This window comes from Canis lupus, chromosome 27 (genome assembly GCF_048164855.1).
Source record: "Canis lupus baileyi chromosome 27, mCanLup2.hap1, whole genome shotgun sequence".
NCBI lineage: Eukaryota > Metazoa > Chordata > Mammalia > Carnivora > Canidae > Canis > Canis lupus.
Window position 1 is genome coordinate 27,188,849 of NC_132864.1, and position 144,179 is coordinate 27,333,027.

Here is a 144,179-nt window from a genome sequence, read left to right on the forward strand (position 1 = left end):
GCCCTTCATAAGGCAGCTCCCCCCCAAAAAAAATTAATAAGGCAGCTCCCAGCCCCAGGCCAGGATTTTCTTATTATTAAAGGGTCATTTTCAGCATGAAGGACAGGGGGGCTAAGGTGTAAGCAACCTGATAGCCAGAACACACGATTTTCATGGATTTTCTCAGCAGGGCGCCTACAGACATGGTTCTAAATAGTGACCCCACTGGATCAAGGGATACCTAGCTTCCCTGTGGGACATGTCTACTTGGGACTGGGGCAGGTGGAAGACCAAGAGGCTCATAGTGGGAGGAGAAGGGAGTCCAACTGGTGAAGATTGTGAGTATGGAGCTGGACAGAGGGGTTGGCTCATCCCAACGGGTCCCCTTTTCCCCGAGAACTGTGGACATGCCCTTTTCTCTCTATGTCCTCCATTGTCTCACCTGTGATATGGGGATGATGATGAGACCCACTTCATGGAGTTGTTGCAAGGAGGGAGCGAGACAATGAGATTCCAGCGCTTGCCACCAGGCTCTGCACGGATCATCCTCATCGGGTCAGACCTGATCACTGGGAATGAAGGAAGTGGGAATGCCCCAGCAGCTGCTGTACACCAGGCCCTGGGCCAAGTGTTTTGGATATGTTGTGTCAAGCAATCCTCCAACTGGCCCATTTGAAAGATGAGGAAATCAAGACTCTGAGAAGGGTCAAGTGGTCCATTCTATCAAAAGCTCAGAATTGAAGCTAGATGTGTTTGGCCCTTTTAGCTCTACCATGTACCCCCCCCTCCCCCAGCACATCGGTGGGTGTGGCAGGTGGAGAGATGGGGGCAGTCTGGAGTGGAAGGCGGGAAAGGCAGCATGAGTGAGCCCTGAGGTCTGGGGATCCAGAAGAGGTGTCCGATCCTAGGGTACAGGATGTGAGTTTCCACCTGGACTCCCTATAGCTGAGTCAGGGAGCCCCGGTCCCTGGGACTTGTGGAAGTCAGAAAGGAACCATGACTCTCCATGGGCCTGTCTCCTGATCAGCAGCGATGGAGGGTATCAGAGCCTGACTAACTAGAAGTGGGCTAGTGTGGAATCCCAGCTCCGACTCACTCGGTGCAGCCTGGGACAGGGCCTGTCGCCTCCCTGAGCCTGTCTGTGACATGTGAAACAAAGAGCATGCCAGGCAGAGCTGCCATAGACCTCAAATTTGCAAATGCACAAAAGGCTGTCGCATATTGGGTCCCCTGCATGCAGACTTCATGAATCTGAGTGCAGGGGCTTCACTGGGGTGCAGTGGGGTGCAGTGCTCAGGATCAACAGCTAGGCAAACCAGTAGGGAGAGGCATAAAGAAGCTGGGGCATGATTCAGACTCATCAGAGGCCTCCGCTGATTCCACAGGGAGCTCTGGAGCTGACGCGGCTCTGCAAAGTCACCCTGCCTCGAAGCAAGGAGGCCAGAGTGGTGTACCCCTCTCATCAACCAGCCACTGGAAGGAGGTTTGACCTTGGACTAGGCAGTTCTCTCTAGCTGAGGGCAGGTGCTGGGAGCAGAGGCTCAGCTGGGAGCTGTCAACACTCCCGATAGCTGGGGTGATATCTAGGTGGCACACCGTAGCACCCAACCAAGAGCCACTTGACACCTGGTTGGGTACAAGCACATCCGTTGCCTTTTCCTCTGCTAGGAGCCTGCCATGAAGCCACCGAGGACAGGCAGGGGTGAAAGGAATTGGCTTCCAGGCCGGCAGGTAGGAAGCCAGGCTAGGGGAGAAGATGTGATGGATGGCAACATGGCATTTTTGCCTGGCCTGTGATGTTTTCCACCAGGCTGGGGTCTTAGGTGAACCCGTTGCTTGGTGGTGGTGCTGGCGGCAGGGGACAGGGGGTGGTATGTCCCCTGAATTACACAGCTGGCAGCGTCAGGGTGAGCGAGGCGGGAGGCACTGGCCCCAGGATGGGGGAGAGCCGGTCATGCCATCCAAGTGGCCCCCCGCCTCCCCTGTCACCCTGCAGGGCTGTGCCTTACAGCCGGCGCTCGACCCTGGAAAAAATTGACTGCCTGTTTCTGCCTGACTGCTCGAGAGTTACAGGCTGCAGGGGCGGGAGGAGGAGGGGGGGGATGAGGGCGGGCGGCTGCCTCCTCATCAGGATGGATTTTTCTGCTTCTCTGCTTGTAGGAAGAGCAGGAACAGGATACGGGAGGCTGCTCAAGGAGTAATCACTGTGCGGGCGAGGGCATGTCAGGGGCTGGCTCTGTGATGGAGGCAGGAGGGAGAGAGGGGGACTTGGGTGGAGAGGGCTCGGGGAAGGCTGAGGCCTTGTGGCCTGTCGGGGAAAGCGGAACCAGGGTCCTCCCATCTGTAGGCATGCGTGTCCACCATTCGCAATGTCTTTCTATCCTTCCATCCTCCCTTCCCTCCTTTTATCCTTCCTTTCTTCCCTTCTATTTTCTTTATTCCTCCCTCCCTTCTGTGTATCTATCCATCCTTTCACCGTCTCATCTACCTACCACCCCACCTTCCTCCTTCCCTCTCGCCCTCCCTCTCGAGTCCCCTCCTTCCCATCTGTCCATCTGCCCTCACATCCTTTAACTTAAATGCTCCCAAACCCCACCATCTCTCCATTCGTTCCTGGCACCCTTTTGCTTAGCATCATTTCTTGGGGACCTGCCATATTCCAGGTCAGATATGGGACAGAGCTGGTGACCAGGTCAGAGATCTTTCCTTGTGGATTTCACAAGCTGATGGGGGTGGAGATCGACTAGCAGAAAGAGGCTCTCGTTTTTGGCGAGTCAGAGCTCTTTGGGGGGAGCCTTCAAGGTGTATCGGTAATGTTGAGGACACCTACTGAAGGTCAGAGAGGGCTTCCTGGAGGAGGAAGGATTTGAAGTCAGCCTCAGAAAGGAAAGAGGATGACAAAAAGAATGGAAGTATGGGGGAGCAGAGGGCATCTGTGGCTTGGTGCATAATCACACAGCCAAGGCTGGGGTACAGGACTGGAAGACGCAGGCATGGGAAATGGCTTAGCTGAGCCCAGAGGAATGGGCCGGGTCCAGATCACCAAAGGTCTTGAAGAATTTGGGCTTTATTCTGCATCAAGTTGGAGTTGTTCTCATATAAGCAAAAGAATCCCTTCCTACGGGAAAGGTAGGAAGGTTTGAAATTTCCGTGAAATGGCAAAAAAAAAAAAAAAAAAAAAAAAAAGGTACAAGTGGCACTGATCTGGCTGAAGCAGGAGAGGTTCTAGAACATTTCCCACTTAAACCTCAACCTCTTCCCCACCTTGGAGCCTCCAGAAACATGGACACAGACCCTCAGAGTTCCATGGAACACAGTTTGTAAGCCACAGGAAGGTTGTGGGGACTGTCCTCTGAACTCTGATGAGACCCACGTTAGCACAGGTTCTACCTCTTGGGCAATTAAGAACCAGGAATTTGGGAAGACAGGAAAGACACCAAATGGGGATCAGGTCCTAGCTCCGTGGTGGTGGTGGGGGAAATCATTTTTTCCAGAATGTTCTAACCCCCAGGTTCATCCCATCACTGTCAGCCCTCACTTTCCAACCACCCTCACCTATGTGTGGTTTCACGAATGTGTGTGATCCAGCTCGCTTGTACCTGGAGCTGGTCCCCCACCAGCATCTCTGCCTGGCCAGCTCCCCGACCCCCCAGTCTTGTCTTGGAGACCCCCTGCATCAACAAGCCCTCTGCTGACCATGACCGGCTTTGGGGGTTGAGGGTGGGTCCCAGCCTGAATATAATCCAGGCTCAGTACATGCTTGTTGAATGCCTCCACCAAGGGAGCCGTGAAAAACTAAGTGGACACACAAGTTCACAGATGTTCATCTTCATTTGTCTAGGATAAACAAGATCATGTAGAGGTGGTGGTGAGCACAGCAAACATGGGGAAGAAGGGGCACCATCCCAGCACACAGTAGGTGCTCAGACAGTGCAGAATGAGGGAAAACTGTGAGCACACCCAGATCTTCAGGGGTTGCTAGAGGAGTAACACTGAGCAGGGCTTGGGGGGTCTGAGCTCCTGGTAATTGGTAGACTGGAAATATCCCTCAAACCTCAGGGCACAGTGTCACCTGGCTCACCTTTGCCTGGGGTGGAGGGGGGTATGCGTTTCTCTGAATGTGTACCCCCATTCCAACTGTTTACACCATTAATTCATATGGTCCAATTTGCATGTGTGCTCTAGCTCAATACTTTTTATGATACAATTACTACTCAGAGATGAATTTTTTATGAGTTTCCTTTTAATGTCTCCAGGGCCCTGTATTCTTGAGGAATCTCCTTGTGGAAGATGGCTGATTCTCTTAGAGAAGGGATTTAGAGCTCCGTGGTCCTCCGGGCACTACTTAAATGGCACCTCCTCCGGGTAGCCTTCCCCGGCCTTGAAGCCTGCAGAGGAAGTCTCCCTTCCATGTGATGGGTCTCAATGTAGGTTAGTGGTTGCAGTCAACATAACCTGGACTTAGATTCCTATTCCAGCACTTAGCAGCTGTGTAAGCTTGAGCAAGTGGCTAAACTTCTCTGGGCCTCCGGACCTTCAGCCCATGAATAGGGATCAATAGTCACATGGATACCTATCTCCTAGACTTCCTTGGAGACAGAATGAGGTCTTGCATGCTAAGTACCTGGCATGGAGTTAGCACTCGAAATATCTGCCGTGATTATTATAATATAGCAATTTGACAGAGCAGCTGGCATCCATCCACTCAGATAAATTAACCTTCTTGGCCTTCGTAATTTATTTGATGGGGAAGGGGAGAAAGGTGCAGTGATCGCCTGCCCCCAGAGAGATAAAAAGCATATCTCCAGAGTTTAATGACCATGAGCTTGGATATATACTCAGATTTTCTTTTTCTTGATTGTCCCAGTGTTGATAGTTTCTGTCTATTGCAATAAGGGTGGTCGAGCAGGAGGAGATCGGGAGGCAGTTCACCCTTCTCAGAAGTTAAGACAGCTTGGATTTGGATGTGGCATCTGCTGTTTCCTAGAGTTTCCTGGACCTTGCTCTGAGAGTGTCTTCTTCCCCCTTTGCAGATGTACCACTTGAGGTCTAGAGAGGGGAGGGATGGGCCTGAGGACCCACGGCTCCTCTCAGTGCTGGGAGATCTGTGTGCACATCTCTGCATCTGTCACTAAGCAACTCTTGTCCATCCTCATTGTACCAGCCCAAATGTCCCATCTTCAGGGAAGCTTTCTCTGAATGCCCCCAAGGCAGCCTGGAGTTCCTTTTCAAAATACTCATCAAACCATCAAACTTATAAAGCCTTTTTTCTTTTCCCCCTGTAATCTATCTATCTATCTATATCTATCTATCTATCTATCTATCTATCTATCTATCTATCATATCTCCTCTCATGCTTCGATCTGCCAATCTATCCACCAATCTTATAAATTTCCTTGCCATTTTATTGGGAAAAAAAAAGTTGTACATTCAAAAACAAGATGTTCAAATAGCTCTAGTAACTCTCTCCCCTCTTTGTACCCTGGTGCGCCAGCTTTTCCTGAGGCATCAGCTGTTCTCAATTCCTTATGGACCCTCCCAGAAACCCTCTCTGCTAGTACAAGTACATAAAAGCCCAGCCAAGTTCCCTGCTCTTTACAAATGGACATATACTGCAGACATTATCCATCCCTTGATTTTCTTTTTCTTTCCTTTTCCCCCCACTTAGAGGATTGTCCTATGTCACCATATAGAGATCTGCTTCATTTAAGGGCAACATGGAATCTCATTCTATGATGAGCCAAACTGCATTTAATTAATCTATTAATGGACTCTATGGTTGTTCCCTTTTCTTGGTCTATTGTTACCTTTGTGACATATGTCTCCCTGATTTGAGTGTGCACTATGTGAGGATAGAGGGGTCTGCATCAGTTTTGTCGGTTTCTGTATCTTGGGTTATAGAGTAGGGAGTCTGAAGCACAGTGGGTTCTTAATAAATAGTACTTGGATGGATGGATGGATAGATAGATGAATGGATAGATGGATGAATGGGTAGATGGAAGGATGGATGGATGGATGGGTGGAAAGAAGGAAGGAAAGAAGAGAGGTAGGAAGGGTGGATGGAAGGATGAATGGGTAGAGGGGATGGAAAAATGCACAGTTACAGAAACTACACTAGATCTCTGGTTCTCCTACCTGTCTTGTGGCCTGAGGAATCCATTGCATTGATCATCTTTCCTGAAGGAGGACCCAGTGGAGGGTCCCTGCATTCAGACAGAGCCTACAGTAGAGATGAGCACATGCTGTCCTGCTCTGTGAGGCTCTGTGAACCCATGAGCAAATAGCAGGCTCCCAACCAAAGCTCTCCCTTGGACACTCACAAACAGCGGTGACTTCCCAAGGCCTGCCAGTGCTGGGTGGAGTTGTACCACGTTATGGAAACTTCTATTTCTGTTTTATAAAAACAAAGTAGGAAAGGAAAGCTGGCTCTGCCAGAGACCCATACTGGCCCTGTGAGTCATCTTAATCCAGGCAAGATGAGAAAACCCTCCCAAGACTAGGCCTCTCACTGAGCCATGGGCCAACACAATTGCATGCCTCCCTCCAGTGTCCCACAGTCCTATACTCAAGGAGGTGACAAACTCAGACGCCCCCAGGGGCCAGGCCAGAAACAAATAATGAAAAGCAAAATGGAAAGAACTTTCTCTTCTATACCAGGAATCTCGATTTTTATGTGAAATCTTCCCATTGTTCAAGTCTGGAAACCAATTGAGCTAGTTTTTTAAATGCTATATAGGCTAGGCTAATCTGTAGAAGATAGACTTGGGCAGGAGAACTACTGGCATGAGCCTCTCTGTTGAGCGCTCCTGTATGAGAGTTAGCAACATTCTGGGGGACATTTGGATTCCTTCACTCCCTGTGAACAAGAACCCTCTCTGTGCAGCTCTGTAAGCCTGAGACCTCATTCAGTGGGACCCTAAAGCAATGGTTGGGTACTTTCTCAGCTTTCGATTAATGCACTGATAATATGGATATGTCTTGATCCCTCATGTATACGAAACTGTAAATAATTTCTGCGCATCTCTTTCCTCTTCCTTTTGTTAAGTCGGGTCCTGGTGGTTATAAGCTCAGGCTTTAGTTTCATATTGCCTGGGTTTCATTCCTGACCTTGCTACTTACAAGCTGGGTGACCATGGACAAGTGATTTTGCTTTTTTTGTCAAGCCTCAGTTTGCTCATTTGTGAAATGTGAGTCATATAGTCTCTCTCTCTCTCTCTCTCTCTCTCTCCATCAAAATTAAATGAACTAATATATTGGAAGCATTTAGAACAGTGTCTGTCTCCTGGTTAAGCCCTTGATCCATGTGGCTATTAATAGTCACCTATTTGCCATAGCTTTGTTAAACATTCTTTTGGTATTAAGCTTTATGCTGGATGCTAAGGTTTCAGCTATAATCAAAGCAGGACCCACCCAAAAGGAGTCCATCCCATTAAATTCTCAAGAAAGCCCCATTTTCCAGAGGAGGCAACTGAGGGCCAGAGAGGTAAAGCGACTTGCCTGAGGTCACAAAGCTGGTCAGTGGCTGGGATGGGTTTCTAATCTGTTATGTTTGTCCTTCCTTCCAGAGCTAACGTTTCTCTGGGGGGAGATGGGGAAGGAGAGGGAAAGCACCTCGTAGAAGGGCTGGCTAGTTTGAGTTCATGATCCTAAATCCACATGTTCAGTGCACTGCTGGCCCTCATTTACTGGGCACCTAGCAGATATTTGCAGAAGTCTATGAATTATTTTCCCCTTTGGACCTGGGCACTGTACATCATCAATGTGTGCCTTCATTTGACCACTGAGAATGGCCACACATCCGTGAAGTTTGCCAAGGCCTGAGTACTTTTCATTGCAGCGTGCCAGCCTTCTTCAGGGGTATTGTATCACCACTCTGCAGCGAGCTGTGGCATCTGAGCAACTCGGTGGGCAAGATTTAGTGAGCACCTACTATGTGCCAGACCCTGCTCTAAGAGCTTCAAATTAATAGATTCATCTAATCCACACAGCCACCCCCCAGTAAGGTTGATACCATGGTTACTCCCAGTTTACAGATGAGAACGCTGAGCAGAGGTAGCTTGCTCAAGGTCACCATGTGACTCATTGTTAGATACCAAAATATGAGTTCTCAGAGGTCTCAGGAGTAGAGAGTGATCTTCCTGCCTGGAGGTATCATACATGATGTGCCTCTCTGCCTGGCATGCCATGGCACTCAACACCAGCCCCGGCCACTCACCCAACCATCCGCTTGTGAATGACCCCTGGTCAACCAAATCACCTCTAGAGACCCACTTCCAAAAAATGCAGACCAACATGCCAGCACTTACCTCTCGCTGGGATGAGGTCCAGAACACCTGACTGTGGATAGATGAGCTGGGCAGGCAGGAGGTGTTGACAGTGCTATTTCTGGTCTCCATCAGCTTAGCTCTGGGCCCAGGTCAGCCTGGAGGCAGGGCCAGCCAGCCACTCACTTTTGCCGGGGGCATAGGCTGCCGTTATGTTAGAAGAACTAGACCTCGGTCATTAATTCAGGGAAGGGAAGGACGTCTGTCTTTGCCGGTCTGCCACTGAGTGACCTGGGGCAAGTCCCTTCTCTTCTCTTGTCCTCAGCCTCTCCAGGGGCTTAAACCTTATGACCTCTAGGAACCTTTCAGGTTCAAGCAGTTGATGGAAAATTGCAAAGACCCTGGAGCATCTCCTACATCCTGCCCCTCTCTGCTCCCCTGCCTGGAAAAGCCAGTGGCAAAAAATGCCATCTCTCTTAATTTATATCCGTCCATCCCTGGCACAAAGAAACCTTAAGATGAGTATCTGTTTCCACACTTGATGATACTATTGCTGTTATTACTGCTGTTCATATCATCTGCATTAACTGAACTTACTGAGAAGCACGTGCTGCATACTTTCTACGCACTGTCTTGTTAGATCCTCAAAATGACCTCGGTACTGTGATGCCTTTCATTTAACAGGCGAGGGGGGAGGAGAGCTCAGAGGGGATGATGAAGGAGCTCAAGGTCATTTCAGCGCCGGGTCGAGGAGAAGCCGCAGTTTGAACCCGGGGAACTCTCAGTCCAGCCCTGGGCCAGGAGTCAGGCGGCGCGCCCTGCAGGTCAGAAAGCACATCGTCCTCCCCCTGTCTGCGATCCTCCCGCACCTTGGCTGCCTGGCTGGGAAATGTTCTGAATCCAGGCGGCCAGGCAAAGGGAAAGCAGAAAACGGGGAGAAAAGAAGAATGGAGAACTCTTTGTTCCTTGAACCATTCTCCATAAACACGGCCTCCGCCAGGTACATGACTTCACCACAGAGGTGACCCCCGACCCCCCTGGCGGCCTCCAGCACCCCCACCCCTGGCAAGCGGATGGTCACATGATGCCCAGACAGTCCTGGTTGCCATTCAGGCGTGTCCGTGTGAAGCGGCTGCTGCTCCTCAGCTCCCACGAGGGGGGCAGGCGGGGCTGGAGGGGCCTTGGACACGGCCCTGCGCCCCGCACCCCGCGCCCGAGAAGCCCTGTCAGTGCCTGGTGCTCTTGTAAGGATGCCGAACACGAAGGCTGCTTCTTTGCCTCTGCCCGGGAAGCTCGGGCAGGACGAAGTGGCCACTGCGGGGTAGCATAGCCACAGGGCACCTGTTTAGTGGAGCCGAGCCTGACCTGCCTGCTGCATTCATTCATTCGTTCATTCATTCATTCATTCATTCATTCATTCATTCATTTGATACTCCTTCAGCAAATATAATGTGCCCAGAGGGTCACAGCGGTGAGGAAAATAGATGGTATCTCTGTGGAACCTCTGATCTAGCGGGGCAGATAGCCATTAAACAATTAAATCCTCAATTAATTATTCATTTGCAATCATACTAAGTTTCGGAAAGGAGGAGTAAAGCATATGCTCACGTAGAATGGAGGCCTGGGCTTATAGACAGCCAGTTATGAAAAAATAGCTTGTTCTCTCTCTCTCTCTCTCTCTCTCCCTATACCAAGCATTTAGAATCCTGCAGGCTTTGACGTGTCAGGGCGTTGGAAGAAACATCAAAGATTATCCCAATCTGTGGCAAAAGTCAGTGGAGTGGTATGGTCAGATGCTCAGATCTTTGAGCTGCATTTCTGGGTGTCGACTTGGATCCTTGCATGACTTCCTGAAGCTGTGTTCCTTGGAAGAATGAGGATGCACAAGGTTCCAGGGCTGTGGGGGGCAGATTAAATGAGACGCTATAGGTAAGCCGCTTAGCATGTGCCTGCCCCAGAGCAGCAAGCAATCTGGGTGACTCTTCACAATGGTTTATCTGTGTTGAGCCCCAGAGGAAGGGAACCACATGCCCCAGGCCCACCCACCAAGAGCCTGCACCCAAACCTGGGTCTCCCAGCTCCCAAACATGGATGAATCTTGGCTACCCACTGCCGAAGCTACTCTTCTCCTGACTCCACCTTGCCCGTTCAGCAGCCTGTCATAAACACACCCGAAATGGAACCCAAGATCGAATCTGGAGACCCACATGCCCGGGGTGGCTGTGCGACCCTCTTCTAGTGTGCCCTGGATGGTGGAAGGGAAGAGAGGAGAAAGCATCCAACACACAGCGTCGCCATGGCAGGAGCAGTAACTTCTCCTAATTATTTCCCGGCTCCTGGATTCATTAGCGACCCTGGTATTAATTCAGATTGCTGCATTTATCCCCATCTGTCCCATATTCTTCATCGAGACACTGACGATGCTAACGTGGTGGATTTAGCTATAGAGGATCACTGCAGAGTTAAAGTTGCTGCTCTGAAGGGGGAAGGGTTCCGGCAATTTTTGGTTTAGGATGAGAAAGGAGAGCTCCCTACCAAATCCAGACACACCACCTCCTGAGACCCCAAGCCCCCAAACCAGGCAGGCTACGGCCCACGGGCAGATAACCTTCCACCCTGGCCTCAGCATCAGAGAAATTCCTTTTAAATGACTCTGCAGACTTCCCCACCCACTGAGTTCCCCTCTTTGGCTAACAGATGGGCTCAGCTAACCATTCCCAGCTTTCCGATAAAGCAGTGTCAGGCAGTGAGGCCCCCTCAGAAAGGCATGCTTGAATAATAAATTCCAAGGCACCCCCGCCATCTGCAGGCTGCCAATCACAGGGGCGCCGGGCACACCAGGGCTCCCAGCCTGCTGCTGCGAAGGAGCTGGGGTGGGACCTCGCGGGTGGAGGCACAGCCTGCCCCTGCCCGTGCTCGCATGCCCCTGCTGCCCCGTCCTGCTCAGCCTGTGACCTGTCCCAGCTGAACCGGCCAGGGCCAGTCCTGCTGAGCCCCTCCATCTATTCATGCAAGACCCAGCATGCAGCCAGCACTGTGATTCAATGCCACGATCATGAGCTTCGAAGGCAGACAGTCCAGCTCTGCTGCCACATTTTGGCTCAGCAATGTTCCACGGCGTAATCTCAGGCCAGTGGCTACCCTCTTTGGAATCTCAATTTCCCCATCTATGAAATGGGAGTTAAAGACATTTTCTCTTTCTTAGATTTCATGTAAGGACGTAAGCAAATACACAGAAGAGTGCCCAGTCCGTAGATATAAGTGATGGCTGCCATCAACACCACCAACGCTATCATTGCTATTATTAGCATGTCATATTTAGAAAGCCATTATATGACTCTTGCATTGGAGGTGTGACAATAGGTATGCAAATGTCTTAGCCTAGCACAAAATAGGCATTCAGGACATGTTAGTTGCCTCTGTGAATCTTCCATTCACTCGTTTATTCATTCATTCATTCATTCATTCATTCATTCATTCATATAAGGGACATTCATTGAACATTATGCCAGCCTCCACTAGGTTTAGAGGAACAAAGAACAAGGCACACAGTTTCTATCTCCAAGTCACTCACAGCCTAGGGGGCGAATGGAGCAGTCCCGGCAAAGGCACAGCATCTGAAAGTCCCAGAAGTTTGCCATCTGTTTGGGAAGAGGCTGGGCTTCCCAAATGAGCCCTATTCATAATGCCAGAGGCTATTTGTGTCATATTGCTTGAAGTCTTTCTGATTGCTGAGAAGGTTTCTTGAGGCCGTAGATGTAAAAGGTGTTATCTCCTATCTTGGGCCAAGGTAGACATCAGTGATTGATCAGCCACTTTTTTTTTGTGTAGAACCTGAGACAAGTCTCAGACTCTAGAAAGAGTCCTTACTCATGGCAGTCACAGATAGTTGATTGGAGCTAGTGCCTAAATTATACAAACATCAATCCAGACTTGGATTATGAATCAGAATCAGGTGTGTCCAGCTATGTGAGTTATATCTGGCCCTCCACTTGCTTTTGTAAATAAAATTTTATTAGAACACAGTCATGCTCAAATCATTCACATATTATCTATGACTCTTTTTCCCATTATAAGAGCAGAGCTGAGCGGGGTGACAGAGATCAAATGGCCTGCAAAGCCCAGAGTATTTACCCTCTGGCCTTTTACAGAAAAAATTGTTTTTGCTGCTGGGGGTTAATATTAAGGACTCACAGGGAATTGAAAAGGGTCACTGTGACCTGAGACTATTAGCATCTCACCATATCCTGCCCATTCTTATACTCATGTCTGCTTGCTGTGAACCCTCGTTACTGCTGGTGGGAATTGTTCTGGCCTTGGAAGCCTGCTCAGCTGAGCAGAGAAGGTAGGCTGGAGGACTCAGTGAGTTAATGCCTCTAGAAGCAGCTTTTAGTGGGGAGATATCCCAGGCCTCTATAACCTGAGGCTGATAACTCCAAGGTGAGTAACACCACTTCCCAGCAGACTTGAGCTCCAGTTACCCGCTGTGGATAATAAAATCCATACATCTTTCATCTCCCCTTTCCCTTTCCTAGGAATCCTGACCTCAGGCTCTGTTTCCAGGAGAACATCATTTCCTTCTTGGCCCCAGCTCTTCTATGTCTAGAATAAGCTGGATGCTTTAAGGAGATGGAATCAGCGAATCATGGTCCCATGGGGGATGTCACAGCAGCTCTGGCAACCATTTCTCACTGTACATCTGACACACATACTTCCTAAGAGAGGGAGGCTCTGATTGGGCCATGTTGTCACCACTCAAGGTGACAGAATTTTATGCCAAACCATCTGAGAAGGGGTTTCCATCCCTTGTTCCGGCTTCCCAGTGAGTGGCTGTGTCTGTGCACGGCTCTGATAGCTCAACTCTTCACCTTGTCCCCCCAAGCAGATTTCCAACTCTGAAATATCTCATTCTCTGTCCAGGGCAGACATCATCAATCAATCCCAGCTCATCTTCCTCTTTACATCTTTTCCAGGAAAGCACTCCCAGGCAGACACTATCGATGGGTGGGAACTGGCACACGGGATTAAATACATTCTAGGGGGGAATGCCAGTGATATAAAGCTGAATGAAAGGAAGCACAATGGTAAGTGCAGCATGAAAAAGTTCTCCAATAGAGAAACAAAGCATGCCAGTGCACATGATAAATGTGGGAAAGCGCTATCTCATAGATGTGTGTGTGTGTGTGTGTTGCACGTGTGTATGTGTGTGGGGGAGGGTTGTAACTTTCTTTTTGTCTTTTGTGTTGTCACCACACTGAGTACCTTCTCATTTGTTGCATGTATTTATTAAACATCTATTATATGCCAGGCCTGTGCTGGGGGCGGGGCATTGACAATCAAGACAAATGTGTATTGCCTAAAAGAAATATATAGTCCCACATGATAAGGCAGGGACGGGGCTCATGGGAACATTGTCGGGCTGGGTCTCAGCTTGCCGTGCTTTTTCATAACACCCATAGCAAAGTAGAATGCTATATTTGCACGATTGTGTGCTAAATTTTCCTCTCAGCCATTCTCTCTCTGCACCACATTCCTCACCCTCTCTTCTCTCTTAGACCAGAAACTCTGTGAAGGGAGGCACTGCATCCTTTCTGTTTCCTGCCGCATCCCCCATGCCTAGAACAGTGCCTGGCACAGGGTTTGTACCCCACCAACATTTTATACTGAATGAAGCAGGTCCTTTCTGGCTTCTTTGAAAAGTGGGAAGGTGGGTCTAGGAGAGTAGATTGTAATAATAAATAAGTGGTGAGGGAGGGCCTTGTAAAACGGAGTCATTTCCACTTTGTTCTGAAGATAGCAAGAAGCCTGCTGAAGGTTTTCAATGTAACCAAGCCAAAGAAAACCAAAATAGTTTAGTCTTTGTACATGAACACCAAAATGAACTCCCGCCGCCCTAGGGCACCTGGGTAGCTCCATCAGTTAAGCATCCAGCTCTTCTTTTGGCTCAGGTCATGATCTCAGGGTCATGAGATGGAGCCCCATGTTGAGCTCCACACTCAGCAGGGAATCTGCTTGAGGTTCTTTCCCTCTGTCCCTTCCTCCACTCGTGTACTCTCATAAATAAATAAATAAATAAATAAATAAATAAATAAATAAATAAATACATACTTTTAAAAAAATGAACCTTTCTTCCTGCTAGTATGCAATTATTAGTTGCTTGGTTCTGAGCAGATTTGATTTTCAGTTTTCACATAGGCTATGGCTTCTGGGGCTTTAGTTGAAGGCACAGGAAATGGCCACACAGACTCAGGTCATCGGTGGACAGGGCTGTGCTCCTATAGTGTCAATATGTAATGTGCAATTTGTCCTCAATGCCGCAGGGTCACCTTGCTTACTCTTCCTAAAGTGTTTCCTACATACAGAGAGGCAGGGAAGAATTTCCAAGGCAGGAGTAGAGCCAAAGCAGAAGATGCCACTTTCTGCCGGTGATGCTCAGAATACTGAAACCCCTGGAGCCCCTAAATTAACCTTTATATAGTGGGGTTGCCAGTGATGACTCCTCCAGGGCTGTTGTGAGGGGTAGGGTGCCTGACACAGACTGAGCCCTCGCTATTAAAGGCTACACTGAAGATGATGATCATGATGATGGTGTCGGAGCTGGCAGGCATCTGGTTTTGCAGAGAAGGAAGGAAACTGAGGCCCAGAATGGGAAGTGATTGGCTCAGGGTCTCATGGGGGATCACTATAGCAGAGGTGGCATCCCAGGGGAATTCACAAAAGCTGATTAATGCGTTCTTTCTTCTTGGGCTGCAGTTGCCCAGACTGTGCACCGAGGCACACTGGGGTGCTTCAGGAGAGTCACAGGAACTCACAAGAATAGCTGTGACGATTTTTCATCATCAAGGTAATCATCGTGATACCTGACATGTCTTGGAAAACACACGAACCACTGGCTTGAGGTCATTCACTGTTCCAGCATGAGAGCACACCACATTCCTTTTGATGATGTCATATCTCAGTGACTCTGGGTTTTTGGTGGTTGCTGTGATAAAAAGCAAGATCTGAGCCAAAATCAATGTGAAACGGGAAATGAGGGTTACAGAGCCCAATCCAATTCGGAGGTTTTCAGAAGCTGTGCAGAACCCAACAGGCAGACACATTTCGATAATAAGTCACTGCTTATTTAAGACTGAAATAAAAATATTATTCTCTTTTTAAAAAGATTTTATTTATTTATTCATGAGAGAGAGAGAGAGAGGCAGAGACATAGGCCGAGGGAGAAGCAGGTTCCATGCAGGGAGCCCGAAGTGGGACTCGATCCCGGGTCCCCAGGATCATGCCCTGGGCTGAAGGCAGCGCTAAACCACTGAGCCACCCAGGCTGCCCCCAAAATATTATTCTTCTATCAATTTATGTTGACTGTTTTTTCAAACAGCTATCAGGTTGTTAGACCATAATTGTCTTTGAAGTTTGCACCTAATAAACAGAGCCATGAAGGATTTCTTTTGGTGAAACACTTCTGGAAAACCAAGGGTGCCGTGAACCCAGGAGGTTTGAGAACTTCTGCTCCATGATCTAAGGCTCCCGGTTTGCAGGGAAGGAGGCAGGCAGCTCTCAGCCGAGAGGCAGGACAGAAGGGATGAGGGAAAGAGGTTAATGCCTTGCATACAAGACAGAGCAGGCACAGGAAACCTGATCTTTCAGCTGCCACCAAGTCATTGTTTATTTAGAACCAGCGGTGTGAGTACATTGGAATCTGTGTCCTCCCAGTTCTCCAGCAAGACGGGCCACTCATTCATTCAGCGAACACACACTCACTGTTTACTCTGTGTCAGACACTGTGCTGATACAGTGATAAATGAGGCACAGCCTCTGTCTTCAAAGGTAGGAGAAGGAAGGATGGGAGGCAGGAAGGAAGATGGTGGTGTCCTTATTTTTACAAATAAAGAAACAAAGGCTCAGAGAGGTTAAATAAATGACCCCAGAGTCGTACGGTATGAAAGAGGTTAAATCATGACTCACTGCCAAGACAATGTCCTATACCACTGTGTGTGGGCACTTGTGGTCTAATCTGGGAGATCAGACATGGCATGAAAAATATTATTTAGAGGCAGGATTTGACACCACTTACGAAAGGTGTGACAGCATGGTACCAGCACAAGGATAGACATGTAGATCGATGGAATAGAATCGAGAGTCCAGAAATAAACATCTATGGTCCATTGATTTCTGAGAAAGATGCCAAGACTATTAAATGGCGGAAAACAGTCTTTTCAGCAAATGGTGCTAGGGACACATGGATATCCACATGCAAAAGAACAAAGCTCAGTCTCAGTGGATCATGAGTCTACTTGTAAGACTTAACACCATTTCTTAGTCTTGACACCAAGAGTACAACAGACAAGGAAAGGAATAGACAATTGGACTTCATTAAAACTAGACATTTTTATGCCTGCAAGTGACACCATAAAGAAAGTAAAAACACAAGGATGGAGGTAACCAGGCTTACTGTGGGGATCATTTCACAATGTATACAAACATTGAATCATTATGTCGTGCACCTGAAACTAATAGAAAATCATATGTCAGTTATACTCCAGTAAACCAAAGGAAATGCAACCGAATAAACAAAGTGAAAAGCTAACCCACGGAATGGGAGAAATTTGCAAATTGTCTGATAAGAACTTGTATCTAGAAGATATAAAAACGCTTAACACTCAATAATAAAAAGACAAATAACCCAATTAGCAAGAGAGCAAAGGGTTTGACCAGGTGTTTTCCCAAAGAACTTATACAAATGGCCAGTAAGAACAGGAAAAGATGCTCAGGATTATTAGTCATTAGGAAAATCCAAGTCAAAACAGCCAAGATAGCTCTAATCAAAAAAGACAGGTATTGATGATGACGTGAAGAAAAGGGAGCCTTCATATATGGCTGGTGGGACTAGGAAGTGGCACACCATTTGTAAAGCAGTCTGGCTATTTCTCAAAAGGTCAAACATAGAGTTACCACATGGTCTGGCCATTCTACTCTGAGGTTTACACCCAACAGAAATGAAAATGTAGGTCTCACCACACAACTGGGATGTGAAACAAGCACTTTGCACAATAGCCATGACATGGAAACAACTCAAATGTCCATCCGCTGAGGAATGGATAAACAATAGTTGGCATATCTAAGATATCTGTGTCATGGAATATCATTCAGCCATAAAAAAATAGGGTACAGACACATGCCACAACATGCATGAGCCTTGAAAACATAATGCTGAGTGAAAGAAGCTGCATAAAAAAAAGGCTGCATATCCTGTGATTTCATTTATCGTAAATGTCCAGAATAAAATTGATATAAACATAATTTAGCCCTCTTTATTCAGCTCCACACTATCTCCTAGGGGTCCTCAGTAGAGTTAGGCTGTAGGGGCCCTTGGTGGGAACCCCATAGTGGCGTCCTGCCCATCGGATGTCGTTTGCACACTCCCGGACAGGTGTCTCCTCCCCATGCCAGGCACGAAGCACTGGGGATAGGTGGATGAGAAAATGGGTGAGGTTTGGTCCTATAAGGGCGCCCCAGCTCATGGGGACCATTATACAGCTGACCCTTATAACGCATCTAGAGAGTATCTAGACTACAGATGTGTCCATTATTGTGCCTCTGAATTGGCATCTTATTACTTCCCGTCTTCCCCTTTCTCAGACCAGTTTGCAAAGCTGACTAATGCCATTGAACTTCAAGGTTTCTGGTGGCAGCCCTTCCCTCTGGCTTTTGACAAGTTGACCAGGCCAAAGGCAGGAGTTACCACGTTTGGCAGAAGCTGATGCAGAAGCCAAGGCAACACCCAGAACCCAACTAGGGGAACAGTAGAGGGAGGAGCTGTTCTTTCTTCTCTTCATCCTAAAAAACCTCCCCTTCTGCTCCCCATGCCCCAGCTCCAGGCTAAAGCAATTAAGTCATTTGCCGCCGGGACCTGGAGGTGGCAGTAACATATAATCACAAACATAAACAGTTTTATATGGTAATTATGAATTCTCCCTATTTTTTTTTTTATCAGCGCAACCCAGACCGAAGATTATTTTCTGCTTGATCTAATTCTCATTTTGATCCATCCTCCCTTACTTCCAACCAACTTTGGAAGGATTAAGATGGGGCTACTGGTGATAATTTGGGATATGACAGATCGGAGGCCTATATTTTTGGGTCTTGTGCAACATGAGTTTGACCGAAATTGATTTGCAGCTGACATTTCATCCCTTGTTAGGTTAAATATCCAAAAGGTAACCACATGCCATGTCATGAGTCTCCTCAGCCCAGGCCACCCTCAGGTCTTGTCTGGATTTCAGCGGTACCTTCCCCACTGGCCTCCTGCACTTCACTACCATTATCCCTTTGGCTGGATCCAGTGATTCTTTTCAAGAACATGAATCTTCCTGCTTAACTGCTCCTCGCCAGCTGTTCATTGTCTTGCTAAAATGCACCGTGATCATCCCACCTGCACACTTAGGAGTCTACGGATATTCTCATCATCTTCCAACATGTACCCACAGATAGCCATGCTTCTCCACCTACTTCACTATCATCCACTTCCAAGTCATCCTGTAGCACCCAGATGGTGGAATACGCTTCCTCACTGGCCACCCAGTTTCCCTTCTTGTCCTGCCCCACCCCCCGCACAAGCCCATATGATCCACTCTGTACCCAAGAGCCAGATCCTTTAACCCACAAGTCAAATCATGCAATGATTTTCCGTTGCACTTAGAAAAAAAAAAAAAGCCAAACCCAGATTTCTTGTTATGATCCTGTAAGGCCCATCTCCACCCATCATGCTCAAACAGCAGCACCTTCACACAGGATACCCTGGGTACCCTGGTCTTTGTTCTCTTTCTCAGGCTGGATAGGCTCATTCCCACCACAGGGCCTTTGCTCTTGTCCCTGCCTCCAGGGCTGTTTCCATATGTATTGGCAGAAGCAACTTCTACTTATTGTTCGTGTCTTAGCCCGAATGCCAGTCCCCTGTGAGACCTTCCTTCTCCGACCGCACTTACCTGAGCAAAGTCTTTCCCCACCCATGCCGGGCCATCCCATCACTCTGTTCCATTTTCTTTACAATCCCCATCTAAAATTATTGTGTGCATATATGTATTCACTTGTTACTCTCTGTGCTAGAACGTACGCCCCATGCGGGCAGGAACTTTGGTTTCCTCAGAGCTCTAGCTCCGGGGGCTCATAGAAGACTTGGCACATAGTAGGTGCTCAACAAACAACTTCCAAGGGAGTGAATGAACAGCGCCTTTCACGGTTCCTGGAAAAGCCTTTTGCGGGAGCCTGCCAGGCTTCTTTTTCTCCCGCGACTATGATTATATATTTATGAGGTAATCAGCAATTGAAAAGTTCCCCGTAATAGTAACTGGAGCTTAACATACAAATAAACCGAACACTATTAAGGACATTTTGTGGCCACTGGGGTGGATCAAGTGAGCTAATCGCCCAACTCCCAGCAATTAAGTCAATTAACCATTTAGACATATGCTGAGCCATTCCCCGGCTCTAGTTTCCCGGGGGCATCTGTGAAATTTGTGCAACTTATTTATGGTGTAAGCTTCTGGTCTCATTACTAACTGGGGTGACTGGGGAAGGCAAGAGGGGTGGCTGGTTAAGTAAGAAAAAAGTCAGGGCCGCGGCAAAGATGTGATAAGCCGCATGTTTCCCTCCATAGGCATCTTTCACTCCCTCCTTTGTGGCTCACAGGAAGGATGAGAGATGCTGTTATTTCTTGCCTTCCCTCATGCATCTGGTATGTTCGAGGATGTCTGAACCCCTGTGTGAGTCGCTGAGGGGAAGGAGAGAGCAGAGAAATGGAGGGGAGTCAGACTTGGTCCCGGGTTCAAATCTTGACTTCCATGCGGTAGCTGAGCCTCAGCTTCCTCATCTGGGTGAGGAATCAAGAAGTGGCACAGAGTCAAGTCCCTACGGCTGCCCTCTGGCACAGGGCACAGGGCAAGGAATACGTCGGTGGTGGTGATGATCACTACCTTTACACTGGAAGCTAAAGAGAAGGAGGCAGAAAAAGCTTAGATAGAGGCATCAGACACACCTGCTTGGAACCCCATTTGTCCTGGCATTTCTTTGCTTTACAGGACTAACTAAACTTCATTTCTCCGATCCTCAGTGTAACTCATCTGAGAAAGGTGCTAATAATACCGGGAGGGTTTTTAAGATCTAACGGCCTGATGCCTGAAAGGCTCTGGCCTGGAGTCCTTCGAATCCTATTAGATGCTTCCCTGCCTTTGCAGAAAAAGGAATGGAAGGGGCCCACCCCAGGTTGCAAAATAAGAGTTCCAAAAATGGAGCCTGGGTCTCTGATTCTGCTTTCAGAGCCGCTTCCACCTTGCCTTGCTTGGGCACTTTACAACCGTGTAAAACAAAGTCGTCCTTTCAAGGAGAGATATGCTCCTGGAGATAATTAGCATGTATCGATTGGATGTGTTTTGTTTTGTTTTGTTTCCCCAAGCACTGCACAAAGCCTTTCACAGATATTATGTAATTTAAAGCACACAGAGAAATTCTGGGAAGTGCATTTTATGGACAAAGAAAGGGCTCAGAGAGGGCAGGAGACTTGCTCCAGGTAACACAGCCAGGAAGTGAGACAGTCGGGATTTGAACCAGGTTCTGGCTGAGTCTGATACTCTTCCCCGTCGTCTTCCCTGCCCATGGTATGCATGCTGTGATTTTCTCCACATGGTACTCCAGTTTGCAAAGAAATGAAAGCATCCCTATTTCAAAATTAATCAATGGCTTTTGGAGATGGGCCCTTACCACCCTCCCCCCGCCCCCAGCCCCAGCTGTCACCCTCCTCCCCTCCTTCTCTTACTTCCACCCCGCAGGCTCCCAGAAGGCAGCAGGTCCTTGGCTGAGGATGGAGAACAGCCAGATGGATGGGGCTCCTGAGACAGAAACCGAACCTCAACATCAGAGACGGTCCCCACACACTCCGTCCAGGGAGCCATGCTGGACCTGCCAACATCCCGGGCCTTCAGGCTCAGCTCAGCGACATCCCTGCATGGGATTTTGGAAAGCATGGAAAACAGACATCTCCCCGCCTAAAACGTATCTCTGATCTTCTGAGGCCGGGGCAGCAGGGTTGCCCAAGACTGTTTCTTCCTGGCAACAGTCAACACCAGCCGGTGCTAGAAAGTGAAAGGAATAAATCCCCAGCTGAGAGCGTTGCTCAGGTTCCAGCAAAGGCTGAGGCAAGGGTTGCTGGCTACTGGCTCACTCTGACAGCGGGGTAAGACGGAGGGGAGTTTTTTCCACCTCCTCCTTATGGACAGAGCTTTGCAGTTTGCAAACTTCCTATTGGGATTCGTTATCCTTTATTCAGCATGATCATAAAACAATTACATACACACACATATATTTCCTACATGTGTATACATCTATATACCGACTGCTTTACCTCTCTGTATACAGATTCTCACAATCTCCAACTTATAAATTAAGAGACACGAATACAGGGATCCCTGGGTGGCGCAGTGGTTTGGCGCCTGCCTTTGGCCCAGGGCGCGATCCTGGAGACCCGGGATCGAATCCCACGTCGGGCTCCCGGTGCATGGACCCTGCTTCTCCCTCTGCCTATGTCTCTGCCTCTCTCTCTCTGTGACTATCATAAATAAATAAAAATTAAAAAAAAAAGAGACACGAATACAAATGGCCACACACTAACAGAAGGAAGGATAAGGCAGTAGAGGGGCAGTGGTTATTAAACTTCAGCATATGCAAGAATGATCTGAGAACTTTATTTAAAATAATACCAGAGCTTTCAATGCAATGGGACTAGGTTGAGGCTTGGGAATCTAGATGTTTAAAATGCCACTGAACTCTATATTTTATGCTGGTTAATTTTATGCTACGTAAATTTCATCTCAATTTTTTGAAGAAAAAAAAAGGTCCAGTGAATCACTTGCCGCAGACTAGAACATTAGGCAAGGCTTCTTATGGAATGTGTTACCTGAATCTTCACGGGCAGAGCAGGGAGGGGCATTCCAAGCAGAGGGCACAGTATGGGAAAAATTCGGATCAAGAGATGATAGGGGAATGTGGTGAGCCATGAGAATTTGGAAGGAGCGAGGGTAAGGGCCAGGGTACAGGAGACCTCACTGGCTAGATTGAGATTCTGAGTGTCACCCTGGTGGCCCGCAAGTCCTTGAGTATGTTTGATGGGGATGCACTTAGAAACAGTCTTGTGTTGACTCGTGGGGGCTGGATTGAGTGGGCAGACTTACAGGGCATAGAAGCTAATTCTAGTGAAAAAAAAGTTACAAGTTAAATAAGCAGAAATCCAGGAGTAAAAAGAAAAAACTCCCTTCAACTACTCTCTTTTTGGGGTCTTTGTATATACACAGTTCAATGAGTTGCATAAGTTAGACCATGATATAAGCGCACTCTAGAAATTGTGTTTCTCCCTTAACAACTTAACATGGTCATGGTCCCCTAGTCTGGGCATGTCAAACTGCCTCATTCTTTTTAATGGCTGTATAATATTCTATTACATGGATATATTACATAGACATTGTAGATATGCCACAGTTTTCACAATTTTACTTACAAAAATAACCATTTTGGTTTACTTAACCATTCCCTTCTTGACAGGTAATTAAGTTGTTTCCAAATTTTTCTATGTATTGTTTCTCTTTTTCTTTTTAAGTATAATTGGCACATAATATTATGTGAGTTTTGGGTGTACAACATATTGATTTAAGGATTCTATACATTACTCAGTGCTCACTGCAATAAGCATAGTCACCATCCGCCACCATACAACATTATTATAGTATTATTGACTGTATTCCTTATGCTATGCCTTCCAATTCTATGACTTATTTATTTTATAACTGGAAACATGTATCTCTTAATCCCTTTTAACTATTTCGCCCATCACCCTCTCCCACCTCTTCTATGCTATTGTTAACAATGTTGTAATGGTCCTCCTTGAAAATAGATCTCCAAGCACCTGTGTAAGTATTGCCCTAAGGTAGATTTCTGAAAATAAAATGCTGGGTCAAAAGATGGACATATTTTAAACTTTTAATGGGAACTACTAAGGGTTGTCTAATAAAAAAAAATGTCACCCGTATATACTCCCAATGAGAGGAAACTGATACAGGGTGATTGTCAAAAGTGTATCTTTCAACACTTACACAAAGCTATTGTGTAATAAATGACCACAGAATCTCAAGGCATACTGTAAAAAGTACTTACTCTTGTGATCTATTAGGATTGTACCACAATGTTTAAGAATGCCTATTTTGCAACATCCTCATGAGCAGTGTGTGTTATCATTAAAGAAAAATGTGCTGATCTAACCATTTGAAACTTATCTGTTCTCGAAAATTGCATTTTAAAAAAAGAATCATGAGTAAAGTTTAGCTTGTGCTATGTACTTATTTGGCCATTGCTATGCCTTCTTTGATTAATTCAACATTCATAGACTTGTTTCATTTTTTTTCCTGTTTACTTTTGTTTTTTGTTTTCTTAATAATATCCAGGAACTCTTCATGTGGTGTATCATTTAACCCTTTACCTAGTGCAGGTGGAGTGAATAATTTTTCCCAGTGTACTTTATGCCTTTTGTTTTTTAGTCCTGTAAATATTTTCATTTTTATGGAGTTTAATCAATCTTATGTTTTCTTTTATAGCATATTATTTTGTTTTTATACTTAGAAACATCCTCACGGCCTGAGATCATAAATTGCTAATCCCCATTTTCATCTGAGGGTCATAGAGTTTTATGCTATCCTGTTAACTCCAATCCATAGGCACTTGATTTTGCTGAATGGCTGTGAAGCAACACTTTAACTCCATTTTTGTTCTCTCATGGTTAAACAATAGTCCCAATGCTCTTTGTGTAATAATCTGAGTTGAAGTGCTACCTTTATTGCATGCAAAATTTTCTAAGTCCTCAGGTTTGTTTCTAGGCGGCCTTGTTTTTATTTTTAATTTTTTTAAAAAGATTTTATTTATTTGAGAGAAAGAGAGCACAGGCAGGGGGAGGGGCAGAGGGAGAGGGAGAAGCAGACTCCCCTCTGAGCAGGGAGCCTGACTGGGCTCATCCCAGGACCCTGGGATCCTGACCTGAGCCCAAGACATCCGTTTAACCAACTGAGCCACCCAAGCACACCTACTGCCCTATTTTTAAAATCAGTGAACAAAAATGCTTCTAATCCTTTCGTAGATTACATCTTATGAGGCCCAGCTCTGCTTCTAAGAAAGTCTTTTTCTGTGTTTTCTTTCTTTCATTCATTCATCCATCTATCCATCCATCCATCCATACACCTGGACATCCACTCATGCATTCATTCATTTGCTTTCACTCACTTATGTTAGTTTTAAGCAGGTTATGTGGCCCTTAGGATTAATGAAAGAAAATCAGCTCATGTGCATTTTCTGACCACGTGTTTTCTGGGTACCAAACACTGGGCTGTGCATCCCTCCACCCGCCTTATTGACTTTGTTCCAATCCACCTGTGAGTAGGTATATTTTTAGTCCCACATTACAGATGAGTAAACTGAGTCTCGGATAGGCAGATTAACTTGCCCAAAGTTTCCCAGGTACTAAGGTTGACAGGAGAAATCTGAACCCAGGTCAGCCAAATACTGGTTTTGTCTCTACCAGTGCTGCTCCCCTTCTAAAATCATGGCTCACAGTTATTGTGCATCCACTCTGTACTGGGCATTGTGCATGGGGGCATGAATCCCTAGGTGGCCCAGAGTGTCCCGGCCCAGAGGAGATGGCAGTCTGATGGTGGAGGCAGGCCACTGAACAGACTATTATAACCCACTCTGACTAAAGCTAAAATAAGATCAAGTAACCCGTGTGAAGTTGTCCTGGGGAGAAAAAGGCTTCCAGCCTCTGGAAAGATGATTTTGCTGTCAGCTTGGCAAGTGAAAAAGCCCCTTTACAGGTGAGGTGTGAAGGTCCAGAGCCAGGATTTTCTGGCTCTATCTCCCATCCATTTGCACTTGAGGATGTAGCTACCATGCCGGGAAAGAAGGACCCTGGACAGCCTTCATGGGAGAGAGTCTCTGCAATAAGAAAAGAAGCAAAAAAAAAAAAAAAAAAAAAAGAGAGAAAGAAAGAAAAAAAAAAATCAACACCCTTCAAATCGGCCTTCTGGGCTCCATAGCTTCTGAAAACCTCGCCATCTGTCCACATAAGCATGTTCCAAAGTTTTAAGTACCTCTTTTCATGAAGTCCGTTAAAGTTAACCTGGCCTCATAATATATGGGGGAAATCTGCTATAAATAGAGGTAAATAGAGATTGTAAAGATAAATAACAATACCAGCATGGGAGGACTGATAATGTCCTCTATTTATGGCCCGACTCTAAAAAGGGATGGCCAGCGATCCGGCGTCTTTAATGACTTACTTTTGCCTTGGCAGCCTGTGCTCCCTGTTAGGGTGCTAAAGATTCAGTGACACAAAAAGCTTACAGATAATTAAATATTGATTTTTGTTTTCTAATCCTATATAAAAATTGTCCTGGGTCTCCCAATGGTGGTTTTATCTCACCAGGACATGGGGAGAGGGGAGGGTGTCTGTTAACCCTCTTTGTACCCTGTTGTGTGACACTGGGGGCCCCTCAGACAAGGGGGAATGTGCAAGGTTGGCTTCACACATGTGTGACCTCTGCAGTCATATGGGGTCTGTGCTCAAAGGGCCGGCACTATGCCTGGGTTTGACTCTCTATTGGCCCCCTCTCAAAATGCTGAATAATTTTTGCACCAGTAGGATTCTGCATGCATTTCCTTTTCGTATGGCTCCCAATTATGCAGCTAGTCCTGGGGGTGGGGTGGGGGTCCTGGTCTGGCTGAGAAATCAGGCCAGCCAGTTCTGGCCTTAACAACTCCACCGCTGCCCAGGACCCCTCTTTGACTCTCTTGCCCCGAATCTTGCTGGCTGTGCCAGAAACTTCAAATCTGGGAAGAGGGCCAGAGAGAAATTTGTGATGAGAACAGTTCTTCTCCCACCGCCTGCTCCTTTCTCTCTCTCTCTCTCTCTCTCTCTCTCTCTTTCTTTAGGAAACACACACACACACACACACACACCTCATTGTCATTTTGCGTCTGGAGTGTGGCGCGGGACATCTGGCAGTGTGGCAGAGCTGCTGGCTGGCTGGCTGGCTGGTTGGGGGTGGCGTCCATGGCCAGGTCAGGCCGTGGGCTCCGACAGCAGACAGAGTCTGGGAAGAGAGGGAGACAGAGTCAGAGAGCTGGGTCCTGAGCCAAGTCCTGCCATGTGTTTGCTGCGTGGCCTTGGGCAAGTGGAAAACCCTTCTATGTCTCAGTTCTTTCATCTGCAAACGGAGGTACTCACTCTGGCCCCTCGGCCTGCCCTTCGTCTCCCAGCAAGACTGCCAGGGAGAGCCTAAGTTTTTTCTAAAAAACGAGGATCTGCAAAAACAGAAGAAGAATGGCTAATGTTTTACCCATTCCCTACCTGTACCTTTTACCTCAGTTCTTTGTAGATGCTAACTAATGTGTGCTTCCTAAAGACTTTGCATATTCCATAAATTCATTTAGACCTCAAAATGACCCCATGAAATAGTACTTTTATAAATTTACCATCTTACAGTTGGGGAAATCTGGCCCAGAGGCCGTGGTAGGACAGCCAGAAAGTGACAGAGCAACAGTTTGAACCTTGCATTCTGGTGCTGAATCCTTGCTCCGAAACCATCACGAGGTAGGCGCTGTCTGGTTCCTTTGGTGCCTCCTACTACAGGGAGTGCAAACCGGGGGCCTGCAGGCCAAAAGGGGCTCCCAGAGCATTTTTGATTGGTATTGCAACACGGCGTGAGACTGCACTGCATTTGAATTTGAATCACTTGCCCATACTGAAAAAAAAATCCCAAGATTTCTACATGAAAACAGATTTCTAGCATTTCAGGCATGCTCTGGTCATGATGGGCTCCTGTATCTACGTGCAAAGGTCCTCCATCTGCCACAGTCCCTACCACTCCCTCTTGTCTTCCTGACCTGAAGGCTCAGAGTCTAATTCCCCATTGTTTTATTGGAACTGCCCATTGCCTCACCTACATTATCTGCCTAATTCCTGTGGATGCCCAGTGTTTGGTCCCCTCCCAGGGGTGGCAAGGATCTGCTCTGCAGGCAGAAAGCCGTTTCCTTGTTGTGGCTTCGTAGGCAGTGTCTCCTCTGTGGGTGGCACCGTATGTGGAAGAAACAATTAATTTTACTAGTCGAAGGAGTGCAACCAGGGAATCCAGAGGTGCCTCAAGCCCTGGAAATGAGCTCGGAGCCCTGAGTTTCCCCTTAAAGCTTTCAGCTTCCATGTTCCTCAATTTTAGTAATTCTAAGAAACTTTGGTTGCAGGATATGAAATTTGCAAACAAAGCTACAAATTCTGAGATTTTATGATCCAAACAGTTTATAATTCTAAGATCCCTCTGCGCCCCCACCAAAGTGGTTCTAGTATTCCATGCCTCCCAAATTCAAACTCTTCAGTGCAGAGTCTCTGATCCTAAAATCTCATGACTCTAGCGTACTTGGAAAATGCAGTCCTATGAAGGAGGAGTACTAGAATGTGATGACTCCATGCTGCCCACTGCTCCTGATTCCATGGTCCTGTACTTATCAGCTCTCTCAAGTCAGAGAGGAGTTGGCTGACAGTTAACTGAATACTTATAGACAAATGAGGTGGTCTGGTCACAGCCCTGGCTACAAGGTGGGGGGTGGAGCATTGGGATTTTTCCTTGAACCATTTAATCCGATGTGACTGTTCCTTTATTTTCCTAAGGAAATGGGGACATGGAAATCTGTATCTCCGACAAATGTTGAACCAAGCCAACATTTAAACCCCCGGAGTTTAGAGACAAACTGCAGGGATTGCGTATCTGTTGAGCAAGTCTAGTGGACCCCTGGAAGCCCTGTGTACATCCCTTCGTCGAGCCATATTTGATGAGTGAGAACCCACAATGAATGTAAAGTCTGATTAGATTCAAGGCGGTGTGACCCCAGGGCGAGGAATGTGGCTGGAATGATTTGGGGCATGGGAGGGTTTGAGCTGCTTCAGTTGGAAAGGGGAAGCTCATTAGCACAGCACTGGGAATGTCACGGTATCCAAGAGTCAGGCCAATGGGAGATATGTTTTCAGTTTTATTTGAACTTGGAGGTGACTCTTCCCGATGCCTTTAGACCTGGCTCGGATGGGCCACAGAAGCAGCTGGCTAGGGATAGAGTGCCAGGCTGGAGACAGAGAAGGTGATAGGGTCAAAGGGAGATTGAAAGGCGCTATTCTGGGGTCCTGGGAGGGCACTTTGCACAATGCATCGGAGGGAACAAATCTCACCAGCAATGTCATTGCAAAGAGCTCACTACTTGGTGCCAACTTTTCGGCAATTACATGTACAAATAGGGACCTTTTCTTTGCAAGTGAAAAAAGGTGATTTCTGATGCCAGGTCACCACAGCCAGCACAGGAAACATGAATCAAAACCAAAAGTTCTCACCCTTGACACTATTGACCTTTGGGGTCAGATAATTCTTGGCGACAGAGGACCATCCTGTACCTGAATCCCTAGTCTCCAACCATGAGATGCTAATAGCCACTTCATGCCTAATTTTGACAATCAACAATCTCTTCAGACATTGCTGGATGCAGAACTTGGAGAAAGACTCCAGATGACCCTCGCCCCCGCACCAAGAGAGCCTGTGACTCTAAGCCACATCCAGAGGAGGATTTCCATCAATGCCTAAATGTGGACGAAATTAGCAAGTCAATAGCAGAATTCTACTTTGTACCACTTGGAATTTGTTGTGTGTAATTACGCTGAATATCAGCAGAGTTCTCCTTCCAGGGAAAGGATTCAGTCATTCTCAAAGAACTCTTTGTGGTGACTTCACTAAGTTTCGGGTAAAGAACTTCTCTAGGTGTAAGAGTGAATCTGAGTATGCAAGTTGGGCTTTTTTGGGACAAAAACAGATCTAAAGCTACCCTTACGAGAGATGGCATAAACTGGATGGATTTCTCCTTGAAGATGCTACACGGCAAGATGGTAGAATGCCTGACATGTAATAAACACTCAATAAACATGAGAGAAATTAATAGGTAGTTCGTATGGATCATACCTCAGAGATGGAAGTCACATCCAGGGCGAGTTTGGAAAACAGGTTCTGTTTTAACTGCCAGTTCTGAGCCATGAATAGCACTGTCCTGAAGCATGGTGTTAGGAAGGGTTCTGAGGGGGTGTTGATGCTGGGGAGAAATGTGATTGCCAGAGGATGTCTGCTGTAGGGAGCAGAGGGGCTTTGTCAGCCTAAAGGCTAGGAGTTCACCTCCTCTGGGCAGTATTCCAATCAAACTGGTTGTCAGAAAGATCATCCTAACTACTAAGTGGAGCCGGGATTAGAAGAGTGGGACCCAAAGAGAGAAAGGGAAACTCTCTACCAGGTACTCTAACGAAGAGAATTTAATACAGGGAATCACTTGCTCTGGTGTTGACAAACTGGATAGGCAAAAGTGGCACACTGGGAAGCACAGAGGCAGTGATTGCAGGAGGCAAGTGGCATCCTTGGGCTGAAAGAGCAAGTCGAGAAGGTGGGAGAGAAGAAAGACCAGACTTGGAGGAGGGACCTGAATTCTGCTGTGCTCCAGAGCTCTGGGGAGGAACCACGCGGAGCTTGGGCACAGGCTTTGGAAGAGGGACAGGGCAGGTGATCACTGGATCCACCTGTCACTGCTGGGATGAGGAACATCGCTGGGATGGAGACACCAACCGAAACTGCCAGCAAACAGGGGCCAGAGCATGTCCCCTCTGCAGCCTGCCTCAAGTCTCCCGCTAGCGCCCACTATGGGCAGAGGCCAACCCAGACCTGGCCCGGCTCCCACAGAAAAGCAGGGCTCAGAATCCCAGCCCTGGCTCTGGAAGGCGGTGAATAGAAGGATGCGTTTGATGCTGAGCGACAATGGTTTAACAGCTTGTACAATCGCAGAGGCTCAGAGACCTGAACCAACTAGCCAGGAGACCACATCCTTCTAACTCTGGTCCCCTGTCTCTGCACTCCCAGTGATGTAAAGGTTTGCGAGCTCCTGGTAAGAGGGGTAAGGATCGTTATCTTCATACTCAGCAGCCCCCAGCATGCTGTAAAGTACTCCTTTTATCTCCCTTTGCCAAAAATAGGTATCTGAGCAGTAAGTGCTTCCTGCCTTATGTTTGGGGTTTCCCCCACCACTCCTGAAACTGCAAATGCCTTGCCTATAGATCAACTTTCCAAGTGGGTTACGATGCACCTAGTGGGAAACGAGCTAGAGCATCCATGCAGGGTGCTGTGCCCCCAACCCTTGCAGTATCTCCCAAGGCCCCACAAGAACCTGCTCCCTCCAGTGGTCTCCCCAAGATGCTCAGACTTCATGTGTGCAATAGATCATGTGACTGTGGGTGTAGCTTTCTATTTATTTGGCAAGTTGCATCTCCCCTGAGAGAAGACGTCCATTTCCACCACACCTCAGGCGCCGCAGGGAGGTAAGGTGATTCCTTGAATCAGTTTTTCTGGGCAAAACTCCTCATGCACAAGCTGTGGTCTCATCCAGAACCATGCATGCACATTATGCAGAAACATTAAATATTTTACTCAGGGAAAAAAAAAAAGAGAGAGAGAGATTTCTTGCAAAGTGAATTTTCTTCTCTTTAGGGCTTCATCTGTGCTGAACCCTATACACTCTTTTGTGAAGGCAGAGCAGGCGAAAACCCGGAGAATAAAAGTGGGACTTGATTTTATGCTAATGTATGTAAAGAACGTGACTATAGAGTCATAGGTAACACAATGGACTTAACTTTTTTTTCCCTCTCACTTTATTGAATTATAATGACTAGTTTCCATAGCAATTACTGCATCACCTTGTACATTACCAGGAAGATCTACTGCACTTTTCCCCAGTCATCCTTGTAAACATTTCTACGTTTTTTTTATGATGTTCTAGGGGGAAACATGGGCTCTTTCAGCTTGGTGCTAGTTGGGGAGCATATTTCAGGAGATTAATAAAGCCGATCGGCGTATTTTTATTTTCTAAATTCGGTGCTTGGTTCTCCATCTTCACCCTCATCAGCTACTTGTCAGGCAGACAAAGGGGGCAGGAGGCAGGCAGGAGGGAACAGAGGTGATCGCATCAGGTAGGGAGAGGCACACAGCATTAGGAGGGATGGGGAAGATGATGCTTCAAGATCCCACGTCTCTGTTGATTTTGGAATAGTTTGAGAGTCATCCCCTCCAAGTGCAAACCTCTCTTCTCACCCCGGGGGCTTAGAGGAGGATGTGGGGTGTTTCTCAGCTCACAGACGCTCGGACACAGGGGACACATTGAGATCCCTCTTTGGTAGCCTTGCAGCTAGAGTGTCTGGGACCCCCAGGTTCTTCTGGGGCCACACGAGGGGATGGGGAGATGGGCATCTGGACGCCCGTGCATTCAAAGCCCAGCTTGCGCCAGTGACTGCCTTTTATGAGCTTTTCAACTTGGCTTCCCACATTGCATTTCATTTCCAGAAAGCTCTCTGGAGCTGATGGCTATTTGCAGACACCGCTTTCCAGTGGAGAGATGAAGGAGGTGACACCCAGGGAGGGTTGAGATGGCTGCAGCTGCTGCTGTGAGTGGGGAGTGCGGCCAGGCCAGCTGTAGCTGTAGGACACTGGGCTGGGGCCTCTGTGCCCGCTGAAGGTCAGCGGCACAGGTCACTGTCACAGGCTCCGTTGCTGACCTGTGGGAACTCCATCCCAGGAGCTCAGAGCTCCCAGCCCGCGAGAGGGGCAACAACCCCATCAGAAACCCTCAACACATTATTTCATTTGATAAGGGACCTGCTATGCCCCCACTTGTGCACCAGCCCACAGCTGCCAGAGGGATTGGAGGGCACAGTGTTACCTGGCATTGTGGTGGGAGACTCATGCCCCCAAGTCTGGCTGCCTGGGCTCCAGTATCCCCGCTATGTTCCTCACATACTATGTCCGTGGGCCAGTGATTTCCTTTGATCTGCCTCAGTCTCCTCGTCTCTAAAATGGAGCTGGTGGCTGAACCCACCCAAGAGGCATTTGTGCAGAATGAAGATGATGCTGGTTAAGTGCTTACACCTGCAAGAGCGTCTCTTGTTCTCCACGCGTGGGCATGTACTCTCCTGTCCCTGGGCTGTGGCCTTGAAGGAGGTGTTCACATCTCAGAGCCCTGACTTTCCCTGCTGCGAAATGAGAAATGTCTGCTGAGTGGTCTTGAAGGTTCCTCCTTGCTCTGAAGTTCAAGGGTTTTTGGATTCTGACAGCAGAGCTGGAGAGAGGGAAGAAGAAAGTGGGGGGAGGAAACGAAGGAGACAGAGAGAGGGAGAGAGGGAGGGAGAGAGAGAATGAGAGGGAGGGAGAGAAGGAGGGAGAGAGAGAGAGAGAGAGAGAGAGAGAGAGGAGAGAATGTAAGAGCAGATGCTTTAAGCAGCAGGAAAAAAATCCCTAAGTGACAAGAAGCCCTGAGTTCACCAAAATGCTTAACCAAGATAAGAAGGATGTAACCGATGTTGGAAAGATTGTTATGAGATTAATAAAAGTGATTAGGGGATTAAGACTTCTCAAAAGAGATAGTGACGGGACCACCAGCGGGCATCCCCTCCTCACCCTCTGTACTCAGGCTCTGTCCCTGGTTTGTAAGTCCTGGGTCACGCAGGCATCTGACAAAGTGCTCTCAGCGGATGTGCAGATAGTATCCTGGCTAAGCCCATCTTAGACATTTCAAAAGGTCCCCCGTGTCATATATAGATGTACGCACGCACATACACATGTGCATATATACATACACATGCACTCAAGTGCCTGGATGTCCGAAGGAGCCCAAGGAATGAATGTCTCGAGGACCTGAGCTGGGGTCAGGATTAATTAGTGAGCCTGTCCTACTGAGCGCAGGACCCCTGGATAGAGAAGCCTCTGGGAAGTGGCCGGGATCTGAATCAGGCATCATAAGGCGGCTGGGGCAGTTTAGGGAGTGGAGGCTACTCAGAGAGATCCTGGTGATGTCAACCTGCTGTCTGGGTCTCAGACCAGGAGACCAGGGGGCGCCCCCTACGTCAGGGCTGAAAGGCATGTGAGTGGGAACACGCTCTGCCAAAGCTGGGTTTCCTTTGCAAAGTACTTTCCAGTGCCCTCCCTAGAAGATTCTGGGCTTTTCTGTGGCTCTCAAATAACAAACAGGAACCTGGACCAAATGCCCCTTCTCTTTCTGTCACTGGCTCTGAGGGAGGTGGTGAGGTCAGTTCCACGGCTTCGGAAATCTGCCACTTGGCAGGGTGAAACCCGACTTCATCTTTTACCAGCTGTGTGAGCTCTTTGTTTCCTCATCTGGAAAATAAATGGTGATGATTTCACTGTCTCATAATCTTAGGAGAGGCCCTGAGCCAGAACCACCTGGCTAAGCCCCTTCCAGAGTCCTGACCCTCAGAGACTCTGAGATAAGGAAGGCAGGTTGATTTATGTTGTTCAGCGTGGGGATAATTTGTTACGCAGCCATAGTAGCTAATACAGGTGACAGAGTGGGCTTGCCACAGCCTTTCTGGAGTTGATGCTAACAGAACTATTCTTAAGAAACAAGAAATGACAAATGTGGTTTTGTGGTTTAATTCACAAAGATAATCTCAGCTCCAGCTCCCTCCCTGCTTGACTCCAAAGGCTGTTGTCTTCCTTTCAGGATCTGTTCAGTGACGAAGGATAACCTCCACTTTACAGACCAGTACACTGATGTCTGGAGGGGCAAAGGGGCTTGCTCAAAGTCATGTGGCAAGGTAGACACAAAGCTGAGTTTAAAAATCAGGCCTCCTGGGCAGACTGGGTGGCTCAGCGGTTTGGCACTGCCTTCGGCCTAGGGCCTGATTCTGGAGACCCAGGATTGAGTCCCACGTCAGGCTCCCTGCATGGACCTGCTTCTCTGCCTGTGTCTCTGCCTCTCTCTCTCTCTCTCTCTCTGTGTCTCTCATGAGTAAATAAATAAAATCTTTAAAAAAATAAAAAATAAATAAAAATCAGGCCTCCTAACATGCCTTGTGTGCATTCTTTCATTTACTGACTGTGTATTTATTGAGTACCTACCGTGTGCCTGGCTAGTACTGTGACTAGATGCTCTCCACACTGCCCCACCTCAGGCAAGCTTAGTTTAGTTTTCAGGGCATGTGGGAAAGAACATTATATACCAACGGGGGACCACTTGTGTGTCCCTGGCTCTAAGTGACAGAAGAGATAAAGGAGAAAGGTCATCAGACCCCCCAGACTCAGTCATGAGCCCCCCGTGGCTGGCAGAGACCAAAATGTGCTAACTCTGAATGGGCAAAGAGACTCAATATGGGGACCCTCCTGCTCTATAGGAGCCAACACTTCCATCCTCACTCACATGACTCCCCAAGGAGCCATAGCCCGGCCCCCAGTAGCCCTTGTTGGGGGAACAAGGAGGCCATCACATAGCCACTTGGAGCAGCTTCCTAGCAGGATCAGCCACTACGGCAGATCCCAGAGAGATAGAGGAGCAGGGGCAGGAGCAGGGAGGGCTGCTGTCACAACAGAGGGGATAGGTTAGCAGTGTCCATGCAGGTCCCCAGCCTCAAACAGAGCTGTCGGCACTGGGAGCTGATTGCTCCCGTCGGGGCCAGGGGTGCTCCATGCACAGGCAAGCTGAGCGCTGGGACCCTGGGGCCCCCTTCACAGCCCAGAGGGGGAAAATGTAATTCATCCTGGGCTTCTGGGCGTGTAGGATGGCATTTAAGACCAGGCCATTCTTTATGGAGGGGACTGTGCTGTGCGTTGTAGGATGTTTAGCAGCATCTCTGGCCCCTACCCGCTAGAAGCCAGTAGCACCCCCACCCCCAGAGCTGTGAAAACCAAAAATATCTCCTAATATTCCTGGGGGGCCAGGTCACCCCTGATTAAGAACCAGACATAGACTCGCAGCTCTGTCACCTTGGGCCTGTGCCCCCCACCCCAACTGCCATGTTCTCTGCCTCTTCAGGATAATAAGTCCTGAAAGTCCCCGAGAGCCGGGTGTACACCAGCTGCTTTATCCATGCCTCATTGTATCTCCCAAGAGCACTGTGGTATGAATATGATCTCTGTTTTACACAACAGGACATGGGGACGTGGAAAGGTAGGATTTGGACACGTTCAGGGTGGAAGGAGGACTCAAGCCCCATGTTTCTGATTCTCAGCTGGACCCTTAAGGTGTCTTGTTCTATGCTGTTCACACAGTGGCACTCAACAACTAGTTCTGAATGAATGAATGATGAATGAATGAATGAGCAGGGTTTTTCCTAGCCCATCTTGAGCAGAATGCTCTAAGCCTGGGGTCCTGTGGGGCTCTGAGCTGGGATAAGCTGGCTGATGGAAGAGAGGGCTTTGGGGGCCGAGGTACTGCTCCAGGCAAGGCCAGGCCCCTGTGGGCACCATGTCCTGGGAAGAGAGAAGGAACAAAGGGTTGCATTTGGCCTCCACACTTTCCTGTTGCTCTCGCCTTCTTGACTCTGGCTTCTCTCTCTCATCTGTCTTCATGTCAGCAGCTGGGGCCATATTCAGAACCGGCCAACCTGATCACATCAGGGCCTCATGTGCACACCTGCCATGGCTCCCAATGGACTGTGGCCCAGAGTCTTTTGTCTGTTTTGAAAATGCTTCATATTCTGGTCCAGATCAACCTAATGGGATCAAAATGACAACTATAGCGGAAGTATATAAAGGAAGGAATCCAGGTAGCAGCACGTGACATATGGCCAGCTCTCAATAAACGTAAAGCACCATCGTGATTCTCATGCATGTAGCAGTGCGCCGCCTACGGTGCTCTCAGGGAAGGGATACAGCAGGCTGTGGCTGGGAGCCTAGCTTAGGGGTTTCTCAGCGTGTCAAACTCTTAGCCTCTGGGGTCAGACAGGCCTGGTTTGAATCCCAGCTCTGCTGTGTGACCTTGGCCAGGTTACTCTACCTCTCTGAGTTATAGCTATGACTTTTCAATAATGAGGGGTAAAAAAAACCCAACTTTCCACCTCGGTTCCGAGAACAAGATTGGTATATGTCAGATGTGTCATCACAGTGTGTGGTATATCACTACTCGCTATGGCAAGAATTCATGAATTGCTTAATCCTTAGAATACCCTAGCAAGGGGGACATTGGTGCTATCCCAATGTAAAGACAAGACAACTGTCTGTCTTGTTCCCTCCAGCTCCAAGATGGAGGGTGAAGAGACTTGTCCAAGAAGCCCTGGCCCCCGTTTTGACCCCGGGCCACCCGACGGCCCTCTCTGCGACTTTGGAAGCCCGTTCCTCGAGTTCCCAGGGGAAGCCAGCACCTGGAACATTATCTCTATGGGCTGTCCTGGATTCCTGAGTTCAGCCAGCCAGGGCAACTTAGTGAGCAGGGAGCTTTGGGGTTCCTCCAGGCCCCCCAGGGCCTGCAGCTCGTGTCTGAGCAAAGCTGAATCAGGCAGCAAAGGAGGAACCGCTCCTAAGAAGGCTGCTGGGTGGGAAAAACAATGTCCCCGCCAACCCCTGGGAGGTCCCTGGCACCGCTCTCCTCCAAGATGGAGCAAATGGGCCCAGACAGGGCGGCTGGGCCAGAGTCCTGCCACTTCGACAGAGATTTAGGGGCAGCAAGTGGGAAAGCCAGACTCACTGGCTGCTGAATTTACTGATCTTTTCAGTGAGGTCGGCGGGAGGGCCCTTCCGTGCCAGGCCCTGTCGGCAGTTGGGATCACTGACTTGGTGGCAGTGTCCAGCATCTCCCGGCACAACGGGGCTGCACAGGGGAAAGCCAACTTGCTTTTGTCCTGGAATCTTTGGGGGGTGATTCATGGTTATTGCTCCATGGAATTTCAAAGCATGGGCGTCTGCCAGGGACTCTGCTTGGAAAATTAAAAGCCTGAGGAGCCCCCATCCAAGTGTTTATTGATGCTCATGAGGTACCAGGCAGAAATAACCAACCTAGCAGCCATGAAGGTGTTGCTGGCATTATTCTGTTTCGCACGGATGTCTCAGACATGGGCTGGGTCTTGTGTTGCATGCCTGAGCTGCTGAACCCTCTCTCAGCTCGTTCATAAGAAATCGAGACTTTCCCAACTCCTCCTTTTTCTCCTCTGCAAAATGGGTCAATTACTAATACTTACACCATGGGTTGCTGATGGTATTGGCCAAGTTAATGCATTTGTAATTGTTGGCAATGCCCCAGGCATACAGCAAGCCCTTAATAATTGCTAACAGGTGCAATTGCTAAAACAGTTCTGTTTTAATCAGAATGAGAGAAAACAGAAATTGCATAGGAATTTTTCAGAGTGAAACTGTGAAAACAATCATTCATTCATTTAGGCAGCAAATATCTCTTGAGTAATAGCTCTGTGTTAGGCAGCGTCCTAAGATGTAGGGTTGTGCAAATGAACGAGGCATGGAATTGTCTTTGTGACTTTGAGCAATGAATTATAAAATAAATAGATTTTAATAGACTATGGTACGAAGTGCTAGGAAAGTGAAGGACAGGTCCTGTGGGGATAAATGACAAGAGGCTCAGCCTGGGGAGCCGAGGGGTGAATCTTAGAGAAAGTGATAAGTTTGAGACTTGGAGGATGAGTAAGTGTAAAATTGGTATAAAATTGGTAGAAGTAAAATGTGAGTGTGCGTGTGATGTGTCTGTGTTTAGAGGTAAGTCTGAGTATTCCAGGCAGAGAAACAACAGGTGCAAAGGTCCTGAGGTTGGAAAGAATTTGTTGTACCTCAGAATTTCAAAGAAGGTCAGAATAACTGAGCTAGGAAATCAGAGCATAGGTGGGGTTAAGCCCTGCAGTGTCATCTCCCACCCCTGTCCCCACCCCAAACTTCCCTTCCTGGTATCCATAAGGTGGGTCCCCATTCTCCCATAGCCAGCACATTTCTCTGTTTCCATGCTCATCATATCCTTGGGTAAGCGCTAACTTCATGACCACATACCTGCATCTGTGACCTGGTACACTTCTTAGGAGACCCAGGATTTCTTTCTTTCTTTCTTTCTTTCTTTCTTTCTTTCTTTCTTTCTTTCTTTCTTTCTTTCTTCTTTCTTTTTCTTTCTTTCTTTCTTTCTTTCTTTCTTTCTTTCTTTCTTTCTTTCTTTCTTTCTTCTTTCTTTTTCTTTCTTTCTTTCTTTCTTTCTTTCTTTCTTTCTTTTTTTAAGATTTTATTTATTCATCAGAGAGAGAGAGAGAGAGAGGCAGAGACACAGGCAGAGGGAGAAGCAGGCTCCATGCAGGGATCCTGACGTGGGACTCGATCCAGGGTCTCCAGGATCATGCCCTGTGGGCTGAAGGCAGCGCTAAACCGCTGCGCCACCCGGGCTACCCGGAGACCCAGGATATCTGCATGAGCCCCTTTAGTGATGTGAAATGAGACTGGCCACAGGTCAGGGTTATGAGTGTCATCCCAGCATGCATGGAGGGTTTCCCCCGAGAAGACAAAATAATATGCACACAGAGTTTCAAGTCCCCCTCCACCATACACCTGATGGTATTAACACTAAATAATAAATTTTCCTGAATCAGTTATTTCATTGAGAGGTGGCTAAAGACTGGTTTTCCGATTCTACATCCTTCTGCCTAGTTTTCTCTACATTCTACGGCTGGCATTCTCCAGGGAAGGAGATCTTCCCTCCGCAATTGGGCTAGCGGCTCTTATAAAATAATCTGAATTGTCTTTTCCCTGTTTTGCCAGTGCGCTGACTGTAAAGTGATCTGATTTTAGCCACCTGTGCTGGAACCTTTGCCCCAAAGCGAATGTCTCTGGAAGCGGGAATACCTGGTGATGTCCCCATGGTGATTCTTTAGGCAATTGCTCCAGAGAGGAGATAAATGGGAAGAGACAGAAGGAGTATAGAATCAGAGATCTCAGGAGTCTTAAAGGTCCTTTAAAGTCCCTCTTGACTGATGGGAAATTGTCCTGTGGGCCAACACTTCTCAAAGTGTGAGATGTACACGAATCACCTGGGGGTTCTGGTACAGTGAAGATGCCGATTCTGTACATCTGGGGGTCTTGGGATCTGCATTTCTAATCCCCAGAATGCTTATGCTGTGGGTTCACATATCACATTTTGAGTAAAACATTCCAACCAAGCTTCCCCCCAACCTCTGCTTGGAGGTCTTCTGAACATGGTCTATACAGGCTATGTCATCTGGCACCATCCACCGTTCCAGCCATGGAATCAGCATTTTAAATTATATGTTAAGGATTAAAAAACCAAACTGACACTATGCATCTTACTGAGATTGGCTAATTTTTTCCTGACAGGTACCTGCCTGATTTTATAGACAGAAAGAAGTGAGAATGTGATCATCTTCATATTTATAAATTCTAAGTATCCTTCAGTTAGAGACTTTCTCTCTGTGTTGCTCATATGTATTTCTTGACTCACCTATGTGGCAACCTGTGCTCTCCACTTCCCTTCCCAAGAGGGTTCTGGTTTCTTCTCTTGGGAGATGCTCAAACTGAGCCCGAGTTTACACCCATAAATACTTCACCTTCCATAAGAGAAAAAAAAGACAGCACATCCACTTCTTCTGAGTAGTTGCTGTTTGAATTGTTCTGTAAGCATGCTTGCAGAGAGTGCTTTTTGAAGGGACCCCTAAGTGAACCTTCTAAAAAATGAAGGTGATAAGGCAGGGGGTAGCAGTGGGGTAGGTTGCTATGAGTGTAGGTCAAGGTGGGAGATGGGAATGGAGTGAAAGCGTCTGGTGGGCAGAGGAAGTGCAGGTGTCAAGGGCCATGAGTCAGGCATGGCACCTCCTATGACCTTTGCCTGTTCTCCACCCAGCCCCATGGTGCTCGGTACCCAGGACAGTCACTCTATGTCTTTGACAGCATCCCTGACTTCAGGTTTGTCAGCCATGGGGGAGCCAGCAGTAGATGGAGGGGGTGGAGGAGTCTGATGTGGGGGTATTGATTCCTCCAGCGTCCTCCCTGCAGGGATACCCCAAGGAAGCTGCTGGCAGAGCACCTGTCAGGGACTCTCTCCAGGTCCCAGCAACACCTCCCTTCCCTGCCTTTCCAGCCCGAGGAGTGGCAGTTCCTCACTCCGACTAGCCCTTGTGCTTCTCCATCCTTGGAGATAATCCCTTTATCAGTCTCCTGAACTGACTCATCCTGCGGCCTTGCCTTCTATGGTCAAGAGCATGCAGGGCTTGTGGACACTTATCCTATGAGTTGGGAGGACTCCGCTGACCATCTAGAGAGAACAAGTAGTATCAACCAATCTGTATAACTTTTATAGCTATTATGTTGATATTATTTCACACTTTTTCAGAGAAAAGTTGCTAGAATAAGACTGATACAGGTTGAATTGTATCCCCTCCCCAAGAAGAATATTGAAGTCCCAATCCCAGTCCCTCAGAATGTGACCTTATTTGGAAATAAGGTCTTTACAGAAGTAACCAGGTTAAAATGAGGTCATTAGGGTGGGTCCCAATCCAACATGACTGGTGTCCTCATGGACCAGGGAAATCTAGACACAGGGCAGGCAGGCATAGAGGGAAGATGATGTGCAGACATGGGGAGATGCCGTGTACAGGCTGGAGTGATGTCACCACCAGCCAGTGAACATCTGGGGACACCAGGAGCTGGAAGAGGCAAAGAGGGAGCCTCCCCTCCAAGTTTTGGGAGGAGTGTGGCCCTACTGACTTTTGGATTTGGACTTCTATCCTCCAGAGCTGAGAGACAATACATTTCTGTTGTTCTAAGACACCCAGTTTGTGTCACATTGTGATAGCAAAGTAGGCTCCAGGAGGCTAATACAAGTACAAAGGATTTCTATTAGTTTTTTACTCAATTCACCAAGTGTAAGCCTTTTGTCACATTTCTTGAATTTCTCACTAAATTTTTATATTCATATACATATATTTGTATAGATAGATGATAGATTAGGTAGATGTACATTATATGTACCAAGTATATTAAATATACATGTTATACTATATATTTGTGTGTGTACATGTAAATATTACATATTTACATATATACAGTCTTGGAAGCCTCTCAGAGTCGTGAGCAAACTGGCCCGCTTGGTCACCCAACTACTAAATAGCTCAGTGAGTATATCCTAAGAACAAGAGCAGTCTCACACATAACCACAGCACAATGCTCAAAATTGGGAAATCTACCATCGATATTACACACTAGCCCATACCACGGTCCCGATTCAAATTCCACCAATTGTTTCAATAATATCCTTTATAACTACTTCCCCATCCGCATCGCGAGGGCCAGACCCAATTCAAGATCATTCATTGCCTTTAGACGTCACGTGTCTGGAGTTTCTCCCAGATGTCTGATTATTTCATCCCGAAAGAGTTTCTCCAATCTTTTTTTCCTGAACTTAGTCGTGGATCACAGACCACAGACTAAACGAGAATCCATTCTGATAATCAATGGATGGATGCACAGAAGAGAAGTCACAGCTCCTTTCTCCAGCGGGCAGGCAATGAATAAATGCAAAGAAATAATGTTAGAAAATCAACGTTTCGCAGCCACCATGGATTAGCAGGTCTGGGCAACCACTGACGAATGCTTACAGCCAGGAAATAAAAGTGTGATGAGGATTGGGCTGGATAGGTTTGAAGTCGCCCAGGTAGGGCTTTGGGTCAGGGGCCCAGATCGCAGTAGAAGCGATTTCTTCCCCTGGGTCTTGCCCCATCAGACTTCAGCTCCCTGGGCCGGTTGCCATTGTGTTCACGGCTGTACCCCAAGTACTTGGCCATCTCCCCGCGACCTAGCAGGTGCTCAGTAAATGCTTGCAGATGACAGCAGTGAAGGACCAAGTGGGGTCTCTTTGGGCAAGGGGACTGACAAAAGAGAAATGAGCTTTGCTGGATCCCTTCCTCTTTCTAACGAGTGTGTGTTTCCTTCTGTACCAGGTTCCAGGGCAGGGACGGTGGTGGGCGTCCACTCTTTTAAATGTTAACAGTGTAATAAACATGAATCACCAAAGAGCGCTTTTAAAATAAGGTTAATGGAGCTGCGTTTATTCCATTTTGTTGCATGGTTAACTAGATCCGAATAATTACCAGCCCCACTTTTATGGATGCCCCCTTTTAAGATTATTTTTTTTATGTAGCTTTGTGAGGTGGAGGCTTTGTTTCTTCTCTTGGTTTTATAGGCCAGTATGGAGTAGGATGTTCAATAAAGGCCAGCTACAGAGGCTGTCCCGGGGGACGACTCCCCAGTGCCCAGGTCCCCCGTGCAAGGCCACCACACCACAAACTGCATCATCCCTTCCAAATCCTGCAATAGTGGGGATCAGAACAAACTGTGGCCGCAGGGTGTTTCGGGAGAGGCAGGGGATGGCTGATCTGCCACTGGTCACTTCCCTGGCCAACATTATTGGTACCCATTGGGAATTAGGGACCATGGCAGCCCATCCCCCCTTCTTTTTCTCTGCAGTGTGCAGAGCTGAGTGCTTCATCGACATTTGCATAAAATGTCATAAATCATAGAATCTTAAAGCTGCAAGAAAGCTCAGAGGTCAACCCGCTCCCCAAGCAATGAACAAGGAGGCCTGAATCCAAGAGGAGCCAAGAATTCAGGAAATGAGATGGTCTAAGAGCAGCGCCATGCCCTGATGCCCTGTACTGGCATTTCTTCAATTTAAGACTCACAATCACCCTGCGGAGCCAGGAGCGTGATGCCCACTGAGTCACAGAGTGATGGCTGGCCCAGGCCCCCACTGAGACTCTCCACTAGATCTGATTTGCTTGACCTCAGGCTTCATGCTCTGTGCACGGGACCTCACAGGTACCGGGGATCTGGTCACCTGGAGTGCCAGACCAGGCCTCCATTTCTCTATCTGTGAATTGGGCGTGTTGCACACAAACATCTCTACTGTGTGTGCTCAGCAGGCTGTAGGCAATGAGAAAATATGAGCCTGGATGTGAACATGTTCTGGAAATGGAGTATGTTAAACTAAGAGGGCAAAACTCAGTCTTTAACTGAGATCTGAGTGCCCAGAAAGCCCCGGCTCAGTGCCTGGGAGTGGCCCGAGACAAAGAGAAGAGGGATGGATGTGGGAGTCAGACAGAACTAGGTTCACATCCTACCTTTTCTACTTGCTCAGTGCGTAAACCTGAGCAGAGAACTCTATCTGCCCCTCCACATTCCCTTCATAAATATTCAGAGTAATGGTCAAATACACAGATTCCGAATGTTTGTGTTCAAACTGACCTCGTCACAGATAGTCTGTATACCTCCACACGTGTGATTCATCATCGTCATCACAGAGGTATGGGGCACACATACTACGATTCATAAATCTAAATGCAGAGCCAGAAGGTTTTTTACATAGGCAGACCTTTGTGTAACTACCACCGAGATCAGGGTGTGGAACACTCCTGATGGCCCAGAAGCCCCCACCATGGCCCTCCCAGTCAGTCCTGACCTCTGCCGCAGAAGTCATCACTGCTCTGACCCCTGCTGTCATCTGCAGATGGGGCCATGCAGTAGGCTTCCTGTCTGCCTGGTTTCTTTCATTCAGCATTCCATCTATGAGGCACATAGATGTCTGTTGTAGGGCCTTGCGAGCTCATTCTTTTTCATTGCTGTGTACTATACCATAGTGGGATGTCACCACAGTGTGTGCACCCATTCTCCTGCTGATGCACATTTGGGTTGTCTCTAATTTTCAGTTCTTATGCATAAAGATCTTAGGAATATTCTTTGACAAGTCTTTTTTAAAAAGATTATATTTATTTATTTGAGAGAGAGAGAGAGCATGAGCAGAGGGAGCAGCAGGCAGAGGGAGAGGGAGAAGCTGGCCCCCCTGGTTAGCAGGGAGTCTGACTGAGGGCTCGATCCCAGGACCCTGAGATCATGAGCTGAGCCAAACCAGATGCTTAACCGACTGAGCCACCCAGGCGCCCCCATTCTTATGCATGTCTTCCATGCCCCAAAATGCTTGTTGCTTTTGGGTGTGTACTCAACAGTAGAACGGCTGAGTCACTGTTTGGACACACGCTTAGCTTTAGGATATGTAAGTCCCAAGCATTTATTCCCCGTGTGCTTCAGCTTCCTCATCTGTGAAATGGTGCCAGCCACCTAAACCCATTGTGAAGATCAAATCTGATCATCTACCCACAGTGGGAAGAAAACAGCAAGAGACAGAATGTGTTTCTCTAGATACCGTTCCTGAGAAGTTTAAAAATCTGCATGAACAACACACTGTCACGTTTATGGATGCATAATCACGTAATAAACATTTAACAACATCTATTGGCATAATAAACTCCAAATTTAGGCTCCTGGTAGGAGGAGAGGAGACAAAACTGAGATCAGGGTGGACACACAGAGGGCTCAGCTCTATCTGTAATGTCTCTTTGCAGAAGAAAAATCTACAACAAGGACAGGTTAAGATTTGTCAAATCTGGTGTTCATTAAATTTTCTGGATTCTTGTCTCTCTGTTCGAAATACTTTTCATTAAAACAAAAACACTAATACTGAGTCTTTAATGTTAATCTACAAAACATTAGTACTATGTAATGATTTGTATGCTACCTAGGATAGAGTTTGCAAATAAATGTTAGCTATTATTATTATTGTTATTACCAAGAGTTCCTTGTATAGCTGATTTTATTTTTTTTATTTTTATTATTTTTATTATTTTTTTTATAGCTGATTTTATATCAGGTTTTGGGTGAATCACATCTGGAAAAGTAGATCCATGTGGACCTGGCTCTCACATAGATGCTGGCACACAGTAGGTCCTCGGTAAATCCTGGCTTCTGAAATTTTCTTAAAATGATCAGAAGTGGCCAAGCGAAGTGGTTTGAACTAAACTTGTCTGCCATCCTTGGTGTCCAACTTTAACCACACCAGGAAACAAAGACACCCAGGAAATCTGTACATTACAGGGACCATGGAATGCATACTCTGCTCTTAGCTTAGCCTGAGAACCTGGCCAGGTGAATTATTCTGTTTCTCTCAAGACCCACACAGGGCATCCAAGAGCCAGGCTGATCTTGACAACAGGCTCCGGCTTTAACAAATGTGATGCCGGCACTATTTATTTTCCAAACATAGCTGACTTTCAACTCATTGTGGAGATGTAGTTGGGAAAAATAATGACCAGGAAACACACATACACACGTGCATGCACGTGTACATGCATGTGGATGCACACATTCACATACAGAGAATAAGCCAATAGCAACCAAGTTTCCCAGAAAAAAGGTGGAAAAAAATGAAGATAAACAAAAGGAGAATTTTTGTATCATCGTAATTAAAAGGAAGAAAATAGACAGCTTATAGACGTGTGTGTGTGCATGCATGTGTGATCATGTGCATGCATGTGCGTGTGAGTATGTGCATGTGTGTGCATATGTGTATGCATGTGTGCCTGTGTGTATGAGTTAAAAAGAGAGAAACCAAGTGTAGAACATGTGTGCTTAGCTTGTGAGATGAGAGGACTTCCTTGGCTCCAACCCTTAATCCAGCCACCAAAAGGAAGCTTCTTGATTGGCATTCCACCAGCTGGCTGGGCAAGGCAAAAAATGGACCTTATTTTCATAATGTCTTAGGCAAAAGCAAGGGTTCTTCAGCCCTAGGAAAATGGGTGTCCCTGCCCCAGCCTGGCAAACAGGATCAGATGCGATTTCCGGGTGTAAGTGGAGCAGTAGAAGTGATTGTGTTGCTAGTTGCTCTACCTCAGCTTGGTTTACGGGGGTTATTAATGCCTTGGCCTCCAGTAGGTAGGCATCATAAAAATCGAGAGAAGCAGGAACCCCGTTAGGACAGGAATGAGGGATCCCCGGGAGCAGGTGGAGGGAAGCTCCATGCTTAGGTCAGCTTTGCCAGGTGAATTTCACTGGTGAAACCCTGGGGATGCTGAGGGGCTTTCCTCTGAAGCAAAAGGCATTTGGAGCTTTTGGGTTTGAAATCAGCTCTGCCATTTCCAAGCCATGTGCTGGCCCCCTCCGAAACTCAGTTTGCTCACCTGCCAAATGGAGCAAAGCCATCTGCCATCCGTCCCGGGTTGGGGCAACAATCACAATGAAGAATGTCTAGCACCGTGCCTGGCGCACCGCCATTAAGGCCAACTGGGTCTGATTTTTAGAGCGAGAAAGGAATCAGACTCTCGGAAGGCAGTCAGTCGGTAGGGAAGACACAGTCTCAGATTGGGACCAAATGGAAAGAGGCTCAGGATTGTGGGTGTGCTCAGTAAGAAAGGCAGCCTGGCGCTGCTGAAGGACTGGTCCGAAAAGCAGCTGTTGCTGGTGCAAATGGCAAAGCGGGCTGGAATCTCGAACCTACCTGATTCCTCTCAGCAGCAACGGTGACCAGTGACGATGAAGAAAACCTCTTTGTTAATCTCCTTATAAGCACCTGCCACCTTCCATGTGCTTTGCACGAGCTGTCTCATGTAATATTTTATCCTTATAATGATGCTATTTCCCTCTTTGCTGGACATCTGTTGGTTTTACCAGTTTGGCTTCCATTCCTCCTTCTTTCTGCTAAAGATACATTGATTTTCTTCCAGGAAAAAAAAAAAAGTCCCCATGTGCTTCTGACATGTTCTGCATCCCCATGTTCTCTGCCTGCTAGAGAGCAGGAGTCTGGCTATGACTTGGGTCTGACCAATCAGTGTTTTCCATTCTTCTGGTGTCAGTGATTGACAGGGATGGGAATGAGATATACACCAGAGATAAGGCCCAGTTGCAGGACTTTAGCTGTAACTATCGAGAAAGGGATGTTCCTTCAACGACAACTGCTAAACTAGGAGGAGATAGGCTTGGAGCTATTGGCAGTCTTTTTGTTATTGTGAAGCAAGGTCCTGTCTGAGAATGAGACAAACACAAAGAAATCAGAGTTGAGATGAGAGAAGAGTCCTGAGAGCCCCGTTTGACCACCTAGATCCAGCCACACCTGAAGTTAGATTCTTTGAACTTTACAGTTCTGTGAGCTAATATATTTCCCATTTCTCAAGGTATTTGGGTTGGGTTTCTGTCACTTGAATCTGAAAAGATCCTGATTCACTTCATTTTTTTTAAAAGTATTTATTTATTTATTTGTGTGTGTGTGTGTGTGAGAGAGAGAGAGAGAGAGAGATGGGAAAGGGTAGAGGGAGAGTATGAAACAGACTCCAAGTTGAGCACAGAGTCCGATGTGGGGTTTGATCTCCTGACCCTGAGATCACAACCTGAGTTCAAACCAAGAGTCAGAGGATTAAATGACAGGGCCGCCCAGGCATCCCTTACCCTGTGTTTATATTAATAATAAATCTTTCACAGAATCTAGAACCATAAACTTACCGAGGCCACACAATTTGATAGAATAGCCAGCGTCATCCCAGATTTTCCTGGATCCTGACGCCCTAATCTCAACCCCTGGGCAATTCTGCTATTGACACTAGTTTAAGAGGGTGCTGGATTTTTTTTTTAAAGATTTAGAGTGAGGGTAGCAATTGGTCAATTGGGAGAGCATGACCAGCTATTGTTGGTGACACCTCCAGGACCCCCTGGCACTTGAGCTGGTGATCACTAATTATGGCTTTGTTGACAGTTCAGTGGGATGATGAACCACATCTTATGATTCGATTCATTTGAATAAGCCTCATTTTCCTCTCCACCAGCTCTAAGGCCCTCTAGACATAGGTTTTTAAAAATATTTTAAAATTTTTGGTCAATACTGTTTTATTTTAGGGACACCTGGGTGGCTCAGTGGTTGAGGGTCTGCCCTCAGCTCAGGGTATGAACCCCGGGGTCCTGGGATCAAGTCCCGCATTAAGCTCCCCACAGGGAGCCTGCTTCCTCCTCTGCCTATGTCTCTGCCTCTCTGTGTATCTCTCATAAATAAATAAATGAAATATTTTTTAAAATACTGTTTTATTTTAAAATAGCTAATGGTTCATGAAGAGTTGTGGAAATAGTTACAAAGGCTCCTATGTATCCCCCACCCAGCTTCCCCCAATGATGGAATCTTACATAACTGTAACAAAATGAGCAAAGCCAGACAATCAACATTAGTGCGACACTATTAACTTGAACATGACCTAATGTGGATTTCACTGGTTTAGTGGTGAATTTGTTTTTCTCTTGGTGTATAGTCCTGTGAAATTCTGTCACACGTGTAGATTTGAGTGACTGCCACCAAGAATAAGATACAGATGGCTCCATCACCACAAAGAGACTCCCTCCTTCAGCCCCAAATAACCATGGCCTACTGCGGTTCTAGCGCTCGGCAGTAACCGATCTGTTCCATCTAGCTCTACCTGTCTCACTTCGAGAATTTTCTTTCTTTCTTTTTTTTTTTTTTAAAGATTTTGTTTACTTATTCATGAGAGCCACACAGAGAGGCAGAGGGAGAAGCAGGCTCCCTGCAGGGAGCCCCATGTGGGACTCGATCCCAGGACTCTGGGATCACGACCTGAGCCGAAGGCAGACACTCAACCACTGAGCCACCCGGGTGCCCTGGTATATGTAAAGTCTATAAGAAAAGTACCAAGCTGTTTCCCAGAACAGTTTTCCAGAACATTCCCCCCACAGCAGATTGGGGTGAGGGGCATCTTCTGATGAGCAGCACCATGTTAGGGGGCTGTCACAGAAAACACATATTCTTCCTTCCTCTCCTGTGAGCATGTTTGGGAGCCAATATGAAGTGAGACCTAAACCCTACATTCAAAAGCAACCTCTTGTTTTTTTTTTTTTTCTGATGAGCAACACAATGCTTGGTCACAGCACGAAAAATTTGGAAAATTCAGCACAAGGTAAGGAAGAAACAAAAATTTCTCACAATGTCACAGCAGGCAAAGAGACCGCCCTTGGGATTTCAGGGTTGGCAACTCAGGACCCATTCTGAGTGTCTTCCACGAATGGGCACAGATTTCATCCACCCCTGGCTGGCAGGTGCCACCTTTTCTCTTTCCCTCAATAAGAAGGGAACAAGAGACAAAACAAAACAAAAATGAATAAATAAGAAAATAAAAAAAATTGGAGGGGAAAATATGCCCTAGGCCTTGACTGCTCCTGTCTTATCAGCGTGCTCTTCATCGAGCCAGAGTTTGCTCTCACGGCCCTCAAGAATAGACGCATTTCTCGCCTATTCCTGTCACGCGCCTCAAGGTTCCACAGCCCGGTCTTATCAGCAGAAGGCACCTGGTGCATTGTGGGAGAGCCTGCTGGGTGGGAGCCCCTTCCAGAGAGGATCCCCCCGACTGGGCCCCGGGCCAGCCACCCTGCTGACCTGGAGTGGATTTTTGCTTCTCTTTGACAGCCTCCCCTCTCCACCTTCCCTGGCTTACAGGAGGCCCTGGGCTGGATAGAAATGGCCCTCCTGGTGCACCAGCCCCAGAGACACAGCCTGGGAGACTCTGCCCAGACCTCCGCAGAAGGCCCTGGGCTGAGGGACAGCAGACTCCAGGGGAAAGGAAATGTGCCTCTGTCCTCTGGGGCCAGGCAGGAGGGACTTTGCACTTGCGAGCATGTGGCAATGGCATCTGCCTCCCAAGAGCCTAGTGTTTTGATGACTACAGTTTTTATGATATATGCATATATGTATATTTTTTTCCCTATAGTTGGGGAAACTGGTTCAAGTTCACCGTGAAAATTCTTTTTTTTTTTTTAAAGATTTTGTATATTTATTCATGAGAGACACACACACACACAGAGGCAGAGACATAGGCAGAGGGAGAAGCGGGCTCCCTGCAGGGAGCCCGATGCAGAACTTGATCCCAGAACCCTTGGATCACGACCTGAGTCAAAGGCAGAAGCTCAACCGCTGAGCCACCCAGGCGTCCCCACTGTGACAACTCTAATCCTGCTAAGGGTTCTTCCATCTGCAAAAGCTCAGGCCGGGCCACTGTCACATTTAATCCGGAAACCTCCTTGTGCCATTATTATATCAGTTTTACAGAGGAGAAAGTGCTGGTGGGCACAGGGTACAAGCATTGTCTCTGAGTCACACAGCCAGGAAGTGGCTGAGCTGGGATGTTGACCCAGCATGTCGACCTCTGACTTCCTGCGATTTCCAGTGTTCTCCCTAGATCTCAGTTTCCCCATCTGCATGGAATGGGCTTTCATCTAGATCCTCCCCGTGGCAGTTTTGCATTTGAATTTTTCATGACCCTGTTTTGGGATCAACTATTTGTTAAATCCAGCTTTGTAAGGGGCCCTGACTCCTGGGAATGCAAACATGAATGGAGTCAATTATGAATTTCACCAGATTGGGAGAGCTTAGCCCAGACCCAGTCCATCACGTGCTAGGGAGGTGTGACAGGGGACTGTGACACCTAGTAGAAAGTTCGGACAAATGAGCAGGAGAGAAGAGAATAGGTGGACGCCAGAGCGATGCATTTCCGATCAATTTATTGGTTCGGGGGAAAATCACAATTCATAATAAAAATGCTAAGGAGAATGGAAATTTCTAAACAAAAATCAGCAGAAAGTCTACTGCCTGGGAAGACTACTCTTAACATCTGGCTGAAACTGTTCTAAACACCTCTCTGCATGTGTGTATTTCTAGGTGAAGAGCCACGGTTTGCACATGTGCATCTCCCTCGTGTCCGGTCAGGGCTTGGCCTGTCCCCAGCAAGCTGGATCCCTTCCCCATGGCCATAAGTGACCACCTTTATGTTTATGGTTTCAGAATATTCCAGGACTTGAATACACTGAAGTGTGTGGAACTGGTGCCCTGATGATGGATCTTTAAGTAGTTTCCAAATGTTTGCTATTATGAGCAGCCCAAAGCTGAAATGAGATCCAGATGAAAGATACTACTGGTGTAGGTACACATGAACATATAGATAAGGATGGAGTTCAGGTACAGGCATAGGTACAGATGCAGATACTTGTGGTATCAGAGTCTATCTGACAACGAGAACTTGCTTTTTTTGAGTAGAGGGTAAATATCTCGATAGGTGATCAACTTGTAGATGGAAGGGAGAGCCTGGCTATCTCTCTTCTTCCTGGGACACCACACGGACCAAGTGGCCAGAAACCTAGCAAGTTCTTGGTCAATCACTTTCCCCTTCTCATTTACTTTTGCCTTGGTTAGGAGACAACAAAGAGGCAGCATTCACTGAATAATTCATTCAGAAATCCAAACAAGGACTTCACACCTCCCTTATGCCAGATTCTATGCTAGGCATTTGGGACGCAGCCATGGAAAAGGCAGGGACCTCACTTTCGGGGAGCACCAGGCGACAACGGAGTGATGCCCAGATGAACAGCGCTGGGGGGTGGTGGGGGAGGGTGGGGTTCTGAGGAGGCATGAGCAAGGTCAAGGGTGATCAGTGCTGTGCCAGGGTAGCTTTGGGGAAGATGGGTGAGTATAGTCAGTGAACACTTTCTGGCAGAGGAAACACCCAAACTGGGCTTGGGGAGAAGATGATGGGAGTTTTCAGGTGGGAAGGGCTCTTCTGAGAGATGGAAGAGAATAGAAAGGCAGTGCACCAAGTCAGAGTGGAAGTGACTGGTGGGGAGTGGTTTCCGTGCACATGGCAGGTGAATGGAGCCCCCCCTTTTAAGATTGTATTTATTTACTCATGAGAGACACGCAGAGACACAGGCAGAGGGAGAAGCAGGCTTCCTACAAGGAGCCTGATGTGGGACTCCATACCCGATCCCAGGATCACGCCCTGAGCTGAAGGTGGCCACTCAACTGCTGAGCCACCCAGCCCCTTTGACTCATTTCTTTCAGAAATGGGTGGGGTGGAGGTCAGGTGCCTACAGGGGCTAGGACAGGAACAAAGGTGAAGGCTTGGGGAACAGGACAAGGTGCCCTATCTCTAGGCCCTGCTGGTACCGAGTCCCAGGGGATGACGGTGCCCTATGAGGGTGTGGCTCATATGTGGACAGCTCAGATCATTTTTCAGGAAGAGGTGAAGATCCTATTTTTCACATGAACCCCTTCTAATTCTTAAATGTCGGCAAGAGATTCACCATAAAAATCAAATGAACATCAACAGCCAATAAAACAAATAAAAAAGCAAACACCCACTGCCAAATGCCCTGTAGGCTAAACAGAAAAGCAACCAAACGACAAAATTCTGCCCAAAGGGCCCCGTTGGCCAGCTTGCCACATGACACCTCCCCAGGCCTACATGACCTTAAAAGCCACCCCTTCATTTGCATGCTTCAGAAAAGATAACCCCCTGCTATGTGGCTGGATTTATTTTGAAAGCAAGGTTTCCTTGTCTGTGTTCAACTGGATGGGTGGAGAAAATAATTAGAATTGATTTCTCTGCACCCACTCAGGAATAGAATACGAGGTGACTTCCGTCTCTCTATAGAAGAGACGAGAAGAAAAAAAGAAAAATAAATTATTTCCAATCCGTGTCTAATCCCACAGATAGTCTCCTCACTTTTTGGACTGTTTTAGTGGTGTCTTTTGATTACAACATTGGTTTGAAGAGACACTAATTGTACCCTGCTTACAATGCTTGTAATTATGCGTATTACATTTTGATTCATTTCCATATGTCAACACCACTACGAGATAGGGGGGTGGGTGGTGGAGAACCGCTTTTATAATCGGTTATTGTCTATGAAAAAAAAATCTCCGCAAAGAACGTGAGTGAAGTGTTCTTTGTTGAAATTGGAAATAAGATTATACATAAAAGTCGTCCTCTGACATCCAGAAAATGGACAGTTTAAAATAAATTGCCACCGCTGATCAACAAGATTGCCAGTTCCCCTCTTCCCATTTACACTAACGAGGGAAATACCTTTCAAGGCTTTAATCGCAATATGTTCCAGAGCGTCACTTCAATAGCTTTCTTCTTAATAAAAGATGACCCCACTGCTCCCCCCTTAGCCGAAGGCATTGTCCTACCCCCCGCATATTTGTGATTCCAGGCTCCTTGTGAAAAAGAAAAGACAGAGAGAGAAAGAGAAAGAGAGAGAGAGAGAGAGAGAGAGAGAGAGAGGAGAGGAGAGGAGGGGTATTTGGGAGCTGGAGGGGGGGTGTGTAGTGACAATGTCTCCTAAGCTTGCAAAATCCCGAGTGACCCAGTGGCAAACAGGATGTGGGCCCTTCTGGTCTACTGAGCGATGACTTGGAACCAAATAATAAATAAATAAACAGAACAACAGCTTCAAAGGGGCTGCGAGGGGACCTTGCTTCCTTTGAAGACTTTTCTGGAGCACAAACCCCTCCTGTGTTTCCATGCCGAGACTGAGGCAGGTTATTGGCTGTGATCCTGGAGCTTGAAAGAAGCAGAAGGTCATGAACTCTGGATAGCAAATCTTGAAGGTCTGGGTGAGCCCAGGAGTGAATGCTTCTAAGCAAGACTTGCAAAGGGCTCTGGGCGGAGGCAAAAAATACCTAGGGTTGCCCCTTCCCCTGTGTCACCACTTAAAAGCTGGAGAAATGGGGTACAGAAGATGCTGCCTTGTTATATGTGCTGAGTTGTGTCTCTCCTTCTCAAAATTCCTCTGTTGAAGCTCTAGCACCCCCCCCCCACCCTCCTGTCCCCGCCCCCCCACCCTAGCTTCAGAATGTGACTGTATTGGGAGGTAGTGATTAAGTTAAAAGGAAGCCCTAATCCAATCTGCTTGGTGTCCTTATAAGAAGAGGAAATTTGGAGGCACAGAGACCGGTGTGCATGCACACAGAGGAAAGGTCATGTGAGGACACAGGCCAGGAGAGAGGCCCCAGGAGGAACCAGCCCTGAGTCATCTTGATGTTGGACTTCCAGCTTCTGGAATAGTGAGACAATACATTCCTGATGTTTAAGGCACTGGGGCTGCAGAGTCATACTGGATGCAGGGACAGCGACTCACTGAGCACAAGGCTGGTAGTTTCTGGTTAAAAAGGGCAGAATTTATGTCACAGTAAAGAGACTCCCTCCAGGATATAACTGTAGAGGCCACCGTTCACTGAGCCTTTTCCAGCGCTCTCCAAGGACCTCCTGATTTCATCTCTCCCTGTGCTCTGTGAGCCCGACAGCTCTCGTCCCTATACAAGATGGAAAATTGTATGCGGCCGATTGGATATGAACCCCTTTCAACTGCTACTGTCTCCTTGTGGCTTTGTATCTCCTGGTCTTGGGGGGCGACAACCGTTCAGACTTATCATCTGAGAAAGTGCCAAGGGTGGGATGAAGGACCCCCTCTTCCAGAAACACTTCCCCATCCCACAGCGCATCTTCCACCTCCAGGGGTTTGGACGCCTTCCCTTCTAGGTCATCACAATGGAATCAAACATTTCTGTCCAGGCTGCAGGTTGGGTTTCAGATTCTGAGCAGAGATTAATGTCTGCTTTGTCATATTCCTGAGAGTGGTTATTTTGCATAGCCCGGCTACACAACATGCTTCCATGGTGTGCTCGTGTGCTCCTTGGGGGTCCCTGGCACGGCATTTTGCAATTCTATCTTTCCACAGGACAGTTTCCCGTCCTGTCACTATATAGGACAGATTTGCACCCTGGGGTCGGTGGCTCACTCTAAGACCCTAGGCTGGGCAGAGCATGTCGCTCTCTCTACTAGCCAGCATGGACAAGGACCCCTGTTCTTCAGAGGAGGACACTGAAGCTCAGCGAAGCACAGGAGTGTGCTGGGGTTTATATGGGGAGCACAGTAGAGCCCATCAGGATTCGAACACAGGACTGTCTACTTTGAGAGCCCACGTGCCCAACAGCTGGTCTGCAATGTCTGCAGCTGCAGCTCTGTCCAGCACCCCTGTCCCCTGCCCCATGCAAACCCCCCACTTTCTGCTTTTTTGGTCCCTGTTGGTCCAGACACATGCACCAGCTTCCATTGACTTCAAGGCCATTTCTCAATTGCCTGTGCCCTCCTCCCATCCTTGCCTGGTGGACCCCAGCCCCTGCTCTCACCCTGCTTGCCTCCTGGACATAATGTGCACGGGCTGCCCCTGGGCCCCAGGGCCCTTCCCCACCTCTGCAGGGAGTTGAGAGCATTCTCCACTTGTCTTTTGCACCTGCATTGGCTCCTTGTTTTTTCAACTTGTGTCCCTCCATACTTTGTTTATGGGTCATTTCATGCTAATTTTCATTGACTGGATTCCAACGGAGTCTCTGCCATCCCAGAAGGCTCTGCCTCCCAGGCAAGGCTGAGAGTCCCGAAAGGGTGGGGCCCCGTCCCATTCATCCCTGAGGGTCCCTGCCCTACACAGAGCCTGGCTCACACCGTGTTCAATAAATAGTCACTAAGCAGACAGGATGACTGTCCATGCTTTCCTACCATAGGTGTGTACTAGGCACCTGCTACGCGCCCGATGCTGAGTGAGGTGCTATGGATATAATAGTGACCAAAAGAGAAATTGTGGGATCCATGAAGCTTACATTCTATTAGAAGGATGGTGATGGGGAGGAAGGAGGATGGGTGGGGGAGAGGCAAGAGAAGTAGGACCGTGTAGTGGGGAAGGGCGAGGAAGGGGGTAGGGAAGAGAGGGAGAGGAGAGATGGGAGAAGAGAAAGGGGGAGGGTGAGGAGGGAGAGAAGGGAGAAAAGGAGAAGCAGAAGGATGTGAGCATGGAAATGTCTCTGGATATCAAAAATGTCAAAATGTCAATAGAGGTTTCCTTTTTGTTGAGTTATTCCTTTCTTCTATTACATTGCCTTCTTGTTCTCCTTTTCACCACTAAGCCCATATAACTTGTTTCATGATTTTTTTTTAAATGAGAGTTTTTTGGACTTGAAAAGCTGGGAGAGCGAGGTCTGTTTGGTCCACCCTGTTTATTTTACTGATGGGGAAAATGAGGCACAGAGCAGAAGAGTGACTTCCCCAAGGTCACAGCACGTGAGCGCCAGACAGACTGGGGTTCTGGGCCTCCACTCTTTTCCACAAACACATCCTGGGGGATGAAGTGGCCATTGTAATATCATGGGGCCAGACAGTGCCCGAGCAGTGGCCCTTGGGACTTGTGTCCCGCCCTCAGCTCATCTCCAATGGCAGCCCAACTGTGGTGGGCAGTGCTAGACAGTTTAGATGCAGGCATCCATGTTGAGCACAAGTGGTGAGGCTTTTTGCTTTCTGCTGATATCAGTCCTGTCAGTGGGGAGGCCATCACCCCCAAGGTCAACCCCCAGTCCACTCTGAGATCCGGAGAGGTCCTGGGGCAGTTGAGCCCCTGTTCATAGCCATGACCCTTGACAACCATCCTCCAACTGGTCCTCCTTCATTCCCACCTTGCTGAACAGACATTAAATAAGTAGATATTCTTAAATAAGCAGTATGTGTAGTATGCCAAACAGTGCTCTAGCTAAAGGTAAAGTGAAGCAGAGTTAGGGAGTGGACAGTGACAGGAGAGGGTGGCACTGAACGGAGACCTGGGAGGAAGGAAGGAGGGTGCCGTGGAGCTATCTGCAGGAAGCTGAGGGGAAATGAATGCAAACACCCCCAAGTGGGAGGGTACCTGGACTGTGAAGGAAAGAACACTGTGGCTGGGGTGGCTGGAGCAAGGGGGGGATGACAGTGGAGCCCAGGGAATCTTAGAGAGGACTGTTGACTTCTCCGAGGTCACACAGCAGGGCTAGCTATGGACCCTGATTTTTCTGAGTCACATTTCTACATTATACCAGGCATCGTTCTCAAAAATATTGAATAGAGGGCAGCCGGTTTAGCGCCACCTTCAGCCCACGGTGTGATCCTGGAGATCTGGGATCGAGTCCCACGTTGGGCTCCCTGCATGGATACTGCTTCTCCTTCTGCCTGTGTGTCTGCCTCTCTTTCCCTCTCTGTGTTTCTCATAAATAAATAGATAGATAGATAGATAGATAGATAAGTAAATAAATAAATAAATAAATAAAATCTTTTTTAAAAAACCCCAAAAATATTGAATAGAAAAGGGAAGGAAGGAAGGATGGAAGAAAGGCAGGCAGGCAAGATGGATGAATGGACAGATATAAGGATGGATGATGAACAGATGGATAGATGAGTGGAAAATGGCAAGAAATAAAGAAGAAGAAAAGAAAGATGGGGATGGATGGTAGGGAGGAAGACAAGATGGATGGATGAATGGATGGATAGATGGGTAGAAGATGGGATGGTAGATGGATGGGTGATGGATGGTTGGACGGATGGTGGATAGTTGGATAAATGGATGGATGGAAGGATGGATGGGATGGGTAGGTGGATGGAAGGATAAATGGCAGATAGCAGGAGAAAAAGAAGAAAGAGAAAGGAAGGAAGGAAGAGAGAAAGAAAATACATGGATGGATGAATGATAAAAACTTAGATGGATGGATGGATATTAAGAAAGAGAGAAGAGAGAAGAAGGAAGGGAGGGAGGGATGCAGGGGGGGAAGACAGATTTTTTTATGTGTTTAACCCCCATGTTTCCTGTGCTCAATCTGGCCCAATGGCGTGTTAGGGGCTGCTGTCTACACCCCCCTCACACTCTCTGTGCTCTCCCCTACGACCCCCTGGCTGTTCAGCTCCTTGAGCCCTCGCCCCAGGAAGGTAATTCTACCCTCTAATTACAGCTCTTGTAAAAGTAAGAGAGGGGCTCATTCTTCAGAAATAAATCAATACAAGTTAAAAGGCCATCCTGTTTGTTTCTGTAACAATGCTCTTTAGAAAATTGGGTGCTGTTCCATTTGCTGACGGGTACCCCATCCGTCATCGGCAGCCACAGTCACATCACATTATGTTGCCAAACATAATATAGCATGATCGGGATGATGCATCAAATTGGAGATTGGCAGGGAAATGAATTTTAGCGGAGAGATCTCACTTGAGAAAATATATAAAGCCAAGAAAGAGGAAAAGCTTAGAGGGAGTTTTCATAAGCAGAGATGGGATTTAGAAAGCTCACTAGTGTAGGAATTCTCAAACCAAAAAAAAAAAAAAAAAAAAAGAATCACAGCACCAGCAAGATACGATCATAAAAACAAATAAATATGTTAATGGTTAGAATAGGGAGGAAAAAACTGTCAGAAGTGTTCTCCACATGGAAACACACAACAATCACACAAGGAAGATTTTTATTATTCCTATTTTATGGTAAGGAAGCTGAGGCCCAGAGAGGTTAGGTGAGTCACACAGCCATTAAGCAGCAGAGCCAGGATCTTGACTTTCTGAAAGGCTCAGAAGATTACCTGAAGCATCAGGCTACACAGATACATTCATGCCAAGGAGGGACAGCTGATCTGGATGGCCTTCCACCCCTCTGATCCTCCGGGTCTATACATAAGCAGTACCTGGGCCATGTTGGTTCAAGGGAAGGTGACTGCCCTCATTGTGGGAAGACTATGGTCTGTCTGTAGCTGGTGTCTCTGTTAGCGCTAAGTAGGAGTTTGATTTTACACCAAGGGCAGGGTTCGAGGTTAGCAAGCCACTCTCCCACTAACAGCCCCAACTGGGACCTCAGCTCTGCTTCGGTTGGAGCTTGCAGGTGCATGAAGGCAGCTGTCAGTCAAAGGGCTCCGCTCTGGCTTGCCCAGACCCTTTCTCCATCGTGTGTTATTGGGTTCGTTCTCAGAGTCTCATGGCCTTATTTTTTCCTGGCTGATCCAAGCTCGTGAGATGGGCGTGTGAACATCAGTCTGTCCAATGTGACTTTTTCTTTTAAAGATTTTATTTATTCATTTGAGACAGAGAGACAGGGAGAGAGGGAGCACAGAAGGAGAATGAGAGAGAAAAGCAGACCAGACTCCCTGCTAAGCAGAGAGCAAGACTAGAGGCTCAATCCCAGGACCCCGAGATCATGACCTGAGCTGAAGGCAGATGCTCAACCAACTGAGCCACCCAGATGCCTCCTCCAATGTGACTTGAGCACCTACACAGCCTGAGGAAATTAGGCTCAGTCCCTGCGCTGGAGGGGGCCAGGGGAGAATGCATGTAAAGAGACGAGTGTAATATGCTTTCAATTATTAGTAAACATGCCCAGTGTTTACATGTAATTACATTACATTACATTAATATCTCAAGTGCTTGAGTTAAGTACCAGGCGCTTTGTGGGGTTCAATAATTGGGAGCTCAGATTGTTGCTTCTGTGTGGAATGTTCAACCAGAGAAGTACAAAGAAGGGGAGAGTATTCCCTGAGCTAGGAGGAAGCAGTGAGGTTTGACTTGGGCTTTGAGGCATGCATAGGAGACTGGTGGCAGGCAAACCTACTAGAGATAGACATTCCAGGAAAACAGGCTAATGGGCAAAAAAACAGCAAGAAATGGCGTGTTTGAGGAATAATATAATTTAGGAAGGAGGTATCCCTGGTTCATCAAGTGGGAGTGGAATTGGGATGACAGATATGTTATGAAACCCTGTTAGGTCAGGTATCATGCCAGTCTACCTGTGGGTGGCACTAAAGACAGAGTCCAGAAGCCATGTGACAAAAACTTTGTATTTTCCAAACTTGAAGCTAATTTGCTGAGATGCATAACCATGTAGAACTTCAATGATTATTTTCCTCCCTTTGGAAAACTCCTTTCCTTCAAATGACAGGAGACAGTCTCCATGCCTCAGTGGACATCAAACATTGCCTGGGGCCTGGTGGAAATGCAGATCTCTGGGCCTCACCCCTGGAGATTCTGATCCTGGTGGTCCCCAGACCACACCTGGAGAAACACTGCTCCCTGCAGACCCCGAGCAAGGGCCCCAAAGATGCAGAATTCCTCCTGCCGCAGCAGCCACTCCAGGGATTTGAAGCCACTACTAGACATTCCCCAAAGGAGGCACAGTCATTTCAAGGCAGGAAGAAGGGAGGCGGGGCAGGGGCTCTAGATTTCGCGGCAAGTACTTTGTGAAATCACAACGGCATACTTTGCTGTAGAACCACAGCAGCACCTTATTAAAAAAAGATCAGTGGGGCCCTTGGAATTGATCACAAACTATTTCTGTCAATGTCACACACAACTGTGTTTGGGGGAAGTTCGCAGGCACATCTGCTAAATTGAAAGGCTTTGGGGTTTGAAAATAAACAAATAATAAATGAATGAATATGTAATAAAACGAAAAGCGGGGAAAACCGCACTTTGAGTTGGAAGACAAATCGAAGAGAAAGGAGAAATGATGCATCATGTTGCGTGAGTGCCTGCTACCACGCTCTGAGTGTTCGGTGAGTGATCGATGAAGGGAGGAAGAAATGATGGATCGTGTTTTCCAAGGCACAGTCTGGAGGCAGCTGTGCCTAGAACAGGAGCTTGGAAAGGACTCTGTTTCCAGTTCCTAGTGTTGGCTTTAGGAGAGGGACGTTTGTTGTTAGGATGAATTGCAAGTTGGGGCAGCCTGTGGCACACCACTGAGCAGTTGTTTGCTGTTGTGGAGGAGACTAGTGATATCAAAGAAGAAAACAGACTCAAACAAGAGAATTCTCTTTGGCAGAGCAGGAAGGACCTTTGGGGGGCATCTGTGAAGTAAGGGGAGGAGAAATTCTCCCTGGAGGTCACACTGTCCTAGCAGCAGGACCAGGGTGAGAAGCCAGGTCCCTGAAACCATCATCTGGCTAGCATTTCCCCTTCTGCTTCAGGCAGTGAGGATCCAAAGTAGCAACATAATCCAGATCAAGCATCTGAGGACACCTGGAGCGAAGGGGAGCCAGTAATAGGCATAGCTCCCTGGCCTGGTGTTGGGTCTCAGGTAGGACACACATGTAGGCCGATCTTATGTTTGTTTGTTGGCACCCAAAAATACACAGTGAGGTGCCGTATAATTATTATGATGGTTCTAAGAGGCCAATGTAGCCAGCAGGTGTAGCTGTGCACTCAGGCCCTGGGGGCCACCGTGTTGGAGAAGACTAGGCTGGGTCCTCCCCCACTCTCTTCCCTGGAGGGTAGTCATCTTTCTGATCCTCCCAGAGAGCCGCCTTCTGTGTGGAGCCTGCCCCACCTCCAATCTGTGGGCATGTCAGGGTTGGAATTCCACTGTGCCAAGTGTTTCCAACACAGCACACAGGGTTTGGCTCGTGGCAAGTGCTCAATACAAGTGCATCGTGTAAACAGCATGCAGGGCGTTACTTGTAATGACTCTGATTGCAGCTACCTGCAGGCCTCAGGAAGTGCTCCAACAGCTTCCTTGCATTGTCATGTGAGCAGTGCTGGCCTCTGTCCTGATGGATCGTTCAGACCCAGGGCCCAAGTGATGGAAAGGAGGGCTACAGACCTCACACGGTTGCCCAGCATTTTCTAATGCAGCATCCCAGCCACTACCAAAATGCAACTCACGGAATGTGGCTCAGGGAACCGTGCATCTCAGCCTGTGAGTCTGGAGTCTCCTTATTCCTTTCTAGGGAGGGCCTTTGGGGCAGGCAGAAGGGGGGTGTGTTCCTTCCCTCCAAAGATGACTGCCATTATGCAGATGGGCACACTAAGGCTCAGAGTGGTTACATAACTTGCCCAGTGTCACATATTGAGGGAGTGATGGAACCAGAAGTCAATGCCATATCTCTCTGAACCCAGACCTGAATTCTGTCGGCAAAGCTGTGCTATGGGGTTGAGGAGTTGGCAGATGGTGCCTGGCACTGTGGAGGAGACATGGAGCCCTTTCAGCTGCTCTTCCCACTGCTGGCCCCAAATTCCTACAGCAGTGTTTCCAAAGCTGCGTGACCTCCTAGATATTTCCAACACCCTGGCCTCTGGAATCCTGGATCTTCTCATCTCTGAGACCTTTTCTTTCCCTATAGATATAGACTCATACCCTCCCCTAGCCTACAAGATCCCACAAGGTCTGGCCCTGAAGCCCTCCCCAACACTACTTCACACCACAGTCCTTCTTGTACACTGTGGGCCAATTATAGCCTTTTAGGAATTCTGAGAGAAAATTGTATTCCATCGCTCCACTTGCTCTGGGCCTAAGGTGTTCCCACCGCTCAGGAGGCCCTTCTCTTCCTTTTCCATCTACTTAGCTCCTACACATCCCCCTGATCTTTATTCAAACGCCACTTTTCTGACTCCACACAAGTCAGATCCCCTTTTCCACCCTCTCACAACATCACAATCCTCTCCTCCATATCATTTGGCTAGAATGTGATACTTGTGTAATTGTTTGACAGATCTTTCTCCTTCACTACACTGTAAGCACCTTGAAAACAGAGACCAGGTCTGTATTTGCATTACACTGACTTACCCACAATAGAAACTCAACAAATATTTGTTGGATAGCTGGTTAAGGGGATGGACAGATGGATGCATGCATGGATGGATGAGTGAATGCATGGGAGAGTGGATGGATGGATGGATGGATGGATGGATGGATGGATAAAAGGACAGATGGGTAGGTGGGTGGGTGGATAGATGGATGAGTGGATGGATGGATTGTAAGGTAGGTGGTCAAATGAATGGGTAGATAAATGATGCTTCCTCCTTGAAATCCCTTAAAGCAAAGCAGGTTGAATATTATGTTGATGCTTTTTAAAAATTTTGTCAAATGGCTTCACATGTAAAACATGCATTTTACATTGGTCAAACTAGGCTCCTTACAGAGTCCAGAAATTTATGTTTAGGTACCTAACACTCAGAGGAGTGTTATTGACTTCTGGTGTAGAAGTTTAAATGGCAAGTTCTTCCACCAGTCTCACTGGGCTCTTCACCTTACTGTCTCCTCATCTGCTGTGGAATATTGGATTATTGGTTTCAGTTCTTGACTCTTCTGTCATAGGGTGATATGTTCACCCTTTTCTAGGGCTTCATAGAGGGAAGGTTACTCCTCTAACCCCTCACTCTGGACTTGCCCATGTGATTGGCTTTGACTTATGGGATGTTAGCATACTAGCATACATGACATCTGCCCTTTGCCATAAGAAATTGCTGGTCAAAGGAGGACGGGAAACATGTGGAGCAGACCTGGAGCTGAGCCCCATCAAGGCCAGCCTAGATTATCCCAGACAATGCTCAGATGCACAAGTGAGAAAACACTGCTTGTTTGCCCCTGAGATGTCTATGGTTTTTTGTTACATGGCATTACTGTGGCCATAACTGACTGATACACCAACTGTGTGATCTTTAGCAACTTATATAAGCTTGTTATACCTCAGTCTCCTCATTAGTAAAATAAAGACTAACATACTATCTCCTATAATCAATCTTCCAGAGTCCTTTATTTTTTTTTAAAGATTTTATTTATTTATTCATGAGAATAAATGGCAGAGGGAGAAGCAGACTCCATGCAGGGAGCCTGATGCAGGACTAGATCCCGGGACTCCAGGATCATGCCCTAGGCCAAAGGCAGGCACTAAAATGTTGAGCCACCCAGGGATCCCCAATCTTCCAGAGTTCTTGTGAAAATTTTACTTAGTAACACAAGTAAAGAATTTAGAACAGTGCCTAGCTTGTAGTAGGCATCCAACAACTTTGGGCAAGTTGATATCATCATCCCCATCATCATCATCATTTTGTGTGATGTCACAAAAATTGATACTTTACATTGAAAGAAGAATTTGGGATCGATTTCAATAATATACACCTGTTGAAGGAGAAGAATTTTCTTTATTTCTGCAAATAATAACTGCACTGACTATGCTTTTCCCTTGCGGCAGCACTGAGCTAAGAATTATGCACGTTATCTTGCTGAATCTTCAAACCTGATCTGTGAAGTAGACACTACTCTTAACCCCATTTACAGATAGAGGCTGAGGTTCAGAGAGTTAATTCACCTAGCTAGGAAATGATGGAGCTGGGATTGAATCTGAGACAAACTCCAGATTCTACATCTATGAGCTCTATGCTCCACAGCTAAAGACTTCCACACACTTTATGGATGAGCAGACCAAGGCCCAGAGTGGGGAGGAATCTTGCCTGACACCGCACAGCCACTAAATGTCAGAATCTGCTTCCACATGACATTGTCAGCTGCGTGAGATCAGAGGAAAACTTAGGGCGGGGGGGATCTTGAGACAGAGGGAGGGTCTCTCTACTCCATCTTCATTTCTGAGTGCCCAAAGGTGTCTATTCTTAAAGTTAAATACAGAAAAAGAAACTCCCCTGACATCAAAGAGGCGGTGCCGTGCCAGGCAGTATGTGCCGAGGCTAACTGGGCACACATTCCTGGACCAACTGCTGGAAAATGTGCAAATGCAGAAATATTTCCCCCGCAGAGCTGGGTGGTGTGCAGATGGGAGCCATCCGTCTGTGGAGCCCCGCAGAGCTCGTCGGCCGTGACTCAACCCCTCCACGAAGCTGGCCTGGTCATTGAGGGTGGGGATCAGGAGCACACGAGGTTGAATCTGATGTTTATGCCTCCCAAAGAGCCCTTCGCATTTGCTGCCAAGACACCCTCTACTCCACCCCATCTTCTGTTCAATGAAGTTTTCAGAACTATACTCGATAAGGCAGGGTCCTGGAAAGAATGATGGAATAACAAAGAGAGAAGAACATTGATAGAGTGCCTACTGCATGCCAGGCCCTGGCTGAGAGATCCCCATGCGTTATGAATTCTTTTTTCTTCGAAAGTTGATCCCAGCAGCACGGCCTTCCCTACAGACCTTGTTAGAAATGCAGAATTTCAGGTTTTGTCATAGACCTGCTGAATCCAAGACTTCATTTTAACAATACTCCTGGCGATACATGTGTTCATCAGCCCGGTTAAAAATCCTCCTTGCCTCCCTTCTAATGTAAGCGCATCAAACTCCACTTTCGAGAGGGAAACCGAGTCTCAGAGTCACGAGACTTGCCAATGGTCTCCCAGGGAGGAAAAGACTGCTCGGCTGTTTGCATGTGGCTCTCCCTGTCCCCAGAACCTGTGATCTTAGGGTTGTCTTAGAAGTAAACTGGCTGAGTTCTGTGGTTTCAGGACCATAATAAAGAGGGGCAGCATAGTGGAAATAGCTTTGTTAGTATCCACAGATCAAGTCTTACCTCTGCCATTGTCTTACTAAGATGTCTCTTTAGGACTCAATTTCCCCAACCATGAAATGGGAGCAGAGGGGCGTCCATCACTTTGGGCTGGGAAGTTTTGATTCTGGGACTCCAGGGATGGCGCCAGGCCCTTCTCTCGTTTCAACATGGGATTGAACCACAGCCACCTTCCAGCCTCCCCGAACCTCCCAGGGGCCGCTGCCACACCCCACAGCGATCCCAGGCACTTGCTGTCCCCAATCAAACAGAACTGCCCGGCCGCCTCAACCACCGCACAAAATCGCAGGCAACAGGGCAGAAAACCCAATTATTCTCAGCTGTTACACTGCTTAATTTAATATTTCCAACGAGTTCCTTGAGCTGCTCCTCAAGAATGAAATGCATATTTGGGCTCTGTCACAAAACATTACATTTTGTCAAGGCAATCCATTTTGCTGTGGTAATTTGTAAGTGCGCGCCGGCCCCCGTGCGGGCTGGGGGCATTTACGGTGGCTTCTGGGAACAGAGGCTAGAAGAAGGGGATCTCTCTGCAGTGCCGGGTGGAGATGGTGGACTGGCAGGACTCGATGTGGCACCTGTCTTTCTGAAGCTCCAGAAAGCGTTTTGGGAAAACCAACAGATGCAGCACCTCCCTTGGCCATGGTACGGTTGGCTTTGAGCTTTCACACGTGATCTCATGGTGCCTCGGTTTCTTCAAACGTTAAGTGGGAAATATACATGAGAGATGATATGTTCTAGGGATGTTGGAATTTACGTGAAACCCAAATTTTCCTTTACCACGAGACTTCTCATGGCCTTTATTGCAATAACGCCCTTTATGAATGTCTACGAATGGGATTGGCTGGGATCCTAGATAATTATTACTTTTTATCAGAAAGCATTTCATGAGGCTGTTACTTCATGGGATGAATCTAAGGGTTGCTTCGTCTAACCAATTAGGTAGCTATCTCTGTATAAAACCATCCCCAACATCTTTGAGCTTTTTAGTATACGCCAGGCAGCGTGCTAAACACTTTGTAAACGTAGCGTATTGTTTTATCCTTGGGATCATCTCTGAACCAGTGAGTGGCTATGCTCTCGAGAAAATGTTAAAGGTGAAGCAGCGCAGGGGTGGGGGGCGGTTACCATTCAGGGTCCTAGAGGCAGACAGGTAGCCCATTCGAAGGGACAGTGGTAGTGGGGAGAGCAGAGGATAAGTCAGCTTAGGGCTTGCAAGAATGGGAGCCGTAATCATCCTTAGGTCTACAGGAGCAAGGCCAGGAGCTATTGTAAGGATTTGGGAGAAAAACTGTCAGAGAAAACTGCTTGGCAGGGGTGAAGACTTTCAGCGAAGGGGCACAGCCAGCCTGCAGTCCAGCACTGAGGAAGCCAGGGAGTTAATACTCCAACTGCCTCTCATCTCCTGTGGACATCCATCCACTGGCTGGACCTACTGGGGAGTGGGAGGGCACAGCACAGGGGCCCTTTGATCCAGCTCAGCCTCCCCAGGCACCAGAGCAGGGAGGAGAGGGGTGGAGAGTGAGTGTGGAGGGGCGAATGGGAGTCCTCTCCTACTATGGAATGAGCTAGTGAAAGCCTTGGGTGCATGAGTGAGGGGTAAGCGGTACAGGAAAGCAGCTGTCTTCCTGAAACTCAGGCTTCCCCTCCCCAAAAGCTACTCTGCCCTCCCTGCTCGAAGCACCACCCAGGACCCGGGCTGGGGGTCAAACCCTCCTTAGCTTCCCTCATTATCCCATCAGATTGGGGCTGTCATTAGCTCCCAGTGCTGAACAAAGGGCCCTCGCCCAGGCGGCCACATCCACGGGGCTAATTAATTGGATTAATGGTAGAGCAGCCCACACTGGGTCTGGCTCGGATAATTTCAATGAACGCTGAACACCAATCCCCAAAGTCATTGGAATATGGATGAGGCAAATTGAGTTAAAATTGAGGAGATTGCTGCATTCATTAGCCCGCCCACCCTCTGAAGTCGCTGGTTAATATGCAAACTATTAATATGCAAATCAGCGCAAATGGAAAAAAAAAGTGTGACACCCCCTCCCCCCCCTTTTTTTTGGAAAACTCAGCTACACACACGGGCAGCTGCTTTCTGTGAAAGAGAGCAAGGCGTGCCTGTGTGCAGGTCTCCGAGGCAGGAGAAGGGACTGGGAGCTTTCATGTCAGAAATTAATTAAAAGCAGTGGCAGGGACACAGCACACCTTTATCAGCCTGCAAACACGTGTTACAGCAAGCGGGGCGAAGTCGGGGGAAGTGGGCTCCCTGGGGAAGGTTTGCTGTGCACCTGGGAGCCAGTCCCCCGCAGCCTCAGGGAAGTCTGTTTGGGTTGGGTTATTTAAAATTATTGTGTGTGTGCTTGTGTTTTATTTCAACATTTATATGTACATTCAGTATTATATATATGTGTATATATATATATATATATTTCCTACTTAAGCAATATATGTACATTATAGAAAAATTAGGAAATAGGTAGACTCAAAGCTTAGTTATCTAGGATTTAAAAATCAAATCAGGACCAAATGTTAAGTCAGTTTAAAAAATCGATTAAAACAAGGAAATCATTTTTCTTAAATGAGGTGTTCCTACATTAAGTATTTTATTCATCTTAAATTAGTTGATTCCTCCATTGGGCACAGTCACGTGTGTCAAAATTCTAACGGTGCAAAAAGATAAAAATAAAAACAGGAGACAGAGTCCCACTCTGTCAGGGGGACAGCATCCATCCCTCCTCTATGTCCTTGTCACCCAGTTCTTTCCCAGAGGTGATGGTGCCATGGGCTCTTAAGAATTCTTCCCTCAATGGGCTGCACACATATGAGCGTCATATTTAGGTTTTTTTTTTTTTTTTTTTTTTGTGAACAGAGGTGACCAGGAATACCGTTTTGCATCTTGTTTTGTTCGCTTAACAGAGCATCTCAGACATTAACCACTAAGGTCCTCCTCGTCCTGTTTATGTGGAGCCACACGTGGAAGGGTGATTGTTTCCTTCACGGTCGTCCTACCGATGGATCTTTAGGGTTGCTTCCTATTTCTTTGGCGATTTCAGCCAAAAGAGCGGTAAAAATCCTTACATGCATGACACGTTGAACAAATAAATGGAAGGTTCCCCATAGGTGGATGGAAGGGGGGGTCAAGGGTAGATGCATGAGTAGTTATGATGACCGTGGTCAGTGGCTCTGCAGGGGAGGTACGCCCGGTTTGACTTGCGCCGAGGACCTGGGACCTGGGACCTGGGACCTGGGACCTGGAGTGTCCGAGCCCGCAGCCCCGCGCCCGGAGTGGGCTTTGACCTTTTGAATCTGTGCCAACCTGACAAGTGGCAAAGGGCGTCTCCTTGCCCATTCAATTTGCATTTCTTTCCTCAAAAGTATTTTTTTATGTGGTTCAGAGCCATTTGTATATTCTTTCTGTTAATTTTCTATTGATTCCTTTCCTTCCTTTTTCATCATGTTAATCTTTTGTCTTTCTTAGGGATTGGCAAATAGAGCTCTTTAAGAGCTAAGAAATTAGCCCTTTGTCTGTAATACGAGGTGCCACTACTTTCCTCCTGTTTTCTGTTTGTCTTGGGACTTTACAGCTATGGGTCAGACAAAATAATATTGTATTTTTACTCACGGCACATAATTATGCATTTATTCGCTGAACTTTTGATGCTGGGCCATGGCTCTACCTTTGAATTTTTCCTCTCTGCCCGAAGGTCGTTTCCAGCCTCTTCCTTGACTAACGCCCATGGTCCTAATGCATCTTCTATCATTAACAAAGTCTGGATTTGATTTCTTTTCAGGGGATCAAGAATTCAAAACATTTAAAAGGCCATCTGAGTGCAAGATTTTTCTAAACCTTTTGTGACTTCCCTGTGTTTGTCTTATGGTTTTCTTGCTTACATCTTATATATATTCTCTGTATATTATATATATAAATATGCATTTATATATAAAAATATATATTTTAAAGCAATTCACCTTTATTGCATTTTTTTTAAGAATCCAGCTTAATTTTCATGGAAACAACTGATTTTCCTTGGAAACTCAGAAGTCATCGATCTCCCTAAAGTTTCACGAAGCAATCTAGTTGTGCTACCTATGCTATTGAGTAAAACTGGAATCATGAGTAAGTTTGGGAACAAATAAAACTGGTTTCTGGTGAGTTGGTACCTTCGCCAGTGGGAGGAGATGTGCCAGGGGAGGTGAAGCGCAGCAAGTGGCCAAGAGTGTTTCGGGGTGTCGGGAGTTCACAGTATGTTTGAGGGAGCAAGTGGAGAGCATTGGTGAATCGAGCCAGTTTGTAAGTGGAGGTCAGTTAAAAGAGTGACCAGTTCGACAGCCAAAGAGCTGGGAGAGGGCAAGAGTTGCCTAAATGACCCCCAACCGCCAACCCTTTGGGGCAATTTATTTATTAAGCATTTACTGTAATTGCCAAGCACCTTGGTAAGTGCTCCAAGGCTTCCCCTTATTTCACTATCCTCATTTTATAGGAAGACAACTGAGGTCCAGAGAAGGGAAGTGATTTGTCCTAGGCTGCGTTGGGCATGAATTCACCTGTTTCATATGTCTGAAGCATAAGGGAAATGGGGAAGGGCAATAAAATCACACCGGATTCCTGTTTTGAAACTGTTGGGTTTCTTTTTCTGTAGAGTATCATAAACACTTTTCCCTTTGCTCTTTTAAGAAATGAATCTGAATGTTGGGCTATTATCGGCGCATGTTTATAAAAGTGTGTGTAGAGTGTAGAGTCCCCTGAGGCTGCCACCCAGTTTAAGGGAGAGGCCAGCACGGTCCCACGGTCTCTCAGGGCTCCTTCCCATTCTCTCTCCAGAGTAGCTGCCATCCTGAATTCTGTACTTATGGGCTTTTGCTTTTCATCATAATTTTATTAGCTACGTTTCTAAGCCTGCGCATTGTGTTGTTTACTTTTGTGTCTTTCTGGACTCTCAATAAACAGAATTATCCTGCCCTACTCTGGGACTTGCTTTTTTCCTCTTGACAGGATGCCGTGCGTGTCCTTCTGTGTCACTTGGCTCTGCCTCTGATCCCCGCCCTGCCACTCCCCCACCGTGTTTTTGAGCGCACAGTGTCGCCGTGGGGTACAGTGACACCGCCTCTCCACCCCAACCAGGGGTGGCTGTCAGAAAGGTCATTTTTCCATTACACCTCACTTTGCTGAGGGATCAATCAGGCCATCCTTGCCGAGGCCCAGAGAAGAGGAAGTGACCATGGCCACTCTCCTGGCCAGTGGAGGACTGGAACTCCATGCTTCATGTTGGCGTGTAGGCGAGAGGTCCCCAGGGCAGCAAACAGGATCTCTGAGCAGGGATGCTAAGGGGGCAGGCGCCTGGTCCCCACTCAGCCATGCCTTCTCTCAAGTCTTCTATGGCTCCCCCTTGCCTTGGCTAGACATCCAAGGTCCAGGACATATCCTTTGTGTCTCACTATCTCCAAGTTCTGGGTTAGAGCAGCTCAATCATACTGAGCAAAGGAAGGATGGAAGGAAGGAAGGAAGGAAGGAAGGAAGGAAGGAAGGAAGGAAGGAAGGAAGGACTTTCCCTGTGGTCATAAGTCACATTTTTTTCCCCTTTCATCCCCTCTGTCCTTCACAAACTCTGTCTGTCTTACAACACTTATAAATAGGATCTGCCCATGGATGCCTATGTTGGGAGAACGTCCTCTCGGACGTTGTCAAGACAACGCATTTCCAGGGGCCTCCCCCAGCAGAGGTACAGACCAGGAGAGGGGTGGCTTTGCTGGCAAAGATTTTAAGCCTTGCTCATTGAGTCAGCCTGTGAATACCGATTAAGCCCTTGCCACATAACAAGCTCAGTGCTTGGTGGCTCAGTCGGTTGAGAACCTGACTCTTGATTAGGCCAGGTCATGATCTCAGGATCCTGGGATCGAACCCCACATCATGTTCCCTGCTCAGCACAGAGTTTGCTTGAGATTCTCTCCCTCTGCCCCACTCCCCTGCTCGCCTTCTCTCTCTTTCTCTAAAATAAATCAATCTCACTCGCTATATCCTGTTCGCGCTTCCGAGCGCTTTACACGCTTATGTTTAATCCTGAAAGCACAATATGATTTAGGCACTGTTGCATTCCACCTTTTATAGATGAGTGAATGGAGGAGGCTCAGGGGGCTAGGAGAACTTGCTGGAGGGCCTCACAGGCTGTAAGAGGAAGAGGAGCTAGTGCTTACTGAGATCCTGGTACGGACAGGCGAGCACACAAACTTTATCCCTGTGTCAGCCCTACGACCAGCCTGTGTGCTTGCTGCTGCGGCTTCCCAACAGGCCAGCAGGTCAGGGGGCGTCCTCCAAATCACACAGCCAATTAGGAGCAGGTTGTGGTTCCGCCATTTATGGAGGCAACAGGTCTTTATGTACTGGACAGCGGGGAGCTGGAAGATGCTGGGGTCAGAGGTGCTGTTTCTGAAGAAGACAGTCTAATGGCAGAGGTGGGCAGACAGCCAGGGAAGAGGACAACCAGGGTGAAGTACAGCCACGGAGGGCACCCAGGCAGCTGCAGAGGGCCTCGGAGGGCTCCCCACACTGTCTGGAGGTGACGGAGGGCTTTCTAGAAGAGGAGTATCTGTGCTGAGACATGAAGAGCCTGGAGGGAGAGGCGGGGTGGGGGTGAGGAGGGTACAGGCAGAGGGAGATGCTGAGCAAAGGCCTGACCCCGGGGGTGGGAATTTAGGAGAGCACAGGGGATGTGCCGATCACAAGAGCCACATTTATTGGGCACCTACTGTGTGCTGGGCTCTGGGTTGGGCTTTATGAGGGTTCTCATCTAATCTTCACATGACCCTCCAAGGTAAGAGCTACGAATGTGCCCATTCTCCAGAGCTGCCACTGAGGCTCAAACAGAAGGGGCGACTTCCCAGGACGTCCAGTCATTGCTTTCCGGGGCCTTCCTGTCGAGGAAACATCTGTTACCCACCCACCTATGACAGGCAGCAAGAATAATACATTAGCCAGCTCGCATTTAATGCTGACGTGTGCCGGGCAGATCTCTAAGCGCTTTTTACCAACAGAAGTTTCGTACCCAGGCACTTGTTCCTCAGGATGACTGTGATCAGTCCCGTTTTACAGATGAGAAAACAGAGGCTCAGGGAGAGAAGTGATTAGTTCAGGTGACATGGCTAGAAAGGGGCAAAAGTGGGCTGTGACTCCAGGGAGACTGGCTTCGGGTTCCCCCCACGGAACCGCTCGGTGACAGCTCAGTGGGGTCCAGATGAGCCTTCCCAAAACAGGCCTGTCCTCGGCCCGGCTCCAAGTCCAGCAGCAGCAGAGGCAGCTGAGGAGATGCTCAGGGCCCTTGGCAGAGCCAAGGGGTGGGGTCCTGAGCTGGGACAACTGACATCACAGCGGGTGGCCCAGACCAGCTCCTAAATAGAGAATGCCATGGGCTTGTTTGCGTCGGGTGACATCACAGCTCCAATGGGGTGCCGACCTCTCCAAGTGAAAGAGAAGGCAATTGACTTAGCATTGGGAGGGGCAGCTTCACAGTCTCCCTCTCTGTCCCGCTTCTATGTGGCTGCTGCTGATTTAGGTCATACTGGAAAGTTCCTTCAAACCATCAGAAGAGTCCTCGGCCCCGTCACACTGGTGGGGCTGATTCACAGGCAGCTGTTTCCGGAGCGCAGCATGGGCTGAGACACTCCCAGAACACAGAAAAGGCCTCATTGAGCAGCCCTGGTGGCAGCTGGCAAGGAGCACTCAGCGTCCGCCCCGGACCTTATGCCTCTCCCAAGGCTGGGCTTCAGGATGGGGTGAGGAGAGCCAGGCAGGAGGAGGCCACTCACACACCTGAGCATCTACTACCTGCCATGTGCATCTCACTGCATCCTCATGAGCAGGCCCACAAGAGCGTGGTGCGGTAATTTCTCTGCCCAGCCTGTCTTTCAGCAGACATCATGCTTAAGAATGCCCTGCTCCATGCTCAGCTTTAAGGGATGTACAGAGGAACAAAAAAGCTCAAGTTCTTTCTCTCAGGGGGTTCATGGTTTGGTGTGGAAATAGACACCGATGGCCAAGTGCAACGCATGCAAAGCACATGCAAACACAGGCAAAATGGGGACTCTGACAAGTGTAAGGTGGGGTTCCCTCTTGCTGCCTAAGTCCATAATTATTATGGACTTTATTTTACAGGCAAGAGGACTGAAGTTCCTAAACATAAGCTTGGGAGATATCTCATGGCATGAGCTCTCCTCCTCCTCTCTATCCCTACCCTCTGCTTCTAACCTGCAGGGAGCTACTTGCAGATTTTCCAGGTGTTCTCCTCTCTCCTGCCCCAGGGCCTTTGCACAGGCTGCTGCATCTCTCTGGAATGTGCTTCCTTGTTCACTTTACCTCCAGCCTCCAGTTTCCCCAGCTAACATGTACTCCTCTGAGGCACTGTCTCCAGGAAAATCCTTGGATTCTTAGTCTGGGCTGGGGGATTTACCTCCCTGCATCCCAGCATAATCTGTGTCACATTCTGCTGGGATGGTCCTCCAAGCTCTTGAGAGAGAAACTGTCAGGATCACTATTGCAGCCCTAGCCTCCTTGTGCATATAGTAGGTGTACAGTAGCCACTAATCTAACAGTGAAGCTAGGTCAAATGTGCATGAAACTCTGTTCTACCCTCTTTGAACATAAGCAGAGTGGGAGAGCATGGGCCTTGGAGTCAGAAAGAACAAGGTCTGTATCCTGATTGCACCATTCAGTAGCTGGAGCAAGGTGTTTCCATTCTGAGTTCTGGTAGCTTCATCTGTAAAACGGAGATAAGGACACCCACTCCCTAGGGTTGTGCCAGGGCTGAGCCAATTCACACTTGGAGTTAGCACATGGTTGTTCTATATGCTCCTCTCCTCTCCTTCATGGACTATAGGTATGCTTCTTAAATAGGAAGTGTCCATTTTGTACCTGTACCCCTTTCCTGCTCCAAGTTTCCAGTACTTGAATAGTACCTGGCGTATAGTGGGTGATGTGGGAATATTTGGAGAAGGGATGGATGGTTGGATGAATGGATGAAAAGCTGGATAGACAGGTAAGTGGATGTGTGGGAATTGAGATGGGTGGATGGATGGATGGATGGATGGATGGATGGATGGATGAAAGATTAGGTGGAGAGGATGGATGTGTGACAGATTTTCTTTTCCCTGAGCACTGTTTAATATAACCTAGATCTACTCCTGTATGGCACAACCTTGTGAATATAAAACATCATCAGAAATTTTCTTCTTGACAATCCCTTACTTGAAGTGCTTTTACGATAGGAAAGTTGGTGTGTGTGTGTGTGTGTGTGTGTGTTGCAGCTATGGGTTTGAAAACACTATACCTGGAGAAGGAGGATGCCACAATGCCACCTCGCTATGTGATCATGGTGTCTCACTCCCCTTCTGCTTCCCACCTATAAATGGAAGAACATGAGCTTGGCCTTTAAATGCCCTTCCAGTTCCAGCCTGGCTCTGTGTTTCTGCCTGCTTCCCAGGGGATGCATTCGTGTATGGATCACCAGCTGTGCGTCTTCCCAGGGTTTCCTTCACTCCTGAGAGGCCTAAGCACCCTATTTGTCTAGGGGCCAGACATGCCATAAAGGGGTAAATTGCCCACATTTACTCAATGCGTTTAGATACCTTGGTGTTGTGACTTAATTTTCCATGCTGCCCCCAGATCCTGGAATGGAGGCAGCAATGAGTTTCCTAATACGGTCCTTCCTTGCCAGGGACCATTGGCTCCTGGTGCTGGTTGCTCTGCTCCCAGCTTGGTGCCCACCCAGGGCAAACTAACCCGTTACTGTGCTTCGCTGTAGCCCCTTGCTCCTCTTGCAGTAGTTCTTGCTCCATCTCTCGGAAATCAGCGGTGGTGGCTGAGCCAGCAAAATGGTCTCATTCCAATTGTTCCCAAAAGCTCATGGTTGCAGCATTAGGATTATCATCAGTGCACTCCCAACAAAGGCTACCATTATTCGGCCGAGCCCCTTTAGGATGGGGGAGCATAGGGAGTTTGGGGAAGGTGCCCGAGTGTAGCTGAGGGTCCAGCACCTGGACAGAGGTTTAAAAGCCCTGCCTTGAGGGCTCCTGAGAAGCTCAAGTTGGTCTTTCCCATCCCCATCATCACGCCTCAAAGCAGGATCTGTCTGCAACGCCTGTGCTGTGACTAGAGCTGAAGGGATTGAACACGGTAAACTGAACTGGCATCTAAAGTCCTCTCCCCGGGACTCCCCAAGGATCTCCTCTCTGAGTGAGGTGGGTAATGCAGAAGAATGCCACCACCTGTCTTACCCCTACTAGGTGCTCAGTAAACACCATCTTTCATTTGATCAGATATGCCATTGGTCATGGCGCGCACCATTATTTTACATCTTGCTAACAAAAGAAGCAAGCTACCTTTTAAAATGTGACTCGCCATTCATTGTGAGATGACTCTCGATTTCAGAGGCATTAAAATCTAAACTAGTGCATTTTGGAATCAACTGTCTGTGACACCCAATAAGCAAGAGCACCGATGAGCAAAAACAGTGGGAATCTGAGGTTTTACCATTTTGCTTCTGTGTTTGGATTGACAAGTGGTGCCGCCGCTTTGCTTTGTAACCTTTCAGAAATCCCTCTCCACCCCTGGGTCTCAGTTTACTCAACATAACGTGGGCCTCACCCTCCTCTCCAGCCACCATATAGGACCACTGTAGAAATCGAATAGGACTGGGGTGGCAATAAATCTCTGTAAGCTGCAAAGACATTTAAATAGGAACCTGAGATGATCAACCTGACAGTGAGATCCTTGTCCAAGGTTTGACTGTCACTGTATTTGCTGTGTAACTTTAGGCAAGTTGCTTCCCCTTCCTGAGCCTCGACCTCCCCCATCTCTCCTATAGGAACAAAGATGCACCTGGCAGTGTCAGAGGACATTGTGTCTGCCAGGTGCTCCCCAGTGCCTTGCAGAGAACTTGTTCATTGAACAATCTGATGAATGAATGAATGAATGAATGAATGAATATTCTTGGGTGTGCACGGGAGACTGAGTTCCACAGACATAAGCTTTTTGATCATTCCAGAGGCAAAATGAGAAATAAATCACCCTGGGGATCATGAGGCTTCAGGCCCACTTCACCGCAGAGAGAACAGGCTGGGTAAGGTATAGAAACTTACCCAAGCCGTGCCACTCACACAGCGACTCCGGCCCCGGCACTCGAGCCTCCCCTTCAGTCTCATAGCCCCGGGGCCAGTGGCTCTCTGGCTCCTGCGAGCAGGGCAAGCTGTGGCCAGGTTGAGAGCACCACCCCGTTCTCCCCAGCGCGATAGCTGTCAAACGAGGCCTCAGACCCAGCCCCATTATTATTCCTCTCGGGGTAATAAATACATTTTAAGAGAAACAGATGCAAGAACAGTTGGACAGGAAGGGCCCAGGCACGGGAAGAGGAATCTGGTTTGTGAAAATCTGTCTATTTGCCAGACGGTGAGCAATATGGCACAGCCAGCCAGGTCTGGGTCCGGCTGCCAGGCGGGCTAATCAGGCCTCCCTATGGTGTCCTCCTGGCTCTTTCGGGCCACGGGCCTCAGGTGCCCAAACGGGCAGACAGCTAGTACCCCTGCCCCCCAAAACGGGCCACGATGGTGATGGTCGTTCCTTAGTAAGTTCAGCCGCTCTAGCAGGAGCCACAGCAGCTTGTGTAGACAGACAGCAGCAGGACAGAAGTCATCTCGTGACTCAGACCCAGCCATCTGCAATGCTTGGCTTTCTTCGTTCCCGTATTGACCTCCCTCTCTGATGGTGTTTGTTGCCTGCAAGCAGCTACCTTGATACCTGACCCTGGGAAACTATAAGAAAGAGCACCCCCACTGCCTTTCCGGCCTGGTGGGAATCCCTGTCACATTCCCTGCCCTACCCCAGATGGGAGAAGTAGAGGGCGGTTTATTTACAAAAGATGTCTTGGCTGCTGCAGAGACACAGAGATGCCCAGAGCAGACTTTCATCCACCAGGATCTGCACCCCTGCCCCCCTGTTTCTGGTCCTGAGCTCACAAATCCTGCCAGTTTTTGGCAGGAAGGCATGGCCTGTAGGCAGAGGCCAGTGAACAGAATGCTCAGTGTGTGGCCTGGCTTGCTGTCCTCATAGCCAAGTCAGCCAGGGAGGAGTGACTGACCCATTTTGTGGATGGGAAAGTGGAGGCCTACAAAAGAGACAATGACTTTTCTCCATGGTCATGCGGCTCAGAGGAGTTGGCATTGGGCAGGGCCTGCAGGGTGGCCTGACTCTCATCTCTCTCTTCTTTCTACCCACACAGCTGTATCCCTAGGAACAGAGCCACCTCTATTTTCCCAGAACACTGGCTGGAGATGAAGATGCTTCAGCATTTCCCTCGTCTTTTCTGTGGCCATGGGAAGATTGGGGCATTCGTGTGTTTTGGGGGAGAACCAATCCCCAAAACTCCTCTGTCTTCCACTGACGTGCTGTCCACCTCTTGGAGCTGACCTGCCGAGCCCAGGGTGATTAGTGATAGAACAGGCTTTCCTCCCATGGTCCTGACTCCAAGTAGTCTTTGCCATTGCCCCCCAAGAGGGAAAAAGAAGCTCTGGGAATTTAAGAATTCTGCATCCAAATTGTGTTTCTCCAAGAACGCCTTGCTCCCAGAAATAGCATGAAAATCTTTTTTTGTGTGGTTGTGTAAATTGATTGTATTTTTTGGGTGGGGGAGGAGTATCTTAAAGCAGTCATGCTCAAAGTCTCACTGCCCACCCTCGGTTGAGAATTTAAGAGTCCAGCCTCTGCCCTGAGCACTGTACACGATCCTCCTATTTACTCATTTACTCCTCTTAGCATCCCTAGGAGGTGGCTGCCTGTGTGACCCTGACATGGTGACGATAAGGGACGTACGGTTAGAAAGCACAGCGGGATTCAGTTCCAGGCTTCTTGTCCATGTGCCAGGTCCTCTGGGTGGCTTCACTGAGCTTCCACCGCACCTCCCACGGCTTGGGGAGGCGGGAAAGCCAAGAGTGTATTTCTGGATGCGGATCCGTCCCTGCCCACGGGAGGCGCCAATGTGGGATTCGGGAAGGTGATGCGAAGCCCCACTCTTGTGGCTCGTGGTTGCTGCTGTTGGCAGGTATAATGATGTGAATGCAAGACTTTCTGACAGGAGAGACCCCACTTTGTGTTCCCACGCCCTGGGTCCCCAGAGACAGTGTACCTGAAGCAACTTCTTGATTCTAGCATAATTCCAGCACTAGCTGTCCAGGTGCCTCTGTTCTGTATTTTCCGGGAGTTATTCCAAGAGATTCAACCTAGAACTTCCTCCCACTGTCCTTGCAATGGTTCGCTATGCACCTCACTCCTGTGTTAATTCACAACCTGCTTAAAACTCCTGGGCTCGATTTTGGTATTTGCGTCGAAGCTGGTACGCTGTGCGATATCGAGGACGCCTACCCTGGGTCCCAAGCCTCATTCCCTCCTCTGTGCAACTTACAGAGTCCCAGAGGGGCTGTGATGGGGACGCAGAAGTAAAGGGGCTCTCCTGCCATAAAATGTTGCGTGGGGATTGTGGCTCATCAGAAATGTACTCTCTCGAAAAGGGACACAGGGCAGAATCTGTCCAGGAACTGACCCCGCCCACCCTTCATTCTCAAACCCAGAACAGAACCAGGTCCCTGATCAGCTTGCCGGGATTTGGAGGACGGCTAGGGGACAGAGCAAGGATGGGGCCTGGCTTGCAGCTCATGTCTGCTCATGAGCCGCTTGCCTGTAACGACATCGCGTGGGCCCTCTCATCTGGGCCCCTGGCCACGGACAGCGCCGTGCAATCCTTGCCTTTCTAAGAGTGCGGCGTGTCAGCAGGAGGCTCCAGAAACATGTTCCACCCTCACTTTTCTTGAGATGTTGCAACCTCCAGAAGTTGCCCAAGGCCCTCTGGGGTCTTACTTGCTTAATAGAGAAACAGGGCTGTGGGGTACAGCTTTGAGAAGGGAGGCCAACTGCCAAGATGCATCAGCCACTGTCAGATCACACTTTTGGGTGCAGAGAAACTAGCTGAAGCTGGGTAGCAAGAGAGGGTTTGTGAAACCAGGGGGTTCAGTCCATCATTCACTCGACATTTTTTGACCACTTACTATGTGCCAGGCCCTGTGCTTGCACTAAGAATTCTACAGTATAAAAAGTAGGTACAGTCCTTGCCCTGGTTGGGCTGATAGTCTTTTAGGGGCAAGGGAAGAGGACAAGTCTTCATGCAGGATGGTGATCAGTGCCCAACTGGGAGAACAGAAGGAGCGATGGGAGCCCAGGAAAACTGCCTGAACCAGCTAGAGACAATCAGGCAAGGCTGCCTGGAGAGGTGACATCTAAGCTGAGACTTGAAGAAGATATAGGAATTCTTCAGGCCAAAGGGGGTGATGAGCAGTGATGGCAAGTGATAGCAGGCAAGGGAAGACTCTGGACTGCAAATGAGTCTATCTTAGCATTCAGCATTGTTCAGAAGGGCTGAGTCAGGAGTGTGGAGCAAAATGGCAGGGCCAGACCCCATAGGACCCCATAGGACCCCATAGACTGGGGTAAGCGATATAGCTTTGTTAGGAGGACACTGGGAAACCACAGGAGGGTTTGAGGCAAGGGAAGGTGCTTTAGTTATCTATGGCTGCATCATGGATGATCTCTGAATCTATGGGCTTAAAACAACACTCACTTTTGTATTATCTCTCACCATTCTGGGGGTTGCCTGGGCTTAGCTAGGTAACTCTTAGTGAGTAGTAAGGTTAGTGATTGATTGATAGATTCCATGTGGTGTCCTTTGATGAAAACAAGCCAGTCAACAAGTATGGAGCAGCACTTAGTTCCTGATCACAATATCATCTCTTATAAATCAAATACCCAGGCAATCATTGAGCAGCTTACAAACAGCTCAGCCTGCTTAGGGTTGTGTTCTTCGCTGGATGAGATATAAACATTCCCTTCTTTATTCAACAGGTATTTACCATGGCCCAAAACTGTGCCATGTCTTGACCGTCCTATTAATTTTTGCCTGCCTGAATCTTTTAGTCTGGAACGATGGTATGAATAGGTCCCATCCCAGAAGCAAGTTCATTGAGACAAAGCTAGGCAAATGTCCGTAAGGGTGTCAGGAAAATGTCAAGTTCTGGATTGTATGATATTAGCCAGAATGCTTGAGGACTTTAACACAGAAAGACATGTCGAAGCCTTCAAAGATGAAGCCAATGTTTGAAATCTGGTACCTGGAGAGTGGTGGTGGCCCTGAGAGGGAAGTGTATACTTAGGACATCCAACGTGATATTTAAGAAGAGATAAGGAGGTTTGCCCTAACCATCTCGAGTTTGGCTGTTGTCCGACAGTTGAGTAGAAATGGACTACAAAGAGGCCATCCACGTGGGCCTGGAGTTTGGATGTTTGGATTTGGGGTTGGACAGGATTAGAGTCTCCTTGAGGGGTTTTTAACCCACCTTTTAATGCTGTTGGCTGGGACCTCTGCTTGGGTTCTCGGTTGGAGCACCGACACATGCATCTACGTTTGGCTTCTTGACACAATCTGGGCCTCATCCCACCAGGGCAGCCAGATATCAAGGGCGAGTGTCCCTTTTGACAGCCTAGCTTCAGAAATCACAGCGTTTTCCATGTGAACACTCCCTGAGCTGCTCCACGGGAGAAATGTTGACATCATGTTCTTGGGAAGACACGTGGCATGAGAGAGCTTGCTGTGCTCAACTTCGAAAATGCATCAGCCACGAAAGGCATAATGAAACTTCTAGGAAAATTTCTTTGCTGGGAGTTGAGTGGATAGAGAGGCAGAGTGGAGGCAGGGAGGCCAGGTTGGAGGCTGCTGTGGAGTCTAGGGGAGAGATGATGTGGTCCAGACCATGTGACAGTGGCAGAGGGACGGGAAGGAAAATTCCCTATATCCCTATATCCCTATATCCAAAACCCAATGGTTATCTTTAAGAGCATAAAAGTACTGCCCAACTTCCATTTCTGTGGATGCCCACCTTCTAGGGCAAAAACAAATGTGTGAATTAAAATCTCTCTTCCTATCAAACCAGTCTCAGATTTCAGGGCTGCAGGGAGCCTTGGGAAATGTTGGGCCTATTTTCTCCCTTGAAAAGACTTGGGGGCTGAGGTCCAGAGAGGGTTAGGAGCTTAACCCAGCTCAGACACGGAGGGAGGACGAAGCGGGAACACTCACTCCTGCCCAGATTCCTTAACTAAACTGTGTTTCAGTTCAAAAGTCCTGTGTGGTCAGTTCTATCATAACACTTGCTCTGAAGCCACGAATTTTGTTCCACCATGATTGATATATCAAGGAACAATTTGAGTGTGACACAGATTCCATATTTGCATGTGTACAATTTCATTCACGAGAAATACCAGGCAAATGCAGGAAACTGGGTCCAGTTGAACCTCGTTGCTTGAGAGTACACAAAACACAGTGCTCGCATGCATGCCGATGTGCACGCATCCTCCAATGTCTCCCAGTTACCTCAGTTTACCATGTGTGTTAGGAGCCACATTCCCCATTCAGTTTCAGACAACCTTCCTTCCATCTGTCACATAAGTCAAGCCACCAGTCCAACACCTCGGGTTTTTGCAAAGGTACAGAGGCATGTCTATTGTGTTATCCCAGCATGCCTAATCCATTCATCAGGCATAAAATCATGCTACCGATTTTACTAGGTTCCTATCTTTTTTATTAATATGTTCCTAGCAAATGTTTAGAGTCCTGCACCTGACCCAATTTCCTCATAAGCCCTATGGGTTTTACTGTGCGATTTTGCGTAGCACACAGCGAAGTCTAGCGATGCTTATGTCACGTTATAGCAGAACGGACTGTGCGGCCTGCTTGGCACAATAGCGGCCAGAAAAGTACAAGACTGCATCAGGATTTACTCACAGCGCCCTGTGAATCATGAGGCACACTATCCTCATGCTTTATCACATCAGTAAGCCAAACTCCCATTCTGCTTCCAAGCGAAGCCTGGGAGGACATATTAGGGAATGACTCGGGCTCTGTAGGGCTGACCTAGATCCCAAAGGTCAAGGCTGCAAGGAGGCCTACTTCAGCTCTAACAAATCACAGCCTTCCAAAAAGAAAAAAGGGCAAGTATGTAAAGTAGTAAGCCTCCTGGCACGAGAGGCATACAAGCAACTGGTCATACGCGCAGTTGATAGGGATGTTGTGAAGAAGTTTTGTGCTTTGGGGAGGGTTGTACTAAATTACGATTTCCAAGCCCACAGACTTGTGTGTGTGTGTTTTTAAGCAGATTCCTTTTTATATCAGTTTTAAGTTCATGGCAAGCTTGAGTTCCAAGTCCAGAGCTCCCACATGCCCCCTGCCTACACCCACAGCCTTCCCCACCATCGGCATGCCACAGCAGCATGGTGCATTGTTTGAACCCACCAATCTGTCCTGACATGTCATTGTCCCTCAAAGTCCAGAGTTTATAGTAGGGTGCACTCTCGCTGTTGTACATTCCGTGGGTCTTGACAAATGTGTAATGACACGCACCTGCCATCATATCATACAGAATAATTTCAATGCCCTAAAAATAAAAATCCCCTGTGCTCCCATTGAACATTTTTATTTTTGATTTTAATTGGGTTCTACACCCAACATAGGGCTTAAACTCATGACCCCTGAGATCAAGAGTTGCATGCTCTACCGACTGAGCCAGGCAGGCACCACCCCTCCAAACTGAGCATTTTTAAAGCAGGGATTTTGGGTTCCATTTCAAACCTTTGAAACCTTAAAGATAGGACTCAGGAATCTGCATCTTAATACCTCCCCCACCTACCTCCGTACACAGGTAAATGTAGGTAACCAACTGGGCCCTCCCTGGTGTGTGTACAGAATGTAATGGATGATAAAAATCACTAAGGCTTCTTCTTTTAAAATTGTATGGTGCTCTGCCTTAGATGGGAAACGCATTGCTGAGCCACTTTAGGAAAAACCAAGCAGGTTTCTCTGGACTCCAGAGGCCTCCTGTGAGTTACCAGAGTTGAGAAAAGAATGCCCTTCCCACCAGGTGGGGAACTGGGCTCTTGGACAGCTGCCTTTCCTCAGGAGACACTCAGCAGAACACTTTTGGGGGGCAAATGTGGTGTGTGATGGCCCAAGTTTGGAAACAAGCAAACAAAATAAAGAAAGAAAGAAAGAAAAAGAGTAAACACACACACAGAAATATATTTTTGGAGTTAAGATCTTCCATCTTTGCTCTAATAATCAAGATTCCTGAAATACTTGTAGCAGTTTCCTTTATACTGAAGAAAGCACTTCTTATGCATTAGTGCACGTGGGTCTCACCATGTCTAAGTGGAAAAAACTACTAATTGGATTAAGGATTGAAGATCCTCATGCACTTAGATGCAAGCTCCTGATTTTACTATTGTCTGTGTCCCTGTAGAGGGTGCAGGCCTCAGGAGATGGAGTAGTGGGTGTCCACTGAATGAATGGATGAAGGAACGAATTAATGAAATAATTTAAATAATAAATCAAAGAGAGTCTGCTATGGTGACTGGGACATAGTAGGCACTCAGCTTAATTACATTCTTTTTTTATAAGATTTTATTTATTTATTCATGAGAGAGAGACAGAGGCAGAGACACAGGCAGAGGAAGAAACAGGCTCCATGCAGGGAGCCAGACGTGGGACTCAATCTGGGGTCTCCAGGATCACACCCTGCGCTGAAGGTGGCACTAAACTATTGTGCCACCAGGGCTGCCCCTTAATTATATTCTTATTATGAGCCTCGAGCCAGGGGCCATGAGTCTCAATTATTAATCCATCTTCACCTTCAGCATGCTGCCGAACACTGGGCCAATCTCACTCCCTCTCTAGACCTTAATTTCCCCATCTGTAAAAAGGGATCTTCCCAATTCAGGCATTTCATGAAATGTATGAGACTTTGGCTCTGGTTAGGAAAAAAAAAAAGGTGGCGTGTCACACAGTGACAAAGCATTACACACTCACAGGAATGGCTAACATAAAAATCCTGACAACACCAAATGTGGACAAGGACATGGAGCATTCTGAACTCTTCATGCATTGCTGGCGGGAATGCAAAATGGTATCATTACTTTGGGAAAAAAAAAACCCCATCACATTTCTAATAAGACCCAATATACTCCTACCTTACGACAACCCAGAAACTCTACTCTGAAGTATTTATGCAGAGAAATAAAATATGTTTACTGAACAGACTTGTAGAGGAATGTTCATAGGAGCTTTATTTATAGCAAAACTAGACTCATGACCGTAAAGAGGAGAATGAATGAATGAATTATGGTACATCCATGCGTTGGAATCTTATCCAACAGTAAAAGGGACAAGACTCCAGATATACGTAACAATATGGGTCGGTTTCTACAATTTTGTGTTGAATAAGAGAAGCCAGATGCAAAAGAGCACAAATTGCACGAACCACTTACATGAAGTTCTAGAACAAAATTTTGATGATGGGAAACAATCAAAGCAGTGCTTGCCTCTGGGTGGGGACAAGGAGGAACCCTGAAGAAGCACATTCCTTGGGCAATGTAGGATTTGGCTTTCACAGGTGGCTACATCTGACAAAACTCAGTGTTGGTACATGTATGACTTCTGCCTTTGAATTCATATGTTTTTTTAACCTAAAAGCTGCAAGCAAATATTGATATTGCATTGCTCAAATGTTTGCATGAAATTCATAAAAAATAAGATAGATTAATGGATGGACAGAGGGTTGGATAGATGGAGAGACAAGATAAAGCAAGTGTCCAAATGCTAATGGTAGATTTCAGGTGGGGAACCTAAACTTTATAAAACATTTCAGACTTTTCATAAACTTTTATTAAAAGTTTGTTATAAATTTCTTTCAACATTTCCATCTTTGCAATTTTTTTTTTACAATAAAATGTTGGTTAAAAAGAGGATTTGGAACCCATTTAAAAGTTTAGGGTGGGGAAAAAAAAGTTTAGAGTGGGGGGGTGCACCTGGGTGGCTCAGTGGTTGAGCGTCTGCCTTTGGCTCAGGTTGTGATCCCAGAGTCCCGGGATTGAGTCCCACATTGGGCTCCCTGCAGGGAGCTTGCTTCTCTCTCTGCCTATGTCTGCCTGTCTTTCTGTGTCTCTCTTGAATAAATAAAGTCTTAAAAAAAAAAGTGTAGGACTGGGGCACCTGGGTGGCTCAGTTGGTTAAAACATCTGACTCTTGATCTCAGCCCAGGTCTTGATCTCAGGGTTGTGAGTTCAAGCCCCGTATTGGGCTCCATGCCAAAACAAATAAGTTAATTAAATAAAAGTTTAGTACAAAATCCATTGGCTTCACCACTTTGATTTTCTTTCAGACCAATGATATGAAAAATGAATTAATTTTAGGAATTCCTGAGATATATATGGACTTATCTCCTACATATTGCTCCTCTATTGCTGAGCTCCTGGAAAAAGAATAAAAACTTGAGTAAATTATTTCTAATTCTATATGATTAGTAATCATTTGAAAGCCCCTGGGGCTAGTAGTACCAACTACCAACACAGGTTCCATTCAGATGAGTCAGGTCACGTACCAGGCACTGGGCTCCATGGTGTCTTTGGCTCATCTTTAATAAAACAACTCAACAGAGAGGACACATCTTTGTGACCATCTTACAGACCTTAAACCAAACTCAGAGGTGTTTAGAAATGTACCCGAGTTCACAGAACCATTGAAATGGCATTTAGTGACTATTATTTCTGTCTTCCCAGAATATGTGCCCACTTTCCTTAAGGTAAAAAGCCTTATAATGTAACATGGCCAGCCCTTTGGATGCAGCAATTGGTCTAAAAGGTGGTCACACGACAGAGACAAGTCAGAGGACTTCCCTGGGATTGTCTACGTTGGGGGTTATGAAAGTCTATCTGTTCTTTCTTATAAATCTCAGGCTCTAAGCTCCGAGGCTTGAAGATCCTGAGGGTCACGAGTTCTTGATGTAAGGAATACCCAATGCCAGGAACTCCATACAGACCATCCCATTCAAATTTCACAGCCATCCTGGGAGGTGAGAATTTTCCTTTCCCCATCTGAATGAGGAGACTGAAGGACAGAGAGGCTAATTCAGTTTCCCAAGGGAGTATAGCTAGCAAGGGAAGGATTCAAAGCCAGGCTTAGTTACGGTACTGTTTGTGCAGAGGACTCCCCGTGGGCTGGTGAGGTTGCCTGGAGCTCCCAAGCCATCCCCCCACCCCACCCCCCACATCTGGAACCGCATTGGCCAGAGCTATTCACTACCCTCAAACCAGGCTCCCAAATACACGCTGCCAAGCAACTGCTAACCTCCAGTAACCGGAGCATCCCTGAAGGAGCTACCCGGTCCTTCCATTATTTCTGTGCAAACAGGTTATTTTCTGGCATAAACAAGGTGCCGAGCTCACGATCTGGCTGTGGCTATGGGGAAACTAAAGAGTAAATTCTCCAGCCATGGAAGATCCCCTCTCAGTTCTGAGGGCATTTTCTCCCCCTAAGGCAGCCTCTCAGATGTCCATCAATCACAGGGAACCCAAGGCAAAAGACCCAACAGGCATTTGTTTTGGGGGGTTGAGCTCCCAGATGGCAATCCAAGCTAGACCAGCTCTTCTTAGTTGATCCTCAAAAGTAGGTAAGAGGAGTCCCCTTTTACAGATGAGGAAACCAACGTCCAAAAAGACTTTTTTACACTCGTCTTGATGAACCCTTTGCTCTGTGTAAGGCCCAGGGCTGGGTTCTCTACGTACTTGACTCATGCCCTTGCCACAACAGCCCCGTGGGTGATAGGTACAGCCCACCACTCCCATTTTACAGATGACAAAACTGAGATTTGGGGAGGGAAGTAACCCTGGATTTGAACCTACGACTCTAGAGCCTGTACGCTTGATGACACATTCGCCTTTGGAGGCGTGCCTGCGCTGGCTCAGATGAAGGAATGGATTGTGACTGAGGCCTTTCAGGCCCACAGGGCATGAAATCGAATCTGTTACTGACATCTTAAAATCGATTTTTTTTTTTCATGAAAACGGCTTAGAAATTTTGTGCTGCCTTCAGAAAAAAAAAAAAAAAAGAAAACAGAGGTGAGTGGGTCTGTCTCCCTCACTGCCCACCCAGCTGTTAAAAGCCCATCCATGCACCCTCCCCGCCCCAGGCAGGAGCGTGGGGTTCCTTGGCACTTACACTCAGCCGGCCGGGCCATTGCAGGCCACGTGGTGCTAATAATATTACAGAGCTGGGGGTGCGGGGGGAGGGAAAGAGTGAGAAAGCGATTTTTGCCAGCTCTCCCCATGGTTCTGCCCCACTAAGTCTTACTGCATAGAAAGTGCCAGATCAGATTAGAGCCACCAGTTGCCACATTATCCTGTCTTGACTTCACTAACGCTCATTAAGCTCCGAAAATCCCTTTTACGGTGTTTAGGACACCTCCAGAGGAGTTTGCAGTGTAAATATTATTCCACCATTAAATCCTGCTACAAGGCCGCCGTCAACAAGTGGGATTCGCAGAGGTTCTGGCGAGAAGGCCGCGCGGTGCCTGTGAAGTGCGGCCAAGGGGCTCCGCCAAGAAGCCAGCGCGTGTGATGAAGCCCCTCGCTCTCCCGCCCAGGCCTCCTGCACACTTGGGTCCGCTCCACGGGCCGGGCCCTGGGGCACGATTTGGACCAGGGATCAAACACACCATCGGGAGCCACTTGGACCGGGGACCTGCTGCGGACAGCTGGCACTCACACCCACCCCACTTAATCTGGGGGAGGGGAGGGCGTCCGGGCGGCCGTCCGTAGGGCTGAGGCTGGGCCTGCACCCCGCATCTCCCACATTGGCCAGTGACTTTTGCGGCCAGCCAGCGGCCTCTCCGCCTTAGCTGTCCTTTTGTCTGCACGCCCAGCCCCTTTCTGTATTCATGTGTGTATCTGGAGGAGGGAAACCGCTCGATGATGAGCCGTCGATTATTGTGGATGGATCACCCATCTGACTCCGCGGATGCCGCTGCAGCTGGCGTGGGGGTCACTGCTTTTCGCTTTTCTCTCTCTCTCTCTCTCTTTAAATTAATTAATGTGTATTCTTTAAGCTGATTTGCAGGTTGCATTCCTGGTTTGCGGTGATGGTTGATGGAAGACTTGAACACCGAACTGCAAGACATGGCTCGTGGCCTGGCAAGGGTGGGGGGGTTCATTCACTGTGCCACAGATGATCTTACTACGCCCTACTCTGGGCGGAGTGCAAGCCTAGGTGCTGGGGACTGGCTGCGGTCCCTGCCTTGTGGAGTGCACGGCCTCGTGCTCTGGTGGTGCAGAATCCAACACTTGAGCGATAGGATGTTGGGAGTCAGTCATTTTTGCGGCTATGTGACGTTGAGATAATTCCTTTCCCTTGCTGAGACTCAGTTTTCACATCTGTGAAATGGGTTTCTTCTAATACCTGCTACACGGAGCCATTGACAGAGTGGGTTTCTCTGACATAGTTATTGAGAACCTACTGTGTGCTGGGTGCTGAAGGTGTTCAGGGGTCAGTGAGGCTCAGTACCTCCCTCAGATGAGTCATGGCCCACGAACAGGTTCATCTGATGGCCTGTGATCAGTGATGGGCAGGGTAACTCTGGGACCCCATGGAAGCCTCAACAAAGGGCCCTTAAGGAACCTTCGCTGGGAGACAGGTGACAAAAACCTCCCCCCCCCCAGGGGCTCAACAAGCTATACACACCCCCTCCAGGCCAGATCTGGTCCATGGCCTTCTTCCCTGTGTGGGAGCTAAGAAGCTATTACATTTTTAAAACGATCTATTAAAAAGTCAAAATAATATTTCATGCCACATGAAATTCAAATATCAGTATCCATTGACAGAGCTGGATTGAGATACAACCGAGCCCTTGGCATGCAGACCTTGCCTACGGCCGCTCCCTCACCAGGACAGCAGGGTCGAGTCCAGTTGTGGCAACAGAGACCGTGTGTCAAGCAAAGCCTCAGATATTTACAGAATCAGTTTACCAACTGCCATCTGGAAGAAGTGACATCTGAGACCAGAACTGAAGCGGGTGCAGAACTGGCCGCTGGGAATGGTTGGAAGGGGCTGGGAGAGGTTGGCTTTGCAGGTTGGAGAAAACTCCCCACATCTTCAAGGATGATGCACATGCCGTATGGTGAGCTGCAGAGCGCCATACCAGCTTGAGGAATTATCCAGAATAGTGGAGGACAGGGCCATCGACAATCTGGTTAGACAGAGTACAATGCAAGTACTCATACTCCTCGATCTCATTGATTAAGCATCTATTGGGTCCACTGCAGTTCCCTTAAAGTTCCCGCATTCAGTCCTCCAAACGGACTGAGTGTTGAGATCACTAGCCCACTTCACGGGTGAGGAATCAGGAGCCCAGAGAGGTGAAGACGCCTAGTCCAGGTCACACAGCAGAATACAGATCGGAAGTCTAGGCTGCCTTATTTTCAAACCCCGGCTCCAAACCCCCACTAATAAGCCCAGGCATGTGACTGCCCGTACCCTACAATGTTATTGGTAAAAAGAAAGAAAAACTTTCAAAATGAAACTGTGCTAAGATCCAAAGTAGGATGTATGGAGCCACCCCTCCACACACACATACATTCTACATGGTGTTTTTCCAGTCGTCGTGTCCCCTCTCACACCCCCCCCCCAGGTTCCTCTGAAATCCAGGCACAAGGCTGGGAAGGAGAAAGGGGCGGGGGGAAGCTGGGCTTCTCAGAAACAGCTAGCAGAGGAGGACTCTCTGAAGTGGGTGGGGAGATGTGTCCCCAAGGCGCCGCAGAGTTGGCAGCCTTGGCTCCCAGCAGCTGTTGGCTGCGCGCAGAATAAACACAAGTGGATGGATGAGTTCAGGCTGGAAAGCCACCTCGCCTCACAGGCTTCAGGCACAACGCTGGGTGACAGCCCTGCCAGCTGACGGGAAGTGACTCCGGCTCAGGGCATGTGCTTTTGGCTGCTTGGCGCAGGTCTGCGCAGCCCCGGGAGGGTGCGAGTGAGCTGGGAGGCTCTGGAGGTGGAAAGTCCCGGCCCTTGCTGTTGGTGTGTCCTTGCACGAGACTGTTCATCCATGTGAGCCTCTGTGGCACCATCTGTAAGTGGAGATCATGGTACCTATCTCTGCGGACACCGTGTGGCACCACCCAGAGTGCCCTTCAAGGAAGGCCTTCTTGCCCCAGTGGCTGGAAGGGCAGTCATCGACAGACAGCCACAACCTCACTCAGGGACAAGCCTCGCTCCAGAGACCCACCTCCCCAAGGTCACATCCAAGGACTGATGGCCTCAGGGCATCCAGGCCTGCTTGACTCTCAAGGGCCAGGCTGGCTCTGGGGCTGCCCGGGGAGCCGACCGCGGCTTGTCCTGTCTGCATCCAGATCCAACTCTTCCCTCGGCCCACTTTCCCTCTTCCCTCCCCACACAGGTGCCGTGGCAACGACTCTTGCTAATAAATGGTACGAGTGCTAAATCCCATCTCACTGGGCAGCCTAGGCCCCCGGCTTGGGATGGCTTGCTTGAGAAATTATATTTGGAAGGTATGCACGGTACAGTAGGCCTTTAGCACATGTAAATAGGGACACAAAGGGAAGAACTGCAGAAAGAACCTACTTCGATGTGTCCAAATTCCTTTCAATTTCAAAGACAAAGAACAAAGTAAGTCAACAGAGCCTGTTGTCTCCTACAGCACTGTCGGTGCCGACAGGGACATCCGTCCTCTCAATTGCCATCACATCCTGAAGCCCAGCTATGCACACACGGGACACGCACAGACAACCAAAGAGCATCATCCCCATTCGACAGATGTGAAGACCGAGGTCGGGAGAAAGAAAGTGATATATCGACAACTGAAGAGAGTGCCCCACGTGACCATTTACTCACCCACTCAGAAAATATTGAGTGCTGGGTACCGGGGTCCCCCACAAAGCTCAGAGCAAAGGCGGGAGACCCAGGATGAGCCAAGCCATGATCATAACGCACGCCGGAGACGGTGATGATTGACAAGTGCATGGTGTGTTTGGGGGTGTCATGGGAGGGCCTGAGCAGCGGGGAGAGTCACAGCAGATTGCAGTCCAAGCCTCCAACTCTGCACCTGCGGCTGCCCAGCAAACCTCCGTTTCAAGGGAGGTAAAGTGGAGACGCTGAGTTCAGAGCGGCTCCTCGGTCTCTCTCCCACTGCGCACTTAAGAGCAGGCCGAAAGGCTCCAAGGGCCCCCACCCTCTCCGCACCGAGGACCCAAATCCCTTCCCCCAGTGTTCCCTCCTGCCATCCAAGGCTGAGCAAACCCAGTTGCCTCCAAAGCAAGATGACCAAGTTTGGAAGAGACTTGGAGTCCTCTCTTCCCTCTGCGTGTCTTCCCGTGAGTGGTCAGCCTCTCCTTCCGGGAATCAGAGCCAAGGTCATCTTTCTGAATTGTTCTCTCTCCGTGTCCCGTGCAGAAGCTCTGTCCTGTGCTCAGGCGCCACACCTGCGGCTTTTTCCTGGCAGCACTCAGGAGCATCCCCAGCCCAGGGAGGAGCCCACGAGGGTCACGGCTCAGTGGCAGCAACTGGATTTCCGAAAAGGGCCAGCTCAGAGGGAGAGAGAGAGAAAGAGAGAGAGAGAGAGAGAGGACCCTCAGAGCCCCACCTGCGCAGTGGTGGGTGCAGTTGGAAACGGTGGCCCCAGCTTTGAAACTGGAGCTGGTGAGAGCTCTCCCAGAGGACCCCGACACACAAGCCCAACTTCCAGAGAGCCTGGCCCTGCCTCTCTGCAGCCTCCGAGCCCACACTCCATGTGAGCATCCCAGGCTGCTCTGCTCCCCAGTTCCTCTCCATTATTCCTTCTTTCTAGAATGCCACCCCTCCTGTAGGCTAGCACGGCCACGTTCTTTCAGTCTCAGCTCACGTGGCCCCTCCTCCAACTGGCGCTCCTGGCCAGCCCTGGCTTTTGGTCGACCTTTCTCCATGTCAGAGGGCTCATCACAATGAGTTATAATTGTGATTGTCAGTCTTCGAGCCAGTTGAGGCAGGGACCACCAGGTTTTACTCGTCCTGGGATCACCAGAAGTTAGCTCAGAGTCTGGCCCAGAGCAGGTGCTTCGGCACTGCCAGGCTCCCCGGGGGCTTTCCCTGTCTCTCGATCCCTGGCTTCATTCCTCCGTCCTCCTTATAAGTGTTTGTTTAATCAACAATTTTGCCTAGTGGGTAAAGGGGCTTTAATATATGCTCATTGAGTGAATAAATGAATGAGTGAGCATGGGAAATGCATCAGTGAGCCAGTGAGTGAGCGTGAGAGTGAGTGACTGTAGGGAAAATAAGATCACTGAGTACTAAGATCCCCAAGTACTAAGGCTGAGGTCCACTGAGTACTAAGATCCTGCCCACTTCCCAAGAGCTACTGAGTGAGCATATCAGGGCAGGAGGGCCCTGGCATCTGCATTTCAGCCAGCCCCCAGGGGATGCCGAGTCTTTTTCTTGGGAAACCTGGCGGTTTGGGTTTAGTGCACAGTCTCCAGGCTCAGGCCGGCATCTCTGACTTGCTGGGCAGCTGTGGGTAACCAGCTACCTCTCTCTGATCCCTGTTCCTCTCAATCAGAAAAGTGGAGCCAACCGCAGAGCCCAGCCCTGCATATAAAGCCATCAGCAAATTCAGGCCACCCTTGCCATCCTTACGGCAGGCCTGAGTCGCGCCCACCACTCAGGAGTGTGCGAGATGTCACGGCTTTTAATATTCTATAAATCAACTTAATTTCTATTCCCAGACCCCCTCCCATTGGGCTGGAGGGAAATATGACTTGAGACAGATATTCTGAAAGCCCAGCCCTCAGTGTACCCCGGCGTGGTGCCACAGCCAGGGTCTTGGTTTTGAAACACTACCAGGAAGCCGTGGCCCCTGTTCAGCCTCTGCTCGTCCCCACATGACGACACCAGAGCTAGGGACCTGCTCAAACGGAATGCAGGAGGCAGAAAAAGACGGAACGCTGCCCGGGAAAGAAACACACACACACACCCGACAATTCAGATTCAAAGCACCCACCTGCCTGTTTGATTTGGCCTTTCCTTCAACCACCGAACAGGGGTGTTTTATTGGGCGAACACAGTGAAAGGAGAATTTTTAAATAAAGGTAACATCGCAACTCCAGAGCAATTATAACATAAATGTGCATCAAAGGTTGTATTTAACTCATTCATTAATGAGGGAGCCAGAATCATGGCACAACCGGTTCAAAGCAGATTTCAGACAACACACACACACACACACACACACACACACACAGAGGCAATTGGAAGTGCTGGGATTCATTTCCAAGTAGGTGCAAAATTAGCCGATAACTTTAGGGCAATAATCAATTGCATTCCACTGGACAAACCTTATTTGCATTTCTACGGCATGAATCATTTGTATTACTATCAGTTTTTTTTTTTTTTTCCAACTTAGAGTTATGATGTCCTAGGAAGACAATGAAAGGCACGGGAGCTTGGAGGTCGTGCTAAGACGCAAACATCCAGCAATCTATTATTTACTTATTATTTTTTGCTTCTATCAACATTGTTTGCAAGCTTTCCTGACAGTACGATCCTGTCACCGCCATCCCCGAAAAGAGGAGGGAGGCTTGGGTCTCCCGAGCCTCAGTTTCTTAATCTGAAAAATGGGTATGATGAGAGCCCTTGACAGCCCAGGGTCGGGTCGTGGTTCCCCGCTGTGACATGCGTACAATGGAAACAGTGAAGTCAGGACAGAGGTTTCCCAAACCCCAATTGTGGGTGTGTCCCTCTTCCCTCATTTTGATCCCACTTACATTCTACCTTATAAGGGTTACTATTTCCTTTACAACAATTTTGACTTGATGAGAACCAGGAAATCAGAGGATGAGGTGCTGGTTTTCTATATATATATTTTCTAATATATATGAAAATAGACATATAGCCATTGAGAGAAGAAAAACAAGTTCACCCTCGTTCCGATTAATCCAGGGCTCTGTGGGAAGCGCTGGAGCAGGAGAGCAGGGGGCTGAGATTAAATGGTAGCCATGCATGCTTGTAGGTACACCGGTATCACCAACACCAACCCTATCCAAGGTGGTGCCTGGAGGACGTGTCACCACGCCGGCCCTGGGAGGCAGATCCCCGTGCCCCTGGGAAGCCCTCCCAGAACCCCTCAAATCCCTCCTCCCATTGCTCCGGGGCCCCTCCTGTGATTCATCCTGCTGGAATGTGGGAGTCCTCCCTGTGGCTCCAACTAAAGTCCTTTAATTCCCCTTCGGTGATGAATGCGTGAGGCTCTTGAATGAAATGTCCAGGCTCTGCATCCCGGCCCACTATCCTCCCCCGCTCCCCGCCCCCAACCCGCTCCACATAATTATTTCTGTACAGAACATGTCAAGTGCCCCGCTTCCCGGGAACTCGTTTCGCATGCAAACATTTGGTGATTAAGCGAGGCTTAATTAATTAAGCACTTTGTAATGACTCTTAAACCAAAGAAGGGTGGATTAGGAGTCCGATGCGTGCTGGCGATGTGAAAGGCGCCTTCATATCAGGGGCGGCAGACAATGATCCAGCCGGGGGAGCAGGGCAGGGAGTCCCACAACTGCGATAGAATCGTTCATTCATTCCCTCACTTAGCTTATTCATGGAGCACGTCGAGGGGCCAGAGTACATGGTGAATAATACCAATAATAATAGTGCCAGGCACTGTGCTCCTAAGTCTGAATGGCAGGACAGTGAATAGGAACAGGTGATGGTTATTGAGAGCTGGCTCTGGTGGGCACTGCTGCCACAGACAGTAATAGGGCAATAATAGGAACGATCCTAGGAGCAAGCCCTTGCAAAGCACCTGCTGTGTGCGCCCCTCATGACTGCAGGGGCTTCACATGCTGGAAACTCATCCTGTTCCCTCCACGACCCTCCGACATTCCTGCAATGAGGTATCATCCCCATTTTACAGATGGGGACACTGACGCATGCGTGCGCCAAGCGGCCTGGCTGGCGAGTTGTTGGGTTGGGTTGGGTTGAGGCTTCCAGAGGATGAGCAGTCACCCTGCTCTTGTACCCCCCGAGGGCTTAGCTCTTGTGTCACATCGAATCTCTGCGGTGGCCTGATGAGGAGATAGTGGGGTTGTTGCCAGGTTCATGATGGACGAGGACAAGGGGCTCAGGAAGGTGGCGAGAGCTTGTCCGAGGTCGCACAGCATAAAGCACACGGGAGTGGACTTCCCTTGTCTGCTTTATTTTTGTTTATCTCGTTGGTAATTAGACTCCCTACTCACCACATACATGCATTCCATGATGATTCCTGGTTGTTGCCTGGCTGATTTTGAGCCGGAGCTCTGCTGGGTTACTGACCATTGCCCTGGACTTTGTCGCTGTCTTCCCAACTCAATGCTTCTCACCCCCCCGTGACTCAGTTTCCCCATCTGTATAATGGGCATTTTGCTCTGGATCATCTCTGAGTCCTCACCTGATGTTTGAGGATCTTTGGAGCCTAGAGGGTCTCCTCTGCTTTAGGGGGTCCTGGGGATGACAGTGGCAATTTGGCGGCCTTGGCTCTCAGGCATAACAATGCAGAAGGCTCCAGAGCCCAGCCCTGCATAGCTCTAAAGCAGAGCAAGCTCAAGTCTCAACTCTGACCTTCATAGGCTGTGTGACCTTGGAGTCACACAAGGTCCTTGTGTGACCTTGCCCTCTCTGAGGCATGCCCCCCCCACACCTGACCTCTCAAACCAGGTAATCCTTCTACCTGGTTCCAGGACGGCAGGGCACAATCTGCACAAGCTCATGGGCACTGGGGTCCTTTTAAAATTGTCTGGTGGCGGAAACCACTGTTTCCCACACTTGGATGCACACATATGATCCCCAAAGGGTCCACTTCTTTGTTTGTTTTTGTCTTCTCATTTGTACTGTAACTTGGAAAACTGCCGATAACCTGAGCGATCATCTTATGATCGAGGATGTCCATGTGAGCCCGGTGGCCGGGTCGGTGTGTGCCTCACAATTGCGAGCTTGCTGAGTCAAGAGCAAATGGCCTCATGTGTCGTTCCAGTGAAGATGTCGCTGGAGTTCACTCGGAAGGCAGGAGGGGTGGAGTTGTCTCATCACGTGGCTGGCTGAAAGCACGGGGGTCTCGGGGGGGCAGCCCTGCCGTGTCAGCTCCAGACTCACACGCGAGTGGATACAACACACCCCGCTCTGCACACTCACTGACAGCGAGGTTGCGCGGACACAGTGGAGACCCTTCTCTGTTCCTGATACTAATTGTACTAGATGCTCATCTAGTGATGATTTCTAAACACGGTTCATGCAAAGCGGGCCACCTTCTCATGTACGTGAGTGATGCTTCGCTAGGTTCAGCAGACTGAGTTAAATATGAGATCTGATCATTTCCTGAGCTGACAAGCGAAGACCTGTCATTGCGCACTCCATTTTGGACAACACCCCTGTCTGGAAAGGCATTCTCTGTTTTGGAATGATGCAGGTTAGGAAGCAGGCCCAGAGCTGGCAACCACTGTTACTCTCCTACCCCACATCAATGCTCCCTTTCTTTCGTAGTGACAGGCACCTTATTTTATTTGACGTGCTAATATGCCCAGCTAAAGGATTTTTATTTTCCCCCTTCCTTAGGTATAGAGTTACCAACGCATCATAAGCTGAGGTTCTTAGGTGGGAGGGATTTCTGAGCAGGCTCTTAAAAAAAAAATAGTAGATGTACCTGGAATCTATGCTTCCTTCCTTCTACCCTCTTGCAGGGAGCCTAGATGCAATAGCTGGAGCTGGAACAACCATTTGTCACCACGAGGCATCTTGAACTAGGTGGCTGTGTGCTAGGACTATTAACACAGAAAAGACTAAGTATTTCCTGATTTCTGTGACACAGAGAAAAATAAAACTTCAATTTATTTAAACCTTGGCCATTCTGGGTCACTTTCATTAGTCCTTATTGCCATTCCTAATTGATACAGAGTTTATATATAGAAGCAGATCTAGAAGACCATCTTTCTATGTAAACATGACATGGATGGTTTAGATTCAAATAGCATTTTCTGTCATATTGAACTACTGTTGATAATTTAAATTTTCTAGTTTCATGATTATGTTAATAATACAGTGAAGGGGCTTCCCACAAAAATGGGAATACATAAGGAATTTGTGTTGACTTCTATTTGTATAAATTCGAAGAAAATTTTAAAAGGAACTGATTTAAGTAAGTAAACACAGGAACCTTTTCATTTTGCTCTTCAAAAGAGGCTCATGCATTATTTGAGCTTAAGAAAGGCCGGGCCTGGGACCCCTCCTTCTCCCCTTAGCTGGAGCTAAGGGAGAGAGTCAGGAATTCTCATTAGCAGGTGAGAAGAACTCAAGCAGAGAAGCCAGGGGGTGGCTGGAAGTGAGGGTGGGGAATGAATGAAATGCCTCCCACCCAAGACAAGACCTTGCAACATCTGTCTTCTCTGGGTTTCCTGGTACAGAGTGGGGCCGGAAAGCAGAAACTCTGAAACACTTTGTAAGAATCTGTTTTCCTAGCATCCCCTGTGAGGGGCAGCCCAGGAAAGGCAGGGGCTCTGTGAGAAACCCCATCTGATGAGATTTCCAGCTCCGGGCAGGTGGAGCTACTGGGACCTAGAACAGATTCATCACTCAACTTAGGTTTCTCGAACTGCTGGCCAGATCACGTCTGCGGGTGGCCCCGGTCTCCTCATCTGTGAAATGGGACTGTGGGACCAGCAAAGCATGTTGATGGAGGCAACATGATAAGCTGTGTTCACATAGGAGATATCTAAGTAGGGTGAAACTTTGCATCAGAACCGATTTTGTTTAAAGTCCTTCTTTTCTTTTCCAAAGTGATATTTATTTTTAATTTTTGTTTGCAAATGACATTTCCAGGCTCAACCTATCTGGGGCCCCAGTCACTCTGAGATGAATTGGAGCAAAATCTTGGACCACTGAGTACCTGAGTACAGACAAATTTTGTAACCACGGCTGAGCCCTTAAATAAGCTCAGACGCGAAGGAGGCTTGAACCAGTGGAATCATGAGAAATAGGATCCAAACAAATCACTCCCACCAATCTTCAAAGTTAGGACAGAGGTCTTTGGGAGGGGTTATGAGTGTGCAGAGCCATGTACCAAATCCAATAAAGGTGAAGTTGAATAGAAATAAAGCCTGAAGTTGTCCTACAGGTCCAAAAAGTCAATGGCTCGAGTTGAAGTGGTCGCTTTTATTACTATTATTATAGCTAATGTTGGGCATTTGCTACGCACCAGACACGTTGCCCAGCATTCAAAGAGGCAGCGGATTCCCTCAGCAAGGGGCTGAGTGCAGCCAAGGGAAGCACCACGGTGCCTGGGGGATTGTGGATGAAGGCTGAGTCCCTTGGAACAGCCCTTAGGGCACTCCTGGTGTCATTTATTTCTTTCCTGTCTCTCCTGCTAGACTGTGAGTCCCAGGAGGGCAGGGCCTGTCCCTGGCTGGTCCATCCTGGATCTGCTGCTTTGTTTGGCACCTGGCCTGTGTAACACCTGAGTTCATCTTCATTGCACGAATAAATGTGGGGATGACTGACAGCCAGCCTCTTGGCAGGCGCGCAGACCTTTAGTGACATATTAACCTCTTTGCTCTTCCTAGACCCACTTTGAATCACATACATGATGTGATTCAGATGTAATAGCCTTATCATCCAAGATGGCAGCCACATGGGCTAAGAGTTTGGGTCTAGGGTCATATTTCCTCTGGCTTTGAGTCTCCATGTGACCAATCTACCAGCAGGAAGACTGTGGGCATGGAGACCAAGCCTCAGAGTCCTCTACAAATAGAGATAGTCAAATAAGAATGTACTCAAAGCCTTGAGCACAGTTCTTGGCATAGAATGTGGCATTCTACGCTATTTTCATATGTTTTATTATTCGTGGAGTTGAAAATTTGGACTTAACTCTAGGATTTTCATAATTCTCAGTTAAATTTCATCTTGCCAGATTCAGATCATTTTCTGAGAGATGTTCAGAGGTCCTGGGTCTGTGACCCAACATGTAGACATTCCATCACAGGTATTCCATGTCCCCTCCCAAACCATCAAGAAAACATGTAGCATCCATGGCTGAAGCCAAGTCACACGGGTTCTCCTGGTGGTGTGGCTCCATTTCTACAAAGGCAAAAGCAGCAGTGGTATACAAATATAATGAAATTGGAGCTGGGGACAGCCCCGGTGGCTCAGTGGTTTAGTGCCGTCTACGGCTTGGGGCGTGATCCTGGAGACCCGGGATCGAGTCCCACATCGGGCTCTCTGCATGGAGCCTGCTTCTCCCTCTGCCTCTCTCTCTCTCTCTCTCTCTCTCCTGTGTATTCTCATGAATAAATAAATAAAATATTTTTTTAAAAAAGAAATTGGAGCTGGCCTCACATAGCAGGCGAAAAAGGAATGCACATTTGGTCCAAAGATCCCCAGAGAGGCTCAAATAATAGTCAGCCTTGATGGTGTCCAACAGTGTGCACCGTGCTAAGGATGTCATGTGCTTTACCTCCCTGAGCCTTCACAAGTCCCTGAGAGATGACTTCTACTATCGTCCCCATTTTAAGGATATGAAACTGAGGCTCGCAGAGCTCAAAGCCACCCAGGAAGTGGCAAAGTGGGATCTGAACACAATTCTGTTAAGTAGAAGTGTTGAACCTCAGACTTAGAGCTCAAAAGCTTTGATTAGACGTCAGCTATCGTCCGGGCATCTTGAATCCCACCTGGGAAGTCGCCCACAGCCGCTCCACCTCCCGAGGGCTCTCCCAGCACCGTGGGCTGCCTTGGGAAACACTGACTTCCCAGCTGCGCCACTCCCTGGCTTCAATCACAAGCCTCTTATGTGGATGAAATGACATTCCCCTCCAGGGACCCGCGCAGCAATTTGTTTGGGCTGTGTTCAAAGCCAAGCGCGGTGGCGAGGGCCTGATTTCCCACCCTGCAGTGACTCAGAGCATCAGAGATGAAATGAAAGGTTTAGAAGGAGCGGAGATGAAGCCCTGCCTCGGTGCAGATGGGTGGCGCTGGCCTGTTTATCGTTCTGAAGGTGAGACATGGGGGCAGCCTCTGAGCTTGACAACAGGAGGCTCATCAGACACTACTTCGTACCCATTTAAAAAAATATTTGCACTTGCTCACCGTATCTGTCGTTGATTAATTTATTCAGCAAGTATTTATCGAGCCCCTACTATGTACAGAACACGGGGCAAGATCCCAGTGAAACGGCAGGACGGCTACGTCCCTGGTCTGGGGGGCGGGGGGCGCGGGTCCATCAGAACAGCCTAGCAATTAGCGGGTAATTCCAACACACACACGGGGTTGGAGCCAGTGCAGGTGGCCGTGCTATCCCGGGGCCTCGTAGCATGATTACTAGGTAAATCTTAATGCCCTGGGAAAATCCTTATGTTAAGACGTTAAGTGGAAAAGCAGGCTACGAAATTTCTCATGGAGCATAATTCCAACTTTATTATAAAAATATATGTGTACGCGAATAAGGAAAAAGACTCATAAGGAAATGCATAAAAATGTCAACAGTGGTTATCGCTGAGTAGTGGGAATTAAATATTCTTCCCTTTTACCTTAATACGAGGTTCCAGTTCTTAACCACAAGCAGGTATTCATTTCATTTTATAGGTTTATATACATTTTAATTATAAAGTAATTTATACTCATTGGAAAACTCTGAAGTCCCAAACTACCCACCCCCCACTAAAAAATCTGTTATTTTAGAGCAGGGCATGCATCCTTTGGGACACACACACACACACACACACACTGGTGCTCTTACTGTATCACTTTCCTTTCTGTTTGGGTTTGTATCCTGTTTATAATAGTTTGTTTCTTAATTAAAGAAATACATATTTACATATCTGTTTACCTATGCATACCATATATGTTATATATATAGTTTCTGCAAGTTTCCCTTAACAATAGAGTTTGATCATCTTTTTATAACGGTGTGTGTAGATCTCCCCCCATTCTCCTTAACAGCTGAAAGTTATCCCCAAAGTATGGCTGTAGCACAGTGCATGTACTCGGCCCCCCAATCAGTGACTGATGGACGTTAAGGACTTAAACGAACGTCTCTGCATACCTGTATAAACATCTTAGAGGCCAAGTTCCTCTAAATGGGCCTCCTGGCTGGGACCACGGACGTGGTATATGTTCTTTAATCGGTTGTCAAATTAGGTTTGAAATAACAACCCTGCAGTCGGGGTGAGTGGAAGAATGGAGCAAACAATTCACAGCTGGTTTTCTTGGTCCCATTTTCCAGATGGAGCAGCTGAGACCCAGGGAGGACCGCTCCTGGCCAAGATCGTGGGGGCGAATGAGTGCCACCGCCAAGTCCAGAAGTCAGGACTAAGTCCCATCCGGGCCTCTTCTCCACCCCCACCCCCATCCCAGCCCTCCGCTCACCTGAGTCGGGGCTCCAGAGATTTCTCGGTGTCCCTCTCCAGGCCGCCTTGTCTCTGGCTACAGCTGGGTTATTGACAGCACTTTCAATGTGTGGCCTTGTGGGTGGAATGATTGGCCCTTAATTGAATTGAAAACAAAAGGAGATTGAGTTTTATGGGGAGCGGGAGGCCACGGGAGGGAGGAAATACAAATGCAGAGCAAGCATGAAAGGTTCTTGGAGGAAGATCAGCTGCAGGTGGGAGTGTGGGTTCCTCGGGCTGTTTATGGAGCTGCAAAACTTGAGGTCAGTCCCTCCCCTGGGGCCCTCTGTTTGCTCTCCCCCTGCTCCAGCCGGATGCTGTCCTCTCTGGAGTGGCGTGCTGCAGATGCCGGGAAGGGCCCAGATTCTGGTGCTGGTGCTGAAACAGTGGGGCGCTGGCTGCCCCAGGGGAGCAAAGGGGAGCCTGACCCCAGGGGAGGAAGCAGCTGTGCATCTCCGGTCACCCCTATATCTCCTCCACGGACTCTTTGTAAGAGACTGGGGCAGAAACCAATGCCACCACCCATAGGAGCCTGCTGTGGACTTAACTGTGTCCTCCCAAAATCCGTATGTTAAAGCCTTAACCCTCAACGTGACTGTATTTGGAGATGAGACCTCAGAGGAGACGACTGAAGGCTGAATGAGGTCCTAAAGGTGCAGTCCTGATCCGAAAGGATTTGTGTCCTTATAAGAGACACCAGAGAGCTCTAACTCTCGCTCTTCACACTCGCGGTGAGCAAAAGGCCGTGCGAGCGCATAGTGGGAAGGCGACCATCTGCAAGCCAGGACCAGAGTCCACACGGGAAACTGAATCCGCTGTAATCTTGATCTTGAACTTCCGGCCCCTGAACTATGAGAAAATAAATTTCTATTATTTAAGCCACCCAGTTGATGGTATTTTGTTAGAGCGTCTGGAGCAGACTAAAATACAGCCCATCGGGGACTCACACTCAGGACGCCCAATTGCCAACCACTGTGATTGTCTCTCTCCATTTTCATCCGTCCATCCCAGTGTGGCATGGATTTCTATGCCTGTGGACTGACTTCCGCCAAGGCTGGGCTCAGAGGTTATAGATTATTTATTTTTGCTTCCCAAGGCCCAGCTCCATGCCCGGCACAGCCTCAGTCTTCAGGGAGCTTTGCTTAATGAATAGATGCATGTTTATAAATGTGGATAAATATTCATGGAGCCGGGAATGTGGCTGGGATGGCGGGGGATGAGGATAAAGCAGCCTCACCAAGGAGGCACTGGCCAATGGAAGAGGAAGGCATGAGCTACAGCCGTGAGGGCTGCAGAGGGAGGAGCTTTCCAGGCAGAGGTCAGCGTGAGCAGAACCCAGAGGAGGACTGGAAAGTCAGAGATTGTCCAGGGAAAATGGCACATGGCTTCTCATCAGCCAGACAAGAGTGTCAGCAGATGAGAACCAGGAGTGGGCTGAGGCCATACTGGTAAGCCCCTGCATGCCAAGCCCAGGGGTTGGCTTTGACTCTGTAGGATTGGATTCTCAAATTCCTCTTCCAGTACCTCAAGGAACATGTAGCATATTCTTGGGGGGGATACCAAACTGCTGAAAAAACACCGTGCATCTTCCTGGAGTGCAACCTTGCAGATGGATAAGCACATGGTCTCTGGACTTACTACCTGAGTTCAAATCTTGATTCAGATTGCTGGCTGCCTGGTCTTGGGTGAGTCATTTCACCCTTCTCTCTTCCTCTTTCTCTTCATCTGCTTAGTATAGATAACCACACAAAACCTGAACACGAGTGTTTATCCCACTTTATTCATGATAGTCCCAGACTGGAGACAACCCTATTATCTTTGAGCAGGTAAGTGGGTGCACTGTGGTGCATCCACAGAACGGAATACTATTCAGCCACGAAAAAGGAACGAGCCACTGATACCCACGACCTGGTTGGACCTCAGGAGCGTTATGCAGAGTGAACAAAGCCGCTCAAAGGTTATATGCTGTCTGATTCCATTTACATAATCTTCTGGAGGTGGCAAAATTGCAGTGATGAAAACCCATCAGTGGTGTCTGGGGGGTTGAGGTTGAGGGGAGTATGCAACTATATGGAGCAGCCTGGGGAAGTTCATTTTTTTATGGGGATGAAACTCTTCTGTATATCGTGTGTGATGGCCCCTTCTAATCTGTGCCTGAGATAGAATTTCACAGAACTCTCTGCTTTCTATAGAGCACAGGCGCAAAACTGGTAAAGTGAGGTGTAAGTATTACACCAAAGTCAAGCTCCCTAGTTTTGACAATGCTCAAAGACTACATGAAGGCTACATAAGATATTACCACAGTTGGGGCTGCTGGAGGAAGAGTACATGAGAACTTTCTGTGCGATTTTGGCAGCTTTTTGTAAGTTTTAAAATTTTTGAATTAAGGAAGATGAAGATAGTCACCGTTAGTACCTGACATGTGGATGACATGAGCTAAAAAGTATTTGGTGCCAGGGAATTATTCCACACACACTAGCTGGGGTTGTTGTTTGCCTTTGGAAAGAGGGCAAGGTAGGAACAGGAGTCTGGGAGCTTCCCTGCAACTGACCAAATTTCCCGATGGAAATTCTTAAGGGTGAAAGAGGATTCAGATTTAATTTTAAAAGGAAGGAAGGAAGGAAGGAAAGAAGGAAGGAAGGAAGGAAGGAAGGTAGGAAGGAAGGAAGGAAGGCAGAGAGGGAGGGAGGGAGGGAGGCATAGCTCTTGGCTTGTGTAGGAGCCCACCCTTCTCCATCAAGCAATGCCCTCAAAAGCTTTGCAAGTTCCCTGTGCAACATCTGCTAATCCCGTGATGTCAAGGCCCGAGCTTACTGAGCCTGGGAAATCGCTGCTGTGTTTTACTGACTTCCCCACAGTTGGCAGTTTCCCTCGGAATCGTCGTGTTAATCAGAAACACGCCGTCCATATTGTCAACACTTTGTTTAACCACTTCTATAAATTCAGCATTAGTGTTGGAGCGGTCCCGAGTTGATGGATGAAATCGTCAGCAGCTCCAGACAGCCCAACCCCATAAAACAAAGTCCGGGGCGTGAGGCTCTAAAGCAGGAGACACTTGACATTCAGTGGGACATGTGACGTGGTGATGACTCACCTCTGGGCTTGAAAGAATGGCGGGTCCCCTGAGGACCAGGCTCCAGGAGCAAGGGAGAAGTGAGAACACACGGTCTCCTGGTGGGATCCCGGCGGGGAGGTTATCGGAGGGAGTCTCCGCTTGGCGGACTTGGGAGACGCCTGGACTGAAGCCAGGGTACAGGAGGAAATGGGGGACCCCCGGGGAGAGGCAGTCCACGAGACAGAGTGGCTGGTCTGCAGATGGCTTTGATTGGTGAGCGGCACTAATAAAGGTGGGTGGGATGCACTTATCCCTTAGGATTCCACACAATACTAAGAAGAAGGGGTGGAAGAAGGTGTCTCCATCTGTCCATTGGTCCGTCTGGCATCTGCCTGGTGTCATGGGCTGGCCACCGAGTCTGGGGTCTGCCCCCACCCTTGGGCTGGGGCACGCACTGCTGGGAGCCTTGCTTGGGAGATGTTTCCATCTGTGACTTGAGCACCTACTACGTGTCAGGCATCAGGGGAACCATAGTGAGTGAAATGAGTATGGTTCCTGTCCTAATGGCCTCAGAGTAGGTAAGGGAGACAGAATTTGAACAAGTAATTAACTCAGAAAGTTAGGACGACATGTACATCCATGTACGAGGGAGTCCCCTGGCTCAGTTTGGGGGATGAAGGAAGGCTCTTGGGAGGAGGGGATATTTAAATGATGCCAGAAGGATGAGCCAGAGGCAGATCAAGAGCAAAGAGAAGGTTCTAGGCAGAAGGAAAGGCACTGAGCCAGGTAGGACTGTGGACTTCAATGCTCTGAACAAAGATCAGTGAGATTGGAGCCCCGCGCATGAGGAAGAGAGTGGTATGGAGGAGGCAGGGAGGGACAGATAAGGGCAGGGCCCCACGTGCACTTTCAAAGTTCTTGATTCCAGGAGGGAAACTGAGGCCTGCAGTGAGCCAGTGATATCTAGACAGCATCCCCATGCCTTAGCCCATGCCTTGGGAAGCTAACCAAGATGGCGGCTTGCAGCCACGTCCCTGTCTTCTGCTACTATCCCTTCTCCAGATGGAAAAGGCTGGCCGGCCAAGACATGTTCTTCAAGAGTGAGCCAACAGGGATCTCAACCAACTCTTGTCTTCAGGCAGCCTCTTCCCTAGGACGGGGGCCGGGCTCCTGAGTCCAAGCTCAAGCAGAGGCCTCCCCGAGGTGCTGGCCCTCCTCCTCCCACCTCCCCCGTCCCCTGTTCCCTGGGCCAGCAGCTCTCCCTTCCACATCCTGCCCGCCTCGTCCAACTCTTTCCAAGCGCCTGTTTTTCCAGAAACACGAGTTGAGCAAAACAGTCTCCCTCCCTGAACTTGAGTCTGAAATAATAACCCCAAGAAACACACGCTTTCTTGGAAAACCCTTCAGAGCCTCCCGCTGCCTTTGGACACGTCAAAGCTGGGTTTGTTAAAATAATAATCTTTAGGAACTCGAGTCTCTCTGCCGTCAAATGTCCTGCATAAAAGTATCACGCCCCTCCAACCCTGACCCAGAAAACTGGGCCATGAGCTAACGTGGCCCAGTGTCCAGTGTCCAGAGTGAGATCCTCTCCTTTCTTTCTTTCTTTCTTTTTCTTTCTTTCTTTCTTTCTTTCTTTCTTTCTTTCTTTCTTTCTTTCTTTCTTTCTTTCTTTCTTTCTTTCTTTTCTTCTTTCTTTCTTTCTCTTTCTTTCTTTCTTTCTTTCTCTTTCTTCTTTCTTTCTTTCTTTCTTTTCTTTCTTTCTTCTTTCTTTCTTCTTTTCTTTCTCTCTCTTTCTTTCTCTCTCTCTTTCTCTCTCTTTCTCTCTCTCTTTTTCTTTCTTTCTTTTCTTTCTTTCTTTCTTTCTTTCTTTCTTTCCTGTTTTTTCTTCCTTTTCTCTTTCTTTCTTCTTTTGCTTTCTTCTTTTTTCTTTCTTTCTTTCTTTCTTTCTTTCTTTCTTTCTTTCTTCCTAGTTTTCTTTCTTCCTTTCTTTTCTCTCTCTCTCTTCCTTCCTTCCTACCTTCCTTCCTTCCTTTCATCCTTCCTTCCTTCTTCTTCTTTCTTTCTCTCTCTCTCTAGATACAGATGAATCTTGCCAAGTCCAAAGCTATTATGATGTGTTCATGGAGAAAGGCTGTTCTGAACACGGCTGCAGTTGGACAGGGTGGGGAGGAGGGGACTGGACAGGTCAGAGGCTTTGGGAGCCTCCAGCCCAGCTGACGAGCTGTGACCAAATCTTCCCCAGTGCCTGCTTGGCAGGGCGGTGAGGTTGTCATCTGCCCAGGGCAATGCAGCCCTCTTCAGGGTCTTCATCGGGAGTGTACAGGAGGAAATTCACATTTTCTAGCTCAGCTGAGGGTGGCTGGACGTGGGCTCTGGAAATGGATAGTCCTGGGCTGGATTTCTGGCTCCGGTGCTTACCAGCTGTGTGACATGAGCAAGGGATCTTGCCTTCCTGAGCCTCAGTTTGCTCATCGGTAGAATGGCAATGTTAAGAGGACCTTGTTCAGGGGTCGGACTTGAGATTCTGGAGGATGAAACCAGTAAAGTGTTTGGCACAGGAGCTGCACCCACTCGCAGCTGATGTGATGCTGAGGACACTGGCTGCCACCCTGCTCTGGGCAGCACCTTGGGATTAGTGAGGGGGTGGATGGCAAGAGCATGCAGGTCCGCAGACAGGCTCGGCTCACCTCTCACATCTGACCTGTGCAATGCCTGGGCTTCACCACTAATAGCTCTTTTTTTTTTTCTGCCCCAGGAGCCCCTTGCAAGATAGAAATTGTCCTGACATGGGTGGGATATCTATGAAGCATCAGTTACTCTGGAGAATAAATTAAACTTTGATATCATTCTATCAGCAGACAATCCAAGAAAACACATATTCTTTGTGTCTCCTTTTTAAAGATAAAAAAAAACTGAGTCCCAGAGAGTTTGTATCACTCAATGAAAACCACACAGCCAGTGGAAGCTTGGGAATAAAGGGAGGTAATCTGATTGAAGGGCCCCAGGCTAACCACTGACATCCACCACCTCCCAGTGTGTCCTAGAACTTTTATTCCTGTAGCCCATATTGAAGAGGGCGCGGCTCCACATAAGCTCTGGATCCAGCACCGGGTCCTCATCCCAGCTCTGACCATTTCTTGCTGTGTGTCCTTGAGCAGGTTGCTTTCCCTCTCTGAGCCTTCACTCATCTTGCAAAGGAAGATAAATCGACACCTGTTCCTCGGAGGGTGAGTGGGTCCATGCAAAGTGCCAGACGCTAGGGAGCCACTTTGTACAGGAATCAAAATAGAAATTCTCTTCTTTTTCCAGGGTGAATGGATACACTCCTGGCCCAAGCACTTAGAATGAATATTTTTACCCAACCAAATGGAGTCACCTCCTCCCCACTTTTCTTTTCAACCTTTGCTCAGATGCTAAATCAAAGCTGAGTGCTGGTCCCTGACAGGCCTTGCCTTCAGCCAGCCACCAGCAGACGCCCAGCATGCTTTATGGGCTCTCGGCCTCGGCAGTGTGTGCAGGCCTGAAGGACGGCTGGTGTCCTCCTCTTTCCTAGAACCCAGGCAGCTGCCCTGCTTCCTCCTCGGAGCGGAGGGAGGTCTGGGGTGCTTCTCTACCCAGCCAGCAACCCCGTTGCCAGCTTTGGAGAAGAGTACTGGGCTGGGTATTCCATGAGGGGTGGCGATGGGGGTCACATCATGCCCCTGGTTTTCAGCCTGAATTATTATTATTGTTGTCATTGCTTTAGCAGAAGGATGCTTTTTAATTAAATTAAGTTAAATTAAATTAAATCTTCTGGGGATGCGGGATAGATATGGCTGGTGCCCTGCCCACGTCTGCTTGTCACTCACTATTCCACTAACCCTGCATTCAGCACTGCCTTTCCCCGGGGGCCCACTGGGGCCCTGAGGGTGTACCGGGCCTGTGCAGTGGGTCAGGCCAGGGATGTTGGGGAGCTCATTTCTCTGGGAGTAGCCTACACCCGTGACTGACAGGTATCGGAGGATAAATAACCCAGCAACCTTGCCTTGGGTGGGACAGCTCTGGGGTGTGGTCTCCAAGATCTCCAAGACCGAGCGCCAGCGGTCCTCAGCATCCACCTGCCAACCAGTAGGCTCTGTGTTGGCTTCTTCCCTTTCCTGTCTCCCTGCCCACACCCCGCCACTGTGGGGGCTTCGTGAGTGACCCTCCCAATGGAACCACCTGCCCTGGGGTCCTTACCTCAAGTTCTGCTCTGGAGGGACTCGAACTTACACAAATGCATGAAAGGGATCGTGACTACGCCAAGGGATTTTTATGGATTGGATCACTTAAAGATTACAACTGTCCTAGAGGAGGGCACTGTTAGCACTCCCATTTGACAGACGGGGAGACGCAGGTCTGGAAGGCCAAGGACTTGCTCAAGGTCATGCAGGCAGGAGTTGTCAGAGCTTCTCAGTTGAAGGCAGGAGCGGACTCCACCTGCTGACCCCTCCCTTCACTCTCTGAGTTGCCCCAGGCCCCTCCAGCGCTCAACCCGGGATTCTGTGAACATTTATCCTGACATTGGCTCACTGTGTGCACCGGGTCAAGACTCAGGCCCCGTCGGAAATGGGACCAATGATCCCTCTGCACACAGGCCTGATGGGAGGGTTAAAGGAAATACAGCTGGCGAGGTCCCCGGGGTGCTGTGTGTCCCAGCCCGGTACCCTGTGTTCCACCTTCTTGGGACACACTTCTCAGTTACCCTTATTCTTTCTCCATATAAGGCTGTGAGGCAGCTGAGGTTTGGGATAGAACCCAGGTTCAAAACTTCATGTAGCCACTAATGAGTTGTGTGACCTCGGGCAAGCCTTTGGGCTCAGTTTCCCTGTTTGCGAACTAAGGTAACAGTCATAGTAGAACGATAGTTACCTATTCGCGGAGGTGGTGGTGGTTCCTTCAAGGAAGGAACCTCTGCAAGACACTCAGAGCAGCCCTTGGACTACTGACAATCTAAGTCACAGCTTTGATAGTGTTTAATCTTGCAGAGTCCTGGAATCCACAGCAGCAAAAGGGGACGCTGATGTCACTTAACCACGTTGAGTTTTGTTATGAAACTGAGTAATAATGCAAAAGGCATGACTAGAATACAGTAGTTACTCAGCAAATGATGCATTTTCATGTGAGTATTAATTAGTATTAGTTAATAGTGATTAGTAACATTAATCAATAAGAGCTAAATAATAGTCATATTAATGTTAAGTCTTCCCGATATCAGACTCCCATAGATGTGGCTACCGGGTTCCGATCACTTTCTACAGGGTTAGACACACCGTGATGTAAGTGTACACGTTTCACTTTATTGTTACAACTGTCAGGGCTGCCAGATAAAATACAGGATGGCCCATTCAGTTGGGATTTCAGAGAAACAGAGAATATTTTTTCCATATGAGTGTATTGGAATGGGGCATGGGATATACTTACACTAGAACGTCATCATTTCTCTGAAATTCAAATCTAACTGGGTGCCCTGTGTTTTCACTCACTGCGCCGGCAGCTGGAAGAACCCATCTAACAGATGGAGAGGAAACAGCACAGCTAAAACGACTTGCCAGAGGCTGGAAGAGGCAGCCCCCAGCCAGGTCTCCGGACAAGGACCCTTGGGCTCTGTCGCCTCCCGTGAGGCTGTATGTCAAAAAGCAAGGGGATGAGTTGTGTCAAAGCAGCTGCTCTTTTGATCAACTGAACTCGCCCCTGTTTTGTCACAATGAGGGTACAGTCAGTTGGTGTTTTGGGGAAATGGCTCCCATAATCTCCCTTCCCCCGAAGACACGGGAGCCCTTCGGCACCCATGGTTGTCTGTGTACCTTGGTCGCCCGGCGGGCCAGGGGCTCCGTGCACAGCCCGAGCTGAGCTCCCTGGAGCCCAGCTGCGGAGGGAACGGGACCAAGTTTGAGGCTGGCGGGTGTCAGGCAATGCAAGTGGAAACGGAGGGGGCGGGGGCGGGAATCCACCAATTACGTAATGCTTTCCCAGTGTCCAAATATTTTGCCTTGTGTGAACTGAACGCTGAGATTTGGCCAGGAAGGTGGGATGGACAGAGCAGGGACTGGGAAGCATTCTCTTCACAAATCCAGAGGGGTGAAATTGCACTTTCAGGCCCAGCGAGGTGCATCTGGTGTCTCTCATCTGGACACATCTTGAGATCAAAGCCATGGTCAAGAGCAAGAGTTGGGTTCCCCAGGAGATGCTGGGCTCCCCTGGGCTGCCCTGACCAGCCCCAGCTTCAGGTTCCCTTTCCTTTTGCTGATGCTCCAGCCTGATTTCCCTTCCGTTCCCTTACTTGTCTGGTCTGGCTCCCCTGCCTTTGCTTGGAACACACGGCCTCACCTGTGCAGGCAGGCTTCCTTCTTCTGTGAAGGTGTCCCGAGCAGCCCCAGGGACCCAGACACTCAGACCGGCGTAGGTGGACACAACTTGTACTTTACAGACATGGAAATGGAAGCCCAGAGAGGAAAAGGGGTTTCTTCCAGCTCCTGTAGGGAAGTGTGAGCTGGTCTCTGGACTCCAAGACCCGAGTGCTCTTCATTGCCAAATGTCTATTTGACATTGTAACAGCACCGAAGGCTGGCCCGGCTTCTCACCTGGTGGGGGCACCTCGGATACTCTGTTCTGATGGTGCTGAAAAAATATCAGCTAGAAAGAAACAAGACCCAAGTTTTTGTGCCAAAAATAATTCATTTGTTCTTTCTTTTCTTCTTTCTTTCTCTGTCTCCGTCTCTCCGTGTCTCTCTATCTCTGTCTCTCACCATGTCTCTGTCTCTGTCTTTCTCTCCTCATTCATTAGATAAACCCTCTGGACATGTCTGGGTGCTATTATTACCCTTGGGCCTAAGGACATGGAGTGAAGGGGGTCCCCACCAAGTCTTTGAAGACCTCCCAGTCCAGGGGGACAGGCAGACAAGAAAACAGACCCATGAGGGCTCTTAGTGGGCGGCCCAGTGAGCTGTGGAACTGTAAAGACATGCCCTATTCCCTCAGCCCATGGACAGTCAGGGAAGGCTTTCCCACGGTGTGACCTGCTGCAATCCAGTGCTGAAAGATGAATGGGGATTATTTGGGTAAAAAGCAGAAGGAAGGGAATTTTCAGAGTAGGGAACAGCCCATGCAAAGGACAGCTGGCTCCTTCAGGGATGTGCTTGGGATGTGTTTGGGATGAGCTTGGGAACAGAGAAGGTGAGTCAGGGACAGAGCAGGAGAGTGGGGCCAAGCCAGAGGGGTGGCCAGTGTCCGCCTATCTTTCCTGGCCTCAACCCAGAGGGCGCTGGGGCCCCGGTTTTCTCGCTAGGGCTTCACTGGGTCTCTGCTCCTCAAAACCAATTTGGACCAGATCAGAGTCTCCAGCCTGAGGGGTTCCAGTCTGACGACCCGGGGCTAGAGCCCAGCTATAGAGACAGCAAAGCTGCGTGGGAAGAACCTTGTATATGCATTGGCCTTGAGACGAATCTCCCATCTCCTTCCATGTCCCTGGGGCTGGTGACCTAATAAATTGGGAAACAGAAACCACATCTGATTTATTCACTGGTTCTGGGCAGAGTCCCGGGCTTCTCTCTACTGTGGACTCGGCCACAGGCTTCCACCATCCCTTAGGACTAGTGGTAACAGGGACACCTGCATGGCTCAGCAGTTGAGCATCTGCCTCCGGCTCAGGGCATCATCCTGGGGTCCTGGGATCGAGTCCCACATCAAGCTCCCCACGGGGAGCCTGCTTCTCCCTCTGCCTATGTCTCTGCCTCTCTCTCTGTGTGTGTTTCTCGTGGATAAATACATAAAATAAAAATTTAAAAACCTCAAAAAACAAAAACTAGTGGTAACAGCCACCTGTTACCAGGCACCGACACCGTGCACGTGATGCTCCCAGTGACAGCCTTGCAAGGATTGTGAAGTTCCATTAAAAAGGAGAGGAAATGGAGGCTCAGAGCAGTGAGGCCGCCTGCCTAAGGTCACACAGTAAAGAGCTCAGCAGTGATTAGAAGCTGGGCCTGTCTTATTCCTGAGCCACCAACTTTCCCCTGAGTCACAGTGGTTCTTGAATAACAAACTTGGAAGATACACTCAACCCTGGGAATCTGGAGTTCTAGGGGAATATTTAAAGGCATCTAAATAATTCCCCAGCTGACACTGAGACAAAAATGATCTCTTTCCCAAGGAGGAAGGACTCCTAGCTCCCTACAAATACCCTGGGTTCACAGTAAGCACTCCAATGGCAGGACGCCAGCTGTTGTCTGCTATCCCAGCAAAATGCCAGAGATGACCCCAGACTGGAAGGGAGGAGCCCCTGGTGAGGTGATGTGTGGGTGACAGGAAACCTGAAAGTTTCCTATACACACACACACACACACACACACACTCGCAATTGCAATGCACTCTAGAGTTGATAAAGGCACTGCCTGACTGCATTCACGTGTTCATATAGGAGCCATAGATGAGTGTATCTATATGGTCCCCATTTCCCAGAAGAGGATGTTGAGGCTAAGCAAGGTTAAGGATTCGGGTGGTGGACCAGCAACAGGTGTCATGGCTCAACACATGTTCACTCTACTGTGGCTATATCACATCAGGAATCTTCAGGATGCAGAGACATTGTCTTTACTTCACCTCACCTCATGACCAGCAGCTCATCTGAATCAGGAAATTATTTAGGTGGCCCGCCCATGGGTAGGGACCAGGTCTGTCTCATTCCCGCACAATCCCAGAGTCTGGCACACCATCTGGGGCAGAGTAGGCTCGTATTAAGTACTTAAGGGGTTGAAATGAATTGCAGCTTTAGTAAGTTAATGAGTGGATTAATGAATTAAAATATATAATAGATAGGGGCGCCTGGTTGGCTCAGTCGGTGAAGCATCCAACTCTTGGTTTCAGCTCAGGTCATGATCTCAGGGTCATGAGATCGAGCCCTACATTGGGCTCGACACTGGGTGTAGAGTCTGCTTGGGATTCTCTCTCTCTGTTCCTCTGCCCCTCCCCCCACTCACCTGCTCACTCTCTCTCTCTCTCTCTCAAAAAATATAGATATATAATAAATAGGCATGTGGTCACATGAGAGGACTCATTAATTAACATAAGGTCACTAAGATGTTTGCATGAAACTAAAAATATACAAATGGTAATGGGTGCATGTGGGATGAGTGGATGGTTGGACACATGGATGGAGTGGATTAATGGAGATGCAAACAGATGAGTAAATAATCAAAAGCGACTTACCAGCTGACTGGGTTGAAGGATGGATAACTGACTAAGTGGGTGGTGGTCCATGTAGGTGAGCAATCAGTGTGGCACACCTTTCGGGCTTCCCAGAGAAAGCAGAGCTGCCCCAGCCCTCAGCCACGCAGCACCCGCCTGCCACCTCCATCAGAATTTTGCAGACGGGCTATTTTTGTCCTTGGTGCTGTGAAGGAGAGTGACTTTTTTTTGGGTACAGCTTGTTAGAGAAGAAAGCACACAGAGCCCTTCCTCCCACGGACACCTCTTTAGCTGTGCAAACCCTCCACTCTGTCAGGCATCCAGGAATAAAACCAAATAGAAAACCACAGAAGGTACAGGAAACCAAACAAAAAAAGACAGAAAAGGGACTCCAGCACGCTTTCCTGCCCTCCCTGGGGAGACTAAGATTCACAAGTCTCTTGGAGCTGAGTCTGAAATCCTTGATCTCCCTTCGCTCGTGCAATGGTTACTTAGTGAGCTCCATGTGTTGATGTCGGGGACACAGCAGTGACCTGCAGAAACACAACCACTGCCCTCATGGAACTTATCACCCAGTGGGGGGACAAAAATCACTAAACAAAAAGATTGAATGGCATCAGAGTAAAGGAATGAGACTCTATTGATTACTTACTGCTGCATAGTGAATAACCCCAGATTTAGCAACACTGATGCAGTTAAGATGTGAGCCAGGGCTGCAGTCTCATCTGAAGGCTTGACCAGGGCTGAAGGCTCCACATCCAAGGTTGCTCCCAAGCATGCCTGGTAAGTCAGTGCTGGCTGTCAGTGGGAGGCCTCAGCTCCTCACCATGCACACAGTCCCAGAAAGTGGCATCCCAACCACATGGCGGTGGGTTCCACTCTTGGGTGTAATCCAAGAGAAAGCATGGGGAAGGTCCAATGCCTCCTGTGACCTAGCCTCAGGATTTGCACACGGTCCCTTTTGCCACATTCTATTCATTTGGAGCAAGTCACACTCAAGGGAGAAGTTGAGGGGAGCTTTGCCTTTGGAAGGGAGGAATGTCAGACAATGTGAGGACCGTGTTTTAAAACCACCATTGTGAGTGCCTGGAGGCCTGAATGATGTGACAGGCAGGTGCTGTGAAAGTCTGCAGGAAGAGCCCTCTGAGGAGAGGATTGGCAAGGACAAAAGCCTGGGGTGGGGGGTGAAACAAGCTTGTCCTATTTAGGAACAGGATGATGTGCACCAGGCTGGTGCATATGTATGAGGAGCTGGGGTGCTCTGTAGATGCAAGTGTGCCATGTTGGTTCTAAACTGCAGGAGGTTTTATGGGGTATTTGTGCCATTTTGTTAAATGCTTAAGAACCTCATGCAGGGGGTCCTGTTTTATCCCCAGGGTAGGAGCCAGGATACTGAGGAACAGAGGCATGAAGGAAGGTCACACATCCATGTGTGTATCCAGAGCTAGGATTTGCATCCAGAGACAACAGTCCTATTATCCTCCAGGGGGAAATGTCATATTTAGCATCTAGAGAAACTGGGGTGGAAATGCCCCCCAGAAAGAGAAAGGCAAAAAAAAAAAAAAGCGACTGACAGAGACAGAGAGAGAACCGAAGACGAGAGACAGAGGTGCCCACAGATATGATGATGGAGAAAGACAGCAAGGGAGGTAAAGGAGGATTAAGAACAGAAAATCTTCAGGCAGATAGGCACAGAGAGGTGGAAGGAAAAGTAAAGCAAGCAATAATGGAGACGTGGAGGCAGAAGGAGGGGAGCTGACATACATGTGCGCGCGTGTGTGCGGTGTGTGCGCTGAGCTGTGCCACGACCCTGGCAACTTATGCCGTCCATCGTGCCTGTCTCCCAGGAGAGCCGGGGGAGGGGAGGAGCTGACAGGAGACAGTGGGATTCCAGTAATTCCAGATGAAATAGCAACCAGAACACTTGCCAGGAAGTCGGGGTGGGGTGGCCAAGCAGAGGGAGGGAACGTCCAAAGAAAGTTCAGCAAATAGCTGTCTGAGTCCCTCCTCCGCACCCCCACCAGCTACTCTAGATCCCGGGGGTGGGGATGGGGGTCCCAAGCTTGAGGCCGCAGTGAGGGTGTCTGGGAGGATAGCGGTGCCCTTGCAGGGGGAGGACGTTTGTCTTCACTGGCCCAGACAACACTGAGGGCTCCCAGGAGTAGCACCCTGCTGGGGACCCCGGAGTGACAGGATGTGGCTTCAAAGATGATAGCCCACCATGTACGCAGGAGAGTGGGGTGTGGGGGGAGAAGGGGAAGGATCTGACCTTGGCCAGGCATCTACTGTGCACATGACAGGTTCATTTCTCCTGCACTCAGCTCTGCACACCTTATGCCCGTTGTCTCATTCCCACTCCTCCCATCCCCTGCAGTATCAGGCTCTCAGCATGGTCCTCATCTGCTGATGAAGAAAGTGGAGCTCAGAGAGGGCCAGGCGCCAGCCCACTGTCACCCAGCCGGTCCACCTTGTGTGGAGCCTTCAAGCAGTGCCACCCCAGATGTCTTCATTGAGCCCCTCCTCAACTCAGTGAGGCAGATAGCAACACCATCCCTCCTCAACTTCTAAGTTCTATAAATATCAAAATTGCAGAATAAGTTGCAGGAACAGGAGGATACCGGTGTATCCTTCCCTTCACATTGCCATGTTTGCTTTTCCTTTCTTCCTTCCTCATGACATCCCATTTTTAAAGAATCCAGACCGATCGTGTTATAGAATGTCCCCCAATGTGTGGGGTGTCCAGTTGTGTCCTCGCCACAGGCTGCAGGCTAAAGCTTTTGGGCACCTGTTGTCACAAAGATGCAGCCTCCCATTCAATCTCCTTCCAGGACACCTGATGCCTCTTGGTCCCATTGCTGAGGTTGTTAGCTTGGTCAGTTGGTTAAGGTCTGGTCTGCCAGATTTACGATTTTCCTTGATACCTGGGGAAACATTCCCTTCTCTGGTAAAAAATTTCATTTCACTCAGGGGGTTTCACTATCCATTAATGGTTCTTGTTGAAATCAAATATTGCAGGGGTGGTTGCAACATAGGGATGTTTGAAAAACGTATCATTCTTTTTTTCTTTTTTACACTTATTAGTTAATATGCTTTGGTAAAGAAGGTTTCCCACTGCCCCTCCTTTTTATTTCATGTTTTCCATTAGCATTTTTTTAATGCTCAAATCATCCCAGATTTTATCAGCGGGAGCCTCTTCAAGCTGGCTCTTGTATTCTTTTGCACAAGTCTTCCTCATTCTTCAAGGACTTCCTTATTTCCTGATACAATAGAATGCTCTAGGCTCATTTTGTATTTTCCTCATTTCAACCCTAGGATCTGCCATTTCTCCAAGATGTTCCTTTTGAGGAAGAATGATATTTAAGAACCAAGGTATGATCCTGAGGTGCACTCATTGCTGCTGGGCTGTCACTGGTTCTTGGATCTCTCAGAGAAGAGAAGGTAAGTGTGAGTTCATTCTAACACCTCCAATTTAAAACCAACATCACAAGGTTCTTCCTCATATTCCCCATTTCGTATTCCTCATTCCTTGATTCCACTGTAAGAACCCCATTTCCCCAAATATCAAAATATTTGCTCATTTGCTCTGCCTCCCAAGCCTATTGCAGGCTATTCTGAAATGATTTCAAAATCATACTAATCCAACTTACCAATGACTACCTGTCCATTAAGATTCAAGATTTCTTTGACATTTCTCTTGACTTTAGAATATATTCAGTTAAGAAGACTCAATTAAAGTGCTGCATTCAAAGATTGCTTGAACTAATTCTCTGAGTGGTTATAGTTTTGCATTATCTGTCGCCACTTAAAAAAACCACCTGCAAAGAACACAGTGGCTAAAAACAGTGTTTATTATCTCAGAGTGTCTGTGGATGCAGGTGTGGCTTACCTGGGCCCTCTGCTTCAGTCAAGCTGTTAAAGCCAGAGTGGGGTCCATCCTCAAGGTGGAACTGGGGGGGTTCCACTTCCATACTCACATCATTGTTGGCAAGATTCAGCTGCTTGAGAGCATTGGGCTGAACGTTCTTCTCTGGCTATTGTCAGATGCCACTCAGTCCTTGCCATGTGGTCTCCTCTCTCTCAAGACCAGCCCAGTAGAAGAGCCAGAAATAGAGGGTGTCAGCAAGACAGAAGTCACTCCTTGTACAACTTAATTCCAGAAGTGACACCCCAACACCTTTGCCATATTCCATTCTTTAGAAGTGAGTCGCTACATCCAGCCGCGTTCAAGGAGAGATAATCACACAAAGGCATGAGTACCAGGAGGTGGAGACTCTGGAGAGCCAGGTTCAAAGTCTGCCTACCAGGGTTATCAACTTGGTATACAGCCAGGTTCATTTGTTTCTATTTGTGCTCAATTTTAGGGTTTGCGGTCTTTTTCAATATTTTTGATCGAATGTTATCTTTGAATCTGTAAAATATTTATATGGTTCGTGAATATAAATTATAGAAAAAGAAGCCCCAAGAGAAGTCTCTCTTCTATCCCCACTACATCATTGTTCCATCCCCCTCCTAAGTGGTCACTTTCATTTCCTTCGATCGGAAATGAATCTTGCTAGTTTTCCTTTTGTAAATTCATATTCACATATTTTTATCTCCTGTTTTTCTTTGATAAACGAGAGTATACACTAGATACTATGTTACACTTTGCTTTTTCATTTATCAGTGTATTCTAGAGGCAGCTTTGTTTCTCTTCCTGGAAAGTATCTTCATTTTTTTTTAAATTTTTATTTATTTATGATAGTCACACAGAGAGAGAGAGAGAGGCAGAGACACAGGGAGAGGGAGAAGCAGGCTCCGTGCACCGGGAGCCCGATGTGGGATTCGATCCTGGGTCTCCAGGATCGCGCCCTGGGCCAAAGGCAGGCGCTAAACCGCTGCGCCACCCAGGGATCCCCATTTTTTTTTTTTTAGCTTAAATAGTACTCCATTCTATAGCACTGGAAGTGCCATAGTTTATTGAACCCATCTGCTAAGAGTAGGCATTTAGGGTGTTCCTAATATTTTGCTTACAAATAATGCCTAAATGAATAACTGTACATTTGTTGTTCTAGGTTCACAGAGTCAAATCTTCAGGATAAATTCTAGAACATGGGATCGAGAAGTTAAAAGATCAATGTATATATGATGCATGGTTTATCTGTGAGGTAGTGCTGTGTAACAAACCACCCCTTAATTTAGTGGCTTAAAACGACAAGCATTTAGTTAGCTCATGAGTCTGTGGCTCCTCTGGGGTTTCTGTGGATCTGGGCTGGGCTTCCTTGTGCATCAGTGACTGGTTGCAGAACTGCAAGGTTCTCTATTTCTAAGGGTTGGCCGGGGTGACAGGGTGATGGGGGAGACTGGTCCACCATATGTCTCTCATCCTCTGGCCAGCTAACTCAGGCTTGTTCTCATGGCAACAGCAAGGTTCCACCCAAGAGGGGAAATGTGTGAGACCTCTCCAGTCTTAAGCTTGGAACTGACACAGTGTTGCTCCTGACACATTCTATTGATCAAGGTCAATCCTGTGGCCAGGTGAGATTCAAGGGGTGGGAGAAATGGACTCCGCTCTCTGCAAAGTCACGCAGCCAAGGGTGGGTTGGAGAACCAGGATGCTGGAAAGCAGTACCTTTCACAAAAAGTAATTTAGCACACCTGATCACCTTGCTAACAGGCCCTGGTGAGGAATTTGGCTCTTATTCTAAATCAGATCTCTGCGAACTTTTCCTATAAAGGCCCAGATCATAAATGTTTCAGATTTTGCGGATCATACCGTCTCCGTCACGACAGTTCACCTCTGCTATTGGAGCTTGAAAGCAACCATATAAAAACCATAAATAAATGACCATGGCTGCTTTTTAATAAAAGTGTGCTTATGAGCACAGACAGCTGGCTGGATTAGATCCACAGGCTGTAGTTTGCTGAATCCTATTTTATGTGCATTGAGAGACCATTAAAAGGGTTTAGGTAGGGGAGTCTTACCTAATCTGAGAGCAAATCTGAGAATTCTCATAGGCTGGAGAATGAATTGGGTGTGGGGAGGGACAGACTGGAAGTGTGGACACCTGTCATGAGGCTGCTGGGGTGTCCAGGAGGGAGATGATGGTGGCCCCGACTGCATGGTGGCAGCAGGCATGGAAGAGACTATTTGCATTGGACTCACATGTACAAGTAGATAGAAGAAAGGGTTGAATGTGGGCAGTGAAATAGGAAGGGGTGCATCCAGGTATTGGGTGCAGGGGGATGCCATTTGAAGAGGTGGGCATGGGTGGGGATCCAGAGGAGCTGAAATTAAAGGCACTGTCTCTGCCTTCAAGGAGCTCATGTCCTATGAGGAGACTAAGAAGTTTGTTTTTAAGTTTTTAAGAAGTTTTTAAGAAGTGTGTCAGAGAAAGAGAGCAGCATATACAGGAGAGTCATAGTAGAGGAAACTGAGGATGAGGGTGGCCAGAAAGACATCTCTGAAGTTAGGCAGTTATTGGCAATGAACCCCAGTGCTAGGACCACGTCTCCAAGGCTCATTCCCCTAGAACAGCTCATTACTCCTCAGCTGCATCTGACACCCAACTCCTCCAAGGAAGAAAAGGGAGAAGCATCTCCTCAGTGGATTTGTAAGCAGGCACGATGACTCAAGTGATAATTCGCCTCCACCAGGCCTGATGGGTATCTGGCTCAGGCCTGAATAGGGTCTTCAGTTTCTGGAAGCTTACAAGAGACAGAATTTCAAGCTCCGGGGTTTTAACATTCTAAGGAAATAAAGTCCCTTGCAGAATTGGAGGATCAGATAAGTCCAGACAAAAATGGCATTGCATAAAGTAAAAATATCTATCTGGATGGCCCCTCCCCCCCCCACCAAACTGCTCACAACGAGAAATAGCAGGTCCTCAGTCTGATGAATAACATCTCCCCACTCGTTCAGATTCCAGGAGGCCCTTGACAACACAGAGGTGATATGAGACCCTGAAGAGGGAAGTCCGAAATGCGGTTTTCCCCTGCCCAGCTTCCAGGAGAGATGCTTGATGTATAACCACCTGGAGGCCCAGCTTCCTGCAAAGGGGATTCTGCAGGGGTGTGCAGAGCATGGCTTACAGACCCTCGGAATGAAAGGAACAGTTTTGTCCGTTGGGTGCCAGCTTGCTCGCTGCACGCTCCTGTCCTAGGAACAATAAGGCTGTTAGGTGTGGCTGATGCAGCCTGGCTTTTCCTACTCCTGCGTCCCCAGCAGAAAGGAGGTGCAGAGAAGCGTACCCTCTGGGATTGTGCAGGTGAGGTTGGAGTCCCCGCTCTGCATCACCTTGGGCAAGCCTCAAAGCCTCTGTTTTCTCCTCTGGACAATGGGCATAATAATGGTGTGTACCTGCGGTGTGGCTGTTGGGAATGAAGCAAAATAGCATGTGTAAAATTGGTGACACCAAGCAGGAACCAAATAAACACTTGCTTTAAGCATCGATTTTCCTAAAGGCCGATCTTTGGAAAAGAAGGAAGTGGCCAAAAAAGGGAAAGTAACATTTACAAAGAGCCTATTATGTGCTAGACATTAAAAAAAAAAAAGGTGTGTTTTAAGGTTCTAGGTGTAATAAAGCCGGTGGAATAAAAAAAGAGACAAAGACTCCAAAGCCCCATAAATCCAAAACATAACAAATAAAACCAGCATCTGCTCTGGTGTCAAACTCAGGATATCTCTTAGACCAGGTGTCTGCAAGCCAAGGGCTGAATTTATCCTGCTGCCTGCTTTTGTCAATGAGTTTTTATTAGAGCACAACCACGACCACTCATTTGTTTATTGTCTGTGATTCTGGGGTAACGACAGAATTGAGTAGTTGTGACCAAGATGGCCTAGCCTCTGAAACTGAAAATGTTGACTACTTAGCCCTTGATAGAAAGATTGCCGGGTCTAGAACATTCCCCCTACAGATGGAGCTTGCCAGGTGCCAGGTCCTCTGTAGGCTGCATTGTCCTGCCACGTGCTGCTATATTGAATCCTCCCGACCATCCCGGGGAAGCAGGTAAAGTCACAATCCCCCCTCTTAAGGATGTGGAAGCTGAGGTGCTGGGAGGTGAACAGGCTGGGAAGTCAGGGAACCATGCAGAGGGCAAGGTTTGACCTGAGGCTCAAACTGATTCAAAGATCTCTCACTTAACCTTTTTCAGGAGGAAAAACAGATTTAGGGTCTGGTTGGCTCCGTCACAGTGAAAGGGCTGAGCTGTGATTCTCAACCCTGCCACTCCTTAGAATCACCCAGGGAGCTTTAAAGACTAGGATCCCTCCTTTCCCACAACCAGAGAGTCTGACTTAATTTTAATTGGTCTGGGATTGGGGTGGATTTTTTTTTTACAGGTCCCCAGGTGATTGCAATGTGCAGTCAAGGGCAAGGTCCACGGAGCCAAAGACACAGAGCCAGTGTCCCCCAAACTCCAGAACGACAAGGAGACCACCTAGCCTCGGTGCCCATGGGTATCATTGAGCACGCACCCCTTAACCTCATCCCTCCCGTCATCCGTGATGACACAGGACTCGGGAAAGGACACGCCGGTCCTGAGCCAGACCACCCCCGTGACTGTTCTCTCTCCCTCCTGGCACATACATCGGCCTTGCATGGAGCTAATTAGTTCATATAAGGCCGCCTTTAAGGGACCGTGGGGGAAAAATCGCTCTTGAAGCCCAGTAGAATTCACAATACGGTCTCACTTCTTGGGGGCACCTGGGTGGCTTCGTCAATTAAGTGTCTGCCTCTGGGCTCAGGTCATGATCTCGGGGTTCTGGGATGGGCTCAGCATCGGGCTCCCTGCTCCCTCTGTTCCCCCCACCTCATGTCCTCTCTCTCTCAAATAAATAATAAATAAATATATAATCTCAAGAAAGAAAACCGAAAACAGAAATAAAAACCTCACTTCTCTTTGCCAACAGTGACGTCCACGACTGAGGTATAGTAAATACCCTCCCTGGGCTGGTCCCTCGCCGAGCACAGAGTCTTCCTTAATCCTCCAATCTAGGAGGGAGGTTCTGTTATTAACCACATTTTTCGGGTGGGTAAACTAAGGCCAGAAGGGGGCGAGGCCATGTGCCGAGTTTCCTGTTTGTTGGATAGGAGTCGGAACTGGTGTTGGAACACGGGTCTCCCGGCCCCCAGCCCCCAGAACATTCTTCCAAGAGGGGCCTCTTTAAATTGCTGCGCGCGACATCTCCTTGGCTGGGGAAGATCTTTGTTCTGGGAATGCTTGCTGAAAAATAATAGGCCAGGGCACTTCTTCTCCCCCTTGATCGGGCCCTCGGCATTCTCCGGAGAGAACTAAGCTATCAGGAGGAGGTTATTCTGCAGCAGGGCCCCCTCGCTGCCACAGGTCTAATAAAACAAAACCGCAGCCAAATTAGGGGCATATTTCATCTAATGGGAGGAGATATATGTGGCATTTCTGCCTGGCGGTTGACCTGCTGCATTTATGCGCGGAGAGGGGGGTTCGATACATCACGGGGCAGTTATACGCCTGCCTAAGTGGCCTCTCGGGCGGGCGAGGGACCAGAAGAAAAATCTCAGGCCCACGTCTCTATTTGCTTGCACTTCCACTGCCTCGCTTTGGGACCAGCACATCCAGGGAGTGTCGCATCCCCGGGAATCGATGCAAAGATCCGGGTGACAGTCCCCACTGTGGCACATACCAGCTGTGTGTCCCTGGGTGAGCTGTGGCTCCTGTCTGAGGCTGTATTTCCCCATCTGTGAAATGGGGTGGACAAGGATGGGTGACTTCAACGTGGGCTCAGCGTGGGTGGCCCAGGGGGCTGAGCATCCGGGCTCTTGGTTTTGGCTCAGGTCGTGATCTCAGGGTTGTGGGAGCCTGAGTTGGGCTCTGTGCTCAGTGGGAAGTCTCCTCTCTCTCTCTCTCTCTCTCTGCCCTCCTCCCTCCTCTCTAAAATACATAAATAAATCTTTAAAACAAAAACAAAAAACCCAAAGTGAGCTCACCAGTGATGCCAAGTCTGGGGGCAAGGAGCTGATTTCTTAGCCTTGGGGGGCAAACAGTGTCCCAGAGGTGACCTCTGGGTCTTTCAGCTCGCTCTTAACCATTAGGGTCATGATACTGTGTCCGTAGAACCCAGGGATGTCCAACTATTGGAACTCAACTAGCAAATCCACACACATACACACATGTGTATATCACATAGGTGCGTATCACATGTATAAATATATACATGTTTATAAATTGTGATCATGTACTACTGTAGTCACAGATAATGTCTGTTATAAAACAGATGCAGAAATGGAAATTTTAAAAGGAAAAGCTAAACTATCTATAGAAGTTCTATTAAAATTCCAACATCCTCTCCCACCCCCGGGACGCCCAATCTCTCCTGCCCTAATCTACTTGTGTCCTTTCTAGAGCACTTACCACCTTCAAACAGCCTGTGGAGTTAGTGATTTATAACTTCTGTACTCTCCAGGGTGGGGGAATTAAGCTGAGAAGAATGGGGAGACCCAGAGCCTGCATCCCTAGGACTGGGGTTCCTTCTCCTAATTTGTGTGCTTCCCCAGAAGGGGGTTTCTGAATAAACAGGCTCCTGCAAAACTGGGAAAAAACACGAATGCGTTATGAGAATGTACTGGGAGATGTTTATGGAAAAATCTGGAGCCATTAACCCAGAGATGGATTCTGTTGGAAGCTATATATGGATAATTGCATTGATCCCGTCAAACAAACTTTAGAGCTTTAGAGCATGTGTTTAATGAGACAGAGAGAAGGTGCCAGAGCCTGTTAAGTGTGGTCACATCCCTCGTCTCACTTAATCCTCACGGCTCCTGGAAGAGAGGGGTCCTATAATATTCCCATCATAGAGATGCGGGAGTCGAGGCGAGTCATCCAGCCAGGCAGAGTTTCAAGCACAGGCCTGGCCAGTTCCATGCTCTTTGAGTGTTGCAACATCCCTTGGCTGACACGAGCACGGCCAGGTGCCACGCGCCCCCGGCTGCCCCGGGTGGGCGCGTCTTGGAGCGGACGGTCCGCGGCTCTGGGAGGGAACTTGCTGGAGTCCGAGCTTCTGGGCTGAGCTGCTGGCCGTGGTCCAGCTCTGTGCCGACTGCAGCTGCAGGGGTGAGAGCCCACTGATTTAGGGCCCATCTGGATGGACAGCCGACGGGAACTGGGCTGCTCCAGACGCTCGGGGAGAGCGATAAGCGCGGCCTCCGGGTGCCCCTACATTCCTGGACAGTGACGTTCTTGAGGAAATGGTTGTATGGAATGCCTCGGCAGGCAGGTCCCCCTCTTTCCCGCCCCTCCCTGCTGGCTGTGGCCTCCCTGGGACCCCTAAAATCAGTGGTGACCCCTGGCTCCAGTGACCTCTGACTCCTCCCACCCCAGACTCCAGGGGGCCTGGAGAGTAGGCTTGGGGTTGCTAATCATCTAAGCTTCAGGGACACCCCCCCCACACACACACACACACATCCAGGAATATGGGGATCCCTCCACCTCAGGGGACTTTGCTTGGTCACTTCCGACTTATTTTCTGAAAGTGAGGACCAACCCCAACCCCAATGTTTTCCACGCTGAACAAAGCCTTTCTTAAGCCCTCATCCAACCGTGCCTTTCTCTATCTATAGCCTTCCATAGCTCCCCACTGCCCTCTAATTAAGTCTAAATCCCTTCTCTTTTTTGGCTGCAAGATCTGGCCCCTGTTGACCTCCATACCTCCCTCCTCCTTAACCCCTCCAGCCCCTGCTCCTCTCGATACACCCACCCACCCTTACTCTATCTTTTTGTTCCATGAAAACACGTGCTCCTCAAATGCTCCTGCGCCTTGCTCACCACCAGGCTTTTGCACATGCTGGTCCCACCGCCTGCAATCTCCTCCTGCAATCTTACTCACCGTCTTCTGACTCAGTCCAACCCCATCTCCAGTTCTTCCCTGCAGGAAGCCTGCCCACGTCCCACCCCTGCCTGGCTCAGGAGCCTCCTCCGGGCTTCCCTCAGCAGCCCTGATCCCTGGGAGGCCCGTAGGGGCAGGGGTGGCACCCCCTGTTCACCACTGTTCTCAGCACCTTGCACACAGCCGGCGGCCACTGCTGGCAATGGATAGCAGAGACCACATTCCACAGGGCTCTGCGGTGACAACGCAGTTGGTGGCACTCCCTGGCTCCCGAGCAGTAGTAGCAACAGCTAAGCGATAAGGAGAGTAATAGTACTTTGTATTGGGTCCTACATGGCTGTCAGGGTTCTAAAGCACTTTGCATATAATTGCTACGTTCATCTTCACCCTGAGGCAAGTGCAATCATCATCCCGTTTCCAGATGAGGAAAGCAGAGCCCAGAGAGGTGAAGTAACTTGCCCAAGGTCACACAGCTGGGAAAAGGCAGATGGGAGCAGGCTGGCCTCAGCGCCCGTGTTATCACTGCCCACTGCGAGACCAAGGGGCCAGGACCAGCCTTGGGCGGGGAGCGGACGTGGGCGTGAGGCTTGCCTGCAGCCTCCGCCGAGCTGTAGGAGTCAGTGAGTTTAACTCCATACCTGGCCCAGCAGTCACCAGAATATCAGGTGGTGTCATTAACCACCAGGAGCCGTTGCCCCTGGCTGTGAGCTCCCTGGGGTCTTGTCTTCCCCGGCAGGTGTTCGGCTCAGAACCTGCCTCTGTCCACACTGGGGGAACTCGGCTCCATCTTCCATGCTGGGGGGCGCGGGGGGGGGCACATATCATATTCACGTGTGGACACTGGTTCAATCTCTAGCGTGACCACTAGTTTGCTGTGTGATCTGAGACGAGTTGCTTAACCTCTCTGGACTTCAAGATTCTTTAGTTGAGAACTGAGATGATAATAGTGCCCTATGAGGGTTTGGGGGAGGATTAAATATGTTAATAGGTGTGAATCCCTGAGAACAATTCCTGGCGCAGAGTTAGCCTTATGTAAGTGCTGGCAACAGTCAGGTTCCCAACTGTGTCATCGCCTGCCTTTACCAGAGCAAGTCACATCCCGTGTTCCAATCACTCCTTGGGCAAATGGACTCCCCTCCTCCCCTGGAGAGACGTGCCTAAGACGTGCCTAAACTCACAGAGCAACGTCCAGGAGGGCAAACGTACCAGCTGAAGGAAGTCCCAGCACTGGCCCGTCGTTGGTGCTGTGTGACCTCGCCCAAACAGCTTGTTGTCTCTGGGCCGCTGCATAGGGGGTTGTTGCTCTCCGAGGGTCCGGGCGGCTCTCACCTGAACCTGGGGCCTCCCCATCAGGATTGTGTGGTCCTGAGACGGTGAGGAAGTGGTCTTTGCAGAGAGGACACAGGTTTGGAATGCGAGCGGAGAGGCGGGGCCCGGGAGCAGGGATTGGCAAGGCTGCCTTGTCTGCTAAGGTCCCAGGTACCTTTTGGCCTCAGCAGGCATGTGGCCGGGTGGGGGCAGGCAGCCCGGCGCCCCAGCTGCCTCCCGCGGGCTGCCCTGTGCCGGCTTCCTGCGCCCGAGCAGCTCCCTCCGGGGCTCATTAGCTGGGCAGCCAGCTGGGCCCAGGCGGCTCCATTCCCCCCGGGTCCTGGGGAGGGCGCGCACCGGCACCCACCGCGGCCCAGCCAGCAGGCCACTGCCCTGCCCTTCACTCCGTCTTCCCTGAGCATAGAAGGGACAGGTGGGCCGGGGAGGGGACACCCCGCACCGAGGGTGCAGGGGGGACATCCCCCTCGTGGCTTGGCTTTCTCTAACCCCTTCTCCCCCGGCTCTGCCTCCTGGCAGGGAGAGCCGGGCGGCAGCGCCACACAGCCGGCTCTGCTGCTGGTGAGCTGGGCCGCCCGGGGCAAGCGTCTGCCCTTCGCTGAGCCTCAGTTTTCATGTCTATAAAGTGGGCCTCCTACGTCTGTCTTGCAGGTTTGCCCAGAGGGTTGAAAGAGAGGGCAGTGCAGGCTGCCCTTACTGGGTGGGTGGCTGTGGGGGGGTCTCCTGAGCTGGATCAAAGGTCCTTCTTTGCTTCCTCTCCCCGTGGGCTCCTCCCCTTTGTTCTATTTCTTTGTTCCAAGTTGTGCCTTCCGCAGAGGCCGGGGGCCGGGGCTGGGGCTGCCTTTCCCAGCTGACAGAAGTCACATTCATCTGCTTCTGGGCTTTCACTTTTCGTCCCTCCGGGCCTCCGCCTCTTCCCGCCCTCGCGTCCCTCCCTCCTGCTCTGGCTCTCTCTCCGCCCCCCTTAATCTCCTGTTAATCTCCTAACAACCTTTCCAACATCGGTTACATCCTTCTTATCTTAGTTAAGCATTTTGGTGAACTCAGGGCTTCTTGTCACTTAGAGACTTTTTCCTGCTGCTTAAAGCATCTGCTCTCACATTCTCTTCTCTCTCTCTCCCTCTCTCCTTCCCTCTCTCTCCGCTTTCCCTCCCTCTCTCTCTCTGTCTCCCTCTCTCCCTTTCTCTCTCCCCTCTTTCTTCCTCTCTCCCTCTCTCTCCCCCTCTCTCTTCCTCTCTCTTCCCTCTCTCCCTCTCTCCCTTTCCCCCCTCACCCCCATTCTCTCCCTCTCTCTCTCTCCCCCTTTCTCTCTTTTTCTCACCTGCACACACATGCACACACACACACAATATTGCACATCACCGTAGAGCATTTGACCAGTGGGCTGGCATCCAGCAGGGAGGACGGAGAGGGTCAGCGTTTCTCACCAAAGTAGGACCTTTCTTGCACACCCAGGGCTCTGTGCACACTACGTGCAGAGCCTGATGTCATCGGTCCCCAACCTCAAACCAGGCTCTGTCTCCCCGCCCCCAGGAGAGGAGTCACAGTGTGGTTCCTGGAAGGGCAATGCTCCTTAGCTATCAATTAAGTCACATATGAGTAAGACGTGTTTGCACTTCCAACGTGTCCTCTCCCTAGGGAGGAGGGAGACGAGGGTGTCGTGCAGTGTCCACCCCTCACAGAGCAGCCAGCAAGGACAAGGTGAGGGCACAGAGAGATGTGGCAGGTTTAGGGCTCACACAGGCCGGGATTGGCCGAGGCTTCAGGAAGGGGGGGGTCTCAGGCTGGGACGCCGGAAGGGGACACGCCCGGCAGCGGGGACTGCCTGGGTAAGAGTGAGGGGGGCAGGCACGGCCAGCAGTGTGACCGCAGGGCAGAGGTTTCCACCGAGGGCCCTGGAGATAGCAGCTGAGAAGGTAGACCAGGCATCCAGGGAGGGCAGCTGGAGGCCACCTGGTGAAGACCTAGAAAACCAGACTAAAGCCACCTCCTTGGGAGAAACGTGCCTTGGTGCCCCCCACCTCAAGTCATCCGGGTCCCCCGGGATAGATAGAGTCAGATAGATTCATCTGCCTAGCCCTCCTGAGCCCTGTGCAAGCTCTGCTGCTACCGTCCCTTTGCTCAGATTCTGCAAAAAGTCACTCCAGCCAAGCCTCAGTTTCCCCGTCTGCAAAATGGGCGCACTGACAACGATGGAATAAGCATTAGTCTGGGTCCTGCAGAGACACAGGACAGATAGGTACCCATGTAACTCCACATAAATAGGTAACATATTTGTTATAAGGAATTGGCTCATGTGAGTAGAGGCATCCGAGAAGTCCCGGCCTGGTGGTCAGGAAGCTGGAGGCCAGGACAGCCCAAAGTGCCACTCAAGTCCTCATCTGAAGGTCTGAGAGCCAGGGATCCTGATGGTTCCCCGAGTCCGAGTCAGAAGGCAGGGGCAGACCAATGATCCGGCTTAAAGACGGTCAGGCAGAGAGCCAGAGTCCTCTCTGACCCCGGCCTCGGGTGGATTGCATGAGGCCCACCCACATTGGGGAGGGCAGTTTGCTCTTCTCAGCCTGTGGATTCACAGGTTAATCTCATCCAGGAACAGCTCCCCCCACCCGCCGAGACTCACCCAGAAATAATGTTTGACCAAATACCTGGGCGCCTCATGGCCCAGCCAAGCTGACACATAAAATCAACCAACCCATAACATGTGTCAATACAATTATGACTGACCAGGGAGGCAACCCTCACAGGGCCAGCACGCAGATACTGGATGAATGTGCCACTTATGCCCAGCAGGTTTGGGCAGGTCACAGAGACCGAGTGTTGGCAAGCTACAGCCTGCGGGCCAAGTCCGGCCTGGCTCCTCTTTCTGTAAATAAAGTTTTATTGAAAAAAAATAAAGTTTTATTGGAACACAGTTGCAACCATTCATCTCTGTGGTGTCTGTGGCTGCTTTCACACTAAAACCACAGCATAGAGTGCAAGTGACCAAACCCACGTGGCCTGCAAAGCCTAAAATATTTACTATCTGGCCCTTGTCAGAGAAGTTGGCCCACCCCTGCCTTAGGCACATGGTACCTCAGTTTTCTTGTTGGGAGACTGGGTACCGTAATAGTACCTTCTTCACAGCATCCCTGGGAGGAGACAGTGCGGCTGGTGAAGGGCCAGGCATACAGGCATACAGTAGGCGCTCCATAACCAGCAAATATCGCTGCGGTTGTGATTGTCTTGTGCTGAGGTGTGACCACCAGCCACGATTATCAGATGAACCTGAGAAGCAGGTTTGGGATTGGCCTCTGGCTCTTCAGGAAATGGACCCTGCCAAGGAGGGTTGAGGTGTCCGGCTGGGATCCTTTCCAATACAAAGGAGCTGTTCCTGCTCATGAGAAATAAAGGGCCAACTGGGGAAGTCACGCCAAGCGTCCATAATCATCTGTAATTTGGACTCAGTCTCTCAAGGCAAAAGGACTTTGTCAAAGGCTTTTCACGGTCCAGTGCCCCCAGAGCCCAAGGTCACTTGGATCGAGTCCTCTCTGACACATATTTATTATCAGGTGGAAATGGCACTTGGGTTTCTCCCAAGCTGTGGGCAGACGCTGTCTCAGGCCTCTGCTGAGCTCCCCAGCAGGCAGCCTTGACAGAAATGTGGCTGCGAGCGAGGCTGGCCACAGGGCAGGTGTGCCCAAGAATGGCAGTGGCCTGAGGAAGAGGGAGTGGGAGCTCCCCGCTGCCCACACAGAGGCTGTGCCATTTACCTTCAGGCCAGATGTATGCCGAGCCTCAGTTTCCCCACTGGTAAAATGTGCATGAGAAGTGCCTACAAACTGTGAACTATGCCGGGCCCATGATGAGTCCCTGACAACTTACAAGACACTATGCTTACGTTTATTAACAACCTCTTCATTTCTGAAGCCCTGGGTGAAAGCACAGCACAGTGAGTGAGAAAACAGGCTCTGTAAACAGGCTCTGCAAACAGGTAGGATTCAGCTTCAGCACTTGACCTGATGCTTCGGAGCTGTGGGACCTCAGACAAACTATCCTTGTAGCTGAGACTCAGTCTTACCCACAAAATGGCTTAATGATATCATCAACCGTGGACAAGGTACAAGCCTTCAAGTGGTCAGCACACATCAGAAATGATCCCAGGGAGGATGGCACGCCCTGCATAATTCCAAAAGGAATTGAAAAGTCTGAGAATGACAAACACCATGGGGACAGGAATGCACCCAGATGGTACTGGTTTTCCCAAAGAAGAAAGAGGTATTCCCCATCCCCTTCCAGTGGGCTCTGTGGGTCAGGGTCAGCCCATGCCTTAGAGGGACCCGGATGATATTCCAGAATAGTTAGTGCCCTGCTGAGCTCAGACAGATCTGAGTTCTAATCTTCTCTGGGAGAAAGTGAATCTCATTTCCTGAGATTCTGATCCCCCCTTCCATTTCTCTATTCTTTGTTTTATCCATATTATACTGAATGCCTACTTAGCGTTGCACCTAGGTTCCAAACCTAGGAACCATCCTAGGTTAGGAGATGTAACAGAGAGGAAGATGGACAAAGCCTCTGCCCACTAAGTGTGTGAGACAGATGACAAATAAGCAAACGGATAAATATTGAGTGTAAGATTATAAATGCTAAGGAAAAATTAGAGCAGGGTGAGGGCATTGAAAGGGAGAGAGAGGCTGTTCTAGATTTGATGATCAGAGAAGACCTCTTTGCAGGGTGACTCTTGAGAAAAACAAGGATAATAATAGCACTAATCTCAGGATATTGTCAGGCTTTATCCAGGTTACTATATAAAACTCTTACCACATTGCCTGGCACATAGTAGGTACTACATGCATGTGAGTTGAATGCTGGGTGGATAGGTTGGATGGATGGATATTTGAATGCATTTATGAGTGGATGGTGTATAGAAGGGTGGATGGATACATGGATGAATAGATGGATGGATGGGTAGGAAATAAATGGGATTCTCAAATGACAACTAAAGAGATATTAATGAAATGACCATGCACAGAGGTGTGAGCAGAGTTTAGGGACCCAACAAGAAATGTTGAGGTACACAGGGACTAGCTATAAAGGAAGATATTGCCACTACTGGTCTTCAAGAGCAAAGGAGTTAGAAGTGTCCCAGAATCATCACTGTGACCTGACCAGAGCTTGGCTATAGGTGGAAAAGCTCAGCCACTGCCGACACCAGGGCCCAGGGCCCAGAAGGAGATCATAAATACTGAATCTCACTCCCTTCTACCCTCTGATCTCCTGCTGGTACCTGCCATCGATCCTGCTCAACCAGAAGCCAGAGGCTAAGGGACCTCGGCTCGTGCAGCCCACAGAGGGCACCCTCTCAGGACTAGAGCAAAGCAAAGAGGGGAAGGAAAAGGATCTGGAGACAAAAGGAAAATGACCAGTGCTCATGGGTAGGTGAATAAATGAGCAAATGAGTCTGAAAGTCACTAAATCAGCACAGAGGCCTTGAGACATGTCAATGTTCCTTCTCAGATCATGGACCTCCTTGTAAAATATTCTCCCCCCCCCCCCAGTAAATATTCTTATTAGTTAAGAGAGGTGAACATCTTTGCAATTAAAAAAATTTTGGTAATTGAACACAGTGATCTATTTCTCAGTCATGTTATAGTCCAATGTAGGTAGGCTGTCCTACCAGTAGTGACGCAGGAACCAAAGCCCTTCCTTCTTGGGACTCCACCATCTTTAATAAGTGGGGGGAAAGAAGAGCTTCCAGGTGCACCCTGGCACAGCGAAGAAGCTATCCATCACTTCGCTCACATCGCATTGGCCAGAACTTGTCACATGCCCCCACTGGCCATAAGAAGTCTAGGAAATGCAATCTTCCTTTGTGCCCAGGGAATTTCCAACAGGTTTGGGGAGAGCACATAGCCCATCTGCTCCACTTTATTTCAGGACTCAAAGCCACCTGATACTAAGAAAGAAATCAGCCAGCTCTGATCTTAGGCGACAAGATTTAAGAAAGTGGATACAAGTCTGGATTTTGGGGTCGCACAGACCTGGGCTTGGACCCGGCTTGAATCCAGCTTGGCTCCTGGCCAGTTGTGTTAGCACAGATAGGACATTCACCTGTCCTTGTCTTTGTCTCAGTGTCTCTAAGATGGAAAAGTGACACTGAAGGCCACTCCCAGGTTTGTTGAGTGAGTTTACAAGGGTAGTTATGAGGATGGAAGACAGTAGGGTGGTGCTGCATGCCACACCAGAGGGACGCATCCAGTGCCCTCCACTCATGTGAGCATCATCCCCTAAGCCATTGGCTCCATGGGTCCAGGCACTTCCTGCTGGCAGTGAGCAGCTGATAATAGCCCTGGAGGGAAGGAGGTATGCCTACGGAGACCACATTTTATGATAGAAAAATAAGGATGAGGGCTATTTCCCTGATTTGTGAATTTCTTTATGTGCAACATCTTACATCGGTATAAAACTGACATCGCATTTAGGTATTCATTTCTCAAATGGCCTTTATGGAAAAGAATATGACTGTGTAGTGGCCTGGGAAAACCAGGCTCTGTTTGCTGCTGCTTCTGCTGCTGCTGCTGCTGCTGCTGGAGACTCTGCCCCCAACTGCAAGTTCTTCCAGGGGGACAGTGTCTTGGGGAGAGTCCTGGCCCCAGATAAAGACCCCAGATTAAGAGTTGTCTAGTGGTATAGGGAAATACTAGATCATGAGCTTATAGCACAACGCCAGTCAGGGAGCAAGGTCAACAGTCAGCTAGTGTTTTCGGGGTGCTTCTAAGCGCCAGTCACCTTTCTAGATGCTTGTGAGGGAGAAGGGATTAGAACAAGCTCTCATGGAGTTTATAATCAAATGGGAGAGAGAAGCACAGATAAGACAAAATAAACTATAGAACATGTTACCCGAGGATAAGTAAGTCCCTTCCTTTGGAGGAAAGGTAGGCAAGCAGAGGGGATAAGGTGGTGGAAGAGGTTGGAATCTTGCTGGGGTGGCCAGGGAAGACCTCAGAGAAGATGTGACATCTGAGAGAGTCAGTGTGTAGCAGGGGGATGAGGCATGGGATCATCTGAAATAAAATTGTCCAGGCAGAGGTATGGCAAGGACAAAGGTCCTGGGGTGCATCCTGGAGGCCAAGGAGGGGGAAGGAGCCAGGCAACAGGATCAGGAAAGTGATGGGGCAGATATGACCATCATAAGGGCTTCGGCCTTTTCTAGGGATGGCAGGACTTCTAAGCCCTTGGAGGATTTCGAGCACAGCAATGATGTGATGTGACATGTTTTGAAAGAACACAGCCTGGTATGTTCAGTGCAGACTGAAGGAGCAAAGATGGACACAGGCACATCACTAAAGGCCATGGTCTAAGCAAGAGGAGGTGGTGGTGGCTGTTGAGGGGGTGAATGCTATCGTGGCTTAGCTGAAGCATGCCAGGCTCACAGTAACGCCTTCCTTCCAATGGTTGGCCCACTGATGGCTGGTCCTGCCTGCAATGGTTGCCTCCTCCAGAGAGATCCACCTCCACTGTCCCCCTAACCCAGATATTTGTCAGCCACCCCTTCACAGCAGCCTGGCTAAGGCAAGAGGTGTCAGCCCCCTTCATCTGCCCTGGAGCCAATCTCCACTTTGCCTGGTCACAGTGGCCGGTTTGTGCTGGCTCTGTTTCAATGCGTCTACATCTGTCTGAGATGAGGGGCCCAAAGCAAACTCTTAACGTGCTCTGGATAGCCACAAAATTGTCCCGGCTGGAAGGAACCTCAGAGAGCCCAAGTCTGGTGTCCCTGTTTCTTATAAAACAGAGGGTTGGTGAGGGCAGGCCCCCTTGATCACTGGTCAATTGCACTGCTGACCAGTTGCAGACCCACATCAGGACTCAAGTCTGGGTCCCAGCGCTGTATTCTCCAGCTCCAACGGATTGGCCTCCATCCTTTAGCAGAACTGCCTGCCTCCTCCAGCATCAGGCCTCCTCCATCCACTAGACAGGCTCATGTCCCTCTTCCCTCTACAGACCCGAGCAGATGTGGGTTGTGAGTCACATCTCATGGTGACTCTGGGGTCCACTATGATGACTGTTTGATCATCCACTTACTTCAGTTGGCTGCAGGGTGGCTAGATTTCTTAGCTCAGATCTGCCCCAGAGGAGGGAGGAAGCATCAAGGGAGCAAGGTCAGATACTGGGAACTCAGGCAGGAGCTGGCACCGGAAGATGGGAGGGATCTTTGGGTGTTGCCTGGAACTTATCTCAACCTAGCTGGGCTGGTGCTATCATGACACTTGATTTTCCAGGTGGCCAGGACTCTGCTCCCAGCACCCTTGCCAACCTGTTATCATAGGCTGATTTTTGCCTAGGTAACAGGTGAAAATGGAACTCTGGCACAGGTCTGATTTGCATTTCCCTTATTACCAAGTGAGGCTGAACATCTTTTTACTTGTTTCAGAAGCATTTTTTGTCTCAATTCCTACTACTTCTTTATGGAGTAAAATAATTAGACCTTTTTCTGTGATATAAATTTCAAGTGTTTTCCCCAATTTGTCTTTCTTTTTAGCAGAGATTTTGGCTGTGCTTTTTTTTTTTAATTGTGTTGAATTTATTGATTTTTTTATCGTTCCAGGATCATACTTTTGCTCCATGATTTATTCATTCATTCGTTTATTAGAAAGTTATTTATTGTACACCTACTGCTTGTCAGGTACCAGGAATACAGAATTAAACAAGATAAACAGAGCCCCTGGCCCTCATGGAGCACAGAGTCAGGGAGACAGAACACAAGAAAGAAACTGATATTTAGACAAGACACTTTCAGAGAGTGGCAAGTATGGTGATGCTTATGAACAAGGCGGCTTGAAACATCACCAAGGTTGGAGGTAGACCTGCTATAGATTGCATTAGTTATCTATTGCTGAGTAACAAATTATCATACATGTAGCAGCTGCATACAATGTATATTTGTTATGCAACAGTTTCTGGGCGCTCTGTCCAGGGCTCACAAGGCTGCATTAAAGTGTTGGCTCGGCTGTGTTTTCATCTGGAGGCTCAACTGGGAACCAGTTACCTCCACCCTCATTCAGATGTTTGGCAGAATTAAGTTTCTGTGGCTGTTTGACTGAAGGCCTAGGATTTCTGCTGGGTATCAGCTGGAGACTGCCCTCAGTCTCAGAGACCAGTTTATAAGGCAGTGAAGGGTGTGGTCCCTTCATTTAAGGGCTTTTACTGATTAAATGAGGCCCACCAAGAATACCCTTATCTTGATTCCACAGCATTACCTAACCACAAGAGTGATGTCCCATTACCTTTGCCATATTTATTGGTTAGCAGCAGTCACAAATCCCACTGTCATTTAAAGGGAGATGACTACAAATGTGTGCACACCAGAAGGCAATGTAAAATGCTGCAGCCATTGTGGAAAACAGTATAGAAGTTCCTTTAAAGATAAAAATAGAAATACCACATGATCCAGAAATTCCACTTCTGGTTATTTATCTGAAGGAAGCAAAGACACTAACTCAAAAAGATATCTGCACTCCCGTGTTCATCGCAGCATTATTTATAATAGCCAAGATATGGAAGTAATCCAAGTCCAGCAGTGGATGAATGGATAAAGACACTGTGGGATGTGTGTGTATATACATATATACATAATTACTCAGCAATAAAAAGAAAGGAAATTCTGCCTTTTGCAACAACATGGATGAAACTTGAGGGCATTATGCTAAGCGAAATAAGTCAGAAAGACAAATACTATATGATCTCACTGATATTTAGAATCTAAAAAAAAATAGGGGAAAAAACCCAAACACAAACTAGAAAAACTCATAGAAACATCAAGCAGACTGCTGGTTGTCAGAGGTGGGGATGAGGGGTTGGGGATTAGGTGAAGGGGGTCAAAAGTTATTTTATAAACTTTCAGTTATAAAATAAATAAGTCTTGGGGATGTAATGGACAGTAAGGCAACTATAGTGAATAATACCATATTGTATATTTCAAAGTTTCTGAGAGTGTAAATCTTAAAAGTTCTCATCATAAGAAAAAAGAATCTGTAACAAGGTATGGTGATAATGTTCATCAGACTTATTGCCATGATCATTTCACAATACATACAGGTATCATGTTGCACAACACAAAACTAATATGGTGTTGTTTGTCAATTATATCTCAATTTTTAAAGGAAAAATTATTTGGGGACCACCCTACAATCTGTCTGTCACATAGATTTTGCTGATGAAGGCCTTTCAGAGAGATGACAGTTAAGCAAAAACCTGAATAACCAGAAAAAGATGGGCCACACAGATCCATGGGTGTGGAAACAGCAAGTGCAAAGACCCAGAGGCAATTAGGAGTTTGTGGAGAATTGGGCAGCCCATGTGGCTCAGGGGTTTAGCGCCTGCCTTCAGCCCAGGGTGTGGTCCTGGAGTCCCAGGATCAAGTTCCATGTCGGGTTCCCTGCATGGAGCCTACTTCTCCCTCTGCCTGTATCTCTGCCTCTCTCTCTCTCTCTCATGAATAAATAAATAAAAATCTTTTTTTTTAAAGGAGTTTGTGGAGAATTTAGAAAGTTGGGTGTGACTAGAATCTACTGATAGGGGAAGGGTGGGAAGATATAATGCACAAATGCAGTGCATGCTGCAACAAAAAGAAATTCAACTAAATGAGTGAGCATTAGGGCTTGGATAACAGGGCTGGAAATCAGGAGATCTAGCCTCAAATCCCTGCTAGCCCCTCACTTGCAGGACAACCCTGGGCCACTCCCTTTCTTCCTTGGCCTGATCCCTGTCTCTGTGGACTGAAGGGGATGGAGTCTGATGGCCCCAGGACCTTCCTAGCATGAGCAACCTTAGAATGTCTGATGGACTGAATGACACCTCCAGCTAATTAGCCAATGACACCAAATTAATTAAGGCCTGGGAAAGTGATTATCTCCACCTCAGGCTTTCTCACACTTCTTGGATGTCATTGAGAGAGCAGGGAGGACCATGCAACAGCAAGGAATGCAAGGAAACCTCGGGTGGGAGGACAGGCGCGGGGGCTTTCAATCTGCTGGAATCAATGCACAGTGTTCTGGGCCCTGGCTGGAGAGCCGTGGGTCTGCACAAATCATTAAGCCCCCTCACCAGGCAGGATACTCAGTATGAGGCCCAGCCCTCCTCATTGACAATCCACACAGAGTTAGTTGGGCCCCATAAAGCATGGGGGGGGGGCGGGGAGGATCAGATTTCTCTGCTCGTCCTTGCCTTGGAAAAGCAGACATGTAGTGGTGGTTGGGAGTTTGGGGTTTGTTGGGGATTTTATATTTAATATTTTTGGTCAGTTTCAGAGGAAAAGTTGACTTTCAGCCACCCTGATGGAAGGACAGGATGGGCCTCCATCAAAGTGGGACTCTGTCCATATTTCCTGGCAGACTATTTCCTGCTGTGATGGGGCAGGAGAGAGGGACAGTGGATGTTCTGAACACTTGCTTTGGCTGTGCAGTCACCTCAAAGGCATGGAGTTCCAAAAGGAGCCCAGGTGAATGGAAGGTGTTGAGAGTACCTGCTAAGAATCAGAGTTCAGAAGGGAGAGCTGGACGTTCCTCTGGGGTGTCATCCAGCCAGAGGCCCTGTGGTCTGACAGTCCTCCACTGGCAAAAGATTGGGAGTTTGGCAATAAAGCATTCCAGCGTGGTGACAATTGATGTTGTTTTTGGAAACAGCTTTATTGTTTTTGTGCAATTGACACTTTCCAATTGTGTGAGAAAGCAGAAGGAAAGGAGGGAAGACCAGGAGATGAAGAGAGGGAGGAAGTGCAGACGTCAAGAAGTGCAAGGAAGAAAGTAAATGTCATCTCTCGAGACTCTGGACTGTAAGCTCCTTGAGATGGGTGAACTGTTTGGTCCTCAAGGTCTCTATTAAAGAGGGGAGGTATTCCTGCAGGGAAAAATGTAGTGAGCCAGGAATTCTCCTAGGAGGACCATTCATGTCCAATTGGTTGCAAACCATGCCCAATACAGAGAAGGATGCGGATTCCCAGTGTTCCCACATTCCTGACTTTCTAAAATCTGATGCTATGCCCTGAAGGTGGTGGGCTCTGCCATCTGTGCCTGAACCCACTTCCTATAGCCTTGGGAGCTTCCAAGGAGGGAGGGTTCAAGCAGAGTGTGGTTTCTGGGATTCATACAAGAAACTGTTGGGTAGAGATGGGCAGGGGTGAGAGATGAGGGTAGAGGGCTCTGTTTTTTATGGGTGCCCTGGGCAAGCTGGTGCCACTTGTTTTTGGTACCTAGAAAGGCAAGCAGCACCTGGATACCCAAACAGGGGATCATCTTCTCCTTATTGTTTTTACCTCTGATGCTAATCTCCTATTGGGATCTGAGATATTCAGTCACACAGGGCAAGAGCATGCAATAGCAGAGCACTCCCAGGCATGTTTGATGCTCACAATGCGCTGAGGGTTTATCCTTTCTCCTTCTCAGAACTGAGAAAAGGGAAGCTCTGGGAGTTGGGGGGACCTTGTAAAGATCACACGGTTACCCAGTGGCAGAGGAAGAATAAGCATGCAGATCTCCTGCTATTGGGTCTTCCTTCTTGTCTCCAGCTTCATTTCTTGCTCATCCCCACGGCTTTGCCTATCCTCAGTGTAAACCACGCACACCTCCTACCCTGCAGTTCCTCATCTCCACACAGTGACACATGCGGTTTCATCTCTGGAAGTTCTCCCTTTTTGGCAAGTTTCGAGTTGTATCTAGAGACTTAGTTAACATGTCCTCCAGGCTGCCCTCCCACAGTGAAGAAAATGTCTCTCCTGTTTCTGCACTGTATTTGTGCCATTTATATTTATTGTGGTAATCTCCTCATGTGTACCAACAAGTATACTGGCATGCTTCAAGGTAGTAGCTATATCCTATTTAGTTCTGCTTCCCTAGAGCTTCACACAGTAAATATTTGTTGAATGAATAAATGAATTTGAATTTTAAGTATTCTTCTTATAACTTTAGGCTAGAGTAGCAACCACCATACTAAGCTGCTTCCTTCAGTGCCAGGCACATAAACAGAGACACGGGAATGCCAATGTCCTATCACTCGGGTGCTGAGCTGAACTGAACATTTTTGTTTTTCCTGTTCCCATAACACGTGACACCCTCATCAAACAGACGAGAAGGGCCCACCCCACTCTCCCACTTCCAGGAAAGCAACATGCCCTCTCTTCCTTGGGCTATCACCAGCCATGTGATGAAGCTGCTAGCCTCTCAATAATATCCTTTCTTTTTTTTTTAATTTATTTTTTATTGGTGTTCAATTTACTAACATACAGAATAACCCCCAGTGCCCGTCACCCATTCACTCCCACCCCCCGCCCTCCTCCCCTTCCACCACCCCTAGTTCGTTTCCCAGAGTTAGCAGTCTTTACGTTCTGTCTCCCTTTCTGATATTTCCCACACATTTCTTCCCCCTTCCCTTATATTCCCTTTCACTATTATTTATATTCCCCAAATGAATGAGAACATATAATGTTTATCCTTCTCCGACTGGCTTACTTCACTCAGCATAATACCCTCCAGTTCCATCCACGTTGAAGCAAATGGTGGGTATTTGTCATTTCTAATAGCTGAGTAATATTCCATTGTATACATAAACCACATCTTCTTTATCCATTCATCTTTCGATGGACACCGAGGCTCCTTCCACAGTAGAAATAATATCCTTTCTAATTGTATTAATTATAAATACTTCTCCTAATTTTCTAATGAAATATCCTTTGTCTCAAAGTCCATTGACCTTAGGACCAGGAGGGGATGGAGAATATAAATGGCCAAGAATCCCTAGAAATCACTTGGAGGATTCAAGGTGGCTTTCTTGCTCTTACAGCTGCTGGCTTCGACCTGGGATACCTGGATACTTGTCTTCACAGCCAGAGACTTGCTTCTATGACCTTGGACGTGTCAGTTGGACCTCCTACTCCACATCTATAACAGGGAAAGAAATGCACCCTTTCCCTCCCAGGGCTGCTTCAAGAGGGCTCCATGCAATGCCAGGCATGCACCAAATGCTTTAGTGGTAATTGTTGTGATAGGTGGAGCATCTGGAGCATGAATGCCTGGGTTTCAGTCCTGGCCTTGCATCGTGATCAGCTGGACAAACTTAGACAAATAACCTGATGTTTCTGACTCTCTGTTTCCTTCATTGCCAAAGGGGATGATAATAGCTCCTACTTCACAGGACTGTTGTGAGGTTTAAACAGTCACAAATGTAAGCTAGCACGTAGAATGGTGGCACAGGCAGCGCACGGTACATCGTAGCCACGTGGAGGCTATGGTTGCACTTATTACCTTTTACTTTAAGTTGCCTATTCTGGATTTTGAATTAAAATTCTACAATATCAGAAACAAAAGAAATCTCAGGAATCATCAGAAGAATTTCTTCCCACTTCTTGGCCCCCAGCCTCCTGCTTCTGAGCCCATGAGGGGGAGGCAGCTGGGTGGATTTGGGATGGGGGAGAGAACCGATAGATTGATCCTGAATTTGCTTTTGACTTTACCTTGGGATACTTCTGCCCCATAGGAGCAAAAGGCTTTCATTTGTTACACACTGACAAGGACCTTCCTCTGGGAAGCAACTGTTCCCTTCTCTTGGTGTTGTCACTGTCCTCCTCATCCCCAGAGCCCCAGGGTTCCAGACACAGGTCCTCTTCCTCCTCCAGGACTGAGGAATAATAGAGGCCCTTGGGGGGGGGGGGCGGAGGGCACTCCCAGTCACTTTCAGGGCAAATTTGACCATGGGGGAAAAAGTCAAGACACAAGAGGAACAAATTTCTGAGTGTGTTCCAGATGGTGAGCCAGTTAGGACCCCTGTCCAGCTGGAAAGCATATTCTATTTGGAAGATAGAAAGAAACAAGTCAATATTACAATGGTGATGAATAGAGGGATCTGGGTGTCAGGCCCCTTTAGAAGAGGAGATCAGAGAAGACCATACCACTGACTACTCACACACACTGCCTTGGGAGGGAGCATTCAATCCCCAAATGGATTTTTCTCAGGAGTCTAAGGGGGTCAATAGAGAAATTAACTCTTGGTGGTTTCATCCAAATATCCTAGATCCTAGCTTCCTATTTCCAACCCCTGGGAGAATGCTTCAGCATTTCTTTGTGTCTGCATTCCAATTCTAAATCCTCCCTCTACTGGTCTCTCCAGTGTGACTTTGGGCAACTTACTTAACCTCTCTGAACCTTGGCTAATACTAGGTGATTGTGTTAATGTGCCGAACTCACAGGATTGCCAGGAAGAGTCAGCGAGATAATATACAAAAAATCCCCGCATAGCTAAGGATCAAAAGTATTTGCAATTATTGATTCTTTTTCCTTATCCCTTCATCCTCCTTTTCTGACCACTCCTACTTTTCCGTGATACCTCTTTACTCTATCCTCCTGATCTTATACTTCTTTCTCTCTGTCCTGTCCTCTGTGCCCTATTCCTCCTCCCCCTCCTTCTCTTGCTTGACTCTTCTTCTTCTCCTCCAGGTAAATAACACAATAGATTTTACTCAAACAGGGCTAAGAAATGCCTTCAAACTATCTCTCAGTGGCCAAAGCAAGAACACATTCTACCCAAGTGAGCAAAGCAAGAAAGTTTGAGAGACACTGCTGGCCAGCCTCCTGGTATTGGGTGGGCGGAGGGCTCCTCACTCCATTTTCTGGGCAGGAGAGGGTGGCTGAGCCACCTCCCTGCTGCCCACTGGGCCTCCCTTCCTTCCATCAACAAATACATTATGGCCATATTGTGGCGGCGCTGGGCGGGGTTTGCGGGTTCCTCTCAAGAGCCGGAAACAAAGGCATATTGCTTCTAACTTATTTTAACAGTTTTCAGTAATATAATTTTCAGTTCATTCGGTTATCAAAAACACACTTTTCCCCCCTTTCTTCTTACCAAAAAGGTGAAGCAGATCTAGGCTGTGCTGGGGGGTGCTAGTGGTTTAGCATTCTTTTTTTTTTTTTTAATTTTTTTTAATCCCCACTAATTTCTCCATGCTGTGGAGAATTTGTCACACGCGCAGGTCTGTTTGATTTCATTAAACAGAATATTTAAGCATAAAAATTGTTTAATCGCCTTGTGTCATTATGAGATGAATTTCATTTTGCATACATTTGCATATTTCATCGGAATTACGGCTGCTAATATGCAAATGAGAGACAGGTTGCGGCTGAGGTGTTTATTGTAATAGCTGCAGGCTGTTCCACTTGGACAGCTTTCTAGGTGGTGGGGAAGGAGGGGAGGGAGGACTGGGTGGCTCAGCACACTTCGGGAAGCCCGGGTCTGGGGCACTGATGGGTGGGCGTGGCCCGCCCGCGCCCTGGGAGACTGACCAATCAGAGCAGGTGGGCTGGGAGGCGGGAGGCGGCCCAGCTGCCTGCCCCAAGGCTCCTGGGAGCCGGTGGGTACCAGGCGGGTGAGGCCGGGGCGAGGCTGGGGCCAGGCGGTGGGCCGGGGGCCCCTCGGGATGGGCAGGTGACATCCTGGACGCCTCCTCTCCTTGTTCCTGCCGCTGCTCCTTCCTCTGCCTGCTTTTTTCCCTTCCCTTTGTTTTCTCCATGGCTTTGTTTCAAGCCCTATTGAGTTCCTTCTTACCCTGGATTTCTTCCTCTTTGTTTTTGCTTTGCGTGTTTCCTCCTGCGCTTCCCTCCACCCCAAATGGGCTGGCATCCCTGTCTCTCGTCTGCCTTTCTTCCTCTGCTTCCTGCGAGCTTTGTGCTGCTTCCCAGCCTGCCTTGCTGGCTCCCTTGCTCTCATTTGCTCCTGCCCCCCCTCCCCACCTCTACCCCCCTGCCCACGCCCTGGAGGGCATCCGCCCCCAAAATGGCCCAAGGTGAGGACAGAATTAGGTGGAGGCCCCTCTATCCGAAATCCTTGATGATCCCTGCCCTCATTTGAAGGTCAGATGAGATACGGTATCCTCTGCGAGGGCCTGCTCTGCTGATCCCTGGGAGAGCCGGTTCCAGGTTGCCCCCAAGATACAGACCAAGGAGAGAAGAACTTGCTGTTTGGCCGCGAGGTCCGAGAGTACTGTGATGCAGCTGCCCTTTTCAAAAGAAAGTGGCATGGATGCTCCCCACCCCCTCCTGTTCTGGACAGCGGGGGACAGGTCTCACCACTCCTGCAATGATGACAGGCCATTTGGAAACGATCTGCCCTCCCTAAGCAGCAAAGTTGGAAGGTGGCATGAGAGAGGAACTGGCCTGACCAAACCAAACCCCTTCCCCATCTATCTCCTGAGATTCTCCGAGACTTCGCTGGCAGCTGAGGGCAGGAGATAGTTTGGGAAGGGAAGAATGTGTTCATTGAATCAACCGCTATTTATTGAGCACCTACTATATGCCAGACACTCTGAGCACTGGATACAGTTATGAACAAGATGGGGCCCCTACCCTCCGGCAGCTGACATTTGGGTGGGGAAGGCAAGAACACGGGAGGAATCAGGCCAGGTAGTGATAAATGCCAGAAGTGGGGCTGTAGATAGTAGGGCTAGACACCCCACCACCCCACCCCAACACCACCTT

At 48.5% G+C, this 144,179-nt stretch overlaps 2 long non-coding RNA genes across 2 annotated transcripts in view; both read right to left on the minus strand.

The window, feature by feature from the left end:
* Positions 1 to 6,244, minus strand: part of LOC140618999 (uncharacterized) — a 14,037-nt gene extending 7,793 nt beyond the window's left edge. The window contains exon 1 of the long non-coding RNA XR_012018973.1: positions 6,115 to 6,244. This is a non-coding gene — a long non-coding RNA (uncharacterized lncRNA). The remainder of the gene's footprint in view (positions 1 to 6,114) is intronic.
* Positions 6,245 to 21,631: 15,387 nt separating this feature from the next.
* LOC140619536 (uncharacterized) lies at positions 21,632 to 92,096 on the minus strand. The gene is made up of 3 exons (XR_012019417.1): positions 90,735 to 92,096; positions 26,286 to 26,419; positions 21,632 to 25,262 (listed from the first exon to the last, which is right to left on the minus strand). It is a non-coding gene; the product is annotated as an uncharacterized lncRNA (long non-coding RNA).
* Positions 92,097 to 144,179: the final 52,083 nt, after the last annotated feature.